At 38.7% G+C, this 141,062-nt stretch overlaps 1 protein-coding gene across 3 annotated transcripts; it reads right to left on the bottom strand.

The window, feature by feature from the left end:
- Window positions 1-45,876: 45,876 nt before the first annotated feature.
- CDC42SE2 (CDC42 small effector 2) lies at window positions 45,877-129,181 on the bottom strand. 3 transcript variants are annotated; one of them, XM_058043627.1, is made up of 7 exons: window positions 129,091-129,181; window positions 128,157-128,222; window positions 113,835-113,917; window positions 79,252-79,564; window positions 53,221-53,322; window positions 48,717-48,834; window positions 45,877-48,291 (listed from the first exon to the last, which is right to left on the bottom strand). In XM_058043627.1, the coding sequence occupies exons 4-6, from the start codon at window positions 79,303-79,305 to the stop codon at window positions 48,736-48,738; spliced, it is 255 nt and encodes an 84-aa protein (XP_057899610.1). In that variant the 5' UTR covers window positions 79,306-79,564; window positions 113,835-113,917; window positions 128,157-128,222; window positions 129,091-129,181; the 3' UTR covers window positions 45,877-48,291; window positions 48,717-48,735. The 3 variants fall into 3 exon arrangements, with proteins under 3 accessions (XP_057899610.1, XP_057899611.1, XP_057899609.1); XM_058043628.1 differs by lacking the exon at window positions 129,091-129,181 and adding an exon at window positions 128,888-128,906; XM_058043626.1 differs by lacking the exon at window positions 129,091-129,181 and adding an exon at window positions 128,729-128,812.
- Window positions 129,182-141,062: the final 11,881 nt, after the last annotated feature.

Raw genomic sequence — 141,062 nt, 5'->3', positions numbered from 1 at the left:
TGGTTGAACTTGCTGGAGTTAGCTTGGTGCTGCATCCTCCACACACGCAGGCTTCCTCAGCCCCACGCTGCCCTAGGTGCTTGCAATGGGGCACTGCCTTGCAATGGGGCAAGGGGCATATCTTGTGCTTTTGTGTCTCATCCACAAGTATTACGCTTGACACCTCCATATCTGTAACTGGTGAATTCATTGCTGGAAGGAACAATTGCTCAGATACTTGGCTGATGAAAGGAGCAGCAAAAGTTAAACCTGAGTGTAGTAGAAATAATGGGTAATTTCAAATAAGAGCAGAAATCACTGCATTAAGAGTCTTGCCAAAGTGAGTGGCCCTAAAAGCCAAAGACTGCTGGGGAGAGTTAAATGCCATGTGAAGAAAAGAGTAGTGTTGAACTCTCCCCACAGATGCACCTGAGTGTGGGGAGATGAGTAAGTCACTGTGCGTAGCTGTGCAGGACCTGAGCAACTGGCTAAAAGTCAGTGGAGAAGAGGGGCAACTGGAAAAAAGACTGCTTAGGAAGTGAGGTAGCTGTTAAAGGCAATGTTTGAGAATGGTTTCTGTGGAGCTATACAACTGTGGAGTGTCTCTGATGGTCATCTTTGACAACACAATGAAAGCACACCCCTTGGATTTTCACTCATAAGTCTTCACTGTGGTTGGGTGAGAGAAACCTGGGGCAACAGTTAATGAACAGTTGATAGCAAAAACCTTGTGGCTGTTGCTAAGTACTGGCAAACAGTAGCTTTCAATTTTACAGTAGTGGATAGTTAAAATCAGTGGGCTTCACTTTCATACTACTTGAAATGCATAGTAGTTAATCTCCCTGAGTTTCTGAACTTAATTATATACTTGTCAAATTCCAATCTCTGCACAATAAAGAGAAATATATGGTTTGAATCTATCTGAAAACTCAAGGGAGACAATAAATATGTCTTTTGGCTTTTAGCTGTATGAAGACTTGCCTTCACTGTTTAATACTTCTGTGGCCATTGTGTCATGCTGGAGTCTTGGTCTTTTGGGAGATGGCTGCTGCTACCAGTCTCAAAAAATATGTCTGGTATGCAGTCTCAAATTGCCCCCAGAAGAGTGGGCCGCATGAGTTGTCTTGGTGGGCAGCAGATTGAGTCACATCTCTGTTCTCATCAGATTCTGACTTTCAGTATTTGACATATGTACCATTGGGAGACTAAGAAATTGGTATGTGAAACACTGGATAAATTGTTTCCAGCATGAAATGCAGTGACGTTGGTAACATACTAACCAGTAATTCTTCTGGCAGTGGATTCAGAGGTCCTGGTCAGGATTATCACAGCGCTGGGTCCCTCAAAATAGTGAGCCTATCCCTATTGCTCAGCAGTTTCATTGTTTCAACACAGTGCCTCCGCTGCTAATTGCTTTAGGCTGCTTTAGTTCTGACAGTAATAAAGTGAGGGAGGTAAAGGGATAAGTCCTTCACAATGGCAGTTTATGACAGAAAGAAAGGGGAGAGGAAAAATATCTCTGAAATTAAAGACCTGATGAAAGCTATTGAGATAGTGCCCTATAAGAACTCCTGGTCTGTGTGTTTCAAATTCTGTATTCCCTCCATATTGTCCATTTGCACAGTATTTCTAAACCACTCTTATCCTGGATCTTCCTCACCAACCCACTCATTTCTCACACACTGCTTTGAATCCCCAGCTCAGTTCCCCTGGGTCAACACTGGAATTCCAGCTATCTGCTGTAGTCCTCTGGTCACTCCAGAAACTGAAAAATAGGACTTAGTATGGCTAAGGATTTTTTTTTCCGATCACAGATGTAGCCAGTGCCAGTTATTTTTCTGTCCTCTTTGCTCTAATAGTTCTTCCTCTGGCTTCTTCATTTTTGCTTTGTCAAGTATGACATACACAGTCATAGCTTCTATTGGTCTGGTATCAACTGAGAAGAGGAGAATGGCATTGGGAAGTGGCACATAACTGTGAAGGGATGGTGGTACTTGCTGCCATCTTAATTGTGTTGCTGTGTTGGAGATATGTGTATGGTAGGCAGAGAAATGTGGGAACAGGTGGAAGAAGTTCCTGAGGGTCATTTACTTCTCCCCTGCCTTCTCCAACCACACACACAGAAGGCGGATGATGGTGTCGGAGATTAAGGATATAAAGGGAGTGTTTGCTGCTATTCTGACACATTCTAGGTGATGAAAGCTTAGTTTAGATTATTGTGGTTTTAGTGTGCTTAGTTGTAACATGTTGGCTTTGTGACTACCCTGAAAAAATTATAAAAAAACAATAAAAAGAAAGTGTTGGGAAAGCAATCCCAAAATGGCAAGGGGAATAGCAGGATAATACTAGTTAATATTTTTTAGTCTTTGTAACTTGATGCTCCACTGGGATGATGCTGGCAGCAAGCACACAGAAAACTTTCTAAGTCAGTTGAAAGCTGTTGGTTAAGCCAGAAGCTGTGTCCCAACTCCTAATGGGAAGCCCAAAGATGTTGCAAGAGTACTGTGCAAGTGCCAAGAAAAACTGGAATATCAGGTTCTGTCGTTTACCCAATATGTGGAGGAGCAATTGTGCACAAGGCTAGCAGAGCACAGGATAAACTTTGTGTTATCTGAATCTATTGCATCTTGGAAATGTGCTTAATCCAAGTTCTATAGTGAATTAGCTCTGAATTAATTATTAAATTAGAAAGCAGAAACCTGTCTCAGGTCTGCATGGAAAACATCTGGAGATCTCAACCTTTAACACAAGATTTGTGTAAGAATAAGAGCACCTAATGGTCAAAGCACTGGTGGATTCTAGCTGTTCTCAAGTCTTTCATGGCACCTTGAACAACTGTAGTGACTAAGTCACATAAAGTGGAACTGCTGTAATGTTTTCCTGACATACCATAAGGACCAAACTTAGCCTCAACTGTTTGGACTTAATGACTACTGGAACCATGTTAGAATGACCAGAATCTTCCTTTTAAGGTATTTTCAGCCAAAGGTGGGCCTTTGCAATGAAAAGTTCACTTGTCAGAGAGATGGATATAGGCATAGCAGTCTGCCTCCTGTCTACACGTCTTCTCAATGCTTGTTCTCCATGTGGGCTTGGCAGCACTGGACTAAGCATTGAAATTTCCAGTACATGGTTGAACTAACCATCTTAAAATGGAATTTACACTAGGTAAGCCTAGTTCTGTGATAACTAAAGAAAACTTGTATTAGGAATTTGTAAGAGCTGTGGGGACCATTGACAGAACACACGCAATTTAAATGAGAGTGTTTGCCTTGCAGAGAACCAGTTACCTTATGTGGTGTTGCAGTATTTCTGTTGCAGAACTAGATTTTGTATCCTGTGTGGTTAGATCTCACATATCTCTCATTCAAAACTTCAGATTTATTCAGATTGGTATTTGCAGCCAGAACTTCCACCTGGGTTGGTTGTCCCTACTGCAGAACACACTAGATGTGTGACTCGTTTGTTTCTCTCTCTCACCTCAATATTCTACTGAACTGCTGTCCACTCTCTACTTCAAAACCTTAGTCCAAACAGCACATTTTGTACTCCAAATTGTGCAGTCTAATCTCTTCTATTTTAGCAACATAAGCATTGTATTAACAGAACATTTGAAATTTGTGTTCTCTTCTTCTTGTCCCGCTTTTGCTTATAGTGAATTGACTAATTGCTGTTTTTCTTAGCACATTTGAATTAGAAACATAGCAGACATTATAAGCAGACTTGTACTCAAAATCATTTTGATGGAGTTAAAACAGATTGACCATAATGAAGTCAAGATCACCACAGGAAGAGTAATTCAGCCAAAATAAGTAATGCAGCATGTTTTGAAATGCTGTCAATCTCATCACATACAAAATGTCCAAAATTATTAGATTCAATATGCAGAGTGATAAGTAATAACATCATGTGTCTGCATGAGACTGGGTTTTTCTAGGCTGAAAAGTAATTTTCATATGCTGTTTCTAAGTGGTATAATGGACTAATCAGATAGGAATTTTGGGTAACACATGCAAGATGCACTGTAGGGAAGGTAGAGCTTGAGACCTCCAAGATGAGAAATGAAACCACAGTTGGCATAAATTCTGTCAGAAGGGTGTCCAACAGAAGTTCATGAGGTTTGGCTCCAAAGGTTTGTATTCTACATATCTTCTAGCCATTATCATGCAGGCCCCTTCTCGTAAGAATGAAACTGGAAGAGAAGCAAAGGGATATCAATCCTGCATCAATTACATTTATTTACCTGAAGAATTTGACTCCAGCCTCATACAAAGTGTCTTAGAAACTCTCTTGCCATCAGTGTTTTCCATACTTACTGTTTTGATGTAGAAATTTCAAAGGAGTATTTCATCTGCTGGTAAAAGCTCTGACTAGGTAAAAGCCATGTGCCAATGGAACCCAAATAGAATGGAACCCTTTAGCCTCTGTGTGTTTACATGAAGGTCGCCCTGGTTTGTACAAACCCCTCTACTTTTACAGCACTGCTATCCACTTGTTGTCTTGTATAAAAGTGAGGTCTCTAATGACTTCTTCTGCAACAACAAACACTGGAACCATTACTTGAAGGTTTTTATGAGGCAGAGGGCCTGTAATCTCTGTAGTCAGAAACATGAAAATGTGATGCATGCAGTCTTCACATAGTTGCAGGTAGATGCCTTGGAGAAGGATAAAAATAAATAAACACTAAAAATAAGGTGAGATGAAGTGAGAATTTGGTTGTTATTGTCAGATACAGGTGTCTTTTGAAGCAAGATGATTTTTTTTTCAAAAATTCTGCAGTGTTTGTTGTAGATTTTGTTTGCAATTTTGTTTGCAAATAGGAAGATGAATAGTCGACCACACAATCATATTATTATAGGTAGTGGCTACATCCTACTACAGTTACAAGAGGACTTACAGAGTCTGTGAAAGTCGTATCCGTATCAAAGAAAATCTCTTTCCTGTACTGGACTGTGATTGCAAGATTGTAAGTGTTCCCTAAAATTAGCTTTTGAGTGTGGTTCAGATGTAGCAAATCTCATGGGAACCATGTGTGGATTTAAAGCTGAATTTTTAAGATTAAAGTGGTGATTTTGTCCTCTTGATACACAGAAATGCAATAGATTCCTATCTTCCAGAACCTGTCTTAGTGAATTTGTTTGGCTCAGGAGCCACAGATATGAATGTTAAATTCATTCAGTAAGCTGATCATATTTGAATATTAACAACAGATTTAGCCGTCTCATTCTGCCACAGTTAGTTGACAGGAAATCTTTGTGATGAAAAATAGATAAAGAACTATTGAACTTCTTGAGGCCTACAATATTGCAGAACTCAGATTAAAACCAGGATGAAATTGTGCTTTGTCCAGTGACTATTTTTGTCTGCCATGGAAAAAAATAGAAAGATGGCAGATAGTTGCAGATTTTGCTAAAAGCAAAAACAGCTTTTGGTCTTACCTTTATTGTGGCTCACATGGCTCAATATCTGGTAGATTCTTACATCCATGTAACACTGCAGGGCATTGAAGCATTTTAGAATCCTATTCTCTCTTAACCACCTCAGTCTAAATGTTTGTTTCAAGTTAAGCATTTAAGCAAACTGTAGATCTTCACAAACGCTTTCCAGGAGCTTTGAGAGTAGATGAAGCTGTCTGTGATGACACAAATTTTTTCTCCATAATTGACTGGGTTTTGCCACTGAGGTAGGCAGAATAACGTGCTCTTAGTAACACCATTGTGCTGATTAAAGCAAGCATTGATTACTGATGCATCCCCTGACACCTTCTACAAATGGTGGGACTTCTGTCTTTTTGTCATCTTCAGTTCAGCTCCTTTGCTGTTTAGCTGGCTCTGTATTTTAATGGTAAAATTGCTGTCTGCAGTGTGTCTTACTAGCGTACTTGATTTTAGAAACAACAGCATTCAGGTGATGTTATCAGAGTAGAGAGAAGTTTGAAAAGTCATGGAAACTTCAACTTTGTAATGCACAGTGTTCACCATGGAGTTTGCTTCCCTGAAGGTACATATGTAAAAATGCCTGTGGAAGAGGCAACTAAATTTCATCCATAAAAATACAAAGTATTCCTTTGCCAGATCATCATTCTTGCCAATATACTGAAGCACAGAAAAGCACTGTATTGTTTGCAGGTCCGTGTAATGCATACCAGAGCACTAGTTGAAATTCTTTGTGGTTATAGGTAAAATGTGTGTGCGTGTGTTGGCAGAGTCAGTCTAGTCTGACAGGCAACACCTTGCATATATTTGTAACTCAGAGAGTTGCCACATCTACAAATTCAGACCAGATATGGCTAAAAACATTTTTAATTGATAAACCAATGCCCTTTAGAGCATTTAAATTCTTACCTGGCTTTTAAATCATATGATTTTACCTGAGCAAGGCCTGAGTAAAAGTGCAGTTCTGCATTCAACTACTGTTTCATAGCAAATTTGTGGAATACAATCTCTGTTCTCCATAGTCACCCCAGGTATTTCACAAAACAAAGTAATTGTAAGCTGTCAACATCTAAAAGATAAAATAAAACTAGAGAAAATGATAATGTTGGGGAATAAAGTGACTGAGAACCCCTCCAAAGACTTTCAAAACATAGGGTAATTGTTGAAATGTAGCTTTCAGAGAGACCTGAACAGGGTATTGAGAGAACAATGAAGTCCTTGTAAATGGGTGGTTGTTGCCCTTACAAGACAGAATCTTACCTTTCTGACACCTCTGAAAACCTAAGTCTGCTGAAATCAAAGAAGAATAACTTGTTTTTGAAGCTTTTCAGAATTTCAAAGTGTATCACAAAACAATGGGTTTACAGCTTCACTTCTGTAAGATATTTGGAAAACAGTTTGCTGTAACAGTTTGCTTCAGCTCTAGTAGCTGAAGCTAGTAAACTGTTTCAAGTGAAAAAATTGTCACAACATAGCTTGCGCTCCATCTGAATATTCTCCTAATTATTCCTGAATTACCCTGACAGATTTTTCCCCCTTTACTTGAAGAAAATGGCTTCAATTTTTTTGTTCTAATGGTAGGATATTTTCAATGTAAGTTCCCATTTATACCATTTTTTCACTTAAATATTCACATTAAAAATAGGACCGCTGATGTCTTAGAATAGGTTTCTGGGGAACACAGTGGACTGGAGCTCACCTAGCTCGTGTCTTTTTGGTTTTGAAAACAAGCAAGCTGATTTTCAGTTGCTAATTCTTCTTTGCAAATTTTATTTCTATACTGCTGAATTAGATTCTGAGTTATTATTTTAAAAGACAACAGTAGTCTTAATTAATATGTAAGATGAAAAAGCAGCTTATAAGCAGTTTGTATTTGCTTAAACATAGTAAATGGAACAACACCAGATATAATGATTGATTTTTCCAGAAGACAGGAAGGGACAAACCCGTTCACTCTCAGGGCAGTTCAAAACTGGAAAAGAGAGTGAGATGAGAGATTACTTTCTTCAACTTGTGTCTGTAACAGGGATCACTGACTGATCCAAATGCAAATAGTTGATCCTTTGTGGGAGGCAAAAAATTTGGAGAAATGTCTGGTAAATTATTTGCCCTTGGAAAATTTACTTTTTGCTGAATTTCCATACAAAGAAGCTGATCAACTCTACCAACTCTGTTAATTGCTATCAAAACCAGGAAGTAAAGTAACTCAATCACTTTCTGTCTTCCTAAGCTTGCCACATTTTTCCAATTATAAAACATTCACGTTTCATCAAAGTCAGAAAACAATTGATAACATTTAGAGGTACTTATAGGCAAATCTTAGTTCCTTCTGTACCTGGTAGGTAAAAAGTCTTGGCATTATTCATTGGAATATGTTTGTAGTTATGTAGAAAGAGAAGAAAGCCACTTGTTAAATTCTGTGGCATTTAAGTAGCGCCTGAAGATTTCATGTTCGGTTTTGTGATGCTGTAATATTGCCCATGTTTCTTTCTGCTCCAAGCACAGCTGGTAGAAGAAGAATAACACATTGTTTAATTGTCAATAGTCTTATCGTGAAATGAGTGGCTTTTGCAATAGGAGCTTTTATAGTCATTTCACATTTCAAGGCTTTTTGTATATGGATCTCATCAGGAAGTGAGTGAGACAATAAGAATTTGGAATTGTGGCACCAGCATTCCCAGACACTTCTTTATTCCATATGGAGAAAAAGATGCTTAAAAACATTTGCAAAATTACAGTACATTTTCCAAGTGACTTTTCTGTTAAATATTTTGACCAAAATCGGACACATGTAGCTAGCTACAGAAACAAAGCTAGTCACTGCCCCTCTTCCCTGCCCTTAACCACACAAATGTTTAAGGGTTTGAAAGAATAAGCAGGGTTTGAAAGAATATCATTGTTGGGTAGATCCTGAGGTCTCAACAAAAAAGCAATTCTTGATGAGTGCTGTAGACTTCTATAACCTCACTGAAGTAGCTTTAGCAGTCAGTTGTCTGCAATCACTGACTCAGGAGGATTACTCTTGCTCTCAGTATCTTAGAAGAGCCGTAGCGTCCTGGTATCCAAAGTGGAAAACTTTCCTTACTTAAGTAGTGCACACTTGGAAATTTAGCTACTCTCAAAAATGCAGGGTTAAGTAAAAGACATAAAATCCAAACTTCTCCAATTTTTGTACTTGCTTGCTGATTTGGATCCTTAAACTGCCAAAACCAGGATGTGAGGATGGGTTTCTAGGGGATCAACTACAAAAATTCAGGTTCTGTGTTAGAGATGAAATATACCAACCAAGGAATCCCAGGGAAGAAGATTGACTCATTATTTTTGTGGCAAATTGGAAAAGTTACCTAAGAATAATCCTCCTCCTTTTTTGGTTTTTTTGTATGTTTGTTTGAAAGCATAAAGTGAAAACTGAATTAAGATTTACAGAATTGTAGTATTTTCTCCTGATCCTTCAGTCTTACATTTACACAAACATAGAACCAACACATTTTGCCTATTCTCAGACCTTTGTGGAAATCAGTGAAGTAAAAACATTAAGTTGCTCAGCAGATGAAAACATGCCATTTTGCAAATAGGCTTTTTTACAAATGCAAAATGTTGCTCACACGGGGACATCTGCTGCCAGCAAGAGGCAGTGCACTGAAGGCACTGAACATTGAGTTCATGCAACAATGTTGAAGGAAAGTAAAAGTTACAGATGTCATCAATCATTGCAACTAAATTATTTTTAAAGTATATGGAACTTGTGTAGGATTGGTTAGCAGACTTGATCCAATACCTAGAAACTACATCAGTGGACAAAAGGCAAGAGTAATACTAACATACTTCTTTAAAATCTGTTCAATATGTAAAGTGTGTCAGAGCAATTGTTAGGGGAATTTTAGATTGGGGCACAGTGATGTTTCACTGGAAAAAAATGTACTATTTATTCTTGATATTGTGTCTATTTTTAGTTGTGTAATTTTAATGAAAAACTGTTATGTTAGTTTTCCATTTGGAAAATCTGTAGCACACATTAGAGACAGCTGCTGAAGCTTCTTTCAAACATATTTCTCTGTGTTTATGGTGTTTTATTCTTTAAGAGACTAATAAAATGCATTTCTGATCAGTAAGAGTATTTCTAATAATTTGGGCCCTTTAGCCTAAAAGTTAAGAAACAGACAATGTATTGTAAAGACAAAACTGAAATATTAAATACAATTGTGTTGTTTATATCTGTCATAAGGGGATTTTCAAATATTTTTTTGACTTCTGAGAGCAGCACATTGTCAGTGTGTTCACTAGAAACAACTATAAACATTATCTCATGTGCTTTGTTCATGAAAATATTGTAGCAGTCAGGAGCTGCTCAAGCTCAGCTAGTTAAAGCAATTTCAGAGAAGACAAATCAAAATAATCATGGAGATCAGAAAAAAATGTGAAAAACATATCAGAGCTCTGAACTATATGGACTGTCTCTGTTTAAAGAAATCCAACAAAACAAAAACCAACAAAAAAACCAACCAACCTTACAGAAAACCCACAAAACACAAAGGTGTGTAGAAAAAGGCTCAGAATAGCATGCATCCCCTATTTTCTAGACTACATCTATGATTTAGTGTATTAATGACAGAAAAAATATTCATACACCACAGATTTAGGATACCATACTCACTGTACATAGATCTTAGCCTTAATAGTGCTCAGAAATTAAATATTTCCCTGCTTGGTGCCTTGCACCAAGTTCATAAGTAGTTCTGTCTCTGGTTTCCACCAGAAACTCTGGCTATTGGAGCTTTATCTCTGACCCTGACCCTGCTGTGACTGGGGTAAGACCATCTCCCACCCAGAAGGTAATACTGTAGCTGCACATGGAACACCCTTGAGTGTGCTCTGCCACCCGCCAAGGGAACACTGCTGACTCAGTTTGTCAGGATGAGTCTGAAAAAAAATTCCATGTTTTGGACCAAATCTCGGATAAAATAATTTTTCACCTGGGCCACAAAAAGCCCACAATAACAATAAAAGCAAACCACCTTGAAAACAGAGCTCTTTACATACATTGCCTCCCTGGGGGAAGGATGAAAGTACAAACAACATATGGTTGATGTTAGCCATGCTGTTTTAAGCCCCAGCAGAAGCTCAGACAGCATGGGAATAGGTGCTGAGTGAGAACGCACAAGCAGTAGAAAAGTGGTCTTTAGGTAATTTCTGAGGGAGATTGCAAGTGCTGAAAGGAAAGACACACTGATGTTGAAGAAAACATTTTTGCTAGGATTATAAGGAAACAGACTGTTGAAGGGGAAGCTTAACATGTGGTGAATAATCCATTACCTGGTTTTTATTATTCAAGTTACAGCAGTTGGCCCTCAAACATTTATTAGCCGTTTAATGCACTTACATTTAATACAAGTGAAACATTTTTCTTGGTTTTCATTGCTGGGCCTTTTGAGGGAGGAGTTTGTGAGTTTTTGCAGGAACAGAAGAGGCTTGATGTTTTTGCTTTTAGCGTTATTGATCTATGTTCAAGTCAAGGGATTAGTAAATATTTTAGCTGGTGAGGAAAAGATTGCAGTTGTCAAATTTCATTTCTAATATTGAGTGGACACCAGAAGGAAAACCAAAATATAATTCTGGGCCCCATTTTGGGCTGTTAGACAGTTTTCCATTCTTATGAAACATGTTTTATATTTTATTGTAAGTCAGTAAACATGCAAGTCCTAAAGCAATGAATATCCCTCGAAGGATTATCTCTTGTTATTGGTCAAACTGCCAATTATATTGTGCTGTTGAGCAATTTTTCTATCAGAGTTTAAAAACAAAAAGCAACTAATTTGTGGAAAAATATCAAACCAGAAAGGTTTCACTGGAAAAAATATAATTCCTGTATATGATACACTATCTTAAATTCTTTCTGTGGCTAGTCACTTATTCCTGACCGTCCTTCCTGTGAAGAATGTTGTCTTAACCATGAGGTCTTCCATCACTTCTCCACTGTTCGATGTTCAGTGTTTCTACTTTTTGTGATCACCACTCACTCTCACAGGTTTAATAAGAAATGTCTTAATACAGCTTGATCCCCACATGAAAATCTTAGTTTGCATATATGTATGTCTTCCATCTTCCTTCTCTTGGATCTCCTGCAAAACATTATCCCAGGATGATAGCAATTTCTGTATTCAATTATGCTGTGAGAACAGCGCTGTGACTCTATTTTTTCAATTCCTTTAGAAGCGCTGCAAGTATGTCTGACCCAATGCTTCCTAAAAACATCAAGTTATATTAGTACTAATCTTACAGTTACAGGATACTACATATGCAAGCAGTGACTTACAAATGTATTAGCTTTGAACTGGCTAGCTAAGGACAGCCTTTTATACTTAATGCAAATCTTTTATTGTTGTGCAAGTGCTTTTAAACAATACTGTGCAAAAGAAAAATTACAAAGTAGTAATATCCCATTGTCAGAGAGTGTGAGTAGAAGTGGAAATCCTTGGTTAATTACAAAAGGTGATGTGTATAACTCAAATCTAAGGTACACTGTCACCTTATGAGTGCAGAGCATGAGGTTTCCTTGTACACTTACCATGTGTACATACACAGATCAGCCAGGGAACTGCAGATACATATGTTTCCTTACCGCTCAACTGTCCTGGGTAGTCCAATCAGAAAATTAGGGTAACTTTTCTGAACTGTTTTGTAACGGTGATTCCACAGGAAATAATCTCCAGATTTTTTTTTAATTTCAAGTCTCAAACTGTATTAAAAGTTTTTGTCTTAGAATTTGACATGCATCCTCATGTAAATATTTTTGTATTTAAGTTTCATTGGTATTCTTTGATATTACAGTATAACTTTGAGCCATGATAAGTTTAAATTTAGTGCTGCTGGGTTTTTTTTTTTTCATACTGGAATATAATATTGTGGGAAATAGCAATAGACACTTGGACAATGGCCATCTAAGATATATCTGGAAGATAACAGCAAGATGTCTGGTTCTTACACAGTTGAACAGCTTGCTTCCCCAGGAGCTAGTTTGCCGTAACTACATTGTTTTCATTACACAAAACAAAATACCTGTGTCTACTTCACACAGGACTTTGATTAGCTTTGTACAGTGGCCTTGTCATAGCAGAAATCTGCAAGTACTGCAAAATGCAAAGAATTTTATGCAAGCATGAAGCAATTTTATTGCCCCCTTTAACTCTCCAGGGAGAGCATCTTCTACACTGTGCCACCATAGCATGTTTTTGCTAGTTAGGCAGCTGCTGCTCTGTTACGATTTTGGTTATAGGGACCATTCTGTCTGTCTCTCTCACCCTGGTAATTATGTTCAGCAATTGACACTTTGGTGCCTTAGATTGCTACCTGTTTGGGACAGGGATCAGCTGGCTTTATTTGGGGGGTCTTCTCTAATTATTTTATAAGGAGTGTGCAGCAAAGGACTATGTGCAGTACTACAGTGCAGAATATATCAAGGGGAAAGTGCTAAAGGATCAGCTATTTATAGCTGTTCTTGGTAGACAGTTGCACAGGTTAGGCATCTGTGTGCCTTTACACATGTAAATGAGAAATTAGTTTCTCTTTTGCAAAACAAGACTCAGGACTTCAGATTATATAAACCTTTTACCGCAGTGCCTAAAAAGAGAACTTCCAAAAGCTGTTTGTCTTCCTTCCCAAATGTAAGGGCTGGCAATTAAGAAAGTCAGCATGCTCTATGAAATCTCTGATTGTTATGAAGCACAACCTCATGTTTTGTATTCACCCACTTTTTTCTCACTCTTTTTTATTTTCCTTTTACTGAACATCTGAGAAACCCAAATATCAATACAACTTCATTGATACAAGGAGAACTCCAAATATTTCTTAGAACAGTTAAATCCTCTTAACTGTTTATAAAATTCAGTTTTATCCTACCAATATTCTTAATTTTATTCTGCCAATATGCTCTCAAATATCAGATGCCTTGGAAGCTATGGCAGTGGCAGAATTGGTCATCACCTACTTTTCTCTGCCAGTCAAAATGCACACTTGGCTGCTGCTGAATTTCTGCATATTAAAATGGCCGGTGTTGGGTAGCATTTACTTTCTGGACTGGAAACTAGTGGTTCATTCCTCACCCATGTATCTATTTCAGCCAGGTACTCACCTGTGGAAATTGTGGTAAATTTAGTTACTCTGCTGCAGTTTAATCTACCAGTGTTCATAAGTAAGCACACATCCATGTGTGAATTACTAAAATGAAGAATGAAGTAGCTGACAAGCTGGAAAGGGTTGTGCTACCCAGTCTAATCTAAACACAGTCATGATGTCAGGAGCTAATAACAAGGTGTAAGAGTCTTCATAGTGAAATGGGCAGACTTTAAATTCAGTTGTATTCACAGTCTTTCTTCAAAAAGTCTCCCTTGGAAACTTCTGCAAGGAAAGATGTAATTAGGAAATTATTGAAACGATCTAATGACATTGTTATCTCCTATTTCTATGGTTACTTCATAGTTTGAAGAGGAAGAAATGTTACTGACAGGTAATAACCTCCATGCACATTGACAATTGACATTCTTATCTTACAAGCTTTTAAGCTTGCTGATTCAAATCTGTTAAACTCAATTACCATTCATGCCAGTAGTACATTAGCTTTCCCTTTTTTTTTTAATTTGTCATATTTCTTCTTATGATTTTCCACTATACCTCAATTGTATTTTAAGCTATATTAAAAGAGATTGATCTAGTACTGATAGAAAAATTAACTGGAATGATCAGATCTGAACAGAATTACGTACTCTCAAGTTCAATCACTCAAATATCTATTTCATTATTTTTTTTCTTTTACCCACTCTGCAAAACAACAATGAATTTACTGAATTACCTCAGGATTAACTAAGAATTTTTCTATAAAATTGTTGTGGTAATTTTGGCCACTAGAGAGCAGATTTGCACTGTAAAGAGTAATGCACGCTCATCTGAGATGTCAAGGCTGGGAACAGCATCCTGTGAATAGAACTTGGTAATATGCATATATTAATATCTTCTTCTGAAAGCTACTTTAGATTCTTTACTAATTATTATAAATTGTTTCTTTCAGAAACTATAGTGGTTTAAAGTTGCATGTGTTTGAGCACTTCAATAAAATTCTACAATTCTCTTCACATTAACCTAAAATTCAGGAAGGAATAAAACATTAATTATACTGTATTTCAAGTATACTACCCTGGTAGATGTTGTATGAACTGATAGAAGATAATTAACTCAAATTAGTTTATGTCTAATTCTTAAATTATTCACTCTCTTAACTCACCTTTCCTTTATTTGGACTTTCTATTAAGGTTTATCTAGGAGCAACTTGGACACACCTTTTTGCTATTGAGGTATTGCAAAGTACCTGTGATGAGGCAGGGCAGGGCTTTCACATTCTGTTTTCTGACCATCTGAAAGAAGCAAGGACTTGTCAAAAGGAGGAAAAGCTCAGAAACCCTGTTGTGTGTCCAAACACATCACAGAACTGTAATATTCAGGGGGTAATTCTTAGTTTGTTAAAATCAGTAGTTGTGCTAATTCTTTGATAAAATAGGTGTAAACCTAAGATATACAGTCAGGCAAATACCCTTACACATGTTGCATCCTTCAACTGAGGACACTTAATACATATAATTTGTATATATTTAGAGATACTATTTTGATATATATTTTGATACATATTTTTATAACAATGTTTATTTTTAAACACTTCAAGATGTTTTTATTGCTTCACTAGCACACCATGGAGAAAAAGTGCTGCTGAGCAAGCTTACAAACTGACAGGGTCGGTGTGACAACCAAGATTCATGGGCCAACAGTGGTTTATCCCATACATTATTCTGGCAGTACATACTGGTATATTAGGTAGTACATATTCTACACATGCAGTTTGCAAGCTGAGTTAGAAGCCAAACATACAATATCCTGTGATCACTGCAGGATGCTTGAAAAACTTCAACAGTTAATTCTTCTTCTACTCAATTTTCTTTGTTGTGTCCTGTCCACTCGAATCCATGTACTGGTCATAAAAGGCAGTATTATAGCTCTAAAGAATTGAAAAAATATCTATATCAGAAGCAGAGAGTGTTTTAAGTGTCCCATGATCTCATTTAAGATTACATTATAGGTTCTAAGTACAGAAAATCTAGCCTATATAACAGTTGTGTATCTCTTGTGAGGTGTGGCTTGAATGTTAAGAACCACAACAATTTCAAATTAAATTTTAATCACCTCTGAGTTATGTGACAGATCCCTTCTGTGAGGGGATTTAGAGAAACATTTATTTCACTTAATCTTGTTATACTCAAAAAATTGATGAATATATTCTTGGACATTTTTACCATATGCTTGTTCTCTGTTTTGGGTGAACTGACTGTGGAAAAACAAATTAAACTGAGATGTGTAAAACATGACTAGGAAAAGAAATTCAAGTGCATGTCCTCAGAAAACTTCAACCATAAAATCTCGTGTTACTCAGATATTCTAAAATGCTTCTGCACTGAATCTGTTCTCCCAACTATAGTCTCACTATTTTTGCCTTTGTGATATCTACTTGCTACTGGAGAACAAGATGATGGGAAGCAGAAAACATATCTCTCTACTACCCCAACAGGTACAACTTCTTGGCTGCTGTGCTGTACATAGAAATTATGTAATTGTTTTTTAAATACTAGGGTTTAATGAAAACCTAATATAATTTAAGCAGGGTTGAAGGTTCCTATGAGTAAAAGAGAAGAAGTGAAATCCAGTTCTCTTCAGTGTTTCAGAAAGGAGATATGAGAATGATGAGCTATGGCTCAGTCTTGACATATAATGTGCAATGATATGATGTCTCATTTGCTTTCTTCCTAAATAATTAAAGAATATGTTCACTTTGTCATTCCATGTGGTTTATTTCTCTAGATCTCCCTAGAGTCTCAAATATGGTAGGAGATGTCCCTCTCCTTGTCTAGTAATTTCTCCATCCATGATGAGGATCTGAGAATTCCACAACCAGCACCACAGCCATAACTTTTGCTGATGTCACCTTGACAATGTCCCGTAGGGTTCACTGATCTAAGAAATGGACACCTCAACAGCTGCTGGCAGAATCCAGCTCAGCAACTTGGGTCATGGCTGCTTATATTCCTTTAAGGCAGCTACATTATTATAAACATTAAGTAAGGAGAGAAGCTTCAGCAGAATTTGTGCCTGCTACTATATCCAACTTAGCTATGCTAGGACTCTCACCAAGATGTACATGGTATGGTTTAAGTATTATCCCTTTGGTTAGTTGCCATGCATTCAGCCCAACTACAAGGAAGCAGGAGTTGGTCTTAAGCATAGCCAACTCATCAGAAACGAGCTGATCAGAAAGCAACTGTTGCCCTGAAATACTTATCACAGTAGGAAAGTGTGTTAGGTGTGAGTCAAAGCAGTATTTCTTTGGGCGCTAATGAAGTCAGATTTATAGCGCTGAGTAGGCAGTGTATTACTGGGCTTAATTATAATTACAGTATGTGCAACTACCATTTCTTCCCCACTTTATCATTAATGACAAGAAAGTGGGACCAAGAGGAAGTGTTCCCAGATCAGTGGTTTTATAATTGCAATTTTATTTACTGCCATCAACACAATGGGAAAATCTGATTTTTCATATCACCTTTGCACCTTGGCTAAGGCAACTTTGCAAGATAGATCTTCATGTATTGGGTGTTCTGGTATTGATATTGATAGTAGTACCCTGCATACTTCAATGTGTACAGCGAATGATGAACAAAACAGTCTGAGAAGTTTTTGCCATGCAAGAGAGAGAATTAGGAAGTAGAAGCACAGAGAGTGTTCGAAATCTCACGGAGGTAGTAGACGAAGGTGTAGACATGGAGGAAGGTTTTGAATTAAGACCCTGGAATCGACCAGAGTTTTTTGAACAATGACTTGTAACTATTGTCAAACGTGACTCATATCTCTTTCAAGGACTGGGCCTTCACAGCATTAAGTTGCTGTAACATAGCAATGCTTAGGATCAGCGCGAATAGGCCTCCAGCAGATAGTAAGCAGAAATTTTACAATAGAGCTATGAAACGCAAGTAGTAAACGACAAGAAAATGAAAGTTTCTTTCTGAGTCAACAGAGAGGGGGAATTGCTGGGATTCATAAAATTAGAGGGTTTTGAGAAGGTGGTTAAAAAGGCAGGCCTCAGACAGCAGATTTGTGAACATTGCTAATACAGCGAAAAGTTTTCTAAGCAGTAGAGCAGACGTGAGAAATAGCACAATAGACTTCTGTAATCTGTCCCCGTGGATTGCAACAAGGTTATTTAATGTATATCTTTAGAAGGTTAGTATGAATGAGTCTCTGTGCCATTGTGTTAACTACCATTACGTGTGTTTCATACGATTGGATAGAATTTTTGTCAATATGTTTTGCTCTGTGTGTGATTGGCTGAAACCTAGGCTGAGATGGCTTTATGCTATGCCGTAATGCAACACCTCCTTGGCATTCCATTTGGATCAGAGAGCTGTTAACATCCTGTTTCTATTGTCCTGAGACTGATGTGCTAAATAAACAGCTCACGATCCTGGTTCGGATTGCCCCGTCTCCGTTTGTGACTGTATATAGATTGCCATGGCAATCACAGATAGGAAAAAACAGAAGCAAAACACAACTTCCTCCTTAGTCTGTCCAACTGAATTTCCCAATATTTGCAGTTTTGCAGAAGCTAATATGCTAAGCCTTATATTTTAATTCTGCTGACAGAGTACAGGAATTTTTTAAAGACTGATAGAAGTCAGAATATATCTTCTACCATCGATTGAAAAAAAATTCAGGCTAGATTAGTAGACTATTTAGATATTCAAATTTACAGCCTAGACAAATAGGTTGATGCATAGGATGAAATTAGGCACTGAGACGCAGTGGATCATGGAGAGTGGACCAGCCTATGCACAAAGTTTTGAAGTTGGATGGAGTTCTTACATCTCTTCCTTCAACTCCATATGCAACTTTTTTATCCTCCTTAGTACAGTATTCCTCCTGTTTAGCATGGAAATGCCAAGCTCATACTCCCACAGATTTTTGAAAAATAGATCTGTAACTAGTCAGAAGCTTCTCCTTATTGCAGGGAAGTGTGATTTCTTCCTGTAGTGCCAACTCCTGCTGTGCCAGAATGATCTTTGAGATTCAGGGGGAAAATAGCAGGGACTATTTTAAATGTTGTAATATTAATCAAAAGCTACCATCCTGTACCTAGTTCCAACTGAGAACAGTATCAAAGTATTTCAGATTCTTTCTAATAAATCCCTGCTTTCTATGTGCCAGAAATATCTAGGACTATGTCATAGCATTGACTTTGTGCTTCTCTCTAGGACATATGGTTTCACAATGTGAAAGAGTATGTGAAACAACCTCTGAATAACAGCACTTAAAAATTATAACTCTTTTTTCATGGAGTAGTGCTTGTCAAGAGTACCTTCAAACAGTGGCTAATATTCAATATTCAAACCAAGACATCTTGATGTATTTCTAGTGTTAAGGTGCCAAATTGCAAAGATAGACTGGCAGTGAAATGCAATGATATATAAATATTGGAGTGTAATAAATAAATATGTTGTAGATGTTCAAATTAAAGTGGACTAGATAAATTTTAGTTAATATGATTTATGCAGATTATTTAAGCTGGTTGAAGATTGTTGTGTATGTTCATTTCTTAAACGAGGGAAGACTCCAGCAGAAACTTAAGTAAGGATTCCAGCCATTTTTGCTCCTCTCTAAAGGCCTTCAGACTTCAAGCATAGTAAATATGTTTATTTAGTGCAGTACCTTCTTACAGTGCTGATGACTTTTTTTAACCTTATGTTGATGTTAGATAAAAGGTTTGTTGTGTATGTGGTACTGCTTTTCATTACTGTGCAGCATTAGCCTGGAACTCAGGAGAATGATGTTGAATTCTCAGCACAAATGAATATTTCTAAGTGTCTCAATCTTACTTTGCTTTCAGAGAAGTGCAACAAATGTTATTTCTCTAGTATGATACATCACGGAATTTTGAGGTACTCACATGCGAAAGAAGCAGAAAAAATATTTAATATTGAATGCAAAATTTTAATATTTGCACAGAAGAGCTAGCAGAGGATCATTAACTTTCTTTACCTTGCAGATGTTCAAGGACGTGAAATAAGCCTTCTATATTAATGTGAGAAGAAAAATACCCACACTTAATATATTTCCTACAAGCTTTCTTAGTATTCATAGCATACAAAAACAAAATTATAGTTTTGTTTATTTGACATACCAGTATATTTTCACAATGTTTTCAAATATTAACAGCAGTATTTCTGAAATATTTCTGTCCTGGGACAATTTCAAATAAATAAGTAGTGTTTTCTACCACTACAAGCAGTCATCTTTTTTTGCATTGCTAGCCCACTTCTTTGAATTCACAGTTTATTTGTTTTTATTAACTTATTTATGTAAGTTTAAATTATATACATTTTCTTCTGAAAAGAGAATCGACACCATTGTTTTGCCCTGTGTCTTAGACTTAAACCGTTGCACAGTTTTGAAGTTATTTGGTTCTTTATGTAGAGATAAAAAACTCAGATGTGAAGGTCTTTTTCCTTTGAAGACAGTGGAATAGTTATTTTTAAACCAGTAACATAATTAAAAAGCACTCTGAACTTCCTTTCAAATTATTCCAGTTTAATTTGTCCATATAACTATTCTGTTCTTTTTATCACTTGTTAAAGACACGTGATTTACAATACTTGTTATTGTGCAATGCTGCTTTTGAAGAAATGCATTAGATTTCTGAAAGTGATTGCATAAAATAAAAGACTCTCTGCCTCTTGAGGTTCATTCATAACCGGAACAGAAGTTGAAAAAAATTTTCTTCTTTTAGACACCTCTCAAAATATCTGTGTCACAGAATCAGTTCTGCTTTGTCTTGCTCAGTTGACTTCTTCTGGAAGAGGAGGAAGGGCAAATCTCTACATGGGTAGTTGTGGGAAAGTCACTAAAAACTTGTGCTTAGGCCTCTAAATTAAAAAAAAAAAAAAAATTTAAAAAGTCCTCATGGGCTTAAATGTCCTTTACTAATGAAATGGTTTACATTTGTGCATTGTGAATAATTCATTATCATAATTTCTTTATGCAAACCCAGGAAAGAGATGATAAATGCTTATTCTGTTACCATTGAGCTCACTTTAACCAGAGATCTCAAATGTATTAGCATTTTGGAGAATCCACAGGCCTATGCTTTAGCTTTTCATTGCATTTAAAATAAGACATATGTAATCAGCATGAAAATCCAGTGCCTTCTTTATTCTGAATGTTGTGTAAGTGAAAAGCTGACCTCACCGTGATGTTTTCACAATTAAACGCTTTGAAAGTAGAATGTGCATTCAAGGAACCCTGGAGTGCCAGTGGCTCAGCTGGTGTGTTGAAATGAACTGGGAAGCTTGGTTGGTTAAGGCTGTTGAATGAAGTATTTGGGGATCATGGCAAAATACAGGGTCAGTTCTTCTGAAACTTTTTGTGATAGGGAGGTCCACCTTCACATCCCCCCACTGTTCCCAAGTCCTGAACTTTAGAATGGTACCAAAAAATCTTCTTAGTCCTGTTTACCTCCTCTGACAAGCACAGAGAGCAAATGAGTGAAGTGCAGCATAGCAATACACCCTGAAATACACACCAAACCAGTATATACATCACAGGCATCAGTGGGGAAGAGGATTCTGCCAGCACAAAAGCAGTGTACCTGTATGGGTTGTTGTTGCTGCTTGCTCTTTTTGTAATGGGGGCTGGTGAATATTGTCATCAAGAAGCAAGAGATACGGGACCAAATCAATTTCTGTAGATACTGAAAGATCAAAATAGTCATGACAAACTGAATTCAGGGCATTCTTCTTCCACCTTGTCTGGTGCTGCCACTAAGCAAGGGGGAAAGTTCTACTGCCATAAGAAAACACTAGAACGATCATGGGTGATTGTCTAATCCTGATTGTGAAAAGCTGTGGATTAGGGCTCCAGTTTCCAACCTCTGGGAATTTTTTTACTTGGTTTGACTGAGATTTTTCTTGGTTTGTTGGTTTCGTTTTTGGGGCCAGGGCAGGAGTATATTTTGTATTTTTTTGCTTATTTGTTTGCTTTTAATTTTGCTTTTAGAAGTATTTAGTTAAAAATCAAATTTTAATGTAAAATTGTTCTATGAAGGACAAAGTAAGCTTGAAGACATGCTAGAGTCTTCATCTGTTCCAGAGGAGCTAAGAAATGAGAAGAGTTTTAGTTGAAATCCTACTTTTTAGTAGTTTTTCAGCTATTACAGAAAAAAGCTATGGGATCATCCTTGCATCCTCTGGCCTACTCCTTTGAGAAATTTTCAAAAGTATGATTTTATTGCATTGCAGACCTGGAGGCCCATCTTCTTTCTTGAGTTCCAAATACACGTGGGGTTTTTTGGCAGCCTTCCATCCTAAGCAGGTTTTGAAAGTGTATTTGGCTGAAATTTAATTTTGTCTTGCAGCAGTATTTAATTAACTTTGTCCCTCTGAGATGGAGATTAAAAACTGTCAGTAAGTCTGTTATCTATCTCAGTTTTCACAGGTAATTGCTAAATTGAGCTGACAAAATACTCCATCAGATCACTGTCAATTTTGGTAGCAATCTGTGAGGAGCTCTTTGGTACTAGTAAGCCTGTAGAGGCAGTGACTGATAAAACAAATATAACCATCTCACATTGTGTGTTCAGCTTCTACTGATGACTCAAGCTCTTTTTCTGAAGTCAGGATTATTGGCTAAACTACACATGTCCTTTCACACCAGGCACAGTACTGTAAGTACTGTTTAATGCATAATCCACAGCACAAGGTACTGCAAGGAACAAGGCTGCCTCTCTATACCTTATTTATTCTAGGCAAACCACATAAAAGGATGGATTAAAATGCTGACTCAAGATATCCCTAAATTATGTCACCATTTTGTTACAGACTCGTCTCAGCAAAAATGACTAAGTTCTTTGGTGGTGAAGTAATTTCCTAAATTGAAACATAGCTGTAGAACATCGCTTAGATTGCCCAGAAATTACAGTGGAAGGCAAAAGGCAAGAGAAGTGATGCAACTGTTTTTCTTCTCTAGATTTCTCCCTGGTTTTTTATTTGGTTGGTTTTGGCAGTCTCCTAAGATGTTTCTGTTCAGCTAAACACCACGTATTAAGCTGCCAGTGTGCAAACCTCACTCCACTGACTTCAGGCTCCATCTTCTCAAAAACTCTGAGGTCAACAGTCAGCTACTGATCTTGGTGACAAGTGCAAACCCAGATGGATTTTGTCAGCCGCAATGGAGACATTCCAGGTAAACCATGTTTTAATAGATTGGAATCTGGCCTGCTTACTAATTCCTTTTACTATAGTATTTTTGGAAAGTGGAAAGAGAAAATGAGAGAATTCTTGTCCAAGGAGAAGAGTTTACTCAGTTGCCTAGTACAAATATATAAAGGAGGTAAGTAACAGGACCCATTTTTTACCTCAGTTGCAGCACCTCAATGTCCTGATGCAGGAAGACAACAGAATTAATCACAGAATATGCTAATTACTTTCTTCCAAAAAGATATTTTACTTAAGGACTTTATTTGGTCAGATAAAAATGATTGATCCTTAAATTTATGTATTTCTTCCTTTCCTGGCAAAAAAGGTATCAACACACACATGTTCACATAGACTTTCAAGGTATCTGTCTAGTTTAGAGCAGATACTCCCAGTATTTTATGTACATCTTGAAGCTGCATTTTACAGTAAATTTGCTGTCCTTGGAGCATCAAGGCATTCCCAACCGCCATGCTGTTCCCCTCAAAGGGCGCTTTGCAACATGTAAGCCTGGGAGTCCTGCAACTTGTCACCCTCAGCTCTTCAGTCTTCACTGTTTTGCAGCAGATTTAAGTGCATTGATTTTACTTATTTTGGCTTTTTTTTTTTTTTTTTTTTTACAGCACTTTGCTTTTTTTTACAAGTGTCTTTTGGCTTTCCTAGAATAAATCTAGGCAATTTCTACTGTCTTCTCAAGCTCTGTAGCTCATAATGTGTTACACAGAGCAATTTTAGTTGCTGCATTGATGTCCCGATTCATTATTCATAGCATGTGGTGTTTTTCCCCACTAGTCACATAAACCAGGAACAGGTGTCTGTTAAAACCTACAAATGTTCTTTCTTAATGAAAATGAAGACAATAACACCTGTTGGTTACAATTGTGTGCTCCTTATCTTCAGATACTTCTTAATACATAAAATACATGTGAACTTGAAGGAATGCTAAGTAAGTCTGCAGATGGAAGGCAGAGAGGCCTTGACAAATCAGAGGGCTTGACAATGATCAGCTGTTGGAAGTTCAACAAGGGCCAGTTCTGGATTCTGCATCTGGGAGGGGGCAACCCTGGATGAACTGGCAGAAAGGGGAATGACATGATGGAGAGCAACACTGCAGAAATGGACATTGGGGCCCTGGTCAAGGGCAAGTTGAACAAGAGTAAGCAGTGCCCTGGCAGCCTTGGGGGGTAACCCTGTCCTGTCCTGGGGTGCATCAGCCATAGCATTGCCAGCCAGGGTGATGGAGGGGATTGTCCTGTTCTGCACTTCACAGGGGCTGCCTCACCTCAAGTGCTGGGGCTTTCTATTTTGGCAGTTTTGGGTACCAAAACATAAAGAAGTAATTAGGGGCAAAGGTGGGCTACAAGAATGGTGAAGGGCTTCAAGGGGAAGCAATATGAGGAATGGCTGAGGTTACTTGGTTTGTTCAGCCTGAAGAAGAGAAGACTGAGGGGAGACCTCATTGTGGTCTTCTACATTCTCATGTGGGTAGGTGGAGGGGCAGGCACTGATCTCTTTTCTGTGAGAAACAGTGTCAGGGCTCGAGGAAATGTCTTGAAGATGTGCCAGGGGAGGTTTAAGCTGGATATCAGGGAAAGGTTGGACTTGTGAGTCCCTTCCAACTCAGAATATTCTTTGATACTACATATTTTTACTGAGTCCTTTACTGTCTCCATCTTTCCCTTACTGGACACTAAGCTCTGAAGCCTGGCATTGCCCAGTTTTGAAAGCACTCTAATACTTGCATTCTTTAGTCATCTCACAGGTGCACAGAAGCAAGACCAAAAAGCAGCCTAAGGAATAGAAAATGGGAAGAACAAATAGGAAGCCCTTGAAATAAAACTATTTTAAAGTAACTAAATAATGAAACTAGTAGGTAAGAAATGCCTTTTTTCTGAATCTATTGGTGGCAAGAAAATCCCAGTGTGAAATGGTGGCCTCCTCTGTCCCTGCCCCATGCCATTCCCATTGATGCTCAGATAAGAGATTTGTTGATTGTTAGTATCAGTCTAAAAGCTTCAAAGAGTGCTTGTGTAGCACTACAGATTTTCTATGCACTGCTATATGTTATGTGGAGTACCAATCTTATGCTAAACCTGATGCACCCCCTACAGGCAGGAAGAATTGTATATTTCAGGCGCATTTGCAAAAAAAAAAAAACAAAACAAAAAAAAAACAGAAAACCCAAACCCCAGCCCGCCCACTTCTCTCTCAAAATACTAATTTTCCATCAAATACCAGGCAACTCTTGGGTGCAGGCATCTGTATGAAAAGCTGGACATTTACAGTGGTTTGTTGTAATTTTTAAATTAATATTATAAACTTCCTTTCTAATGCCAGTGAATTAGACTGCCATTTGGGATTTTTTCAAATAATGAAGGAGAAAAAATTACAACACAATGCTGAATTTTTATAGCCCTGGCCAAATGTTTTTTCTTCAGGTTCAGTTCTCAGGATCACACATGGTGATTGTTGTGCTACAGGAGATCTCTTAGCACTGCAGGGTAAAAAAATAGCTCTCTTTCCCTGTTCCTCAGTCTGATCAGGGGCAAAAGGATTCTTTACAAGGAGTGACTTGTTACTACAAGCACTTGTAAACTATACTTATACAAACAAGGCAGTCTCACATGAATGATGGCAGAGTAGCGGTAGTTCTTTGTACATACATTTTAAATGGGGAAAATTGGGTTTTCTATACATAAAAATCCTGTTCACCTTAGACCTGTAGTGACATTTAAGCAACATAGATGGGAATCAGACCAGGGATTTTGTATCTCATGTTGTATATGATATACAATGACAAAAAATGTGGCACATTTCCATTCTTGGCAAAGCACATCCACTTAGTGTGATGGAGTACAGAGCTTCAGACTCTCTTGAATGCATTTAGGCCTTACAACCAGAAATTAATTGACTACTCCAGTGGTATGGATTCTTTTAAATAAACACTTCAACACAATTTGAAAGACATTTTGTTGGACTATAGTGAGTCTTTGTCTGTAGAGACTGAGTTTTTGGGAAACAGGGAATATATTTCTCAGTCTGCTTGAGCACAGAACTGTGAACCAGTGTAAAAAATCCAGAGCAGACCATGTAGTGCCAGTTCTGAGGATTTTTTGGATATGTCTGGCTGAGTTTATGGTGGGTAGGTGTTGATGTTGTGTAACCAGTGATATTGGGTAACCCTGCAACCAACATGAATTGAATAGGTTGAGCAAACTCAGTTCTCCTGAGCAAGACACCTGAGCTGTGTCTCCTGAATGACCCAAGAAGAATGATGAAAGAATGAGTAAGTCAGGAAAATTAAGATAACCCAGGAAGTTGCCCAGGAATCTGCTCTATCACTTCCCCTCCTCAGCAGGATGGTGGGACAGAAAAACAGATGAAAAAAGCCTTGTGGATCAAGACAAAGGGAGTTTAATAAAGATGGAGCAAAGGCTATGCATGGTAGCATAGGAGAACAAAATATATATTCTCTCCATCTCATCAGCAGGCTATGTCCTGTCAAGCAGGGCTTCAGAACACATAGCACTTGGTCCAAATGACAAACATCTAAAGAACTAATGCTTCCCACCCATTTCTCTTATCTCTTATTGCTGAACAGATGTATTAGTTTATGGATTATTCCTGGGTCAGTTTGTCTCAGCTGTCCTTGTTGAAGGACATCCTTGAGCAAAGGGCAGCCTTGAGTGAATGGCATCCTTGATTGCTGTGGGAGCCCTGTAGTCAAAACACTGGTATGTCATCAACACACTTCTAGCTCCAAATAAAAAGTACTGCATTATCAGGACTGCTACAGAGAAAATTAAGTCTACCCTCTACAGGCCCAATACACAAGCTGGACATGATACCACAGTGAGTCAGTGGTGGAAGTTTTGCTTGTACTAGTTTTGGTTCAGTTTCCATTCTCTTAGCCTTGTGAAAGAGTAAATCTCCCTGGCAGTTCAGACAAATTAGATTCCTAGAAAATCCAAAAATTTATGTAAGCCTATAAAATGAATACACCCTTAAAGGAGAGAGAAATTAGCTGTAAATAGTGTTTTTTGCATATGTTATTTGGAGTAGTATAACTCTGTAACAGGCTGCAAGTGTAGGGAAGAATGAGTAGATCCATATCCTGGAGTCAAATGTACCACACTGTAACCAAGTGAGCTCTGTTATTTGTTTGAGAGTAGCTCCAAGAACATGGCAAAATTATTGTGGTGAGCAACTAAAGAAATGTTGTGTAATGTGGTGCTATCTGGACCAAATCACTATCTAGCTGTACAAACTTAATACTGTCCATATGCATGAACACTGAAATAGTCCCCAAGAAATGCAAATGCAGTCTGCATTCAGCAAACCAGGACCACAGTATGCACTGGGGACCTAGAGCTGTAGAGGAACTTTCCACCTGGTGCATGAGTGAGGTCAAGCTAAAAAATGCTGATTTCTTTGGAATTGTCAGTGATCTACATGTTTTCCTGTAGAAAATGCGGGAGTATGTGTAAAAAAAATGTGTCTGAAATAGCCTACAAATTATTGTGAAGAAAATAGTTTGTAACCTGAAGAATATATGTAGAGGTCCCAATTTAATATTTAAATTTAATAGCAGCTTCTTATCTTGTGTCTAAAGCATACTCATTTTGATCTCTCATGACAGCGCAAAGAATTTTACGTGAGAATTTTTCTCACTGGGAGCTGTCAAACAAGCCTTAATGAACTCTGTTAGCTACTCCTTATCCCACGCAGTTATATTCTCAAACATGAGACCCTCTACAATCATGCTGAGCTGAAAAAGTTTCAAAGTCTCACTCGTCTGAATTCATCAACCACCCTGTGTGCCAACACAGAAAACAAATGCATGTTTCAAAGATGTACACTATATCTTTTTACCCTACTCTCTTTAACCCCAGTAAGCAGAACAGGGCCTAGCCTGTTAAGGTTTTTTTTTCAGATCAATCAATCTTTTGATGCATAGTGTTACCTTCTGGTACCAGTAGTGAATTTCTTTAATGGGGAGGAAAGACAGAGCTGCTGATGCCAGTTCTGCTGGCATAGATATGAATAAGAGGCCTTCAGAGCAAGTGTTTACCCATGGGCGGTCAGGAAATAGGGAAGGCTGGAGGCTAAGGTCATGACAGCAAGGATTTAATGTTTTACTGGGTAGCAGCTAACACTACACCTGCATGAATATATAAAGCTAAAATTTTCGAAGAAGTAGCAGCATTGAGATGTCTCTCCCAGCGCCTCATCTGTTACATCTGCTCTCAATTCCTAAACAGCCATGTACATGCAGGAAGACTAAAGTGATTGATTCCATCTAAGCTGTTAGCAGAGACAGGACTGTGATACCTGATCAGTCTGATTATTTGCAGTTCTCTGCACATATGTAAGGAAATCTGTACTGTCTTTCTACATTTATAAGCTTTCCAAGGGTGTTCCCTACAAAAAGTATCACAAACAGATCATAGTGGTTTATTTCTATGGTTTATTAGTCGCGAGCAATGATCTCATTATCCCAGCAGAGGGAAATCTGGAGACATTGTCAAAGCAGATTGAGTTTTACAGAAGTGAAAGCTGCTCAATGTCATAAATATACCAGAATTAGCTAGTGAATGCCTTCCTTTTCAATTATATGACTGCAGAAAATGAGTAGCTGATGTTATTGTCTAGTATGCATTAAGAAATATTCGTTTTTATGCTGCACTCCCAATAGTAGTATCTGGAACCTTAAATTCATTAGTGGCATCACTTGACTTCCTATAAAAATTACATCACTTGACTTCCTATAAAAATTACTTCCTATAAAAATTACACTTGACTTCCTATAAAAATTACATTTAATTACAAATTAAATTTGTAAGTTATTCAAATTACTAAGTTATTGATAGAAATGTGATATAGTATTTGGGATTTTTTTCCCTTCTTCTTTATGTATTTTACATGTGCCAAAAGTAGATAACAGTTCTTCACAAAAAATAAAGTTATGCTTTAATATATTAAAAGGTTTTATAGAAAGGGATGTATATTACTTAATGAAAAATCTTCTGGTGCTTAATAGAAAGTTATGTTGTGGGCAAAAAGATGTTTTTTTTCCTTTCTTTTCTCTCTCAAGTTTTCATCTCCTGCAGAAACAAGAGAAAATATAATAGTATCTCCAAAAGGGAATTCTGTTGACTTACCTATGGTGGACAGTAACAGGAACTTCTGATGCCTGAAAAATGTATAAGTGACCAAAGTCTCTAATGCAAAGGTAATCATGAGAAAAAAAAACCTCCTGATTAGTCATGACAGTGAGAAAGAATAATTACTTGATTATTATTAAATGTATTGAAACTAGAATAGAACCACAACTGAGTGGCTTAGGATAAATTTGATCTCATTGTTCTAAAGGAAAAGTCTGGCAAAAACTACACAATGCCAAGTTAGAGTTATTCTGAAGTGATAGGAAATAAAATATTTGCAGAAACAACCAACTACAGACTCCTACTCAATTTACTGAGCAACTCTCCTTGGCCTTCTAGGTAAGCCCTTACCACAAAACTGCACTCCAGAATTTGAAATTTCATTTTAATACTGCTAGTTCTGAAAAGAAAAAATAAACACATAAGAATTGGAACCAGAGGCACACTGCTACTTGAAGCTCAAGAATGCTGACTCACCATCACAAGGAACTTCAACACCAGTGGTTGATTTCTCTTCCTTCCTCAAGCCTTCCCCACAGACTGGTGACCCCAGCACTGCAGGAGCATGCAGTGCAAACATATATATCTTCGCCCTATTCTCCTCAGTTCATAATATAAACTAAGGTCATCAACAGTTTATACATGTCAGGCTGGAAGCAGTGGTAGGACTGTAAAGAGTATGCCATCCTCACTGTAGAAGTGATGGGTCCATGGATAGCTGACTCCAGAGCAAAGCTACTTTTTAAAATTTGCTTGTTTAACAGTTAATTTTAACCTTAGTCAGTTCCTTGGTTTTATCAATTGTGGCTTTAGAAGCAGTCTCACCAACTTCATAACCACCAAAACTGGGGGAGGACATGACAGGGGGGAGATGCTGGGGGACAGGGAGGCAGGAACTGTTGGCTTTACTTTTGCCAGGAAGCAAAACTTTGCAAAGCTGAGACAGAGCAAAACTTAGCTCTGTCACCATAGCCAGCAGCAGAGCAAGGGACAATGCTGATTGTGGAAACAGGAGGTCTTCTGTGCCTGCAGCTGAGCCTACTGCAAATACAGTTTAATAATGTCTGTCTAGACAGCATGTGAACTCCATAATTTGTTTCAAGGATAAACTGTCCCAGCAGTGTATAGCAATTTGTGTCACTAGTCAGCTGTTCTGCAGAATACCTTGGTAATCTTCATAGACCCATTCACAAGAGCCTTCTAGGTGTTAAACTAGAATATTAAATTCAGAAACTGTGTATTTGAGCATCATCATTAGGATTTCAATGTTAGACTCTTCATCATCAGCACGTAAATCTGCACTGACCTAAAGATATAGATGAAAAAAACCCTACCACACTGAAAAATCATGTAAATGTATTCTAATTTTAAAAAAAGAGAGAAGAAAGAGCACGTTGATTTTTAGAAGTTGGTTGTAATGGTGGAATGACTGTTAATTTTCTTAAGCAAGTTGACTTTATTCCTGAGACCTTGAGCCCTGGTCAATAAAGAACTACAGTGTCCTCTGCCAGATTCCTATAACCTGTGTATCTGTGAAGTTTGTCTGTTATGTCAAAGCTGAGGTGCTTTTACAGAGAGATGCTCTTTCCCTGGGGACTTGTTATCTGGCCTGCAGAGCAGGGCATAATGCATTGTGCTTATATATAATTGAGGATAAACACAGACAATTCCTGACTTTGCATATATGTTAACTAGACACATTGGCTTTTTAAATTGCTGCTTCACATTTTATAGGTGATGAAGGTGCCACGTTCTATGCAAATACTCATGAGAAAAATCCCATTTCTGCATCACCTAAAAACAGCTAACCATTAAATTATCAAAAAATGGGTTACAGGTGAGTCAGGGGAAGAGGAGGATTTTACACCTGCTAAGAAAACCATTGCCAGGCTAAGTTAGTATATTGTCAATTTATTTTGCTGGTGGCTATTTAGGATAGAATAGTGCTTCACATTTGTTGGCAGGAAAGAATCTTGTCATGTGGAAGTACCACAAAAATTAACCAGGATGTGCAGTTTAAGATACAATAGCTAGATAACAGGCCTTCCTAACTCACAGCGCTGCCCAGAGCTTTGATTTATCTCTACAAGGAATGAGTGTTATATGTGTTAGCACTAACACTATATGTGGTCCCCCAGGAGAAGTCTTTACTCTTTGGGACAAAGCTCTATCTGATCAGCATTTCAAACCTATCTGCAAGTGCTAGGTCAGCAGGTTAATTGGAAATTTGTGACTGGTTTGACAATCCAGGAAAACTAGAGAGGAACATCTCACAGGTTTGTATTTGTAAGACACAAGTATGTTGAGGTCAGTAAGTCAAAGGCCTTACAGAAGCATCCCCAAATTTTTTCAATGCCTGTGTCAGCAGAGCACTCTTACTATTCAGTATTTTGAGATTTACTGCCAGCAGGAAACCTCTAATGCAAAAACCCCTGGGGCCTGTGACTGTATAATTCTAAACAGTGTAACAATATATTTTGTAGCTTTTATTGCTCTGATGCCTGAGGCTGACAAACTGCAATTCTGTGAGGTTTACTTCCTCAGAATGATTTAGGAGAGGGTATTTGAGTAGTAGAGATGTTCAGAAACCAAATGAGAGTGAGTGGTCTGTGTCAAAAAGGGAACTGAATATAAAGGGGTTTCCTTAGGCAGACATCTCATTCTGTTTCTTTCCCTGGCTGCTACTCTTTTCCCATGCAAAGCAATATGCTCCTTCTGCACGGTGATTTGCTGCTCCTGTAGCTCTCCCATTGTTTCTGGCATATCTTTTCCAGCTGTTGCTTGGCAAGAGCCTTCCTGTCACCCTGTCAGTGTCTCAGTCTCTAGTGGAATGTTTGAAATGTGTATGCTTTCAGAAAGGCATGTATAATGATGGCCCAGGAGCCTCTTGATGGTAGCTTCAGGCAAAAAAAGGACACTGTGACTAATACCCAGTCCACATTTTGTCCTTTTACTATACATCACAGAACACAGTAATGCTTTCAAAATTTCTTAAAGAATTAAATTGTGATTTCTTTTATAAGATTCCGGGATGTTCTTTTTCAAAACTGAGAATATAGTTTAAGCCTTTTTCTTCAAATTTATCATCCTCCTTCTGTATGGATTATTAACCAAAGTTAATAATCCATACAAAACGAGGATGATAATTATTAACCAAAGTTAATAATCCATATTGAGGCATATAATAATAATCCATATTGAGGCAGATACCATAAACTTTTAGGGACTAAATGTATTCATGTTGAGATGAAAAGTTCCCCTCTTTGTTTCTGAGCTTCCTGCCTCACACCAGGCCAGATTCTTTAATCAAGAAATGCAAAGAAGTAAAAGAACCCCTTGTGGTCCATCCAAAGACAAACTGATACTTTGAGTCAGATGCTTTTATAATCTGCATTTACCCTTCCTTCAGAGACTTACCCAATTTTCTGTCTGTAGAATTTCTCTGCTTTGGAGCAATAGTTACATGAGAAATTGTTTCCAGTATGTGTTCCATGCTGTGACGTGCCTTATTTTCCAATAACTCTACATAGAAGAGGTAGTTCTTGCCACCTGCTGAACTTGCTCTGTAGCTTTAGGCTGTTTGGAGTAAACCAATTTCCTGTCCCCTCCTCAATACTCTGTTAAGTCATCAGCTACTGCTAGTTTTTAGATGTGTCATGTTTGATTAGCAAAAAAGAAAACAGATTTAATTCTGTTATAAGATTTCCTTGGATATGGTCTGTGTATGGAGAAAAAAAAAGGATCTGCTGCCTTCACTATCAGATATTTCTGCTTAGAGCAATTAAAAAATTTATTGTCAAAAATCATATCTCACTTCTTGGAAGACAATAAATGTGGGTAACAAGAGTGAATGGCTGTTGGATGAAACATTTAATTTCCCCATTTTAATCTTCCATGCTAAAATTTAGTTTTTTAGTCTTACTGTGAATTCCCAGCAGAACAGTTTTTAACAGTTCTGCTGGGAATTCACAGTAAGAAAGGACACATTTTGGTGGGACAATGTCATTATTCCATCACTGGTGAGCATGATCTTAGCCCAGAATGTTGATATCTTTGTCCATCAAGATAAACAACTCCTTTATTGCTTGGATTCTGTGATCTGTATCCTTTAAATATTTTACTGCAACATAGGAACACATTTTCTTTCTTCATCAAACGCCACAGGGTCAGTTGCAAAGAATGCAATGAATCTCATGATCTAATATATTTCCAGATTTATAACTGTTGTCTTGGTGTTCATAAAATGCACATTTTTCAATAGATTCTGAATTTTGTCTAATAAAATTCAAGAACAAATTGTTTGGCTTGGGGTGTTTTGTTTTGGTTTCATTTAAGGTCTTTTATTTGTTTGTTTTTGATTTTTCCTTTCTAATCTTACAGATTTGAAAGAAAACTGCTATACTGAATATGCAACACTTGTGAATTACCTAATATACTGTTTTGGAACAAATTATTTTGACATTCATGACCTTTTCTCCATTGCAAATTTGCTGAAGATTTTCCTGACAAATCTGAAATGAGTACATTTCTGCACGTATTTGTGTATTGTCAGACACATATTTGAAAATATGGAGAAACTTGTGTTTCAGCAACAAGTGTGCTTTCATCTAGCATTTTTTACAGGCATGGAAAATATCTCTTTGCACGCATGAGAGTAATTAAATCTCTTGTTTGCGGTAACATTTTTTTTTGCTGACTGAGAGGTCTAGCATCAGGCAGGCTTGCTTCAGCCGGTGAAAAACTTGCCAGCCAACAGAACAGCTGACTTAAGGTACTAAACAAATAATACCTTTACTAAGTGAATGTTTTTCTGCCTTTCTGTACATATACTCCATTATTTGAGTAAAAGCTACATATGACTGTTTATTGAGCCTTTCTTCAGCCTTAGGACTGGGGATCATGAAATATCACTTTCCCTCACTAAGTCTTCTTCTAGAAGAAAGTCCTTACTGATACCATTTGTGCATGGATGGCTCTGCCTGAGCTAGACAAAAATCACGTTTTTCTTTACAAAGGGATTGGAAGGGCAGAAATGCTTTGATGCCTCTGAACAAGAGAAACGTGACACACTGGATCTCTTGATGTAAGAGGACAAGGAATAAGAAAAAATAGATTTGACTTGTTTGCTATGAGGTTATTCCAACACCATTGTGTAGTAAAATAAGAAAATAAAACATAAGGAAATTATGAGTGGAATGTACATCAGATCTACCAGATATGAGCAGATAACACACTTTTGAAGAAGGCAGATTATTTTCAGATGAGAAAGTGCATTGGAATGAACATTCCCTCATCTAACTCCTACTTTTTTAGTAGCTTTCTTCTAAGGAATGTTTTTTCATTGGGAAGGATTCCCAAGAGCTATTTCTAGGAGAAATGATAGAGAAACCATTGTGGTTTTCCTTTAAACTAGCATTTAATTACATCAGATGCCACCTACAATGTACTAAGCCATCTGGCTTGTATTTCTTTCATTACTGTAAGTTGGCTTATGGAAAAAAGAGAACTAGATTAACGTCAGTTCAAAGCTTGGACTGGCACACCTATCACCTAGTGAAAAAGCTATGGTGATGTTAAAGTTATTAATCCAGCAATTATTGTTCACTGTGGGCATCAGTTATATTTTTTAATAAAATGGAAAGGGAGCACAAAGGCTTTATATTTTACATGTTTTTAGGACTGGTGAAAGAAAATCACAAACTATTTCTGCATGAATACTTCCCAATTTGGCCTGCTATCTCCTTAATGAAATTATGCCACAACCTAAAGGCACTAAATTTTTGGGGCTGAAAAAGGGAAATTCCTTGTATTTTTGATCTCGCTCCCAAAAACGATGTTTTATCTCTTGTTTTGTTGGTTCAGATTTCCCTGGAGAGCTTACACTGACTAAACTGACTATCCAGAGCCTATTGAAAATGGTGTTTTCAGGCAGAGCTGGAGCCTCTAGGCATGATTCTAATTTAAAAAATATTTTTAAAAAATCCAAATTCACTACATAAATGAATTTGATATCCTAAGGCCCTTGTTGTCCCTTGAGAGTTATCTTAAGTGTATTAACTATTTAGCAAGCATGACATTGCAGATGTAGTCTGAAGACTGCTGCTAATACACTTCTCTGTCCCATTGGTTGCTACCTGTCCTTGAGGGAATGCATGCACTATTCATGCTTGTAAGTCAGGATATCAGCCTACTCTTCTGACATTGTTTGAATGTTTAGTTAGCTTGAGCAGTTAATAAAGATTTATAGTTGAGCAGAGGCTTCAGAAATGTACCAACCCCATTATTAGCCGGGGACACTATGCTCTTGTATTTTGGGTTTGCTTCTAAGTAGAAAGGAAGAGTGGAAAAACACAGAAGAGGTCAGAATGACCTGACCTCAGTTCCTCTCAATCTTAGTCCTACACTTCTTCCTCCACAGTCCCCAAAAATGTCAACAAGAAACACTCTCCAAGTTTCACTTCAAAATAACTGTCCCTTCTCAACCTGCTGTTAATTTAAAGCCAACATTACAGTATTCATACTTGCACATGGTAGTGATTTACTTAATTTAGCAAGAATGACAACTATCTTTATAGATATTTGTTAAAACAGATATGTAGCCTGGTACTGAAAATGTAAAAAAACCCAAACCTAACAGCTACTAAGGAAAGGAAAAAGCAAACCAAAATTACACTTTTCACATTCTTGGGAGGCACTTATTTTTCTGACCCTCTGGCTCCTATTTTGACATAGCTCAACTTTTTTGTCAGCATATTCTTGCAAAAACATCACAAAAGGTGTGCAACACTTTCAGAAGTGCCTGTAGTTAGGATTCACTGTTTAGGGGAGCACCAACAACTGAGAGGGTATGTGGATCACACACATTTTTTTCTTACTGCATTTACTCCTATGAGTCATGGAAAAGAAATGAATGGGTGATCCATTGGAAAACATCCAATGCATGTTTTCCAAAACTGCAGCAGCCAAGTTCCTTTTGGTAGCAATTGCTTGCCTACATATGCATATTTTACATAGACAGATTAATTTTGATCTACTTAAATGCAAAGGGAGAATATTTTTTTAAAGACAGAGAGCCCAAATGGAGGAATACCAAATATAGGTGCCTTGTGTGTCTCATCAGCTACTGGCCAATGAGTATATACTTTTCACCAAGCTGTTCAATCCTGGCTTGCCATGACAAAACTATTTCAAAACAGTTCACCCATATATGAATGACAGAAAAGAAATGAGAGAAGCCTGAATATCCCTGATGGCATTTGCCCATTGTTACTTCCTTTTGTTTGAGTCCTTACATATAGGTTTTCATTGTGAAGGTTGGAAATTTTTGTTGTTAGTAGCTACAGGCTGCATTTAGTCCCTATTTTCTCTTATCTCCACACAACCCTCAGCCTCACAGCTGAGCTCACACCTGTCCCGTGATCTTGCTACATTGTGCCTCATTTATTCCTTCTTATGAGATGTGCTGCTGGGGCACTGTTTCCTCATCCCTAGTAAAACCCTTACCTAAGGAATCAAACCACAAAAAGAAAATACAAGAAAGAATTGACTGTATACTTAGGAGGCTGTTTTCTAACAGGCTCATTCCCTTCACTACTGCCTGCAGAAGAGGTCAGCAGCAGTTGAGGAAATCACCATACTTTGCAGAGCATACTTGACGTACAAGTGCAAATGCACTATCTACAGTGCTATTGCTTTGTCAGGCCCTGTGCTCTGCCATGGACTTGGGAACTCATAACATTAAAACTTCCTTGCATCTTTCCTCAAGTGTATAACCACTTCTTCACTACTCAGGAAAAGCTCATAGGTTGAGTATGGGTAATCAAGCACCCTTAAGTTTCCACCCCAATATACACCACTTCCTGAGACCTGCCAGCCTGAGGATGCTCCCTTACAGTAGATGGGACCCAAGAGAAGCTTACTCACAGGAGATAATGATTTGTGGAAATAAGAAAAGCATCAGAGGTGAAGACACATTTCACCAAAGATTGAAGTGTTTTAGTAGTTGAAATATTTCTCTGCACAGCAGCTTTTGCCAAATGCTTCATTGCTATAATGAAGAACCTTAATTATATGAGCTCAAGAATTGCTAGAGTATGTAGTTGCTGGTAGCTTATCACACTTATGGGACAGTGTACTATTATTGTAGTTCCAGATGTGTTGTTCATATACTCATTTACTAATCTTCTCCTCTCCCCTGATAATTTTTTCCTCTTTTTTTTCTATGTCAAAGGTTGAGAAAATAGCGTTGTGCTTTGCACTGTCCTTTTGTGGTCATGCATAGAGGAACTAGAAAAAGGGACGCACACCACAAGGTTCTGCAACAACACCAGAATAAAATAGGGCAAAAAGAGAACAAACAGAGAATCACCATGAAAAGCATGAGGGTGAAAAAAGTACAGTGTATGAGGAGTCTGGGAGCAAGTAGAAGGCTGGGGGAGAAAGCAATTGCTGCATAAATACCTTGAAGATTTTCATGCTACAGATGGGCACAAGTCAATGGGTTCTACAGGCAAATTAAATGCATGTGTGACAATTTTCATGCCCTATACTTGCAGCGTACCTTGCTCTGGTTATTATATTACAGAATGCTAACTTTACTTTTTCTTTACTGCGTGGAGGATAGGCCCTATCTGCGTGATACATGTATCTGACACCTTCTAACAATCCAAGATGTGCAGACAAATGGAGCGAAGCAATGGGAAAACTGGGCTATGTGTAAATTGTTGGAGCAATGTACCCAGCAGTCATGCTGCCACCATTTTCAGTGCGCAGGAAACAGCCAAGATAGCAGAGCTGCATGAAGCACAGAGCAACTATTCCCTTTGTAGCTGAACAGAACAATACCTTCATTGTAAATGGCTTCATCAAGAGTTGCAACAATGCTCTGTAGATCACCTAGGCAGCTTTAATATCTGCTCTCAAAATACTTCATGAGTCTGCAGAGCTGGTTTCTTATCCTAAGTGACAATTTGGAGAAGCATGCATATGAGCTTTGCTGTCGCACAAAGCGTATATTCCCAGGGCTGAAGGATGGGGAACTTTCTTTTCCTGGTGTGGGTAGGGAACTTCTACATCTGGTGCTAGAAACCAGCTTGTCCTCATGGAGCATCATTTCAAGGTGCAGCAAATCTAGAGGCCCAGAGTGGGGAACACTCAGTCATCTGCCATTCCCTAGTGGAGAGAGACTGGAGCCTTCCCAAGGGAAATGGCAGTATCAGAGCAGCATGAGGCCCCTTGGGATTACTGCAGATATGATGTGCTATCTGTGTGGCTCATTCCTTATGCTTTATGCTGTTCATGCACGTTAGTCCTGCATATCCTACATTGCTAGATCAGCTTTAGAACGGAAAGATGGAGTGGGATGTGAGAACAAAGCACTGTAGGAAGATCTGAGTTGAGGCACGAAGGCCAGTTGTGCTCTTTTACTACTTAGTATCAACTTATGCCACGGCTCCCACAAGCAGTTTAGAGCCAATGAAGCTTTGAAAGCCAATACCAGGCTGTAGCATGACCTGAGAACCAGGCATGCTTATGCCTGTACTGCTTTGTCCTGTGTACACTCTTGTACAGCATGTTTCAAAAACAGTATATTTCCTATCTAGTTCAGAATTGCCTTTATTCCACCTAGACAGAATAAAGGTGGTTGCACAAACAGCTCTTTGCATTTATCTATAGGGAAGTAATGGAGATGAAAGATGTCAAAAACCAACAATGGTTTCAGTTGTGCTTGCCAGGTCAGCGGCTTGCCAGGTTTAAGATGGGACAAGAGATCAAGAATTCAGCCAGTCTTGTTGGAAAATCATAGTATCATAGTTTGAATAATGCATTTTCTTCTGCCTCATCCATATTTTTGTACTAACTAGGGCTTATTTCTGAGAGCCAAATGCAGCAGAAAATGTGTAACACTTTTCTTGGTCATGCACATATTTATTAGAACTTATTTGTCTCTTGCTGTGGGGGAAGGAGGAAAAAGCATTGTCACTAGTTATTTCTTTGGTTTGATCCTCAGAGGTTTGGGACAGTCTTAAGGGACATACAGAGAAGCTTTTGTATTTCTGAGGTGGGAAATAAATTAGGGCAGTAAAATGTTTCTTTTCAGTGTGTCTGGTGTGAAATGGGTAGTCTCTGGGTGGAACTGGTACTAAAATGCCTGGGAGCAAGGCTCATAGCTAGAGTAAAGAGAGACAGTGCAACAGGAGATAGGACTGCTAGTAGAAAGCCACTGGCAGTGCCAGGTAGGATTTTCAGCTTTAGCTGAAGCAAAAGATTAGAGCTGATAGTAATATGGTGCATATGGCACTGTGTCAAACAAGAAACTCTGTTCGACCCTTTAGAAGGGAACTTTGTTGCCTTTTTTGCCTCTCTGTTGAGCTGAGGGTTCCCTGAATGTCATGGCAAAGCTAATCATAGCGGGTGCTAAACTCCGCCTGCGCTGCTGAAAGGCACAGCCCAGAGGAAGAGGGGCTGACATCGCAGATGGGCACATGGCAGGAGTCCCAGTCTCACACAGCTCAGCTGAACCACCCCACTGTAAGCTGATTTGTAGCAAAAGCTTATCAAGTGTTTGGGATCTACTGGATAATGTCACACTGGTTTTTTTCTTAATTTACATGATTTTTCAGGGATTTAGACCCTTTTAAGACAGACAACCACATGCTCAGTGATAAATGGGGTTGCCCTGTGTGAGACAAGTCTCTGTGAATCTGCAGTGTTCTGCAATGGCAAGAAAGTGAAATCAAGGGGCAGAAAAAAAGCATATAGGGTTTTATTATCCTGGTCTTGATCCATGTGTTTCTATTATTTTCTTGGAATGAGAAACCTATATACCAACAAAGTCAGTGTGCTTCTCACCTGTTCACGGTGCCTTCTTCCAGAGGGACATGCAGAGGACCAAGGGCAGCAGCACACCAGAGACTTACATGGTGCCTCCCACCACCACTTCAGTATGCCAAAGGACCTTGAGGTTGTGCACCAGTTAAAATCACCTTTATACGTACTCTCAGAGGTAGGTCACCTGTTAATATGAATTTTGGTAGCAGACATCTTACACCACCTGTTCCATGCAATGTTGTGAAGAAAATGAAGCTTAGCACTCACCAGTTCACCTTGTCCAAAAGAGGTTAATGTCAGCCCACCATATTTTTCAAAGAAACTCTCAGGTATAAAGGAGACCTTAATAACAGGGGTGTATTGGGGTTGTTTTGTTTATGCAGCAAGGTTTTGATAGAAGGGAGGACTGCAGGGATGGCTTCTGTGAGGTGATGCTTGAAGCTGCTCCCAACAGACAGTGCCAGTTCCAGCTGGCCCTCAGATGCACCCACTGCTGGCCAAAGCTGAGTCCATCAGGAACACTGGTAGCAACTACGTGACATACTTAGGTGCATAATTTGGAAAGAGTAAAAAAAACCCCACTGTGCAACAGCAGCTGGGAGAGAGGAATAAAAATATGTGAGTGAAAGAACTCTGCAGACAGCAGGGTCAGTAAAAAAGGGAAGGGAATGAGATACTGCAGGCACTAGAGCAGAGATACTGCTGCCCTACTGCTGCTGGCGAAGAATATGATAAGGCAGGCTGTCCCCTAAAGGATGTCCATAGTGGAGGAAGTATTGACTGCACCTTGTGAAAGATCCCATGCTAGAGCAGCCCCAAAGGATGCTGTAACTCTGTGGAAAGCCCATGCAGAAGCAGGGTCTTGTCAGGACATTTGGCCCCATGGGGGACTACACTGAAGCAATCTGCTCCTGAAACACTGCACCCTCTGGAAGGGATACAACAGGAGCAGATCTCACAGAGCTGCAGCCAGTGAAAAGGATCTGTTTAGGACAAGTTAATGGAGGACTGTCTCTCATGGGTGGGACCACTAACTGGAGCAGGAAAAGACTGTGAGAGTTCATCTTGCTGGGGTGGAGGGAGCAGCAGAGACACATGATTCAATAACCCCATTCCCTGTCCCCCTGTGCCACTGCAGGGGAGGAGATGGAGAATTTGGAGTGAAGCTAAGCTTGGGAAAAGTACTTAACTAAATTAAACTGATTTCTCCAAACTGAGTCTGTTTTGCCTGTGATGGTAATTGCTGATGATCCTTTCTTGGCCCTCTCTTGATCCATGAGCTTTTTGTTCTGTTTTCTTTCCACTGCCCAGCTGAGGAGGGGAGAGATAGAGCACCTTTAGTGGGCACCTGGTGTCCAGCCAGAACCAACCCACCACAGCTGGCAAACTGATGCAAGGGTCAAAAGTAGAGGGAACGGAGCTGGACAATATAACTGTTCTGCAGCGTTACAATTCCTCAAACTACATGGCACGGTGAAAAAACCTGATGGGGAAATCAGGGTTGAAAAGACTCCTGCAACAGTCAAAGTATTTCAGTTCATCAGCAGCTATCACCATGTCTTATTACTATCACCTTAGTCGCTTCTGCATCAAACCCATCACTGCTCCTCCTGAAGGCAACAGCTGCTGTTCAAGGTCAGTTTCCAGTTTTCTGTGAGATGAAAGAAGTTAATGTCACTTAGCCTGCCATCTTCCTTGAGTCCCGATGCTGACAGTTGTGTCATCTGAGACTTTCCAGATTGCCATTCAGAGGACAGAGGACAAGGTGTCTGTCCCAAAAGGCTTCTTTCCTTCAGGGACCAGGCGTCGCACCACTCCAAAGACTTTTCCCATTTTCCTCTATCTAGGCAGTTTTACCTGACCAAAGAAAGTGAAACCTGGAAGTGCAGTAGCTGCTGTATTTTCCTTTATTCACTCTCAAAAACTGCTGCCAAGGTTGGCTTGTATTTGTGGGCTTTTATTTTGAGATCTGTGCTCAGTCTCAAAGCAGCTGGACAGCTTCACTGTGGGTCTGGCTTTTTGGAGAACTGCTGATTCTGCAACACACATCTTCTAGTGTACTTTCACCTCCAGGCAGGCTGGGATTTTTCTGTTGCTTCCCATAACACATGAATGCAAACATCAAACCCACTTGCTGATTAAGGAATCTCAAACAATCAAAATCAATATTGAAGCATTTAGCTCTGATGAGTACATGGTGCCATGTTCACAAAAGCATTTCTCAATTAATCACTCTGCAAGGAGAACAGGTGGTATGTTTTTCACACCTCTGTTCTCAGAGATAAGAGGTGAAGATGGTATTACATCAGTGACAATGTTGTGTCATTGGGGCTGACTAAGAGGATGTCTTACTGTTGTAAACAACTTCTCTGATGATCATATGCAGGCATAGAGCAAGAAATATTTCTCAAAATCATGCAAAGTTGCACAGCCAGAGAGCTCCGAGTCTTGCAAAGAGTTCCTGACATACTGTGACACTATGATCAAAATGCCAGATGAGAAGCCTTTGTGGACAGAGCTCTCAGTTGCAGCAGTCATGACTGTGACAGCCACCCTCCTGCTCTTCTTCCCTCTCTCCCTGGATGTATTGCTTACAGGAACCAGAAGTTTCCAGTATGGAAAAAAGAAGTATCCCATATACCTGCTTAAGTTCCTGAGACTTACCGCCTATGTTTTGGTGTTTGTTTCATTGTGTCAAAATGTCGGTAGCAGGACTGTCTCTGCAGAAGCTTGGCAGAGGACAGATCTTGTTCCTGTGTTACAACAAACGAATAACTGATATATGTCACTAAAAGCTGTATCTGAAGCTGTATTAGAAGTGGAAATTTCTTTTTTTTTCACCAGATGATTCTAAGTGTTCTTACTGACATAAATGAACAAAGTAAAAGTAAGTTGCAGTGACCTCTGGTAAGAAAAGTTGTCCTATCCTGGCTTAGTTCCTGCAGTCCTTGTTCAAATAAATCTTTTTATTACAACAAATGAGGCTTTTTGACAAGAATACTGTGACCCTTTTTACTTTTCTCAGAGGATCTATTTTTTCTTATGTCATGGTAATTGCTTGAAGCAGCAGAGAACTCTCTTGTTACCCTGCTGCTTCTGCAGTAGTCTTATCTTTCTGACTGCAGAACATAGGCAAGGGACAAGGGAATTAGTTTATGGAAAAAATGGCTGGTTTTATATAATTATTACTAAAAAAATAGATGAGTTTTTCTTTTTCAAAGTGTCTATTATGCCCTGTGTGCTTGTGCACCTCACTAGGAAGCTCTGAAGTAATCTTACAATAAGTATTACTGATGAAGTGAGGGTAAGGTATGGGATGCCAGTCATTTGATGTTATGTTACAAAAGCAGTAATGGTACCCTTTAAAAGGTTTTAACCCTCAAACAAATTTCAAACCACTGCTGATGCTACTGGTTGAGGAACATTGTAGCTATTTAGGGGCATTTCTCCTATGTTTGCTGTTTCAAGCCTCTCTTAAATTCATTAGCTCTGGCTGCGTATTCCTGACAATCCATTGAGATACCAATGGCTATGATACCATTTGTGGTGGGAGAATTAAGACATCTCTCAGGTGCAAAAGAAGAAGCAGCAACAGACATAGAATCTTTGGAAATAGTTCTCAGGAGCCCTAAAACCTTAAGCAGTACACAGTGAAGGAATAAAAACGCAAATGATGTGTTGTACCTGAAATTTGGGCAAAAGGTGCTAAGAGGAAAAAGCAAAGCATTGAAATCCTGAACCACGGAAAAGTATTCTTGGTTCTGTAAAAATCCTCTAAACTCTTTGCTGCCCTCTGATTCTGGATTCTCTTGGTCTGATTAGAAAAGGCCATTCTCATTTGCAGGTTCATTCACGGTCAGAGGACTGGACTGTAGATTTCTCAACTGGGAAATAGTTCAGTGTGCTGTGAAACTGGCTTTACCCTGAGACAATGGGGAATCTAAAGCAGTTGCCCATCCAGAAAGGCCAGTGCCCACTTTCTAATTACTGAAATATTTATTAAAACTTTTAAACACATTGTAATGGGAACATCAATATTGCAAATAAAGGGGCAGGGCAGGGAAAGGTTATGGGCCCTGTGGCATGGTTTGTTGGACAGGGCTGTGGAAATTTCTTACTTATAGAACTTAAATTTAGAAGGCATGTCTGTTCCCTGGAGAATTTTTCCTCATGGGTGTGGATAGCTTCCCTCAGTGAGAAAGCTATTCAAATGAGCAGCTGCACATACTTGATCAGAGTTTTCTAAGCAGCGACAGCTCTGATTATTGTATTGATAATAGACAGCTCCAGTGGCCCTTCCATGAGCTGACTCTGCTGGCATAACCCTGCTATATGGGGCAGTGAGCAGGAGGATCTGACTTTCTTCACAGCATTAACCAAATGCCCTTTCTTAGAAAATGTGGTTTGAAAAGGATTTTCTTAGTGCAGTACTGTGCATATTTGCACATGGAAAGACCGCAGTGCAGCCCAGGAATGTGATGTAAATGCCTCACTTAGTGTGTGTGGAGGCTGGGGGATGCCTCAGCTGCCTCAGCTGAGGGGCTGCCTCAGCTGCCCTTGAGCAGGGCTTTACCTGTTGCAAGCACTCAGAAAAATAGCTGCAAGTGCCTTGCACGAAATGGCTTTGGCACTTCAGCTTGGGATACCATGTCTGTCCTATCAGTGCTGAGCTGGCCTCCACATTGCTGTGGATGCTTGAAGTGCTGCTCCAAAAATGAGGACTCTCAGACAGCAACTGCCTTGTGCTTTCAGAAATTGCTAGACACTCTTAGAGATGGAATTATTATGTCCCATTACAGCACATACATTGCAGACAGTATGGGCCATTGCACCAACAGAGATCAGCAAGTTTTAATTTCGCTCTTTGAGGATATGCAACTGTGTTGTAAGAGGCTGAAAATCCTACTTAAAATTGTTTTAGAAAGCAGTCATCTTCATATAACTTCACAGTTCAAGGTTTTATAAAGCTGTTGTTTTAGCCACAGTATTTTTTATGTCACGTGTTTTCAGCGCTCTGGTTGTGTTTCAGAGAATAAGCAAAGAAGCTCTTAAATCAAATAATGGCATGGCAATTTAGTTCCTTTCCATGGACTGGGCTGGGTGCATTTTGGCAGTCTCTGAGGAAAACAGCGTCTGTGCAATTGCAGTTAAATGTAAGCAGATATAAAAATGGGTAGTTCTAGTGGGACTAGAATCTATAGCAGTAAGTCCAAGTATCATTTTGATTTTGTCCAGCTCCAGTAAATGAAACAGACTTTTGAGAAAGTTTTTAAAGAGATGTGAAGCTACCGGGCCATCTATTCACCATCATATGCATGTTCACAGTAAGAAAAATAGTTTACATTTAATACAGACTTTGAAAATTGTCAATAAGAGTCTCATTTCCCAGCTCTGTTCACCATGCAGCCCTGTTGCCCTTGGCTGTTCTACTGCCCATTCTGACAGATCCTGACTATGCCAGCTGGAAACCAAACAAGCAATGCAACTTAGAGTAATTGTCTTGGAACCTACTACCTAAAACAGTGAAAAATGAATAAACCTTGTTGCACTGAGCTCTGGTTTTTGCAGCTGTTGCCAATAGCTCCTTCTCAAAAAGGATGCCATGGAGAATACATACAGTGCTTGGTCATCTATCAAAAGTTTAGCCTTCCCCCCCACTTAATCTTCTTTCTTTTCACTCACTCATCATTTATATCTGCCCTCCCTGCTGTCCTCCATCCCTCCAAACCCAATAATGCTTACTGAAATGTGATTTTTTTATTCCTTATTTCCATCCTTGGAAATGTTTCTCTTCATTACAAATATGAAACAAAATGCAGCACAATCAGGAAAGTAACACACATATGAGCTGCAGTCAAAAAGAAAGATTTCCAAAGTATTTTTAGGACACACTGCCTTCCTGGCAGAAGCCCCTGGCATACATGTTAAATCAATGTGACAATAATACTGATAAAATTACGGGTTAATCCATATGGCAAGAGAAGGGTCAAGTGCGGCGAAAAAAACTCAAGCCTGCAATTTATTTATTGACACTAACAGGTCATCACTCTTTTCACCACAAATCTGTCTGTAAGATGCAAGTGCTTTTCTAATGCAAATATAATTTATGGAAAGGAAAAAGGGTAGGCCACCAACTGAAAGAAAACATTTATTGAATCAAAGTCAATACTTTCCTTTTAATATCTACAAGCCAACACTGAACTGACTTTATTCAAGAATGAACACAATGTACAAAAAAAGTATGTCTGTTATAAAAATATGTCAATTTTTTTCCTGGCTATTGAGCTGAAAACATTTTGGCAAGTGCAAGATAGTTTTGGCAAGCAAATTTAAGCTGCTATTACCAATAACAAAGATCAAATAATTTTGTAATAATTTTGTAGTATATTTAAGAGTCATTGTTAAAGTGGCATTGGAAATGCTAACCCCTAAAAAAAATATATGTATCACTGCACTGCCATGTACTTATGCATCCAGACAATTGAACATCTCATCAGGAATCAGAATCTTTATCAGCGAACACTATCCAACCTACTTTGAACTATTCAACCAGATAAGTGACATCTACCACTGAAATACAACCTAAGGAAGGCAAACTACCTCCATAGCTGTGTATTTTATGTGTTGTTTACAAACAGAGAGAGAAGAGTAGGTAGATTCATAGATATTTAAATCACCAGCTGTTGCAATGTGAAATCAGGGAAAGAATAGAAAGAGAATAAAGATTCATTTATGACAGTAGTCTACATGCATATTTGCACATAGAAATGGATTTGATTAGGATCAGTTATGCCTTATTTGTTTAGATGGTTTGGGTCTTTTTCCCTCATAAAAATCTAATGTAACCAGGCCTCAAATAATTGACTTCTCTAAAACCACCAGCAAGAAGCAAAAAAGGGACCACTTATAGAGATAATCTGAAAACAGTGCAATATTAAAATGCAGTTTCACAACGTGTGAAAGAAACATGCTTTGGAACCTGAGCAAAAGGCATTTTACTGACTTAGTAAAAAGTCACCCTGTATGTTGTTTTCATTGGCACCTGTTCTGCCAGATTAGTATGTTGCTCTTAGCAACTTCCATGGCCCTAAATATTTAGTACATAGATACTGCCAACTACTTAGAAAGGTCTACTAAACTTTTCAGCCAATATTGCAGGCAGTCTGACATGCTGCTACTGGAAATGACTGTACAGGTTGAAATTAATTGAAAGGAAAAGAAGCAGCCAAACGTTGCTCTTCTGTGTAAATAGACTAAAGCGATTCCACAACACTTAGATACGGTACTACACTGGTTTACGGTCTCAAGGTCAGCTCTTTCAAAATAAATATACTGAACATTTACAACAAATGCCTCATGAATGCAAGCTCTCTCTTTATTATTTCAAGACCAATTGGATAAAAACTAAAATAAAGACATGACTGAAGCAGCTAAGTTACAAGTCCTTTTTCAGAAACAGGCATGACTTGGTGCCACAGCAAAATTTTTCACATCTGCAGTAAGCAATTTTTTTTTTCTTTTAGCACCAAGCAGGCCACCATAAAAAGCAACCTCACAAAGCATGCAGTCATCTACTCTGTTGATTTTGTATGAAATAATTATTTGTGCTTGCAGGTCTCAGACCTTTAAAAAATTCAGTGAACATTAGGTAATTGAAGACACTAGTGGAAACTCATTCATTTCTAAACTATTTGAGTGGAGAAAATATTAAAAGACTAAAAAGCAACAGAATGTTGTGCATTAATGCAAGGGTTAGGAACTTATGTTTTACAAAGGAATTTACTCGCTGCGGCAGTTACGTCTAGATATACACAAGCTGCCTTTTGAGATAGTTCAAAAGATGGCATTTAATGCTTAGCTTATAAAGAAGAAATACTTTTCTAAAAACCCTCTAAAAACCCTAAAAACCCTCTAACTTTATAGATTCCAACACATTAGTATTTCTGAGGAATGAGGAAAGCTAAGACTGGTACTTTAATGTGCCTTAGAACAACTAAAAAGTGACAACCAATCCTAAACAGCTCTGTTGGAATCCATAAAGTTAGAGGGTTTTTAGGAAATGGTTAAAAAAGTATAGGCCTCAGACTGAAGTTTTGTTAGCATTGCAAATACAGCAGAAAAGTTTCCCAAGCAGTAGAGCATACATGACAAATAACAATAGGCCTCTGTAGAATTGGCTTATAGATGGCAACAAGGTTATTTAAGGTATATCTTTAGAAGGTTAGCGTGAATAGAGCTAGTCTGGTTTGTCCAGTGTTGTCCATATCTGGACGTAACTTCCGTGGCGAGTTCCTTTTTAAAACGTGAGTTCCTAACCCTTGCACAGCTCTACGTCCATGATACTGGTAGAGGCCAATGCGTGCATGCCACTGAAAGGCACAGTCGGACCAATCTCATAAGTGGCATCATCAGAGCAGAACAGCAACTTTTCACTGGACTAATCACGAAGGGTGAACAATGAGCCATCACTTCTCTTGTCATGAGCACAGAAAGCAGTCACCAAGGCAAAAGAGAGGACACAGGAAAGAAGATACAGGAACTCACATAAACCTAAAAGACAGAAAACATGCATTAAACCAAGTTTAGAGCATTCTGACCATCTTCCAACTGCAATACTGCTATACATTGACTTAACACCATACATCTTATGGAAGCACTGCAGGAGTGGTACCATAATCACATCACAGACTTCTTATGAGATTTGTTTTACAACTAACTTCACCTGCGAAGATCGGCCTACAAGATCACCTTTAGTTAAAACATACTTAAGGTCAGACTGACACAGTCAGAACAATCTGCACTCCATTCTGTGAAAAAGTAACATTCTTACAAGACAGATAATTTTTTACTCAGAAATGGATTTAAAAATTGGACATCATAAGGACACAGATTTTTATAAAGAGATAATTATAAGGCAGTATAACTGTTTTTCATACTGCTCTAACAGTGCCTAAGAAGTAGAATGAAATACTTACAGGAAAGTTATCCCCAAGGTTATCCTGCCTTTGTATCTACGAGTTGCATTTGAACATTTGCAGATATGCCACCACCATAGCCTCCCTTGGATTGCATCTGATTCTGAATTGAGCTGACCTGGGGATAGAAGGGAAAAGAAGAGTAGAGGAAAGACAAAGAACAATGAGTTGTAGCATCTTCTTGCTTTTGATTTTATTTTTCTCTAGGTTTAGTTTCCAAGTTCTCCTTTGTTACCAGTAAAGCTATATTACTTTTTCACAAGGACACATGCATCCACTTGCTGAAATTTTAACTTCAGCATGTAGCTCAGCAGAAAAGATCAAAGAAGTGGTGCTGAGGCAAACGTTTTTCCTCTCTCCTAAAGAAAACTGGCTGATTCATGGTTTCACTGACCCACTTGATTAATAAAAAAAAAAAAAAAAAAAAAATCAAATCTTTTACTGGCCTTGACTCCACCTGACAAACTAAAATTTATCTTGTTATAAGGAAAATGTTCTCAGGCAGGTATAATGAACCATACATTTATCACTAAGTAAACATCACTATATTAAAGGTATAATATCCAACTTGCAAATATCTGTATGGCTAATTCAGATCATTAAAACAGGGCTAAACTAGGATTTCCTAAATCCAAAAATGGACCTTTTGGTTTGTGGAACATTTTTGATTTATCTATTTACGTGACAATATACAATGCTTGCCTTAATTGATACTGATCCTTTAAATGGAGGACATTTACTTTTCAAATCACAGTAAATCTGAACTTTCTTGAACATAGCTTATTTGAAGGTATTTTTAGTCTGATGCATATAAATCTTCGCGTCCCCCTTTTCATGCCTCATGTTTCAACACATGCACATCCTGCTATGACTTTCACTGCCTCTATCACCAAACAGAAAAGGAAACCCATAGTTCTTTCCTGCTTGTGTTGCATGAGTCAAAATAATCATGGCCAAGCGCCTGCAGGAAGACAACTTGAATCTTAAAGGTTTGGCCCTTTTTTCTCTGCATCCCAGAGCATACATAACAACTACACAAAGAGTGGAAAATAACATTCATTCAAAGCTATGCCTGCAGGGCACCACTTGCAATTATTTCATCTATGCTCCTCCTTCACAGAGACCTAAAAACACCACTGGAATATCACTGTGCTGTATTAAAACAGCACAGGAGCAATATTTCCAAGCAGCTTGCACGATATCCCCTGTCTACAAAGATGAAAGAAATATATTTTCTTTTCCACAGCAAGCAAAACACATGCACAGAATACATCAGCAAACTCATTCTTCCAACCTGTGCGACAAAAGAGCCTGTTTTATTGATCTGTATCTTCAGTGGCATATTGCTATGCAAAGAATTGTGGGTTTTTTGATGTATTTAAGCAGCACAATGTAAAACCATTTTATGCTTCGGCCTTTTGCTGAAATAAGTGATACAGTGGCAGCAAAGCAATACTACCATCTTATTTTTCTTCAAGGAAAAGGGTTCAGGGCCAATTTTCTAGTGCATCTGACATCAAAGACTACAAACTCAAAAAAAGAGTGTGCTGTAGTGCATGGGGGCGTATTTAAGAACTTTCACATTTTACCAAGCTGCTCATCTTCTTCACTAAGCATCTTTTGCTGCCCATGGCAAAAAACAAAGTCTGAATTCAAGTTTTTTCCTCAGAAAATAATGAATCTACACATAAATGCATTGACAAGAGTGAATATAGGATGCTGGTAATTTTTTCTGAATGAACTCTTAATCCAGCATAAAAAGACCTATAAAAATCCCCAGGCCACATCACCTTTCCACCTAAAAACTTGCTAACAAGACTTGAAAATTTTGGACAGCAGCAAATCAACACAAATTGCAAGACTGAAGTATTGGTTTTCAAGAGTATTTCTAAAAGTTAGACTAATTTCATGAGTCACACATGAGCACCTGTATAAGGAAGTATCAGTCTTAAATTCAGAGATTACTGAATGGAACTAGTCTTCATTAACATTTCAGTAGGTATTTTGTATATGAAAACCTTTGTAGGAGACATACAATTTTAAAATTGCTACGCAAAAAAGGTCTAACATTTGTAGGCTTTTAAGGTGCCATTCTTTCTGAAGCGTGCTCCTTTTGAGGCTGAGCAACAAGAACAAGCACTGTGAGATGCAATTTTTGGTTTTTTAGTTTTCCAAAGATGACATTACCTTTCTCCGATGACATGCAAGAGCAAGGTTCTTCTCTCTTGTGTCTAATTTAGATGGGACTTAAGGATTTGAAAGATTTTGGAAAGGAAAGAAGATTGTACCCATTAAGGGTCATGCAAACTGTTGTGTTGCTTATGCATCTCATTAAATTTCCCTATTTCCTTTTTTTTTTTGCTCTCCCTTTCTGAGTTAGGAAACAGCACAGACAGATCTTGAGAAAGAGAACAATGGAAAACTACATGAAATACATGAAATCAAAGACTGAACTGAAGAACATGAAGCATCAGAAGAAAGAAATTTCACGACGTACTGTGAAAGCAAAATAGGGAAAAAAGGGATGGAAATAAACAAGAAACAGTGCACAGAGGGCTCCTGCTGTTTAAGTACACCTCTGACAAAGAAGAGGGCACTCTACAGAGAAGGAAAACAAAAAACCAAAATATTTCAGAAATATTCTGAATAGTCAAAAAAACTATTCAGTCAGAATTGTGAGGATGTATAACAAAGAATATGCTTTTGAAAAAAGGCACAGGACAGACAGAAAGTGAATAAAGAACCAAATATAAATGGAAAACCAGTAAATAAATGGCAGGTATTCACCGAAGTTACTCAAAAAAAGAGGTTTCTGAGGGAATGTAATGTCCATACTATAAAGGAAATTATGCAGCAGAAGAACATGTGAAAGTTAACACTGTAATCTTGGAATTTACACTGTGAAGAATGAATGTGGAGACCACCACAGAAGAGGCAGAAAGTATGCAGTGTGATAAAACAGAGATTTGAGCCTCTGAAGCAGGGGGAGTGGGAGTGACTATTTTTCAATACAGATACTTTCCATCTAGGATCAGAAAAATCTTGCTGGTCATTGATGCAGCACATTATCCAAATAAAAAAAAGAAACAAAAAAGAGAAAAAGAGCTACTTAGAAGCATTTAAAATGAAAAAGTTTATGTAGAGAGACAATAATGATTACCTACTATATGGGGATAAATTGGGTATTATGCAAGAAAAGGATGAGAGCAAACAGGCAAAAAGTGAAAAAATAAAGCTTCAGGCCACCTACACAAATCTCAAATGAGGCAGCTCAGCTGTGAGACTGAGGAAGGTTCCCTCAGGAGAAAAAACAATTACTGAAAAAGCATCAAACAAGCTGGTCACACTAGTCTATTATTTCAATTTATAATGGCTTTAAATATTAATGTAATATATCACTTTAAAGAAAGAATCAGCTTTAACTAAATATTGTCAAGTGGAATTTGTGTTTGGCCATTTAACTTGCTTACAGAGGTTTTACTAAAAATCATTTCCAGCCCACAATGTTGTTTTTGAAAAACATTTTATGATGTTGAATTTTCTAGCTATATCCTTCCTCATTACGTGCCAAGTTAAAAAAAATATTTTTGTGTGATCTTAATAACACCAACTTAAACTAGCTGAAGTTACAAATGAACTCCCTTGCTTACATTTAAGCTTTTTTAGCTCTGCTTTCCATTCTGGTATTTCTGACAGACACAGAGATTTTTCCTCTTTGTCAACAAGTCTTCGTCATCTCCAAATATGTCTTCCTTTAAAGACTATTAATAAAATCAAGAAGTACTTTTCCTCTACATACAACCATTTTCTATATTCTATATTATTAACCTTAGAAACAGATTGATATTTCACAAAAATTTGAAGCTCTAAAACATACACCTCCTTCCATAAGCTCATTTTCATTATTAATCTTAGCTTCTGTTTTTTCACTTTCAGACAGCTAAAAATATTTATTGCGGCCATCTTCCACGGGAAGCTACAAAATCTTACTGTGACACTGCTTGCTCTTGAAATAATTCACACTGCAAACAGGGCTACAGAATATAGAAAAAGCTCAGCAAGGACACCCAAACATAAATTTGTTTGCACTATAAACTGAGGTAAGTTAGAATTCTACATGAACTATATTTCAAACAACTTGAGGCAATTAAGGTAAGAAATCTAGTTAACTATAAGACACTTGGGTTCTTCTGAGTATATTTTCAAGTATACATCTGTTTTGGTTCATACATATAATCAGAGTGGATTTTTAGTTTAAAATGTATTCTATATAATTTATACAGCACCTAAAATGTGTTATCAATAAATATAGGAATTAAAAAACAATCCATATTCTTGAATGCTAGTGTTTAGGACTTGGAATTAAAATGCTACAAGGTCATTCCTCAGTTTCATACCGATGCTTTCTTATAGCTGAAAGGCTCATTGCTTCAGCTACAACATACAAATACAGTGTTCCTGTATTCTGTCTAATATGAAATGATGTTCATCCACGCATGCTTACTGAATTCATTCCACTGAACAGGTCTCCAGATCCTACATGAGCTGTGTGAACAAAGTTTGTCGGCTCCCCAATCATGCTTCGATCAATCCGCCGTCGTCTTTTCTGAAAGGAAGGTAAAGAAAATATCTGAGATTCACTGAAAAGGCAAAAAAATGTACACGTCATAAAGGCAGAAGTTAACCATCTATAGGAAGGATATTGCATATATTGTAAGGTATTTTAACAGAGTCAAAAAACAGAGACCAAATTCTGAGGTTAACCAAGACACTAGTATTACGGTCCTTTTTACTCGGAGGATGTGTACCGACAAGCATGGATACCACTCCCAACATTTAGGCCAACAAAACATTTGTTAATAACCTTAATAAATTCCATATTTATTAACCAGTATTTGCAATGTTTCATACAGTAACTTCTGCCTATATTTGTATTTAAATCATGGTGGGACAGATCAAATTTGCGTAATTCAAAACAATAATTAATGATTAAAGTGTGTTAGAATAGTCTATGAAGCCTCTAACTTACAGAATTTCTTATCTGCATGCCCTGGTATTACTGTTTGCAATATACCTCATGGCAATGTCCAGAACAGTGCCTTGAGTTTGATCAGGGTTAGTCACAGATGTATTTTTATTGAACTCTGAACCCACACACTCAAGATCACTTCCAGTCTGCATGATTCTCAGCTGTGAGCTGAAGGGGTGCAGTGCAGTACTGAGGCAAAATGCCAGCTCAGGGACTCTTCTGATTCCTATACCATGCGACAGAAGGCAAGAATTGCTTCAACTCTGCTTCCCAATTTTCAGAGTCACAGCTTCATTTTTTAGTAATCTAATAACATGCAAGTAAAAAAATCAGAGGCAGTAAAGAATTTCTCTAATTAAAGCTGCTTTGGTTGCCTGCCTCCAGCTAAGCATTGCATTTAAATGATAAAAACAAGAAAACCCTATCCTCATTTCTAAGGCCAGAGCCAGGAGCTTACACGGAGCAATTCATGCAGCGTGTAGTCACCATATGCCCATACTCTGAAAAATGTCTGCATTTGGAAAAAAAAAAAGCCACGAAACACAGTTCCAATATCTCACTTTAAGGTATGTTGTAGAAAGTAGAGTTTAAGAGCTAAAAACCTACTTGAGCTCAAGTGAAACCTTCCTATTACCTTAAAGTTCATTCGGTCTTGTTTTTAATGATCTCTATTTCTAATTGGCTATGAGGTTGTAAGACCACACAGACTCAAGGCATGAAGGTACATGCCTCGAGTGGGCTAACTACTATTTCAATAGCTACAGATGAAATCTTTATGAATCAGAGCCCATATCTATGAGAATACATCATAAGGTTTAGCCAGGAAGTACAGAACACATTTAGTCCTGTCCTGCCCCTTTTCCCTATTACAAAAGGAGATTTCAGTAGGTTTCAGTACCTTCTTGCATGCTATGAATAGCTGGGATGAGGAGGAACACATAAAATTCTGTGGCAACAGCTAAATACAATGATCTGATCTAAGTTAAAACTACTAGTTTTCTCTAATTCTAAAGAATTTTGCAAAATCAATCAATTGATCAAATAAAATATTCCAGCTGTAAAAAAGTTGTATTTACACCATCCTCTACTGTAATATGCTGTAATGTTGACACAGAAAGATGATCTACATAGCTGTATAAAAATACACTGCTTTAATTAAAACACTTAAAATTATTTAATGCCTGCAGCAGTTGCCTCTCTTCCTCTTTTAAAAAAACAGCAACCAAATGTATCTACACAATACACCCATAATTCATTTTAATAGATTTTTGATGGAGAGAAGATATAGACAAACTCAAAGACTTTAGATTTTTCTTATCTTGTTTATGAGTTTTTAAGACAATTTAATGGGTTTTTTTCTGTTCAAAGTAACTTATTTTACTCTTTAACTTGTTAAGATCACTGGCATACCATTAACAAGAGCTGGATCTTCTGAATGACTGTAAATGATTCTCCACTAATCATCAGGTAGTCAACCAGTAACCACTACTTAAACTGCACTGCCACCAAACCATGTCTCTTATCTTAACTGAGTTCCTTATCAGAGACCATTAGCCTGCTACATCTGCCTGACATGTGCCCACTGATGTGAGCTCTGTGAAGCTGTGGAACAGTATTTAAATGCGGTGCCACAAATTAGTTCACTGTGAAAGTGAACAAAGAATTGATTTCCTTTTTTTTTTTTTTCCTGCAGGAGTACCCAGCTTGCATTTACATTACTGTTTTAGCTTGGATCCCGAGAATGCTTTTGAAGCAACTTTACCACTTCTCACTTATCATGATTCAATTTTAATTTTAGACTAACTCTGGAGTGCAAAAATTACACTTTTTAAAAAATGAAGCTGAACTAGAAGACTAACTGATGTTCTCCCATTGCCATCAGACATGGAGCCAATGAACCAGGTGAGCCAAGCTGGAGTAGATCACAAGACATCTAATATACATCATGACTCCCCAACAGCAACTAATCTGCTGTCCTGCACAGCTGATCCTATTAGAATGTGCTGTTCCTGCAGGCATGGTCTCAGCCACAACCAAACTCACCAATTAGAATGTGTAAAGACATGAGGAGCACTGCAAAAAATAATCTCTTTACAAGGAGTGTAACACAGGAGAAAGCAGTAGGGGAACATGCTTGAAAAGGTTACAAAGCTTTTACAGAGGGCACTAGAAATATAAGCTTTGCTAGAATTTCATTCTGAGGTTGTATTTTTTGAGGCCTTGTATCTGTAATAATACATGGATAACAATGTATGTATGCTAATGTAAGAATTAACACATGAGATTGACTTTTTTCAGTAAACTGAATTTGAAAGAAGCAGCACATTCATCTCCTACTTAGGAAGAAATTAAATATAGCTATGCTCATTTCTCTCTACCATCTGTGGCTTTCCATGCTCTCTCCTTGCGCAGCTCACAAGCCTTCTTACATGACTGATTTGTTGTGGTGAAGGACCAATTTTGTGTTCTGGGAGTTAAAAGTGCACTGCTTGGGAAGTGGCCCCTGTCTTCTTCAGGGCCATAGAAGCTGTGGCTGATCAGCTGAGATAATCACCATGACTTTCAGGAGGGAAAGACACATCAAACACTTCATGTTAAAAAGAAATAAAAAATGCTGACAGGGCTCAGCAAAATTTAATGCCACTAGGCTTCACCCATACCTCAAACTGCCTGACATCATACCATAAGTAATTACCCCTAGAATACATTTACACACCACTGATTAAGTAATAAGTAGTAATGAAATGTGACTAAAGGTCATCTATAAAACAAATGAATGTTTATGACACTAGTGCAAAGAACTTCAACATACACGCCCCTAAGTATTCGTACCATCTAAAGCTTTGTTTTCAAATGTTTCTGACTAAAGAAATAAATGCTCCAACCTAACTAAATGTCAGCCTAACTACAATGAGTCCTGTGTCCTCTATTTGCATTCCCTGTGGATTTTTTTCCTAGCAGGAGGGAAACAAAAGAAGGTTCATATTATGATTAGCTAATTTGACTGTTATCTTTCCTGACAGTTTAGGTCAAGTTGCTAAAACACTCGGTATCAGTGGACAAAAAACATTTAAAATCTGTATTACAGTATTTTTTCACCTTTGCCTTGCGCCAAAGCACTTCCCCTTTTACTAGGAGGGCAAGAAGTGACATGGTTGCCTGCCTCCAAACAGATGACATGAGAGGAAAAGACCTGTATAAGGATCCTGGAAGTGTACCATGAAGTGCCATCATTAATGGCTTTACTCAGTTTTTTCCCTTGACAGAAAGCTTAAGAATTTGGATTGCAAAGTACATACCACACAATTTTTACATCATGAAAAGAAAAACTGATCTTGAAACTGAAGCAGAAGAGATGCAGGCTTGTGTGTTACATGTCTTGAGAGGAATGGAAATAGCTGAAGACCCACCTAAGAAGCCCTGTTCTGAATGTGTTCTAGATGCAATGAAACAGGATCACATTTCAGTTACCATAGAAATAAAGTAAAAATTGATCTTTTCTATTCTTAACCTGAAAGTGACACTTTGCACCCACACACTAGCATTTCCTTCAAAATACAAGATTAGAAATCAAAAAGCCTCCAATAGTTGCATCACACAAAATATTTTAAGCCTGCAAGTTTCTTGAAACTTTAAACAATTTTAAACTTTTGCCTAAAAAGTTAAACTAATTATACCGTTTATTTAACCTGCCCTTCAGCAAAGCCACAAACATTTCACTGAAATGCTGTTTTTCACAGTTCCAAAGACTACTTATGGCAAGAAATTCAAAACTGTAATTTGTTTCTTTAAACATACTGATGGGTCCAGAAGTATGTAAAATTTCCTTTCTATTCCCCTGCATTTTTGGCTTTCAGGGAAAAAGTTATCTTTCTTCACTATCTCCAGATTTTGTCCAGGGTTCAGGCTGCGCTTCTTTAGCTCGTGCCCTTTCATACGTGATGGCAACACTTCTGAATTAGGCAAGCTCTCTGCCTGTATGAAAAAGACAAGTTTGGGAATTTTTTCTCCTTTGCGTGGTAATGCACCCCTCTCTGCTCTTCATGAGAGGTCCTCTCAAAAAAAAAAAAAAAGTTAAGACACAGAGTAACACCAAGGTCTCAAACATATTAAAAAAACAAAATTAAGTGATGTCACTTAGATCTTGGAAGGCTGACAATTACTTTCCTGCTGGAAGCTGAAGATGCAAGTGAAGTCAACTTTAGTATGAAGTTTCATACAAAGATACTCCAAAGTCAAGTGCCAGCCCACATTTGGTGGGTATCAAAAGCAAAGCAATCTGTTAAGCTCCAGAAGAGCATATTCTGCTAATTCTACACCAGATATTTTGAGATGGCTGTGACAGACATATCAGAAATCGAAGTCTAAGTGAAATATAAGTGACAACAGCATTCCAAAGGATCCCACAACACAAAAGTCTGCGTGGATTCTACCTGCAGCAGGCAGACCTCAAATGAAAGGGGTACTGCAGGTGCAGATAAGAATGTGCACTAAAGTACATGGTGGAAACTGAAGAAATTCAGGGGAGATGATGTATTATGGCCTTAATGTGAATACAAAATTGCTGAAAACAATGCTTCTTTATTAAAATTCACACACATGGCATCTTTCTCCTATTGCTTACCCATTTAATTTATCCCACTTTACAAAACAAGAAAAAGTGCCAACTCTTTTTTTCCACAGAGAAATGTTCTTTATCCAGCTGTACGATGTCCTGGCTATTTACACCTTAGGATCTCAGTAAACTAAACTGTAAGAAACCAGACAACAGAATGCCCACTGTCCTCAATGTCTACATGAGCAAAAAATCAGTGGCAGGGACAGGCTGGATCTTTGCACCTCACTTTGAGAATAACAAAATCTGGTATGTAAGTCACAAGTAGTAAATCCTTGTTTTAATCACTCTTCTCTAAAACTAACAGAGACATAGTTATGTTTGGATTGAGGAGAACTTTTTTAAAATTAATACTTGCTAATAGCACCAAGCTATCACAAGGGAAGGATAACTTTCCTACTGCCAACTTCTTAGCATTTACTCAAATGGTATGAGTAATTTTTAGTAATTGTTTTATACATATAGCTTTTACTTACTTCATATGCAGTAAAAATACACTGCACATAGCATATTTATGAGTTACTTAAGTTATATTAGTATATCATGCATCTAAAGAAATTTTTTATGTCATTCCATATTTATCTGTGTCCCAAAAGTACAGGGCACAGTACAATACATTAGAGAGGAAGTAACATGCTGATCTGATCTATCTAGTCTGATTTTGTGCACTGTGTTTCCAACCAGATGCAAATCAATATGAAGTGTTCCGTACATAAAATACCAAGGGATGCACCTTCCTTTTTTTAATCAAGATTATCTAGTCTTTCATTTTAACTACCTGTAGAAGCATAAGTTTTGTTCAAATTTGTCACAATTTCTCCTTATTCTTCAAGACACAATTATTTTTCATGACATATTATTTTGGCTTGATACATAATGAGGAAAAACCAAAACTTTGTACCATGCTTTGGCATCTCAACTGATACAGAGTAAAAAGATCAGCTTCCAAGATTAATTTTCCAGCCTTGCATCAATTTCTTCTCTAATATCAGACTATTAAAAAAATAAAAGGAGTGGAGATTGTATAGATCAATGCATTAGTAACACTCCACTTTTCAGTGGGTTATGGCAGGACCATCTGTGGCTTCAGTGGGCCCTGTTCACCTGCTAGGCTTGCCTTCGTGGAGTCAGCAATGCTTACTGTTGGCTGGCAGGCTCAGCAACCTTGCCAAGCCAAAAAATAGTTTTCCCCTTCCCTTAAATGAATACAGTTACAAAACAGGCTTATCTCTCTTGGCAAATGCTAACTAAAGAAGATTTAATTCCTCTCCACAGCCTTATTAGAGATTTAATAAATTTACTTGCTAACTCCCTACATGGAAATTCTCCCTGGTGAGCAGAGAACTAAATGATCCATCTGCACGTTATAAAGAGTTGCTTTGCAGAATGGGTTTCTGTGGTCAGAGAATAATCCCTTAACGTTGCCTCCAAAAGTTTTCTTTTTTAAAAGCAAAAAATGACTGTGCATTCATCAACACTAGAAAGCTACACAGCTTTTAATACTTGTCTCCACAACATGAGGATGAATTTTGACTGCTAGCTCAGTCACTACATAGGCATGAAATACAATAAGAAACAATTCACTCTCTGATACTTCCTTGCAAGCCTGCCCTTTAAGTAACAGTATGGTAGTTAGAACATAATGAAATACAGTAACTTTTAACATCATCTAACCTTCGTAACACTAGGAGATCTAGTGCCAATATATCTTTCCATTATAAACCAATCCAAATCCCCAACTCTCCTAAAGCAAAATAAATCCCAGTAAAGCCACCCAACTTCTACTCTTATGATAGACAGGGCAAATACAAAGAAGGAATATGCTCCTAGTTTTCCTCTGTATCTACCTGCTATATTTGTTCTCACTATATTTTGCTTTCACACTATATGGGTGCACTATCAAGACACTGATAATACAGATACGATGTGGATTTTTTTTAATTAAGTAAGAACTATCAGACTATAGGTTCTCACATCTATTGTGTTTGACGTTTCAGAAATTACCTTCAATCAGCAAGCCTTTTTTGGAGAACTTCTGTTACCACTTATTCTATAAGAAGTGGTAACGGAAGTTCTCCAAAAAAGTTCTGGTAGATGTGATAATTTCATGATTACCCAATGCAAAAAGCAAACTCTTAAACTGCAAATTCCCTTTGGGTTCTTTTTACCAATCAAGATAAGCATCCCTGAGGACATTTCAATGACAGAATTGTATGAAACAAAGCCATTTGCTGGCTTTGTATTCAAAAACTCCCCTTAAACTTCAAAAGCAGTTGCAGGCCAAAGATTAACAAAAATTCCCAAGGCAGAAAGCTAAGGGAAGGATTTAATCAAAGATAGTCAAGACAGTCAACGATTTCACGATGGAGAATTTGGATGGTCAGAGGAGAAACTGAAACCCTTCCCTTTATTTTCCTTCTTTGACCTTTCACACTTTTTGTATCTGCTCTTAAAAAATACCAGCAGCAAGACTCCCTCTGCTTTGGCACCCATCTGATCCTCCAGACACTAACACACAGGAAGAATTTTGCTTGCTCAAAATAGGAAATATCAGTTCACCCTGCAGAGGTAGTTTTCTGTCCTCCCACACACATGCTGTTCTGCTTCCAAAATACTCTCATAGACAGAACATCTGAATGTGTATCAAGACAAGCTGTGGTCTGAGTGTGTGTCTCAGTTCCCAACAGTGACCCATCAAAACAGCCTAAAAAGGTTGTAGCATCTCACATCAAACTCTACATAACGGGGCTGTAAGGGCACGAGTACCCCTTGCATTTGTTTTTGTGCATTGAATATTAAGATGCCTTTCTCCACGCTTTCCACCCTAATTAGGAACCTACAGATTCATGTCAAAACCAACAAAAAGTATGTATGCATGTGAAGCTGAAAAGCTAACATCCATCTCTACCAACTAGATCATTAGGTAGCAAATTAACACTGTGAAAACAATGGCTGGATATACAGGATCATCAAACAGTCAGTGTGATATTTTTGAAGAAGAAAGGTTGTACGTTCCCTAAACATTTCCCTGAATATAGTGGTGTTCTCATTTTTTTCAGCTGTTTTAAATCTGTGATGTTACACTGCAGTCCATCATTTATACAATCTCCAAGTACTATATAAAAGTTGATGAAAGAGACACCATACAGAGTAATATTAAAATTCCAGTCAGCAATAGTGTATGTTTAACATTTCAGTGTTTAATTCAATTTTTGAACCATGAAGTGACAATAAGCATTTGAAGTGTAGGAGCCCACATACTCTCTCAATGAGCCAGAGCAGGCCTATGAGTTTCAAATGCCCCATGTCAAAACATGTCCCACACAGAAGAAACACAGAGATGCACAACTAAGGTAATGTGCAAGATAGATTGAAATGCTAGGCACTGACTCCAAACTACTGAATTTTAGTGACAGATTTATTCTACAACAGTAACATGTGATATCTAAGCCCAGCATAACGATGTTCTAACCAATGCTGTGATCTCCATCAACAAGATACCAAAGCCACTGCCCTCACTAAAACACATTTTTCTCAGTCTCCTACTTGGGCAGTTTTTAGCAGATTGTTTAAAGATTCCTGACTGGTTAAGGATCTTACAAACTGTGGCTTCATCACAACAGAAGCAGGAGGAAACCGGCACAGGCCTTCGTGCCAGCTCGTAAGCAACAGAGCTAAGTAGCAGGTCTCCAGCACACCCAGCTTTCATTAAGTTTCCAAAAGTTCAGGATGCCTCATGATTTCTCTAGCTAAAGGAGTTAGGAAATTGAGACTAGGGAATGAAAAGACGTAAGTTTTTTAATAATGTGAGCTGTTACAACTAGCATCTAATAAGCTGATTATCATGTGTACACTGGATTTAGCTTTTACAGGAAAATCACTTGGCACGTCCTGACTGACTCAAGTGGAAAAAAATGATGAAATATGATTGTCTGAGCTCATCAGGAAAACAACTAGCAGTTCCATTCATGTATATAAAAAAGCAAAATTAAAGGAAAAATAAAATAATCTGAAATGCCAGCAAAGATGGCATCATTAAATCTTTGCAAAATCAGATTGATTTTAAGTTTCAATTTCTCATCAAATTAATCTATTTCCTAACTTTATACATCAAACTGGATTGCACATAATCTCAAACAGCTCCTATTTTTTTAGCAAATTCACCACCTTCTAGCATCTTTTGAAGTATAAGCTTTTTGGTTTGTTCACACAATATTCCATTATATTATGATGATGTTAGTCATCATATGACAAAATTGGCAATTGTAGCCTATGTTTTCTAAATAAATAGGAAATAATTGCCAGATGAGGTCAAATGACTCTGAAAGACAATAGGTCTTTTAAGAAATGTGTTTAGATCACACATCAAAGGGAACTTGTTTCATTCCAGATGCTTGAACCACCTTTAAGTTACACAGTAAATCCGAATCTATTCCTTGGCATTAGCTAGAAAACACTGTCCTTTTCAAAAAACACATTAGTAAAATTTTAAGTTGACATTTGCAACTTTCAACTTGGGTGTCATTTTGTCCACAAATTTACTTATCCTTCTAATAATTTTATTTTTATTATTTTGGGTGGTTTAATGTCTCTTTAACATATTTTTTTAAAAAAAGTATTAACAAAAACCCAGTAATCTAAAAGAATCACACCCATTTTTTACTACAATAACCTTACTGCTTTAATGTCTTTAAACTGTGAAGTCTGACTGTAGATTAATAGGTAACAAATCAAAGGACAGTAGAGCATGATGAAAGCAACACATCCTAGACTCAGAGAACAGTCTGGATTGGAAGAGACTTTAAAGACCATCCTCTGACCCCCATGTTTCCACTGCCCTCCCAACACTTTCCACCAGAACACACTGCTCCAAGTTCCTGACAGGAATGTGGCAACAGTAACTTCCCTGCACAACTTGTTCCAGTATCTCAGGATCCTCACAGTAAGTAATTTCTTCCTGATATCTAATCTAATCTAATTCTACCTTCTTTCATTTAAAAGCCATTCCCCCTTGTCCTACGACTAGCTGTGCTTGCAAGAAGTCCCTTCCTAGCCTTTGTAGGCATCCATGTCTGTCAAACCAGCTTTGGTTTCTCAGCAAAAATCAGAGTATTACCATATTAACTCTACCCTTACAGCTGAATAACTTCCAATGCTTTAGCTGTTGCATGGATCGAGTGCTCATTATCAGCCTGCACAGATGAAAATAAAGTTAATCACTGAAACTACAAAGTCAATCCAGATCTATTACATGGGTAAGGAACAAAAACTCTGCTGTACAGGACATAGTAAGAGAGACTGTGATACTGGGTTTGCTCATCTGTAAGAAGTGAGACATCTCCTTGTAGTCTTAATGGTATTCCATTACCTATATAGGAGGGAACAGAAGACAGAAAGCCATGAAGGTGCACAGTGGCAGTTTGAGAAGTTACCCAAAGTTACAACATAGAAAACACCAATTAAACATATGAATACAATAAACATTTATGTAGGTGGTCAAACGCTGCACCAAAAACCCAGTGAATCTGCATGTCCATCCTTTGAAATCCCCAGAATACAACTGGGTCCTGCAAAGTCTAGCTGGTTCTGCTTTGAGCAGCTGCATTGCACCAGATGGCATCCAGAGGCGTCTTGCAGTCTAGACTACAAGCCTCTAGCTTCAGATGGTGATGAAGAGCGGGCTGCAACTGACTTTCCTGCATGTTCTCCCCCGGTTGTATTTTTCTTACATCCCCCCATAACCAAAAATGATAAGAACATAAACCAGAGGTTAAACGAATGATAGAACGACGTACCACAGACAAACTTTCTGGGAACTTCTAATAGCTTCTTACAGAAATCAAATCACACAGTCTTGATAAGAGCATGCCACGAACTCTATCATGTTGAGCTTTCTTTCCATTCGCTTACTGACCTTTCCCAGCAAGAACACAGGAAATACTTGCAAGATCATCTGGCATGATGAGAACTGTAGTTCTCTAGAGGATGTAGCCACGATTACAACATGTAGCCTGCTCAGTCAAATGAACGTCTCCTTACTTCCAAGATACAAAATACAAAAGCTTTGGGTGTGCTTAAGGACACTGAGCATTGAAACAGTTTGGTTAAGAAATTATCTTCCATGCGGTAGTAAGACTTCCTACAGATAGCTGACTAAAGAGGTTTGTTATGTCTTGTGCGTGCAGGTGTCTGAAAACAGTTGCATCTTGAGGGAAGCACACATGTGGCATAAGGTACACTACATGCAAGCCTTCTCTAATCCTTTGTACACTCTGCATCTTCTCCAACACAATGATATGCACATACAAAATTTCACTGCAGAAAACTAAAAGAACAAAAAATAAGCTGAAGTATTATCTTAAACAGGTAATAGCCACTGTCAGACACAGGATCCTCATACTCACCATATAAAACCAATCCCTTAGTAAGCTTAACACCTTCTCTGGACCAACTAAAGTATCTACTGCACTGAAGGTAATACCCCTAAAGGCACTGCCATATGTTCTCAGAAGCCTGCACATTCTGATTCACCTTTAACTATGACAATAAATCAGGGCCTACGTGGTATTTTCAAAAAATCTCTTTATGAAATTCATTGTAATTCCCTTACTGGGAAACAATGGATTTTCATGAGTTATGGCACTGTTTATTTTTTAGCAGTAGGATTAATGAGTGGAAGATCTAGTACTTTTGCTATAGGCAAAGACAAAGACACAATATTTAATAGCAATATTCTCAGGAATCAAAAAAACACACATAGTAAATTCACAAGTTTTTAAACACGTCTGTATCATCTTAGAAACTTGGCATTAGTTTGCCCAGACAGCAGCAGCTTCTTGTTGGTATATGTGTGTATATGTATATATGCATATATATGCAACAAAATACCTGAATATTTTCCTAGTTTTCTAATAATATATTGTATAGACTACTTACTCCTCAGTGAAGTTTCACCAAAATGAACTTGCTCAAAATGTAGATACTTTCTTCTTAAATTTTTTTTTTATACAAATCCCATTTTAAGGGAAGTGATCCCATTACAGCTTTCTGTGTCTCAGTCTGAGACACACTCCTAACAGCTAACCTTTCTGGAGATCCTCCCACTGGCATTTCCTTGCTAAGTTATTTGTCACCTGAGTGACCTCAGCATTGTCTCAGGGTTGTCCCTCCTGCTCCAAAGGCATACTGATCAGTTACAGCCTCAGCATGAGGGCTGTCACGTAGCCTTGGATACCCCTATCTGCAGTAGGGGAGAAGAACTTGTAAGCATGGAATCACAAATTTCCTTCAGTGGCAATCCCATTTCCTGCTCTTGTGAGGACTTCTGCAAAGCTGCCGAATTTGACTGTCAGTCTGTTCATCCAGCTCATTTCAGGAAAATCATTTTGTAAAAAATAAATCCCAAAATACATTATTATGTGACAATCTGTCTTTGCTTGTGCTTGAGGCATCAAAGCAAAAAATACTAAGAATCCACACAAGGGAAGGAGGAACAGCCTCCCATGTTCTTCCCATAATAAGAAAAATAGTCACACATTTGAAACGTGATCTCACTAGTGGACATTGAAATGCTGACGCTATACACAAAATCATTAAAATACAATACAATAAGCAGCCAAGACAATTTAGCAAGGGGTGGCCCAGTAGGTATTTTAGAGATCCTTACACATCAAGCCTACACAGGGCATGGCTAGAAGCATCTCTGGAAGAGTAGTCTACCAGAAAGTCTTAAGGAATGTTCAAATCAGCAGCTGTGCTTAGTCTTAGATTAGCTTTCTGCTCACCTTTTGACAAATTCAGAACAGTAACTAACACAAAAGCCTCTGTCTGATGTGTGGCTAATATCCCCAAAGGACAGAAGGGAAGTTGTTCAGGCACCAATTAACAAGTTCCAACAGAAACACGGCAGCAAAGGAGGAGCAACACGGTGTGCCATTGAAAATCTGTCGGTGCAAACGACAGACAATAAAGACAAAAGGACATTGTGCAGGAAAACTCGTCAAGCACTGCAAGCCTACATATTTTATTACAACAAGGAACATAAAAAGGAAGTCCTTTCAATAATTTTCTATTTTGTCTACGTCTTCTACTTGCATATGTTTTGGTAACATTACATACAATTCCCTCAGCCTACTATTGGCAATTCTGAGGCTGAATTCACTGTAGAAATCCAGGAAATATATAGTGTGGTTTTCTCAGTGTGTCAAATCTAGTCATCTTACAGACCAACATGAAATATTGGAGCTTCTTATGATAGGAAGAATAGGAAAGCATGGTTTCCTACTGACAGCTGCACAGGAAGCTTTGGCATTGCAACACTGAGCACCATGATAAACCCAAGACTTCTCCGGGTTCATGCATTATTGGCAACTTCAGGGCAACTGCTTCCCAGTTTCACAAGTGTAGCCAGCTTCTCTCAAAACCAAGATACACCCAACATCAGCTTTTGGCTACAGATTTGCAGTGACTGGCAGTTAAAGTCAGAATGAAGAATAAAAAAGAACAATAAACACACAGAGCAAAATCAGGTCTTCTGAAGAGCTTCTGGCTGGGAATTTTTAAAATGGCCGCATAATAACAACTGTACATTATTTATAGTAAGTATTTTTCATTTTACTCTTCAGCAAATGGAACCATGGGATATCTAAAAGGACAGCACATAACTCCATATTCCTAACAACTAGAATTACGAATACAAAATTGAATAGTAATTTTTGGTAGGAAGATAGATATTGTTCCTAAATTAAAGAAAAATGCCAACAACCAAGATAAAATATTACCACCACCACTTTGTGTTTCATAATCTGAAAGAGGACAGGTACCCTTCACTAACACCCAGGTTTTCAGTGGACTATGGTACCTACATTAACTAGAAAAAAAGCTTTGAACTACCGGCTTGGCAGCATGACAACTGCCAAATCTTGACCATGTTTGATTATTTTAGGAGTTCCCTAAGCCACAATGTCATCAGGCTATATACCACCCAGAAACACGCTTCCACGATCAAGGCACAGAATTTGCAAGAATTGAATTCTCTTCCCAGACTTCTTGCATGGTTTCTATGCCTAAACCTTGCTTCATCATCTCACCAGGTTTCCCTGAACATCTGTCAATGTCCTTGAACAGAGGCTTTAGAGTAGCCAACTACAACTGCTGTCGTGTAGACATTGACAATGCTTCTCAACTGTGGTAAAATTTTAGACTATGGAGAGATGTATACTACATCAAAATCATTTAGAACAATAATTGGCTCTGGTTTTCTCTATAGCATCATTACAGACAATTTTAAAATTAATTTCTTAAGCCTTGAAGGTCATTTTAATGCACACTGAAAATGCGAATATATTTTGAGTACAATTTTTGAATACAGTATTTGTCAAAACCTAAGGGAAAAAAATATTCTCCACTAAGAACATGACAAAGGTGTTTGCTTTCCAGCTGCAAAGCTAAAAAAAACCAAAACAACATTCAGCATTTTCATGAGACTCAACATATCCTCTTAGGGATTACTACATAAAAATATTGAGAAATTCAAACCTTCCTGCCCTTCCTAATTGTTTCCCAGCAAGGTTTACTTTCAGACTGTATATTTCATTTTCAGAAAATGAACTGTAACTATACAATTACGTGTTCAGGAATTGTATCCTTAGAGTTCATTTTCTTTTTAAGAAACTAAACCACATAAATTTGCATGTGGCTGTTTATCTGTGATAACAGTAAAAGTACAAACCATACCACAGTCTGCGTATCCAACAGAATTTCTTGTCTTCAGCATTACCAAAACAAGTGTCTGGTATGTTTGGGTATAAAAAATACTTTGTCAGTAATACTCACCCCTACAATGCCTGCAGAGCCAACATTGCTAAGAACCTAAGCTGAATTCTATTCCTCATTGGGCATGACCAAATTATTTACTAAATTCCAGTGAGCTGAAGCAGGGGGATTGTTCACAGAAAGCTTTCTGTACCCATGTGGGAAAAAGATTCAGCTTGACTCTCTGAACACAGTGGGAGCTTGTAGAGCTGGCAACTGGAAGTTCAAAAGTGATTCCTTGTCAGAGTCAACCACTTGATGCACATTTTAGTGATCAACAAAGAACTTCAGGGTAAAATAGGTTTTTGAGCTGTCTCAGAGCATCCTTCAAATGGAAAAGTTAGCTGGTCATTTAGACGAAAGTTACAAACACACCAATACCAAATAAAATCTCACTCCCTTTATGATTTTTCTTTCTTTTTCACTGGGGAATAATGTGACCTGACTAATTCTAGAACACTAAGTTATGTAAATTGTTATGTAATGTAAGGTATTGGAGGGCACCTGGTCACTATCCTATAATAAAGATAGATCAGACTAGTGTAAGCTCTTCTGTTTTCTACTAAACAAAGTGAACTTTATTTACGCAGGTGTCTAGTCTAGAGGCACTGAGAAACAGACAAAGATATTGCAAAATATGATTTTGCTGATATGAAACATGCTACTAGTATACAAGGAGAATAATTTCACTGACTCAGGGGACGATCAAGACGCCCTCACATTTTTAAGGTGTTACAGCATTTGTTTTGCAGCACTTGGGTGAATACCGGTCCTGTCAGAAACTCTTCTTGTTTTATAATCTGATTAGATACAAAAAAGCTGTTTACAATGAACATCTAGTAAGTAAAACAAAAACCAAAAAACCAACAAAAATCAGAACCAAACCATGTAATCCAGAATTAGCACCATCCATTTTAAAATCTAGCTATAATAAATTTTGCCTTAGCACTCAAGATGAGCTGCCTTCAAAGAAAACCATTATGCTTATACACATGCCCCATAAAAACTACTAATAAGCTTCCAAGAGTATCTTTGCAGTCAGCAGGATCCCAGGGAAGCACCAAGGAAAATACTCTGGCAGTTGGGTCAGCTGTAATTCAGCAGATTATCCCAAAACACAAAAAAGAACCCAAAGCAAACAAAACAACCCCACCAACTAAGCAGCAACAACAAGAAAACCCCAACAACAGAAAAAACAAAAAAAGACCACTGCCACCAACAAAACCCCAGTCATAATTCCCCCCAAAGCCCCAACCTACCAAAACAGACCAAACGAAAACCAACTAAACAGCAAAATCCAACCCATAATACAATAAATATTTTCACAAATCGGAAAAAATGTCTGTGCCATGTAGAAGAACCTGAGGTTCACAGCCTGCAGAAATCCCCACAGTATTCAGCTCTTAAAACACATAATCAGCTAGCACACAACTATCTTTGTGCCTCATTCACTTTTTTCTCTGTTTTTAATCTAGGTGTGTATCTATGAAAAGGTGTGAACTTCCTCTTCATTGTCTTCTCTGTGTAGGAACATTAATCTCCTTTGATAATGGAAATATTGGCATTTTATTCCTGAGATCAAAGGGGCAGCTGAATCTCAGTGATCTAAGATGCACGGAACATGTTTTGTTTCTTTAGGGGTAGGACCATGTAAAGAGGCCTCAACTGCATCATTCTGGTTTTCCAACAGTCAGTTTAATCCATGCTTTCATTACAACCACATCTTTTAAAGGTTTTAAATAGTTTTTTAAAGCAATAATTAAGGAGCTCACATACAAATCTTGTTTCTTTATTCCGTGAACTACACAGATTGAAGCTATTTTCCTTCCTCCCCTAAATTTTCCTTTCTTTGCATTATTAACCCAGAAGTAATTTAATTTTCAAAATCTAGTTCCGATGTTAAAAAGAGAAAACATGCATTTGATATTCTCCCATGGAGAGTAAAAGGCCTGTGAGCTCTTTTGCCTGCTACTCTGTGGATGAGCATGCCTATTCTTGTAGTGGCATTTTTCCACGCCTCACAAGTTCAGCAATGCCAAGCTGCTGCCACAAATAAAAGCAATCCAGTAGGCTGCATATGTGCACGTGTGTGCGTGTGTGTTTACATATCTCTGGATATGTAAATAGCATATTTCTCTGAAATTGTGTCTGGCAGGATTTATTCTCTCCCATTTTAACAGTAATCCATTATTCGCCCACCATCCGAGAGCCTAGGGATTAATGGGGTTTTAGAATCTGCAATACAACAAGCTGTATTTAAAGTAATACTTGTTCCAAACAGAGTAAAATAGGACATGTCCTGCATAGATGTTAACCCTTTTACTCTAGTCTTTCAAGAATTATACTTGAAGTGCATTTTAGCTTGTAAGCCACCTACCTTTAGAATATCATGAGAGTAATTTCCTTCCATAAGTAATACACTCCTTTGATACAGAGCTCCAATTCTCAGTTGAACACAGACATATGAGCTTTCTTTAGGCAATTTAATCCCTGAAAGCATCAGCTTTTCAGTTCACAAAATAAAAAAAAAGCACCCCAAAAGATAAGTTTAATGCAAATATACATAATGAGGTGAAGATTAGTAACTACATTTTGTAAAACTGTCTTAAAATTTATTTCCCCCCTCTAAAGGGGGGAAATGATCCTTGAAGTTTTAGTTTTCGTAGTTTTTAGATTCTGCACTGCCTAGGTGTCTAGCTCTGATCTTCACATTAAATGTAAGTAAGTTCTCTTCACAGAGCAGGTAGACAAAGCAATCATTTTCCAGCTTGAGACCAAGAGCAACTCTTAGAATTTTCAGTGCTAAAAATCTTAGGAGTGGACTGAAGAGAGAAAACAAGAAGGATAGGACTTCTTAACCTGAAGCTGTAATTGGACAATTCACTCCAATTTTCAAATAGATCAAAACTTATAAAAGTGTGAGACCTTGCGACCAGTTGTCTATTTTGTGACCATTTTGGGTTCATCCTGGGTGTAGCCCTGGCTGGGCTCTTGTACTGCCCAAGGTGTATCCATTAAGGCCTTTTAATAAATACCTACGTAATTCCTTTAGCTCTTTTCAGTCTCTGTTCCAAATCAGCCTCCCAAGACATCATTTCCACCTTTAAAATTCTATCATTCTGCTGTAATGCCCAATTAACATCTATTCATAAATCCTGTTGGAAGTACTTTCTTCCATTTTATTCAAATTAGATTCATTTTTCACTACATCATCCTGTACGTCCCAATTTTTCTGTTCTTTCCTAATTTAAGGTCACAGATTCTGAAGCCCCTGATGGACCATCATGCAGCTCTCCAAGTAACCTGTCTAACATTTTCCAGCTGTAAAACAAGAATTACAATGTTGAACCTTCAAATGAGTCAAGCCTGAATTGGGAGAAAACAGAACTTGGCACCAGGGACAGAACTGAAGGGTTTCAGCAAAGGCAAGATTCGAACCTACTTGGAGCTGTCTGATGCCAGAATAAAAGAATGCTAAATTCCTAGATAAGCAACAAGTAATAACTATTTCCTCCTGTGCACTGTGATGAGATGTATGTCTGCTCAAGAGATGGAAAACTCCAGGTGGCTGAACAGTACAGCAGGAAATGCCACCCTATGTCAGCAAAGAAAGGCTGGTCTGGGCAAACTTGAAAAGATAAATCACAATTGGGGCTCAATTAAATTTCTCATTCTCTGGAGATAAGGCAGCCACATACCAACTTGAAACCATCCTGAGCAGATGAGAAACGCGTAAATTGCAATGTGCCGAAGATAAGGCATTAAGAAGATAAAACAGTCTGATTTGAGAGCATCCCAGTACCAGAAATTATGAACTGAAGTAAGTAAGTAGTTCTTTACAATACACTATCAAGCATCAAGGGTGGTTATGTTCACCCCAAAGAAGTTATAGCACAAGCAGGAGAAATTAAAACCCTGTCCGTACTAAGGACAACATATTATAAGCCCAGACTATTTTCTAAGCCTGAGTGAGCTGAATTTACAATTGCAATAAGAGAGATAATGTAGTTTAAACTATTTTAAAAAATTCCATGTAAGCCTCATCCCTTTTAATGTCAAGTCACTTTCAGAACATAACTTATTAACAAATCACTCAGTGTTACACATTCCTTTGAGAAACTAAACACAAAGAGAAATGGTATCTTTTCCTGGCTACAGTTAACTACAGCTCTCTTCAGGATACATCCAAGTAACTAAAAAAACCTCTAAAATTATTTGACAAACAAAAAATACCCAATGCGTTCAGAGAGTCATTACTTCCCTGAATCCACATCCCAGTGCAGTTGACAGCTTCAGTTTTTCTGCCCTGCCTCCACTCTTCTGTTCTCCTCACTCTGGAGAATATCCTCCTGTGGCAGGATATTCACCCAGAATTACAGCAGTCAGCATTTCAGAGTCATCAGCTAAGCCACTTTGAAGACAAAGGCAAGAAAATAATTACAAGTGATTACCTATTAAAGTCTACTTAATGGATACCTTATAAATTCAGGATCTTTGAGAACAGTGAAGAATAGCATTATTGTAAGTAAATGGGAACTTTGGGATCACGCATATCTCCTGTGTAAGTAAGTGTCATGACAGGAACTGCAGAACCAGAGGTTTGAGGAACAGTCTGAAAAAGGAAAACTTTCAGCATTGTGAAATGCTAATGCTGGGAATTAAAAATGCAAGTGCAGGCAAAGATCTTTAAAACCGCAATTTAAAAATACATATTTTCTGAGTTGCACATTGGTCTTAAGAATTATCACCAACAGAGTATCTGAGACCCATTCCAGAAAAGTTACAATAAAAATACAGTAAGATAGCAGCAGAGGAAGCCTCTAATCTCAATAGTCCCTTTCATATCAAAAGCAGTCAAAGCCAGAAGGCTGAACACGTAGCTTCAGGGCAACGACTCACTTCTCTATTCACTAACACAAAGCACACTTCCAAATAGTGCCAGTGAAAGTGCACATCTCTCAGGCTATGTCCAGATTACTCCTGCCTCTAGCTGTTGGCAAGAAGAAATGCCCCTCAATCTTCATGCTTCCCCATCTCCACTGCTCTGATGTGAAAGGCAGAAGGGGATAAAACCACTGAACTGACAAACAACGGAACTAAGGAACACAAAAAACACCAGGGCTTTATAGCTTCAAGTTCCATTAGAAAAATTACAGAAAAATTACAAAAAATCGCATTGGAAATGCTTCAGCACAGTCTCCAAGGGTGTTTGCAAAACTTATCAACTTTTGCTAGGCAGCATCAACTAGTTCTTGTGGAAGCTCCTTTTGTCAGTGACTCATACCAGGATGTTGCTCTTGAAAATGTCTTCTCATTGAAAAATTTGGAGATTTAAGAGAAATAAGAAACAAGCAATTCAAGGGCTCTAGCACTGGTGTCCAGATCAACAAACAGCACAATCGACTTCCTGCCCATGTTTAAGTGGAAAGCCTCAGCTCCGTGGAGCCTGCAGATATTAAAAGCATATTACGTCCTTCTTCAACTATGTTGATAATGGCAAGACACATTATCATCAACAGAAAGCTGGCATAATTCTTGTTTCCAACATCCTTCAAAGAGCTACTTCCCATGTCATCAACTAGTATCATATTAAGTAAATAGCAACAATGCAGCAAATGAAGGGCTAAAAATTTCACAGCCATAATATAAAAGAACATAAAATATTCAGTTAATTTTATTCAGGTATTTATACATAAACACAAAACACTTCCTTTGTTTTCTTTGTAAACAGTTTAATACTTGAACATCTCTAAAGATATTTAAAGTTGTGTGGTGGCTTATTTAAAGGTAAGAGAAAAATCTACAGCAGCTCTATCGGGCTTAAAGCCATACAAGCAGATCAGGTTTTATAAATAAAAGCCAAGTATTTTGGTGCTTTTTTGATTCTGCCCCCTTTGATAAGGTGTTCCCTCAGGCTACTTCTAACAACAGCACTGAATAGGAAAAAGAAAGAATTTCAAGCCTCTTAACTGGCAGCTCAAAACATCACTCAGTAGGGTAACTCTGAAATCTGAGGGCTCTCTAAGGTTGTCAGTTTTTTACTGAGTCTTTCCTAGGATTACTGAATGCAGTAGAATGATTGAATTTAATGAAAAAGAAAGCCTGAGTTTTAGGTATTTTAAGCCAGAAGCTGCACTTGCACAGAGCACTTGTGCTGAGCACAGAGCCTGCACTGAACCAGTACTTCAAGCAGCAAGGTGGTATGTGTGCCTGCTGGTGGGGTGATCTGTTCTGCAGTTACAAGGCACACGAATGTGCCTTGTGAATGTTTAATGAATGAATGTTTAATTCTCCTTTACAAGAGTTGCATAAATTACAGTGTTAGATGTATCCTTAGCTGTATCTATGACTCCTTTTCCAGAAAGGAAGCTAGGGCTGAGAACACCCATTCATGGATAATTTCCTTAGGTAACCAGGGTTAGGATAATTTATGTCTTCTGAAGCATCCAGCAGTCAGTTACGCAGCACTGTGTGCAGGGCTTTTCCTGCCTCTCTTTTAAGACTGGCCTCCCCACTCTAAACACCTACCTGTTGAAACTCTTCCATACATCAAAAGAGACACTAAACAAACTTCACTTTCCAAACCACTTTAAACATTTATGGCATAGCATGCAACAAAACTGTAAAAGCCCCTTGACAAAACACAAAATGGAAATAATCTAAACTAGAGACAAACACATCAACAAATTAACTAGGGAAGGAAGCCTGAAGCCAGAAGTAAGAGAGCATAGTTTATTCTTTTGTAGCAGAGCAACAATTTTACTGCAAGGTCAAAGCAAACTGCAAAGCTCAGCTGTACTGAGCTTTGGCCCAAATCAGGTGGGAGTGCACCAGATCATGACCAAAGGCTTCTCAGACCAAAAATTAACTTTCCAAGTTAAAAATGGACAGACCAGGAAGAAAGTAGAATAGGAAAATAACAGATTCCTGGTGTAGGTGACAAATTTAGCCTAAGAAAGAAACCATGGACACTTCCTCTAAAAACCTGTGAGATTTCTAAGCTTCTATTATCAAGCAATGCATCTGGTAGTGGGAATTCGGCAGAGTTTAGTGAAACATGGCAGTGGATGAGATGATAGCACAGAAAAAGCATGTGAAAAATGACTGATCTTACACTAGGAAACAAAATCAGCTTACAGAATCTATAAAGGATATCAGTGGGAGGTGTAAGAAAACCTACAATCACAGAAAGTGCTACTTTTCCCAAAACAAAGGTCAGATCATAAGAAACTGAATTCAGGCTACTTAAACCACCAAGAAAATCTGGACACGGTTATTAATAGATTAGTATCTCCTCCTTGGTATCATGAAAACAGATATGAAAGCAACTTGTTATCTGCAGTCTTCATTGTGGTAAAATACATTATGAATCAAAAAAAAAAACAAGAGTGTGATACAAGAACATTCTCCCTTGGCTTTTGTTTGGATTCTACTGTGGTAAGAACCTCAGGCTATTTAGAAGCCACCGCAAGGAACATGCTTCTTTCAGCTGCATCCCTAATTGGTTTTGTTACTTTGAATACCTGCTTTCTTCATTTTATCACTCTGTTTCAGAGAAGCTTAGGGCTTCCAACCTGTGTACCTTCCATGAAGGTGAGTACTGCTGTTTTGGATACACCAAGTGACATATTTAGCAACCAAAGTAACACTTAGGAGAGAGAGTAGAACACTGCTTTCCAAGACAGGTGCTTTATTTCACAGCAGCATGGTGCATACAGTTAGCACTGACAAAAGACTAAAAGCTGTGCCAAGACACATTTCACTAAAAGATCATGGTAATACCTGAACACTGTCTTTGATTTAAGGAACAAGAACACTAATATGTAACTGCAACATTGTTATTGCTCTGCTCTGGGGTATGCTATTCACAAAGTAATAGTAATAAGTGCTCTTATTGGACTCATGCATGTGCAGTTCTCATGTTAAGTGCTCTATAGCTGAAAAGAATATAGATGATGTATTTGACCATTTCAAATGTAGTATGTTAGAATTTTGCCAGCAAAATTCTGAAAGCAGGGACAATTCTGGCATCCTGGATTTCAAGAGAGAATGAAATTCCTTAGCTCAACAGATGCTAAAAATACCACAGAAACATGCAACTATGAAGACTTTCTTTTTACTTCCCCCTCCAGCAAGGAGGGTTAACATTTATGTCCAAGACATTAAAGGTGCCTCAGATATCAGCATCTGCCAAAGACATTGAGAAAAAGTAATCACTTCAGAACATGTCCCCTGGCAGAAGGAGGGGACCGAGGAGACCCAGGGCAGAATGGAAGCAGGTTACTACTGCTTGCAGGGACAGGCAAGTTCCCTCCCCGCCTGCCTCACCTTCTCAAGTGCCCTTACACAACAGGCGTGAGGCCCTGGAACAGGATGGACAGACAGCTGATGATGCGGGCAAGGTTTTCCTGCTGTGCTGATCCTCCTTTCTCTGCTGAACAGTGACGGGACCCAAGGGAACACAAAGACACATCAGGGAAAGTGTAGGCTGGATATAAGAAAAGATTCTTCACCAGAGGGTGTTTGGGCACTGGAGCAGGTTCCCTAGGGAAGTGGTTACAGCACCAAGCCTGACAAAAGTTCAAGCAGCATTTGGACAACACTTCTGAGCACACAGAATGTATTTTGGAGCTGTTCTGCACAGGGCCAGGAGTTGGACTTCATGATTGTTTTGGGACACTTCTGACTCAGGATATTCCATAATAAACAGAAGTTTAAAAATAGAAGGAACATTTAAAACATTGATCAGAACATTTCGCAAATTAACTTCCTGCTTCCAAGGTCGATTTTGAGAGGCTGGTGGTTGTTGGTGCTGCTACAAGACCCCATTAGTCCTTCCCCAGAAGACGGCCACTCAACATGCAATGGCTGAACGTGAAGTGGCTGGGACACTTAGGCAGGCCATGGAAGTGGTTGAGATGCAGGAGTTAAAATGAAAGAAGGCACATGAAAGGAATAAGTCTGGGCAGATGAGGCATTTCTCCTTAGAAACTGAACTCAACTGACAAGTTGAATGCACAGCAGGGGACAGACTCATAACTTTTATCCAAGTTTGCATGTTTCACTTAGTTTATGATACAATGGGAAAATATGTAACAGTATTTTGGGGCTGGAAATTAGCATGTTTTTCAGCAAGTCTCTTGAACATGCAAGCACACAACACCTGCAGAGACAGGGAAAAATGCTTGCTTATCACTTGCCTCATTTATCAACAGTACACGCTTTGCTATTTGTCAGAAATGGAAAACATTCCTGTACTTACTCAGAGGTACAAGTGTCTGATTAAACACTCCACTTAGTGCAACCGAGCATGGCAGAACAAGGGCTGTACAACACAACACAGCAAAATGAGATGAGTAACTGCAGGAAAGGACAACTAAGTGCCTTTCACCAAGCATGCCAAGAAGGGCACGCATCTCTTTTTTTTGAGACATATCCTGAAGAATTTTGGCACTTAGTAACAAGCAAGTCTCCTACAACACTTGAAAGACACACTTCAGAAACTAGGTTAGTGCTCAACAACATGCTATTAGGATCTTAAACACAAGGATTGTTTTAATCATCAAGCCAATGCACACCACTGTATCAGCAGGAACAGTGTGCTGCTTCCCTTTCCTTCACTTTCCATGTACCATCTCCTCCTGCTTCATGAGTCATTACTCACAGACCACTGTATTAACATGTGGATTTCCTGGGCAGTAATTTAAACAAATCACAGAACTCAAGTCAAGATTTTTTAAGGACTGAGCCTTGGGATTCTCAAAAACGAACAGAATATGCCATTTTGCTATCTGAAATACTTTGAACTGTCACATCATATTCTAATGTATGTTCAAAAAAAGAGACAAATGACTTTGAGTCCATATGAGTACAGCTAATGTTTTAAAAGACTGCATAGTATTCAAGCAAGAGAGGAGGATCACAGCTTCCCATGCTGGTATCTCAGAGCTAATCTCCCACAAGTCTGCTTGACTAGGACTGAAATAAAACTGCACTCATTAGTTCAAAATGTTAATGGTCACACTTTAATATTTGCATGCCATCAGTCTGGCATTCAGGCTTTGTGCAAGGACAATGCCTAATGTGAGGTTCTTTTTTCCAAACTTTAGTTTCCCTAGAGCCAAATATTAGCAGCTGAGCATATTAATGTGAGGTTTCTTTATTCACTCTGGGTTTCTCTTGGTTACTGTAATGCCCCCAGTAGTAACTGGGTTTTTTTTTAACATTTTTGTAAAACTACTGTATGACCACTGTAATTTCTATATGTTCACTTAGCTTGATCTAGATGCCACATCATGAAATGATGTTTCTCACAGTCCTAACCATATTCCTGGTTAATTCCACCTTCATACAGGCAGAATTTCGGCCAACAGCACTGGACTCAGAAACATACCCTAAAGCTACTTAAAAATATATGAAAACAAAGAATATTTCTGTATTTTCTGTTTTCCTAACATATGCTCTGAAATTTTCTTTTATGTAACAGTTTGCTATATACTTTTTCACACAACAGCCATTTTAAATTCTATTTTTTTTAAGTATTTATAATATGAATGCATCCCTTCATTCTTCAAAGACTGAATTTAAAAAGTAACCAAATAGTTAAAGATTAAATCCTTTTTAAATTAAGGTGGTAGAGGACTGAATTTCACTTTGGACTTTTTAATGTAATCATTTTCTTCTACCATCATTGTCTAGCCACACCCAAATGCAGGCCTCAACTCATACAGAAGTGAGGGCATCTCTACACCTCCACTAAAACGTTATTTATTCTAGAAAGACAGTTTACATCCTCATTGCCCTTTTCCCTTCCCCTCCTTTTCAATTCCAACAAATATAGGCTCTTTCTAAAGACTTTGGACAGATTCAGTCTCAAGGACAGGAAAGTAACAGCAGTTTAGAACAGACTTTTTTGATCCCCATCCATGCATATTATCAGTTAATTGCTTAATTCTCACCAAGGCTGGTCAAACAGCCCTTATTAAAAAAAAAAAAGAAAAAAGAAATAAAGAAAATTCAAAACTTTAATAATTTAGTTAATTATATAAAAACAAAGCAGTGCCAATATTGATACTTACAGGCTGAGGCTGTTCTGCAATACAGCAGTTGAAACACAACCAAAACTCACTCATTGTTTACAGTCTGAAGTGGGAACACAGATGAAAAGCAGGAGTCAACCTTTGTAAGTCTGCCTGTTCTTTGAACAGGTTTATTTTTAATGGCTCCAATGTGAAAATTTTCTTTTCTGATGAGCTCTTCTCCAAAGACAAGTCAGTCCCAGGACAAAGAACTTGAAGGCAAAAAGTTATTTTAGCGTCTTCTTCCAGAAGGTTGATCCCAGCACCAGAGAAATATTACGAATGCTTCTTTGGTCCCTAGCGTTACGTGAACCTGAAAACAGAAGCACATGAATCAAAAAGAGAATACAAAGAATGTCAAGCTCCAAGCCAGCCACACACACCACTGAGTTCTTGGTAATACCCTGAATCACAGATTGAAAGACTTTAGCAAACAAGTCAGGTGCTTTTTTCTACTGTGACTACCAAAAATGGCATACAACATAAATCCATATGAGACTTACATTCCAGCTTTGGTTAGACTAAGTGATACCAAGAATTGGTATCCAATCTTTTGGCAGTTATCTCTGTTTGTTTCTAACTTTCAGAAAGTGATAATTGCCCATACACCCCTTTATCTTATTAGAGAATCGTGCTTGTTAACACGTCATACTTCTCAATGCATACATACTTCTCATTATACACTCACAGTGTGAGATTTAAATGGTATTTAACCTCAACCCTGTTACACAATTGTCAATTAAAGGTATGCTCTCCTAAATGTCAAGGAAACAAATACATTTCTGTATATAGAATATTTGCAAAATGGCTGGACCTGGTCAACACGATGTATTTTCTTTCCTTCCACCCTCTTCTACCCTATGCCTCATTTACAGTTTACTTCAAAATAGGGTATTAGTTGTAGACCTTGAAATTGTTCCCTTAAACCTCTAAAACTCCTCAAGTGGAACAAATGAGGCTCCAGATTCCAACAATTCCTTTGCTCAAATAATGTTTATTGGTAAACCTCCATTCTGGTTTCTTTCAGTAGGAGTGCAATAAAAATTCCTGTGAGACTTCATTTATCTTGCAACATATCAAACTTTACTTGCAGAGAAAGCAAGATAATGAATATTGAGAAGGTTTTTACTGGCATACTCCTTAACAATTCTTTATACACTTGCATCTTCATTTACACAGATGTTTGCACAACTATGCAATTTCTATTTCTATGCAATTCCTCACAGTATGAAGTGGTTTGGAGGCTCCACGAAATGCATGAAACTAGGCATATATCAGCGTACACCTTCTGTGGCAGAGCAGCTCCACTTTGCTACCATCTTCATTAGATTACTACATGCCAAACACATGAGCAAAGCTGTCCCTCATTTATTTACACACACACCAAATCACTGCACTGTGTGGCCATGACAGGCCATGTACTTTCCACAACTACTCTCTACAACACGCACAAAAAGAATAAAGTGGAACCTTTTCCATACGATCTCCAAAGCTTTTGGGAGGCTCTCACATTTCTTGGTTTTTAAGACCCTATCTGAAGCTCCTTGAGAAAAAAATGCATGCTGCAGTAACAACATCTAAATAGCAACGCCCCATCTAAAGTACTCTCATCTCCTAGGCTTTGCAAAATCAACTGATACTGTCAAAATTAGGTTTATCTGCCTGCTTCTTAGATTCCTTGCTTAAAGATCAGAAAAGGAAGCAGCAGGGGGGGATATGCTTTGCTAGGTTATCCTGTTGCTAACACCATATAAAACAAAGCAACTTTATTAAACAGGATACCTGTTTAATACCGCTCTGACAAAAATACTTCTGTACAACCTTTTTCTTGTCAGACACTTGAAAAGAAGGTCTTAGAACAGTGCTAACATGATATATTTTCACTACTTAAATGATGTTTTTCCTTTCCTTTTCCTGGTTTAAAGATCACCATCTAAATCCCATGAACGGATCATGAAATTGCAATAAAACTTGGGTTTCAGCAACCAGTAGTGTGAAACCAAGATTGAAAACAGAAGTGTCTACAGAAGTTCTCACTCCATACATAGGTGGTTTCAGACCCATTTTCTCAATTATTCTGGCAACTGAAAATTTCATTAACTTTAAATAGCAAGAATAACAAAGGAAAGCTTGACAGAAAAATACTCGGCTGATCTCTACGGGCTCAGAATTTGCACACCACACAATTATTTTCTAAATTTGATTCCGTATGTTACAAAATCAAAAGTAAAATACAGTTAACTCCTGTTAAGCATGTAATATTTATACTTCTAGTCCCGTGGCTGTACAGCTTATGTCTCCGTAAGAGCTGGTTAATTTACTTCTAAGACAGGCGTGAAGTTTTTCTGAAACACAGCAATGCCCTTCCCAATGCTAGTGGTTCAGATTATGAGGAACTGAGAAATCAAACACTCAAAGTTAGCATTTTCAAGTTTGATATAGTGTAAGCTGTAGAGCAAGGAGTGGGTGTTGCACAGTGAGCTTTTCTTGCTGCGCAAGGAGTCTGATTTGTGACTCCTGAAACTGTGATACTTGTTGCTTCCTTACAATCTCTTTCTGACTAAGTCCAGAACTGACGTATCAAATTCTTACTGTCGCAGAGGGTTAACTTTGATCTGCATGTTACACCCAAGTACAGAAGACACACTCTGAAGGGCAGGGAGATTTTTTGTTGATGTGCCTCTGTGTTTGCTCACTCATAGCTGGCACACTCCTCCAGCTCACCGCAGCCTCGGGCACCGTGCTGAGCTGCAGCCCTGGGGGCAAACCTGGAGGGCTCTGTGTGGGCACCTGTGAGCCTGGAAAGCTCTTCCTGGTTACAGAACACCCAAGGGTGCAGAAGCCTTGCTCTACACAGCCACTCTCTGCATGCAGGACTTGTGACCTCCAGGACAGTCAAAACTGACCCCCTGCCTTAGATCTAAAGCTTCTGAATGACAAAGCCAAGCTAAAGATTGTAAATAATAATCTCTGATTACATGCTTATTCTTAAAAAGGCATTTTCAATTCTACAGACTGTAAAGTGCTACATTTGCCTTTAGTTTGGTGGTTCAGCAATCACCAACACTTTTTCAATCTGTTGACTTTTAATTAAAACACACAGTTGACATATCAGTATGTCTGGAGAAAACTGACATTAACTGCACCTCTTAGAAGGAAATGAATGCATAGCAGTACTTTTCAGAGCTCTGGAATTTCATACATCTTCCCAGTCTGCTAAACAAATGATTTTAACAGGAGTCAAGTCAAAATAAATATCAGGTATAAATCGGTTGCACCAATATGGAAAGAAAAGCAATTAAGCTGAAAGCAAAAAGGTGTATTGGTGCTAAAGGTGATATTAATGACAACACACTAAAACTTCTCTTACACTGTCAGTTGCTTGTTTAAAGATCAAGTTGAAACAAGAAAATTCTGCAGTTCTTTTCCAAATTATTGGTTATAAAGAAAGAAAGAGAAAAAAAAATATAGTGGCCTACAGCTTCTAGTCAGGTAATTATCTAACATTAGCAGACCAGCAATCTTGTAGGAAATTGTTCCTGCAAAGCTTGAATTGCACCCCAAGCCTAGCTGCAATTAACGAGGCCTCAAAATATTTGCAGTATTTCTCATCTAGTTCCCTCCTTTTTCATAGGATTGAGATTTGAATCACAGAACGGTCTGGGTTAAAATGGACTTCAGAGACCATCTTGTTCCAGCCTCCCTTCCACAGGAACACCTTCCACCAGCCCAGGTTTCTCAGGGCCCCATCCAACCTGGCCTTGAGCACTGTCAGGGATGGGGCACTCACAACTTCTCTTGGCAACCTGTGCCAGTGTCCCAGCACCCTAACACGGCATGGTTTGCAGTACTGCTGCCTTTGTCAGAGCAGACTTGCCAGATGAAGAGCACAACAGAGGCTGAAGAACACACTCCACAGTAACAGCTCTGCCACCCTTTGGTTTTGCTCTTTGCTCAGTCTGTGGCAGAACACCGTAGAGCTCACATTGAAAAGACAAGACAATTGCTCGGTCTAAACCACGAAATTTATCACTGATGAGTGGTGAAACACCAATTTGTTTTTCCCATGTAAACTTTCTGAACTCTGAGTGCAACTTATTTTAGAGTGGATGATTCACACTGCAAAAACACACAGGATTATCATGCTGAACGACTCTGTTGCATCTTTTATACCTTTTATACCTTAGTTATTATAACAATTTAATAACATATCTAGAAATTCTAAGTATAAAGAAATCAAGATTTTAAAAATAATACATTGTTTAAAATTTAAAGTGAAACACCAATAAGGTAATTTTCTTCACTCTAAGGTTAATTTCACCGTGGCTGGTCTAATGCAAAAACCAAAACTACTGCTTATTGTTAAATACCAGTCACAAAGGCAGGAAGTGCAAGCACTGCATTAATGATTAGTGGGCAAAGTACACTTTATATTACAGTATCACCAATTTTTCTTACTAAAGCAGCACTAGCTTTCTGGTGAGAAATATACAGAGCAGGAAAGGTAAACTAAGACATCAATTTTCCCTCTGAGCCTTTCAAATTTATTGATCTAGAACAGGTTAGACAGCATTTACCTTAACTGATCCAAACAGGAATGTGCACTATGCTGTGGAGAGTCAGTTAGAATAAAACTACTTAATAAATATACAGCTTGAGAACAGCCTGGTCTTTTTAAAAAGGCATCCTTTTAAGGATGAATTTTCGATATCTTTTGACTGTATGCTGTTCACTGTGGCTTTACACAGGAAATGTGGTAACAACGCTCTTTGACAATCACTTGAAATAAATAAAACCACAGGAAGAGAAAAGAAAAACCTACAGGTGTTAGCATCTGAATTTAACTAGGCTTGCTCCAAAGCTCAGAGTATTATTTAAGAAGAAGGGGGGGGGGAGAAGCGTAAAAAAAAAAAAAAATTTGTTCAAATCATGAACGAAAATCATGCCATGCCATGGTATGCCCTGACACAACATGATGCGCCATAATAAGCACATGTAGGCACAAAGTCACAACCAAGCCCACTAACAGTATTTTAGTCTCAAGTACTTCAAAGAAAAAAACCTTCCAGTTGTTCTTGCTATAGGAGAATAATTCCATGAAATACATGGGTATTTTGATTTGGTTTTCATGCCTTAAAGGCTTTGAAAAACTGTTATTTCTTTCAATCTTGCAAGTTGTAAGTGGAAAATTATCATTTCTGAATGTACTTCTAAGATGTCTTTCACATTTTGCACTTTAAATTTCTATTGTAACCACACTATTTCGTCTTGATATGACTAAATTAAGTCATGTGGCAACCAGAAACAAGAGAGGAAGAGGATTAAGGTGTGTCCAAGCCAAGAGAGAGGCTGAGCTGCAGCAACCAGAGGACACTCTACAACTCTCAAAGGAGAGAGAGATGTTTTCACTTTACAGCCTGATTTTTTGAAACAAACCATCTACAAGAAGCAAGAGGTTTTAAACAAATACAACCTACAGATAAAGTTGCTTCCATTCGTGAATTTTGTATCAAAAACTTTATCTCATCAGGGCACTGAAATTACAGAAGCACTCTTCCTCCATCCCCCCCTACAAGAACAGACACTTCTGGGCACATTGACACTGATTTTAATGCAGCAATTGTCTTCTGCACTTTCAATTCCTGAGAAATTTGAGCTGCAAATAACTCATGCCACACAAAAGATAACATTCGCCATCAACATAGCCTGAATAAGGCTGAAATTCTTTTTTCATTTCCTCATAATCTTCCCATATTGATTCTGCTTCAGTGCCTCCCAAGTCCCTCAAGGTTTATTTCAATACATTTAACAGTCTTCTTCAAAGTCTGAGTTAGGCTTTCTTGTGCATTTTTAAACCCTGAATGCCTATGTCCTGACTCTGTAAAAAGGCTACTTTTATTCATGCCTTTGTGATACAATTTTTCACATTACTACTAAAGTGGTAAGGCAATAGGTCTTGATTTTGGGATTATTGGTCATCTGGAGTAAATTCTTTTTTTTTTGCCCCTATTAATACCAAAATGGTTTTCACTAGTATATTTCCTTAAGCAACTTAGAAATAGTTTGTACTTCAAACCAAGCTCAACACAAACTAATAGCCATGAAAAATTACTAGTATTAGAGCAATTTTCTTCTGAGTTTAAGGTTTGAAAACTGTTGAAAACAGGGCAATAGTCTGAAGGTACTATTTACAGCTTACTTAGAGGAGACGGGGTGATTTTTTAAAATTGTAGTTGTTGCTAATAGTACAGAATCTAGCTTTAGGAACAATCACATCTTTCACTGAACACCTTCAGTTTTTGTGCTTTCAGCTTGCAGGAAGCCATCACAAGCTGTGCTGCAATAAATGTATCCACCTGGCATAATACATGGGAAAGCAGCAAAAGATACAGGAAGGAAATCATGGCAAGTTTCTAAGGAGAAATACTAGGTTTTCCTTATCAGGTTGTTGATAGCATGAGAGGGAGCTGTAAAGAAGGGGGCAGCAGGAAAGCACACAATTCTGTCAAGGAAAGTACAGCTCACCAAGTGTGACAGTAAACACATTTGTAAGTGCCAGCTGTGACCTTAAAGCAGAAAGGCATTAAACTTTCTTTTTTTTTTTCACACTCCTATCTGCAACTGCCCGAGTTTTATTCTGTAGCCCTTCACTTACATTTATTTATTTCATGTGAGGGATCCAGCCCTTGAAAAGTCCTTACTATTTTGGGCACAGAACCAACAAATGAGACAGTACCACTAAGTCACATTAAAATTCTTCATGTCTAGTTCTTTTCAAAGCTTCCTTTATTGTCTTTAATTAATAACTTCATTTGATATATATGGGTTCAATGCACGTTTCTGAAACAGTCAATTCATAGCTCATACTATTCCCCACACTGACATGCCCACAGCAACCTACTTCTCTTGAAACCTCAGCACTAATAGTTCTGCACTATGAAAATTCAGAAAGACTAACAGAAAACTAATTATCCAAATTTTTTTACTCAATAACAGAAAGGAAAACCACAGACTTAATAAATATGTTCTGTTCAACCTAAGACATAGTCCAGGCACATTTTGCCCTACCTCCAAAAACAGCCAGCTAAGAACAAGTGCAAAGCCTTTCAGAATTCACTCCTATGGTTTAGAAAACCTGATTTCATACTGACTTCCTATTTGCATGAAAAAAATGCTTTCAGACAAAGTTTTAATTGGTCAATAACATTATCTTCTAAAGTGGCAAGTTCTATAGAAGGAAAAACAATGCTTTTGTCAGCTAGCCTCCTAGTTACTTTTAACAGGTAATACCAGTCAGGGAGGAAAAAAATGAGCAGGACAAAGTAATGATTAAAGGCAAACCATCTACACCGTACCCCTTCTGTAAAGAATTGAAAGAAAGGAATCCCCAAAAAGACTAACATTCCTGAAGAATGCACAGTTTTTATTATTATTATTATTATTATTATTATTATTATTATTATTATTATTATTATTATTATTATTATTATTATTGCCCTGTTCTACAGTAATGATGGGGAATCCTCAATATTGGCATCCAGTGAGACCATAATTTTAAAAACAGGGCAGCATTAGAGAGAATGGAACAGTCTATGCTCACAACATACTACATGGCAGACCACACAAGATACTGAAGGAACCCTCACCTGTTCTTAGTATGACAACAGATAAAAAGCATTATCCACAGCATTTAAAATGTTCTTTTTTTCCAGGGAAAACAGGAAACTAAGACATCAAGGCAATATCCAAGGGAAGTTTGGGACAGAGGAAAGGAGTAAGTGTGAACAAGAGAAGAAAGGCCATTTAAAGTGCCAGAGTTCACAGAGGCAAACTCTTAACAGTACAGGAAGTGTACCATATAAAAAAATATATCACTATGGCACACGAGTATTTCAGATTTTAACCAGCCACTGTAAAACCTGTAAAAACTGTGGTGCAACACAAGTCTGACGCTGTACCTAAAGATCTTTTAATGCACTTCAGTAAATTACTGCTGCTACTTCCATTGACCCAGATGCCTGGTGCACAGTGCCAATTTACACACGGACACAAGGTATTCACATTTTTTTTATTCTAGTTTTGTGCAAAGCATGAGCCAGGTGACAACCCACAAAAGGCAACCCAGTCACCAAAACTTTACACCATTTATACATTTCAGCAAAGAAAGAAATCACAGTCCATTGGCTACAAGTTACACAGGGATCTTTCACTAGTATTACACCTTTTACTGGTTAAATGATTCTCATGCTAAGTAGCTCACACGCTCAGGCTTTCTCCTGAGTCTGTAGGTTTGTTTAGTTCATGGGCTGTCAGTCGGTGGTCCCCATCTCCCTCTGCCAGAATTACTTTTTACTAGTTGGAGCTGGTGTCAGCACAGTTGCTGTGTTTCCTTTATTAGTTTCTTCTTTATCTTAGGAGTCAAGCCAAAAGTCCCTGTGGCACATAAATTCTGCTTTGTTTTTGTCCACTATCAGCGGTACATCCTTCTCCCCAAGCTTTGTCAACCTCCCCCTGGGTCTGAGATCACAGAAGAATGTCGATGCTAAAATTTAACGAGGCAATTCTACATAAAAGTAATTTATCTAATACCTGGACATCACCTCCCTCTTGATTGCAAAACAATTATGAGACCAAGTGCAGTAGGCAAAAGCAGTCTCACATTTTGTGGGACTGGATAAGTCAATGTTACCCCATGAAACTACCCAGGATTCACATGGGGCCAGGTGAAAAGCCAGATGAATTTTCTCTGTTCAAGTCCTCCTCAGCATGGACTACGCATGCTTCAAATGGCTAGAATGTATCAGCAAGATGTCTCTGCTTTAACTTTCAGTTCCACAGCATGCAGAAAACAAAACAGAAATAGGTTTTTGTTAAAAACGCAACAGAATTGGGTATTTTTAATCTGCTATAATTTAAGCTTGCTTAGATGACTTGAGCTCTGTGTATGCATCCACATGTAGGCACATGGGACATGGCTTAAAGAAACTTGAAAGCTAAGACAAATCACAATTTCAAAGATACTCTGGGTCACTCTAGAGGAGAAGTGCAATTTAGGACTTCTGGAGCGGGTACTCAGAGAAGCTGTAGGCAGAGGCCGGTGAGCTCATGCAGTCATTTTCTCAAGTGTACCAATTCCCAAGAAGCAGTACATTTTCTTGTCACTGCCCAGTGTGAACTCACTTAAAAGACCACTCTGCAGTTTAATACAGGTGACATCTCTTGGCTTCAACGTCTACCTCCGTTACTGTTTGCTCATGTGAAAAGCACTCACACAAGAGCCTCACACACACAAGTCTAAATCAGGCTTTGACTGGTCTGAAGTGGTGTCAGTTTTTCCTGACCAGACACTTGAGAAAAGTATACCGAACACTCAGTTCATTTTACAGGCAGTCCATCTTCAGACCGAAATTGGTACAGAAATATCACCCAAGTTTGGCAGAAAAAGCAGGATGTAACTGAGGCATACGGCAGAGCCGGAAAACAAATTTTAGAACTTGTGAGAGGTGGCAAGTGCTAACTGGGCCTGTTTGGATTTCACTTTAACGATAAGCATGGGGAGCAGCACAAATAGACTCACAAAGCAAGTCTCATAAAGAATGCTCTAGTCAGAAATCTGTATTCATGTAAAAACCGTGTAAAAAAATATGTGTGGTTTCAGACCACACCATGTGGAGAAGAAGAAAACTGGTAAAATGTTTGGCTTTTTCCTATTCTCCATCAATAGCTAGAGATTAGGTAGCACATTAATGAGTAACATACAGCACAAAATGATGCCTAGACAGGAGGGTCAGATTTCACCTTTTCCTAGCAGTATACAGCAGTAAATGGTTTTCTCCCCGCCTTCAGACTTCAGTTGCTATAGATAGGTATGTCTGGATTTTCCTTTGCCTTAAGTGACTTTAAGAAATGTCACTTAAGGCAAACAAAAATCCAGACATACCTATAGCAACAAAGAAATCTGGTCCAAGTATCGTAATTTAAGTAAGCCATAATGCAGGTAAGAGTGTCCTAATTCTGTAACACTTAAACAATTGCAACAAAAACAATGAACTGAAATACAGCCCCTGAGAAGCACACACAGAGAGCTCCTACACTTCCACAGCACAGAAAACTCCTTTCAGCCACTTCTACACACAAGAAACCTGCTAAAAATTGTGACAGCATGTGCATGCACATGTCCATACAAAGCCACACACACAATCTACAATTAGTAACTGCAGCAATCATTGAATATTTCATTCCTATGGCTAAGGCTCTCATGCTATATCCAGCAAGTATGAAAACCACCAACTAGAAAGCTAATAAGCTTTTGCCTCTACAAACTTCAGATAGCCAGATGATATTAAGGAGAACAACTACCACTTGAAAAAAAGTTTCTAGGGATATCTAATTAGAAAAAACCAAACATATATTAGAGTTTTAGTCAGTATGAAATAACATTTTTCAGGTCAACAGCACATTTTGATTCTTTTGCTGGAAGGAACACTTGGTTTTCAAAAGAGAATGACATTCAGGAAAGGGAGAAAAATCAGAAACTCTTCAGATTTTTTTATACACAGAGTTGCTCTCTCTCAGGCATTACACATGCACAAAGTTATATCTCCTTACCAGCAGTAACAGCAGTACCCATACAGGGTTGTTTATCATAGAAGAAATACTGTAATTTCCAAAATATCTTCTTTGGTATCTAATCTTCAAATTTCAGCTTGATTCAGATAAAGCACATTAATAAAATGCACATTAATTAAAAGGAATTACTGTTCTTTGCTTCCCCCTTTCCTAAACTGAAATTCACTGCAAATGATTCTTAATATTGAGTTGAATTTGAGTATTTACTTTACTCTTTAAACTAAGTGCTTGATCACAGAGAGCTCTTGCTGCTTACACTGATAAAAATGTTTACCTCCACAGAGTATGAAAAAAATGTAACTACAAACAAAATCTTGAAAATCCTCACTGACTTTCATTTTGTGATAGATGCTTAGTAATTTTTCGCTTAGAGATCTTGTTTTCTGGCAAGTCCAAGATGGATGAACCCATTCTGAGTGAAGAGTGCTTTGATCCAGACCGACATCATCAAGAAGGTCTGACTGAAGTCAGCCCTGCTGTGCAGAACTCTGCTAGGCCGTATCTTCACAGGAACTAAGGAATCTAGGCCATGTCCTACCACAAGCTAACAGAAACAGCCTGAGCTGACTGTGATGGGGTCATTCCCTCAGCCTTATCTTCTCCAAGCTGAACAAACCAAGTCTCCTTAACCACACTTCAGAATTCTTGCCCTCAAGACCTACCACCACCTTGGTCACGTTGCCCTCTCTAACAGCTTTAGATATAAAGATATTTAGATATTTAAACTGTGTAACCCAAAACCTAGCACTCAGTGTGAGGCTGCCCCCAGAGCAGAGCAGAGTGGGACAATCCCCTCCCTTGCCCAGCTGTGATGCTGAGCCTGATGCACCCCAGGACAGAGCTGACCCTCCTGGCTGCCAGGCCACTGCCCACTCATGCTCATATTCAACTTGCCAGAAAAACCAAGCCCCAGATCTCTTTCCAACTCTCTTTCTGGATGGTTGCTTTTCAGACTCTTGCTCCTTAGTTTGTATATTCAAGCAGCATTATTTTGGATCAGACACAGATTGTGGCATTTGCTCATTTTACATTCCATATGGCTGGTGATGGCCCAGCTCTCTGGTCTATCCCAATCTCTCTGAAGGGCCTCCCTACCCTCAAGGGAGTCCACGACTCCTCTTAATTTAGAATAATTGGTAAAGTTACTTCATGTAGGACAATTTACTTAATATCTGCATTCAGAGACCATTTCTTAAAACACTCAAGAGAAATGTCCCTAAGACGTAGCCCCATGGAACCCCACCAGTGACAGGTCACACCAGTCTGATGTCACCCCATTCACTGCACCCCTTTGTGCCTGACCATGAGCCAGCTGCTCACCCACCACATGATGTGTTTATCCAGCTGTGGGCTGGACATTTTCTGCAGGAGGTTCCTGAGAGAGACAGTATGAAAAGCTTTACAGAAATCCAAAAAAGATTACATCAACTGGCTTTGCTTGGTCAATTGAGTAGGTTACCTTGTAAAAGAAAATTAAGTTTGGTAAACAAATATTTCCCCTCATGAGCTTATGATGGTTGTGACCAATGACTGTGTTGTCCTTATGATGTTTTCAGTAGCACCCAGTTACACAGTTCAGTAGCACACAGTTACTGAAGTGAGAGTGACAGGCCTGTAGTTACCACTCCTTCTCACCTTTCTTGAAAATTTGGTTAAATCACTACTTAGTTTGCATTCAATTACTGCTTAATTGATTACCATTTAATTTACATTCAATCACTGATTAACAGTAATTTGATCACCATGTAATCACTAATAAAAGCCTTTTAGTTAACATTATAACCATGACTTCTCTAAGTTCACCTGCCACTTGGCATTTTACACATCGGACAATAGGAACAGTTTTACCAAACTAAGTTCAAAAATAACTTATTAAAATTTAGAAAAGTAAAATAGAGAACCAGGTAGTGATGTCTAGCTTTAAGCCCAAAAGACACTATGACATCTTTCCTACATATGCAGAAAAATAACTAAGAACATATAGTCAGCTTAAAATAAAACACATGGTGCACAGATTTTCAACACTTCAATGCAATTTCATTGAAGATATCAGAATTATTGACCTAGTTAAGAAGCAAAGTGCTATACAAAAAATGAAATTTCAAAATGTTCCAGAAACATTTTAACAAAGTATATATTCTCAGCAGAACAGTTACTGCTGTTCTGCAATCTGAACCCAAAGGAAACTAGATGGTCTCCTCAGAAATGAGCTGCCTATCTTGCCAAGGAACACTGACTTGGCTTCCCTGTGTACCCATGAAAAGGTCACTGCTGTTAAAAATGTCCATTTGGGAAATGTCCTGTGGGTAATATCCCAGTGGCAGAGTAAAACTCACCAGGAGTTCTACAGCCAGTAAAAAACCACTGCAAACCTCGAACAGTTTGACTTTCACGGGGAACACCCACAAACAGTGGTCTATGGCTCACCTACCCTGGACAGGTATCCAGGGAAAGGAAAACCAAGAATAAACCTGTCAAGGCTACAAGCCACTTTTCCTAATAGCTTCAAATTAGCTTGCTCCTACCAGCAAATCTTAAACAGATTCATTTCAGCTCCTGAAACCGAAAGCTGCTGACAAAGCCATTAACAGCCTGCAGTACTTCACTAAATATGGAAGCAATCTCACATCTCTCAATTCTTAGCTTCTCACTATAAGGAAGTAAATAGGTAATGTGAAAAGCATTCCAAATAACCATAGGATGACACTATTTGAACTCTGCAGTGAACTCCAGTTACAGTAATAACTCCAAATTGTACTGTCATAGAGCAGACAGAAAATACAAGCAACATCCCCTTAAAAAACAGGCATATTCAATTCAGATAGGATATAATTTGACAGGTGTAAATTCAGCCTGCCAACAACACACTAATAAACTGCAGATTATCCCATGTCACAAACTCTCTTATCTTATCCAAGAGCCTACTAACCGAATGTGTTTAAACATTAAAACATACTTCATAGCATAAAAGACTGCTCTTTTACATTCTGAGTTTTGGGGGTGTTTTTCATAAAAACAAAAGAAATCAACCAAACCTCAATTTCTTAAACTGTCAAAATGACATTCTTATGAAATAAATTGTGAAAAATATGATTTTTCAACTGAAGAACCCTCTGTTCTCTGTGATGCAAAGTATTTTCTATAAGTTGCATTAATAAGCATGAGAGGACTGAGACAGTATACCTGGACACTTCTTGCCCTGTTCCTCAGAACACACCTACAGAAACTTTCCAGGATACATCTCAATTCAGCACATGGTCTCTTGCCCGCCCTAAAGATAACAACTTTCTTGATTGTGTCTATTTCACCATTAGCTTGGAACTTTTCTGTGAAACAGAAGCATTTGGGCTGTGTGACAGCAGGGGACCACAGGCAGATCAGCAGGTACCCTGGCAAGAGCTGGAGCAGGTTCTTTGCCAAGGGGCAGCCACTGGGCATCCAGCTGGCTCCAGATCCACCCCAGGAGGCAAGCCCTGGGTCAGGGACCTCACACAGCCCTCCAAGCCCCAGGCACAGCCTCGGGGATGCTACTGCCTCTGCAAGCCCCCCCAGTGCAGGTGATGTTTTTAAAAGGTGATGCTTTTAAAAGCTGAAGGAGAAAACAGATGGATATGTAGGTTACTAAGGTTTTATTTTTCTCCCCACAAACAAAATCTGATTCACCTGAATTACATTTACACATTCATTCTGACCGCAGATGTACTTCAGCCAGCTGGCTCTGATATGGTCATGCATCTGCTGTTAATTCTCTTCCTTAAAAATGAATTTTGCTTGCTCTTAAGTGCATTTTGCACCAGAAACACCCTATTATATTTTTCCCAATACATTCCAGATTAAGCTCACATCACACAATATGAATTATATTCACTGCAGGCAAACATGACAGTGTCAAAGCTGAGTCATGACAGCTACAAAATACAACCTCTTTTAAAGAGAATTTAAAGAATACATTTTTTTAGAATCAATTAATCCAGGGACTGTAAAGGTAAACTGTTAACCTTATTGTTGGTAGTGGATGTTTTCTGTATGCTAAAACCCAACTCGCAACAAAGTTACCTGCTTCTCAATTAAATTCAGTTAGAAAAACTCTGTATCCTGCTGCCCTGAGCTCGGAAAGGGATCTTCTGAATGCAGAGCCAAAGACAGTGCTGGAGTCCTAATGAAACCCCAATTTCACTTAATAAAAATTAACAAGGTCCCCAGCGCTTCTTATCAGGTTCATGTTCTTGGACTGATCAGAGAGTTCTATTCTGAATTAGTAATGATCTATCACAACAAGATGTTCCCAAAAAATCTTAACCGCACAAAAGAGCCCACAAAGAACCACATCACAATCCTCCCTGCCCCCAAATAAGGATATTTAATTATTTAGCTCAAGGCCAGACAGCATTTGCTGCTTAATTCCTTTTAGCTTTCAGTTACTCATGTTCCCACACAAAAACTTCTGCCTTTGAATGTCTGTTCTAGAGACCAATTTATTAACTAAGAAATCAGAAAACATTCTGGAAAGGAGGAAGAAAGAAGGCAATGAGGAACACAGTGGATATGAGGCTAGATCTGCCTGTGGACAGACACACTGTGCCTACAGAAGAGGCAGGTGTTTAGCTGCCTGAGGTGTGATCTCATGCACAATCACTGCGCTACACTGCATCCACATCCTCCGGAGATGCCAGGTGTGGCAGTGCAATTGCCACACCAGACAGAACTGTGGAGCAGACTACAGAAAGTGAGTCTGGACCAGCCGCTGCAGCTCCCACAGACAGACACAACCCAGACTAGCCAAGCCTCAGAGCAGAGCCTCTCCCAAAATGCCTCCCTGTCCCTCACACATTCTTGTACATCCACCCCTTCATGGCCATCCCTGTAGGGCTGACTGCTGGGCATCCAGAGCTAAATCTAACTTTGTTTTTTAAGATGTGACAATTGCAAAGCAGAGTCATGCCATATGGCCTAGCTAAAAATTAGTTCAGACAAGTGTTTTTTCTCCTGAAAAATGCAGTGTATTGCTATCTGGCACAAAGAAATCAGAGCTGCATCATGTCGAAACTAAACTATTTCCATATAATCGTAACAACAACAAAAAGAGGTACTTAAAAGATGTTGAGTTTGGCCTAACTAAATGCTCTACAGCAGCAGTGTGCTCATAAATTGCTTCTATTGTAAAATACTGAGTTACTTGTCAATAGCTACTACATAGCACAAACAAGCTCAGAGCATGTTGCCAAGTCAGGCACATTGCAGGACACTTGTCTGTCAATTTCACAGAAAGACACTGCTGCTCTGAAGGGAAACAGAGGTGCCTAAGCTGAGCATAGATGTGGGTTTCTCATGTAGTTGATGATAGCTAGAAAGTCCTTTGTTAACAGAGTATTTTTAACCACTGTGAACAATGAAGAGACCAGTACAGTGTTTTCAACAATAAATAAAGAAAATCAAAATTAAATTACAAGGGATAAACATGAGATCTATGTTTGATAAATAAGCTAGATAATTTGGAGGTTTTTATTTGCATGGTCATGCTTTCAGATGAAAGATGGAAGCATAAAACAGAACTTTAATTACAAAAAAATAATTATTATGTCCAAAACACAAAGGACATTGTTGATATAACTGGGTTATTACTTTCTAAGGCAGGTTTGCAAACAGCACTTTTGTACTCTGACACGCAGACTCCAGGCCCCCGTTACTACTCTAAAACAGACTTAATCAATTTATTCATTAAATCACATTAAATGGTATAGGGGAAAAAACTGAAAGCTATTACCAAAATACATTTCCTGGAGTTTTTTTTTTTTTTTTTCTAAATTGTAGAACAGTCTCAGTAGGCAAGTAGTGGAAGTTTCAGCCCATTACTCAGTAGGGGAAGAAACAAAAAGGTTCTTGATGTATGTTTAAAAGCTACATTACAAAAAAAAAAAAAAAGAAAAAAGTTAATTCATTAACGATTCAAAGACTTTGCCAAAACTTTGAAAAACAGTACCAAGCAAGTAACCAGCTTTTGCTTTTTCCCTGAACAGACATGATTCATCATCTTAGATCCAGTGACTTCTTTGATATAATTTGTCGTGCCAATTTTGAGATAGAATTGTCACAGCAAAAGCTGGTAGTTACTGTAAAAAAAAAATCATGCATTTATATAAGGACTTTTGAGCATAATCAATCATCATGAATTCTATTTCTAGTATTTAACAGGAATTAGTTTAATTGCTAAAACATAACAAACAAATAAACAGGAGGCTCATGGCAGGTATAGGCTTTAAGGAAGTCTGACCTCTGCCTCTTTATGTGTGTGGGAAACTAAGGCATGCAACAATTGTATTTTAAGGCAGCCAATAACATGCATAGTCAACTTTGTTCTGAGCACACACATTTCTACCATTTAAAGGATTTCCATGTGTATCTTCTCAGAGATAAGGCATTGGGACTGCTCACAGATGCTAAAGACAGGCCAGCAGATATCTACTAGTTTTTGCAATTCTGTGTATTAATCTTTTACAATTTTATGAACAGACACACTAACAGTAAAATGTTACCTTTTCCTAGAAAGCAACGCAATATATGCGTCAGCAGAAATTTTTCTATACTCTGCTCACAGAACTCTGCAGTTCACTGAATAGCATGCCTTGAAATAACCCCCACAGAATATGCACTGCTGATTACTTTAATCTGTGATGTGTTTAAAAAGAACTCTACACATCTGCCTTGGTATCTGTTTTCATTGCATTCTAGCAGAACAACTATAAAGACATATTCAGACAATTTCATGACAAAATCACATTATTTTTAAAGGGAATCTTCTCAGTTATACAGTTTTACTGCTCAGAACAAACAAGCGGTCCTCTGCATGTCTGTTAGTAACACACACGGCTTGTAAATTAACATAATATTCACAGAAGACCAGGTTTCATCCTTCTTTAAGTGGAAAGATTGACTGAAGTAAGGATTTATAACAGGAGTATGCTGCAGTGGCTGCAGGGTCCATGGAAATTACTTTTTTACTAGAGGGGCAAAATTACAGTATCCACAAGGTGAGTTAAGAGTATATACTTATCAAGTTCTATGTATTCTTAGCAGTGTCATTCCCCTTATGTCAATCTTGTGTATTTATAAAAGCAGCTCTTTGACAAAACCATCTAACAAATCCCTAATGGATACAGGGAGTCTGTTCTTTAGGTAACACTAGTAAAACACATACACAGTTGTTAGAGCTGTCAACGCTTACTTGCCAGATACACACCAAGCAAAACGTAAAAGAAGATTTGTTCTCTTTGCTACAAATAGGCAACAATACAGGACTCTAACTGTGCCAGATAACACTTCATTTCTCACTGTTTATTAATACAAGGGTTTGTGCAAGTCACTAGAATATTGTATTCTATTTTGAAAGGGTTCTCATATGGCATAACAGGATTTTAAAATGCCTCATTTTTTTCTCAGATACAGATGTTATACTTACAGCTTGAGATTACGTATAGAAGTCTTGTAAGTGTAAAAGCCTTGATTACGTATAAAAGCCTTTTAAGTGAGACAACTCGCAGAAGAAAAACAGCTTTAAAAAAAAAACAGTTTGGAAAGAAACCTTGGTTACTAATGCTGACCCATGGAAGATACAGAAAAAACTAATAACATCCTGTTTTCTGATGGATATATTTGCTACAACTGCATTTCTTTGCATAACTGCTCTTTGCCAAGCATTATTAAGTTAGAAGTATGTTTTTTAAAAAACAAATATACAGTATGGTCAATGGTTAATTTGTGGCCCCTAACATGCTTGTACTGCTTCAAATCTATCTGAATGTTCATTTCTTCTTTCATGTTTGAGAGTTTTGTCTTATTTTGTAAACTAAGAAGCAGAAAAAAACCTCCCTGAAGTTTGAAACTTCATTGTGTAGATAAATGCCAGATTAATGGAAGGTAACCCGCCTTGTCTAGTTGCAAACAGAAACAGCGATGAATGGACAGGCGTGCTTCCCATCTGAAAAGGCCTCCACAACACCATTAACCACTACTCTACACAAACAGACATTAAAGTAATAATTGAAGATCTTGAACTTCTAGTCCATTTGTGTAATTTTTTTAAAAATAGGCATTCAAATGCCATTTGAAGAAAAGAAGTGATGCAGTAACCATTAGTGCCCTTAGAAAGTTATTCTGATTATTGAGCCATCTAAGTCTGAAAAATATGCCCCTTCATTTCCTTACAGCTCACAAGCACTTTCTCAACCTGCCCCTTCCTTAACTTTTTGCCCCTTCTTCTCAAAGAATATTATCTCTACCTCCTCACTTTTAAAAAGGCAATATACAGGAAGAAGGACAAATAAGCATCTGAATAGGGTGCACATTAGGGAACTAGTGCATCACTAGCCTTTTACTATTATTTTCATTATGAATGACATCCCAAGTAAAGACGTACAACACACACTGTTTTCTTTTGGAATAAATTAACCAAGGCTTTATAGTAATTTTCCCCATTTCACAATTTACCTTGACATTTTTGCCATGAATGTATTCCATGTGTTTTGGGTTTTTAAAAAATTAATAAATATCCTATTGCTCTTGTCTGTGTATCTAGCTTCCGTAGGACAATCAAACTGGTACAGCTCAAATCTCAAAGAAATGAAGACACCAGAGTGACGACAATGCAGAACTTGGGAAAAGTAACCCCCAAACTGCTAGGCATATTCCTCAAAATATTTGCACTAGTATGCTGCTGTTAAGTCTGAAACTAATGTTAGAATTGAGTGCAACTTTTATCTTTCTGCTGGTGCTTCAAACAAACAAAACAATAACCCTCAAGATGTATCAAGCTAGACAATTCTCAGTCTCCTAGCGCTTTTCCTTTTGTGGTGTCTGCTCTTTCCTTTCTGCACTGTGAAGCAGGCATGTTAGATCCTGAGGACAGTAAGAGTAGGAGCCAAAAGTTAGAAAACAAAATAGAAAGAACAAGCCAAGCAGCCATGCTGTGTTCAGCTCTTTATGCAGCGATGGTGAGAAACAGCCATTGAAAGAGAACTAGGTTCTTTTTGTTATGGAGTCCTTTTATACTTATGCTCCTACAACTTCTGTAAGTAGAGGAGCCTGTGCTTTCTGCTTCTGCTCCATGTTGTCCAGGTCTCCACACTAGCCCAGTCTTCAGACATTTCTCTTACCTACTTCTTGATCTCTCCTCTTTCCCAAGAACAGCTGTTCTTCTCCATCGAACACGTGTGGCAAGGAAAAATTGTCCATTAAATATTAATTTCTGTACCGGTAAAAATAGTATCTACTTAGAGCAGGTGTTATCAGTGTGAAATAAAATCATATTGCTGTAAGATGGCACAGTAATGAAGTTACATTCTTCTCCCCGTTGTGGGCACTTCAATTTGGTGATCACATTACCTGGCAATATTTGCTTATCCACACTGAATGAACACTTTCAAGTACAAAGACCTCACTCTGGAGACTTTGTTTGGTAGGCAGGAAAGGGGAGTAATTAGATTATTTGTAAGAAAACATATTTGAAAACAGTATCAACAACTGTGACACACATCAGAGGCATACTGTCTCCAAGCAATCTCTCTTGCGTTATTTCAGTTAGTTGAACAGGTAAGGAAGGCAAATTAAATACACAACATACTTCCCTCTAGTCCCCAACCTTCTGACCTAAGCAGAAACCCGAAGTGAAGTCTAAAAAATAAACAATGTTTTGACCATAGCATTTCTCATGCCAAAACAATGACAAGTCATGGAGTACTTCTGCTGATAACTTTAAAGTCCTGAATAACAAATGTGAAGTATAATACTTGTGCTGCCTCACTATGAAAAGAATGCTGCTTCCACACAGAGTTAAGAATCTCAATAAATATAAGCATGAAGACTCCAGCATTTCTCACATCATTCAAAACCATTTACCCACTTGAAAAAGGGAAATACAAGTTACTTAAGATCAGCTACAGATTTTTCAGACAGCCAACACAACGGGCAGTTTTTTCTAACATACATGACAAAGTCATAAGGAAAATGGCAGTGACAACTACTGTGGCTTTTTGTATTGGGAAGGATTACCAGGTTCCTTCAAGACCCAAACTGGCCACAGACAGCACAGTATATTACAAGGCTTAGCTCCTGATGGACTTCATATCTGATGCTTGCAAGTTTAAGCCCAGAAAACAAACACTTTTCCAGAACCTTCTACACCACTCTCATCATCTAGCATCTTTATGACAGGTAAACTTATTAACTAAATTATTTCTCTTGGTGACTATTTAGTTCCTTGGACCACAAGATAAATGTATATTCAGAAGCATCTTCCTGGCTCCAGCTGTTATTATGGTGAAACAAGACAAACCATAAGAATTTCCTAATATACAAATCCACTACTTTTACTGGTATCCATGGTGCTGCCATGGTCAGCACATGCTTCCATTTCAAAACAGAGACGAAGTTTCATTTAACACAGCAGAACTTGTCCCATGCCCTCATTGCAGCAACGAAGAGAGAGAAACCACTGACTAGTACAACAGCTTCATTTTCTCTCAAGAACTAATGTGGCAAATGACCACAAAACAGGCATTACACAAGTTTTGAAAAGACAAAAATAGCCCAAACTAGCACACTGCCTTTTACAAAAGAGGTACAATGAGAGATTTTTTGACTTGGAGAGAAGGGGCACTATTTTCTTCAGCTCTATGGAGACGCTTTCCCCAATCTCCAGTTACCTTGAACTCCTATGAAGCTTTGCAGACACTTTTGAAAAAGACATTGTAGTATCTCTGAAATATACAACTGGTATTTACAATTGGTAAATATCTTCATAATGAAGATTTGCTTTAGCGCTTTGTCTGCACACTACAGAACTACTGCAAAACTCCATTATCAGACAAGTTAAGTTGTAAAATTCAGTTGTAAAACTCTCTATCACAGAAAAAAAGAAACGTGTTTCCTGCCTTCACACTTGTCTTAATTGTGTCTGGTTTTGTTTGTTTTGAGTTATTTACTACCATAACAGTATTTCATTTATATAATCCTTCCCAGTGAAAGATCTGTTGCTGAGTCATAAGAGTTTTGCTGGAGGGTACAATCGAATCTGCATGTGTAATTGGCTTAAGTAAATAAACTCAAATGAAAGAAGCAATTTACTTGGACTACATTGTCAAACAGTTGCACGGTGACAATTCAATTTACCATAAAAAGTTTCTCTGTTTTGAACAAGGTCCCATCTCTCCCAATGTCACACAACTGTTCATTTTTCCTTCTCTGTGTGTGGGTGGAGTGGGAGATATTTTCCTTGTGTCTGCTGACAAAGATTGACTCTGTATATTTGGAAACAAAAACCCAAAAAAACACACACCAATTCCTTTGCCTGGGGTAACAGTTTTTATCCAAGTTTAGATTAATTTGTAAGAAGTATGCGCTTAGATAAAAGTTGCAGTTGTTCTCGAACGTGTTTTTCCTTCTCAAATAAAGGAAAAGGACTGTTAAAGATGGTGTCAAACTTTAAATCTGTAGCTTTGATTTCACTAGAAACTTCTGAAAAGAGTGCAAGATATAATTACTCAATTAAATATTTAAGTACAGTCTCAAGTCCTCTCCCAAACCAAAACATTTCCCTCATTTTTCCTGCCCCTCACAAAAAAATACAGAGAATTCTACAACTTCAGTGTTGAGGTATCTCCAAATATTTTAACACTTGACCTTTCCCTCTGCACTTTACAAGTCAACCAATATACCTAGTAAAAAGAACATGTTCTCCTTATTTCACCTTCAGTGCTCACGTCAAGAGGCAACAAATAAGGGAAGCCAAGAAATCAGAAACTCATTCATTCTACCATTAAGCTCCATTAAATCTTGCTCGAACAGTTTAGTGGGATGATAGCTCTTCACCCAGCTCCTGTGCAGGACAATAGTGCCTGTGTAGCACAGTCAGTGGAAGTAAACCTGGTCCTGGACTTACAATTCCCTCAGGTCAGCATTTTGGCCTGATCAAAAAACATTCTGGAATCTCCACATCTGCTGCTCCATTTGCTCGGGGCTGTGACTTACAATCAGCTTGTAGGACAAATATTACAGACTGCATCCAGGAGGTATGAAAACGTAAGGGAAAACAGACAAAGACCTGTACACAACATCTTAAAAAATGTCTACTGCATTTGACAAAAGACTGGAAAACAGAACTAAAATAACCAAAATTTCCTCATTACAGTAACTAGATGAGCATCATGCAGTCAGTAAAAGCACCTTTACCGGCAAGGTGCACTTGCTTGCTAAGCAGATTTGATTTCCCCTTTTTCTCTTATTTCTGGAGAAATAAGGAGTGACAGCTCACATGCGCGATTCAGCATGCAGGCCAGATATGGTTGTGGCCCTTTCACACAGAATAATCAGTCACTGCCCCAAAGCCCTCTTTGTCTGCCACTCAGACACAGATCATTTGGTTTAAGGTATTCATTATTCAGTCTCTCCCTCAAATAAATGCCCCCTCTCTCTCAGACACGCAGCCCAAACTGAGGTTTGTGAATCCCTATCCACAGCAAGGTAATTAATGAAGCCTATGGCATTCTCATCAGTAGAGTTATCCTCAACTCATTTATGGAACTTCCCATGGAAATAGATCAGATTGCTCCATCTAAAAAATGAAGTATTTAACATCAGTTTCTATGGAAATCATCTGTCACAATAAGCACAATCACTTCAGAAGCGCCAATGCAAACAACCCTTTGAACTAGTTCACTTTTAAGAAGAAATTTCTTTCTTAAACCATTGCATCTTTAAGGATTTTGTGCACCTACACTACAAAAATCAAAACTGACTTCTTTCATGCTCTTGAACTGGTGACAATGGACTGTCTGCATTGTATCAAAGAACACTGAATTCTCCAGAAAATGCACTATCAAGACCCTTAAAAGAAACAAAGACACTGACAAGTACTTAGTCATTGGTTTATTGATGTACTAAAAGACACTTGGATATATTTCAGTCTAAGCGTCAAAATTAAAACAAAAAAATATATATTCCTAGTAAGACTAACAGGCACACAGGTTCATCTAAATACTATGCTACCCATTCAATTTGCTCATCCTTAACCCCCTGGCCAGCCTGCGCTGGGAAGCTGCCCTCATTCTTGTCTCCAGGCCCTTGTTGCTAGGGCTGCAGCTGCAGAGCTCATTGCTGCTGAAGCTCATGTCTCCGGAGGGGGACACAAAGGGTTTCATTATCTGCTCCTCCCAGCCCCAGATAAGAGCATTCCGCCCTCTCCCCCCCAGGAGCAGGCAGCGAGCCTTTGCCAGACGTGAGCACTGGCATGAGGAGCTGCAGAAGGCACAGTGCCCTGCGCAGATGCCTGTCACCACCAGCTCCCTCCCTCCCAGGGACGCGCTGCAGAAGCTGCTCATTTGTGATCCAGTCTCAACTCGTGACTTGATGGGGAGCTCACACTGCAATTCAACTTAAGAACTCCACTGAGACAAGACCTGTATTTTTAAAACTAGCTAGCACAGTCTCCCAATAAACCCAGTCTTCAAGAGAAGCGGCCTTCTCTGGGGAATACAGATTGAAGACAGAAAACAGGAAAGGATTCAATGACCAAATGAGCATACTATGCTGTGATCTCAAGCACTGTTCATTCGCACTGAACAATCCTCCCATGGTTTAATTTAAATATTTACTGGCACTAACAGCTAGATTCATTCTGCACACTTGTGAAGGAGAGGGGTGTAAGGGAGTGTTACCATTTAAGAAATGTAACTGAATAAACAAAATTAGAAATATTTTAAAATTCATTATTTCTTGGACAGGTTTTGGTATCTTGTTAATTGTAAATGCCAGAGTATCGTCAGCAATTTCCTAAAAGGAAGTTGTTTAGCATTTCTGGCGTCAGAAGAAAGAAAACAAAATTAATTATTTTCATTTTGGATTTCCCTTTCTCAGGGCAAAACTTCACTGCTAAAGAGCAGAAAATTATTAGAGAAGAGAAAGATATTAACTCTTCATGAGAATCCTGAGTAGCAACACACAATACCTTATTAAATATGGGGTTTTTTGCTATGTACAAGTACTCTACAATGGAAACAGAATATTTAGTTCATGTACATCTTACACATACACTTTAAAGATTATCAGTTCTACATTAATAGCAGATGCAGAGATTGAATAGTGTACAAAAGCATTCCCACACAGGGTGCCAGACAGTCACACAGCAAAAGGTGGAAAGGAAATCACAGTTTATCTAGGCCTCTACTAAAGGCCAGACCAGTTTTTCACTTTGTGTCATCAAATCAGCAGTCCTGTTCCTGAAGGCCTGCTTCTTCACAACAGTGGACAGTGAAGGAAACATCTAGGACCTGTGCCAGCTCTGAGGAAACCCAGTCTCCATAGAAGGCAATATGAATTCCATTGTTTCCTGCCTGGAAGATTACCAGAGCACGCTGGCAAGGCTGTGCACTCACTGCACTCCTGAACAGCCAGCGGGTGATGACTTCCAGACAGCCTGAAACCAAGAGGCTGGTACCAGTCCCATGATGGGACATTGTGACCTGGGCCACAGGCAGCAGCATGCTGTTTGAACTCTGTGTTAACAAAGGACAGCCCATCCTGTTCACGGTAACTTTTTGAGAAACAGGTTAGATCTGCCCTCATGGGTTTCCCCTCAGTAGTTCTACTGAGGTCTTCTGGCCTCACTGTTATTTCTGAAGGGCACAAGGAAAGCAGAGCTGAGCAAACCACACTTATTTCAACAAAATAAAAGTCCACATTTTGAAAAAAGCAGCATATTTACAATTACGTGCCTCAGTTCTGTGTAAAGCATCTAATCCTGAAGAATACAACCGGTAATATTCAAGGGCCCTGAGTGAAATACTTGTAATACAACAAAAGGTTTATTTTTTTTCTTACCCTACAATTGTGGGCTTTCTTCCACCATGAGAATATATCATAAATATTTAAAGCAGGAACAAAATAAGATCAAGGAATGGTACAGGTACCATTGTTTACTTGTAATACTATGTATTTCAGTATTTGATTCCACCTGCTCTTTCATCTAGCCTCATCTTATATCTCTGTCTCCCCCACCTGTTGTGCAGCTCTATAACTCAGATGATAGAACAACTAGGAGAGAGAATTGCAATTTCCACGTTAAAGACATATATCAGCTAGAGTCCAAGAAAAACAAAAGCAAAAAACACCAAAAACAAAACATGTATTTCACATTAGGCAGCCAACAAGGCAGAACTAACTAGAAAAATAAAGAGGGATAAGAGAGGAGCAGTAGAATAACACACAGTGATGCTGAAATAACTGCAGTTCTTCAACATGCAATGTAGTGAATAATGTTGACACCTGTCAAAAGAGAGTGAATCTTCTTTTTATGTCACTAGTACATCCATTATTGAACATCTGGAAATAACTAGCAGGTGTGTATATTTTTACATAGCTAGATGGATACCTCAAGCATTTCAGCTGCTCTAGTGAGATGTGCACAAATCTATCACTCTCAAAAAAAAATATACTGATTTAACTTGCTTTGTACTATACTGATATCCCAGACAGCTGCAAAATTTAGACACTCAGTGCATAGTGGTTGTCAACTTTGACAAATACAGACTGGTATTTTGATGGAAAAAGGCACAGGCTTAGGATTTTTGCAAAAATTCTGAAAACAATAGTCTAAAACACACTCTTTCACTTCTTGATTAATATCCCATTTTACTGTAATATTGAAAATGTAGTTTATCAAAAATTAAATGCTCTTTAAGTGTACCAATACTAACAGCATAATAATGAGATAGTGAGAAGTCTTTTAGAAGCTCTTCTGAAAAGCTACTGCTCTTAATTTGTCAAGTAATGGAGTTTTGTTCCTTTTGTAGCTGCATGTTACTAGCAACTGTGCTATTAAACACACCCTCAGAATATCAAAAGCTTCTGCAAAACAAGCTATTATTTCTGGATATATGTGAATATGTGAATCTTGCTTCTAGAGGTTTCTCAGGTATATGAAAAGGAAAAAAAAAAAAGGCAGCAAAACAAACAAAAAACCACTTCCACACTTGAGCTCAACTTGAACTACCAAATTAGCTACAGCTGCAGTGCTACTCTATTGTAAAGCTTCCGGTGAGTAAATGCTATGTGACTTCTTTAAACACATATGGGAATGAAAGTGTATCAACCTCTAGAGACTGGAACAAGCATGCGCTTTTTAACAGTTTGTTTTGGTACACAGATTTTTCTGCTACAAAACTTCACACTGGGGAATTAAGTGATCTATTTACAGGGGGTTACCAGTCACAGCAAAACAATATGTAGGACCAATCCATAGGTTAACAAAGAGTACCCACGAGTCTCCAATACTACCTTAAAGATCCATTTTAGCCCAAACCATTCTGTAATTTATAACACATATCAAGTCCCTTCCCCATAAATGGCATGACAGTCAGTATTTGCAAAGCTCTCAACTTTTTCCTGGGCTTTAAAAGCAGAAATAGTTACATACAGTCTTTCTCCTGTACCACCCACCACAAAGGACTAAATTATGTAATGCTATCCATCAGCCTTCAAATTCTGGATCAAACTAACAGAATCACCACAGTGGTACCAAACACTGTGGCTATTCTGAGTTAGAAGCAGCAGAAAGGAAGAGGCAGAAAGGTAACAGGAAGGGTTAGTGCTATACTGGAGGTAACAGGAAAGGCTGGTTTTCTAACAGGGGAAAGAGATGAAGAGGAGAAGCAAGGCAGAACAAGCAGAGAGAGAAACTACACTTAGGAAACAGGTCTGAAGTTTACATGTGATATAAAATAACAGGGTTGATTTGTTTCGATTTAAACAAAAAAAAAATCTGAAGAATGGAAAGTAAAAGCACAAGAGATAACTACCACATTAAAAAGTTTTGCTGAAATATATCTTAATATTCACAGGCAAAGATAGTTGCAGGAGATATGAAGGAGTTAGATGGAGAGCAAAAGAATGAGGGTACAGAAACAGTGGAACCATTGTATTTATGAGAGAGCACTTGTTGGCAAAATCATTATATGGACTGGGTTATCTGAAGTTAAATAAAATTTTGACAGTAAGCTGTGTTTTTATTCCACCGAAATTCTGTTAACAATGAGAAATTTCAGCGAGCCTCCATGAATTTGTTTACACTACAACAATAAATCAAGTAGTAACACCTATATACAAACTGCTCTGGGGACCTGCACTTTAAAATCAGTGGGGACCAGAGATTCATGTCACTGTGTGGCTTTTCATTTACTTGTTAAGTCACAGTCCATTAAAAGGCAGTCAATACAGCAGTCTCTTGTGGCTTCTCAAGTTAGGGCCTTTATGTTAGAAGCATCTCAGAACTCAGATGGAAAGTTGGATTGCGAGATTGTCAGAAGTGTCGTGTACCCCTGCAGCTTCCACTCAACGCCTGACAGATTTTTTGAGATGCAGGTGCTACTCAACTTCAGATTTAGCTTGCTACTTTGTAAATCAAATAATTCCTCCTGCCTCCCAGTAATTAATTACAACGCTTTTCTGTGCTTCCCATCCCTCTTCTGCCTAGGGTAATTTATGTATACATAAAAACAGATATAATACATATATCTATATTTATATAGATATATATGCTGTAACAAGTAACTATCACCCATGTAGTCTTCTTTAAGAGAAGGTAATTCACTCTTCCTCCTTACCTCAGTAAAAGCATCTTTCCCACAATACTAGCACTAACTTGAACAGACCACTCTTTGAAGGGAGTTCGTTTAGGGTAGCCCTGCTATCCTCATTTTTTAATTCACTCATATTAATTAAAAAATAAACAAAAACCCACTGAAGCAACTGAAACTCCTCACTGTTTTCCTGCCTGAGACAATTCAAAAGCAGCAATCCTCATTTGCCTGTCAGTGGGATTTAGAGAAGTTCCAGGTTGAGGCCATCCACTCTTAGAGGTCTTCCAACTGTGCAGCAAGGAGTGAATATGCCCAGGATGCACAAATGCAGCCCAGCCTCTGAATGTGATCCATAATTAAGGCCCAACATGACTGACAAAGTAACTGTTGACAAATACTTGAAATGAAGTTTAATAAACCAGCCCCAAACAGAAGGTCAGCCATGCATAACACAGTCACAGAGAGGCAGATCAATTATGCAACAGAATAATGGAAATACTGGCCTACTTACCCCTCCTCCCCAATTTACTCAGTAACAGAAAACATTCCTGGTAGGATTAATAACTGGGAATGAAGAAAGACTAGAAGGATTAAGGACTGATTTCAATGCAATTGAAATTACATTTCAATGCAGAGCAAGATTTAAAGACAAGACGGGTTTCTTTTGAATTGCCTTGGTCAAAAGAAGAAATCAGATTCTTGAAAAATCTACAGCCACTACTTCATACTAAAGGGGGCAGGAGCAGCAAGATAATTGCTTCACTCTTTGCATTTTACAAAGAAAATTACATAACTAATTGGTGTCCATGCAAAGCATAAACATGATATGAATGAAGCATATTCCAAGAAATAGACCAGTCTCTTCTGGACCTAAGGTAGCACACAAACAGTCCAGTCAAATAATTGTGAACATCAGTAGACATGTCACAGACAGTCAGTCTGTGTGAAATGACAGAAAGGAAGAAAGAAGTCTGTAAAATCTGCACCTCCAAAGAAAAATGTTTCTAAAATTTTCAAGACTGTATTCTGAATCTATGTGCAAAACTCTGAATAAGTGCATATTGGAACACACCACTCCTTCAAGGGACACAGGTTAAAGTGCTTTTCCTAACAAGGATGTAAGCTGCACATAATGTTAAGAACAAAGCTAGAACAAAATCCATTCTGTGTCCTGCAGCGTGCTATTGGTCCGAAAGACAGCCTGCAGGACTGTTTTGTGTGGCAAAGACAAACTTGAGAATTAATTTCTGCTATCAGCACAAGTCTGTTCATTACTCATGCTTTCCGTCTTTAATTAGATCACTCATACGGGACAGAACAGGATCCTTTTCTTTCCTTTCAAGAAAATGGACATCTGTATGATTAGAAGCTCCACCCAGAACTCAAGAACATTTAGACATGTTAATGGAACAAACAGATCTCTCCTGCTTGTGCTCACTTTCAGCCTGTTCTTAGATTTCACAGGAGCTTTTCTCTGCCTCCGAGCTACCTAACTTACTAGGTTTTAAGTATTTCAAGTAACTTCACGCTGCAGAATGGGAGTCTTTAATTATTTCACAACTATAGCAATCTACTCTGACTGTGTAACACCAAGGCATTGCCTGGCAGCTTCAGTGAATGCATAGTATTGCACACACAAACCTCAAGTACAGAAGACAAACAGTAAGCACTGAACACAGCAAGGACTATTAACACTCAGCCCAGGATGTCAGTGTTCAAGTACCCCCAAGACATTTGTCCTTGGCATTCTCTCTGCAGAGAGCACTTTGTCCCAAACATTAAGTATTGAATGGATTTTGGGGCACTTTCCGTGGAGATGTGATTATTCAAGGTGGAGAAAGCCAGAATTGTACTCTTAAGCTTCTCAGGCTTTGTGCCATAAGTACAAAATGGCAGGTTTTTTTTCCAGTATAAAATCACATATTTTTTAAAAAAATATATTCGTTGCAAAGTACAGTGTAAGAGGGCAGGACACAGGTTTTTCAGGAAGTCTTATTTCCCACTGCACATAAGATTAGCCAATTTAAGAAAAAGATTATAGCATACAACTTCCAGAAAGGAGAAACGTCTTATAGAAGAGAACTACTGGATTTGTAAAATAAAGTGGATTCTAGAGCGAATTAGAAGTCTAATTTAAAAACTCCAAAAATGAAAGATCTCTCAGGTGTATATTCAATATTTCAAATTACAGAAACTGGACATCAGGCAGGTATATGTCCCAGGATAATTCCTCTGGGGTGTTGTGCTTTCCTTCTCTTCCCCATTACAGCACAGAGGATGACAAACCAGTTTAAGTATCTTATGTAGACATCAACCAATATTCCCTATACACTTTTCTATTCTTTTTGTTTACTATTCTCTGCATACAGACAGGTATAATGAAATTTGGTTACCATGACTGCCATTGTCCTATTGACAAACTTTGTTTCCTAGCTTTCCTCTGTTTTATGGTTTCCAATGACACAAAGCCTCAGAGAATTTGTATTTCATGTTCCACATACTGTGAAAAGTGAGAGCAAAAGGACCATGGGCTTTCACATTAATATAGTTTAGCTGGATCAGCTATGTTCTACCTTGAAATGCAAATAAAATGTTTGAGGGAAAAAAAACTAAAACATTTCTGAACCCTTGAGAAGCTGGATCAGCTGGATCACATAATTCAGCTGCACCCCAGTGATTTGCCCCAAGTTTAACAATGGAGGAAGTGGAGGACAGTCAGATACAAATACAGATGGTACAAGAGTCAGCAGTAACGGAATGGTTGCACAAAAGGGCATCTGAAATAGAGTAACAGAAGGACACCTGTGTTACTTTAATTATTCTACAGGATTAATATGATTATATGAATTTAGAAGTTAAAGGTAGTTAAGCTACACTGAAAAACAGAAGTTCTTAATGAAATAAAACGTTGAGAACCAACATCTTATGTGAGTTTCTTTCCTTTCCTTCTTTCCTTTCTTTCTTTCCTTTCCCTCAGAGTAAAAAGCACTGAATTAAATTTCAATTACGTAAATGAACTAAAATTTCTCTTTTTGGCATTGCTTCAAATTAACGAATCAACTAATAAATTGAAAATTAGAATCATAGAAAACTAATGAAAGTGTGGTGAAGCCTAAACGTTTCCTTATTCAGGAAACTAAAATCTTGCACAGGTTGGAGACCCAATTTGAAAATCATATACTAAAAAAGCACGAGAACATAAAAGACATATCTGAGATTTTGAAGATGTGTGCTTTTTCTATGGTGGCATCAAGATGTGCGCACAACATATGAACAGTCCACCAGCATTTTAGGGTAATGACTTCTGGAGGCAATGAGTAATGCAGAAACATTGCACCAGCTTTTAGTTCCACACATGAATGGAACAAAGGCTTCTATACCAAACTTTAATAATTTACAGTTTTGACACTGCCTTCACAAGAGAGAGGTTTTTATCCATCTTTTCCCTCACCCCAGTATTCTAGAACTTTAGTGAATTAGCAATAAAGAGAATGGAAAAATTGAGAAAAACACATTTTCAATTTTTTTTTTTTTTTTCAGATTTTTCTGAGTTTCCGCTTAACAGTTGGAAAGTGTATGTTTAAGGGTATCGTGAGGCCAGATGAGGAATATACTAACTATGAAGAAGAGCCACAAGCCTAAATACTTCAACTTCACATGACTGGAAGTATATCCACAAAGCACATGGTCAGAGTCATGCAACTAAAGCCCTGGCATGTGAACAAAGTCCACCACACAACTGCAGAGAAGCAGGGAAAGGAAAAGCTGCAGGGTTCTAGGCAAACAGGCAGCAGGAAATGGCACTAGAGCACTGTCCATCACTATCTTACATTCTTTCAATTTCTGAACCTCAGAACCGTAAAAAAATGAAGAAAAATATTAGGATCTGAGGCTTTTTTTTTAATCTGGAATAGGTCACATAATAAGGTTTTTATGGAGATTTTACCGTCACCAACATCATAGCTGCCAGCAAGGAAAGTGAGGAAAGCTGCGCTTCCTGGCCTATGATTGAAGCTTCCTGGAGACACTCCTGGAGCTTGCACAGAAAGGCCAACCAACAGGTTGGGAACATCCACTGCACTTCACTTGTCTCTGGCACAAGAATGAAACATGCATATTTTTGCACTGCGAGTTCTCTTTGCTTCCTGTCTGCTCCTGCTCCAGTGGCGATCACCACTCACAGAACCTCTGCTCCACAAGTTCTGCTCCTTCCTCACCTGCCTTCCTGCACCAGTTGTCATCCATCCCTGTACCCTCCTGCTGCTGCTTACAGTACAGCCCTTACTTCCCTCTGGTTTTAAATACTGCTCTTCTTTTCCTCTGAGTTGTCTTCTTCAAATAGGTATCATCACCATCATGTTTTACCTATCCTTATCACCCCTACACATGCTACCCAACTGCCTGTCTTCCTTCTTCCATCCACCCTCACAGGACAGTATTTTTCTGGTTGTGAATTTTTTTGAGGTTGGCAGGTCATAAAACTACTTAAAAATGACCTTAGATTTGGGCTAGTTACTACAACTGGGCTACTATTTCTTTCTCTCTCCCCTTTCCTGCCAGAGAAGAAAGAACACAGATTCCCAACTGCACAGCCCAATCCCATTCTGCAATGAAACATTTTTTCACTCGGTGGGCACATAAAACATCTGGGAATGTCCTTGAGTCCCAGCAGCAAGCAGCAGGCCAGAGGAGGAGCTGCAGGGTCAGCAACAGAGACAGCAGCTCCTGCTCCCAGCGTGGGATGCTATTTACACTTCAGTTTCTCATGCTAAGAATACAATCACCTTTCTGTCACATGCTTCTCCAGGGTAAATCCCTGTGCAGACTTTCTTCCCCAGACTCCCTGGCAGAAACATTTTACAAGTAATAGTGAAATGAGAGCTAAAAAGATCAGGTGATAATGGAAAGGAAGTGCACAACACTGAGGATAAGCCCAAACATGTCTGGTATCGTCAGTCATACTGAAAACACTTCAGAGTGTTCAAAGGAACTTGGGGGAAGGGAGACAGAAAGAATGAAACAGAAAATGTAACACTAACCAGTATCTTAAAATGTAAAATGTAATCTTTAAACAAAATTCAACATACTTTGAGTATTTTTAAGGTTAAGCATCAATTTTTACTGGTACTTGAATTACATACTACATGAATGGTGATTAGAAGTAGAGAGTAAGGTAAAATAGAAAGACACTTAGCTCCTGAAAAAGAAATCAATAACAAAGCCTGCAAAACACTATATGGAGAGTTTTTGCACTATGTTTCACAGGTTACATCTCTTTCTGGGGAAACAACATGCACAAGGGATTTTTATATACATTTCCTAAGGTACTGATTTCCTACAGGATTCTTTTCCACAGTGTTCATTTGAATTTTTAAAAAGTAAAACATGAAAACAGTAAAGGAAAATATTAAAGGAGAGCTACAAGCTTCTAAAATTAAAATTGCTATGTAGAATTGAGGTAATAAGAAATCAGCAATAGTGTCAGGGTTTAACTGTTTCATTGGTTGTTAGTGTAATCCCAGCAATTAACCCCATATAAATGTGCTAGAATCATTATCAATGAGCAAAGTCAAATAGGAATAGATCTGAGTATTTTGGTGGCCAAAAATTCAGGTAATTAAAACTACTGTCTATTCCTACACATTATTTAACACCACACCAAAGCACATGTATTTGAATTAAAACTAGAAAGTAGCGAATTAAAGTTGGATGAATCCTTAAAATCAGAGCAAAGCAGAATAAACAACTCTGTAATATACAGACTTGCAAACTAAATTATTAAAGCCATGAAAGTTATTACACAAAGAACACCAAAAGAATTCTGTCATCTTATACTGGAATTAAGTATTGGAAATCTCTTTAGAAGCCTTAGTTGAAACAAAGGAAGTGAAATATGAAATACATGTAATTAGCAAATCCATCAAGAATTTTCCTTGATAAGGGAATTGGGAAAAGAAATGGAAGTGTAGGTGGCTGCATATACCATGAATACCAGAGTATGTTGGGGCAACAAGACAATAGTTTGTCAAAAATAGTTTGTTAAATTTATTGAGCATTACAAAGTACCTGGACCTCCTATCACATTAAATCTGAAAATTAATTTATTTTTATTATGAGCACAAAGAACACTTGAATATCATAAGTCTGCTGGATTTCTTATCAGGGACTGATTAGAACTCACAAGAGGTACCATGAAACCACATTCAGTCTTAGTAAGGTTAAAATCTATATCACGCTTTGATGGTTTTGGTACAATGAGTTATTTATAGATCTGTCATACATATTTGCATCAACATTTAAAGTGAATAGTAAATCGAAAGTATTGCCTACCTGAATTTCCCAACTTCTGTTACTTTCTTTAAGCAGCAAGTTATTCAGTGAAGATATCCCCAATTTTAGAGAGCAATGAAAAACTGAAAAAAAAAACAGAATTAAGTTACCGTCTGTTACAGCACCTAATCCAAACTATTCACAGTGAAGAGCAATGTAACTTCATGGTTCCAGGAAAAAAACAGCTACCAAGAGGGAGAGTCAGGAGTTCCTCCAAGGCTTCTCCTTTGCAAAGCTCCGCAGGTGTCAGAATAACTGAGCTACATCCACTTGTAAACGATTCCAAGGATTACGACTACCTTGTTTACAGCACTGCTGAAAGAAACAATCACTGACTTGTGCACTCTCAGGTCCTCTTAACCCTTATATCCCATACTTATATAAGTATGCTTATACCCTGTTTAAGCTACATAAATTATTTATATATATATATATACACATATGTTTGACATAGTTAAATGAAGTAAATGAGGAGCAAGGGTACAAAAGCAGGACCTACTTAGTTTTGGCTGCTTCCTTTGCTAGGGTCAGACTTTTATATTAGCAGGGGTGTGTGGAAATTGTATGTGTATTCCAACATTATTTCTTCACGAGTATAGCTAGCGATCAGATTTCAATTTACTGGCAGTACCACGTCATTCAGGAATAACTGTTTTGTACTAGTTCCCAATAATAACATGTAACATGGCAGTTAAATGCCACGAAGCGTGTGAGGTTTAGCAAACAAGCTTTTTACTGAATCGCATCCATGACACCTGCTAATGAGTTCAGCAGTTCTCAGTTAAAGGAAGGGTGTATTGCAAGTACTGCAAGCAATAAAAGAAACACACTCATAAGAGCTGGCTCTGAGTGAAAAGAAGAATCACTGCTACTTGAAGTAGCAGGAGAATATTTAGTGCTGTTAAACCTCTATTCAAAAAACTCAACCCAAACAAACCAGAAGACTCTGGTATTCGCAGAGCATCCACATGCAATGACAGTCATGAAAGCACTGATATATCAGAAATGGGTTTCAAAACAGACAGAAGATGTGAGGAAAGGTGAAAATATCAAACAATCTAGTTCACACTTCAAATGTGCATATAAAAATAACGTAAATGTGGTAGTAAATGAAATTTTGTACATTTCCTGTGTTAGATAGCGCAATGTTTTGCAGATTTCACTAAAATAAGCAAAAAAACCCACCCCAAAAAAGAGCAAAAAAATGCCCCAGACAAAAAGTTCCACCTCCCTTCTACACTTGAGAACCCCAATGTTTTAACCCTCACATTATGTGATGAGGCATTTGCTTGCAGACTTCTACTGGGGGTTTTTTTATCATATCTGAGCCCTTCCTTGTCCACACACTAGGGAACCAAGTGTTTTCTCTTTCTTCTCAGACTGACATAAGACAGATTTTAAATGTAAAATTAGGGGGTGTTTATCTTTACCCATGTCATTTTCAGAAAAGATCGTCAGAGAAATTATGAACTAGGAATGAAGAGCTAAGGCAGATGAGAGCAGGTAGAGCAAACTATTGTTGGAGAATTTTGCTCAGACATGGTTTGAAGGAAAAAAGGCCATGAAAATATACAGCTGATTGGAAAGTAAAAGGCAGCTGTAAACAAGCAAAGTTCTCAGACATGTTCCTGTAAACAGCAGAGTTCTCAGGCTTGTTTTTTCATAACAAGTAAATACCTTGTCCTTGGATAGCGATGGGAAAGCAGAGTGACAAACATGGAGGCCTTGAGAACAGTCAATAACAGGATGAGAAAAACAAGTTTTGGTCTCAATAAGAAACCACAGGTATTGAAAACAAAAGGAGGGGTTGGTGTGTGATCTGTAAGCAATGATGAGCTCGGGTTTTGCAATATGTATGAACTTAATTAACACGGTTATAAAAATGTGCATGTTGGATCAATAAATCGGAGTTCGATGCTGATCAATAAGGGTGGGCCGGCTCCCTTCGCTTCCTCAAACTATAAATGCAGAAAAATGGTTGCTGAAAAGAAAAATATTGTGAAGGAAAAGGGGAATAGGATAAACTTGTCTGCATGGCATTGCATGGCAAGAGCTGTGAAAGTCCAATACGAAGCAAATAAAATCCTTAAAGCCAGAAAGGCAATCATATCTTTTTAGAGTAGATGTCAACTTTATAACAGAAGTGTTATTGAAATTTATAACAGAAGTGTTACTGAAATTTAGCTACCTTCTAGTTTAAGACACTGTGGACAACAGCTGGTACATAGATAGGAGAAACAGCTCATTTAGCTGCAGTAAACACAGACCTCCTCACTCAAATGCGATGCAACTGAAAGCAAAGTGGACAAAGATTTACTATGGTAAATTTCACTCAGAGAAAACTGCATTATGAGAAATTAGCAAAGAGAATACACTAAAAGCACACATAACGACCTTAGCATGTCGAGACCAATTCTGTATAAACAATTTAAATATGTAATAACATTTATACAAATGAGGAAACAGTAGATATAAGAATATCTATATTTACAATCTCTAAGCCAAATGTTTTCCTCCACCCCTCTCCTTAAATAAAAAAAGACTTCAAGACTTTCCCAAACTTCATCATTGGAAATCTAGGGACATGCTGTAAGAGCAGCAGGACAGAATAACGAAAGCCATCCTTGTACAACAACATCTTTAAAAGTCAGTCAGAAATGAGATGATCTGAACCAGTGGCTGTAAGTCATCATGTCACAGCTATTTAGAATTCCAGATGTATGAATCCTGGAGACTAAATATACATCCTAATGGACAATTTAATTAATAAAATCATTGCTATAAATGGTAGACTTTTGGCTTGAAAGGCTATTAAATGACAGCAGAGTGGAAAAAGTCATTGTTTGCAGGTACTGCCAAGGCACACTACTTATCCAGCAGTGCCAACTCCCTATCGACTCTGGAGGGCTTACTGCAGACTTGCCCACATTACATTCATTAAAAAATCCAGTTACAACAAGCATTTGTCTAAGTGGTATCATTTGTGTGAGAATTTGAAGCTGTATGCTTCTCTGAAGCCTTGTTTTCAAGCCTGTATTTCCAAATAATAATTACATTACTGATTTAACCAGTTACAAAAAATCACTAATGTTGCATTAGTGATTAACAGGGCACATTACCAGGCGATTTCATTGTCATCCTGATAATATCTCTCAGATGATTTCTTATTTTACTTAGTCCATCCCAGCTTACAAGTCACATTTGCCTCCTATGAGGAGTTCACTATAAAATCTGTGTATGAAAACAAAGATGACAAAAACCAAATCAGTAGGGTTGAAAAAATGGGATATGGGTGCCCTTAGAAAAGTAAAATGTATCTATTAGTACAGTGCTTCTACTGAAGAGACATTATTTCAGAGAACCTCAATGCCAAGGAAGTATATTTTAGAGGAACAGCTATAAAAGCATCATAAGCATCAAAAGAATTGAGAAAATTAATACTGCTATTCCTAAGTATCAAATTCAGAGAGTAAAATCATTACTGTAGCTCCATAACACCTTCTAAGTTGTTTTCTAATTATACAAAACAGGTTGGAATTTGATACAGAACTTGAAAACACAACACATGTACACTGTAAAGATGTATTCATACCACAAAGAAAGAGATTTTCTAAGCTAAAGAGCCTGTGAATTTACAATATATGAACAGTTAGTCTGCAGACATTCAGTCCTGTCTGCTAGAAGAAAAAAAAAAGTGAACTTCAGCAGTTTAACTGTTTTATCCATTAAAAAATAAAAATCTAAAGTTTGCATTGGGTTTCGCAGTCTTCCTTTGGACATTTTTCATCATTTTGAAAGTTATTAAAAACAAAAATGGAAAAAATACCAATTGTTTATTTTGTACCTAAGTAATTTTTATCTCCGTAGATATATATCATATATATACACACAGGTTTAAAATCTTCATTCTATTCTAGTCAAAGGCAAAGTCACATACATACAGGAAATTACAGACAGCCCATAGAGCATATTTTATTATTTCACTATGAAGCCTGTAATTGGTACAGCAATTAATTACACAGAACCATAATGAATGGAGTCAGTGAAACATCAGTGAATTCAGACCTGTGCATATTTGGCACCAAAGGAGACATACAGTATATAACATAAAAGACAAGTTGAAAAAATTGAGAAGGTTCATTTTAGTTTCTCCCATTCTTACCAGAGGGATATAAATCTCAAAATCAGAGCTCCTTAGAGAACAAACTAGAGATGGAGTTTACACTTGAGGTACGTCTTTAGGAGAAAGACACTCTGTTTCTTTAGGAGAAAGATACTTCTGTTCACCAACGTAACCCTACAAGAGGACTTGGGACAGCAGCCTACTTAAACTTACCTCAGAATGCCTTTTCTTCACCTCAAACATTGTTTTCAAGAGATCCTTAAAAGACAGCAACACCAAGACATTTCAATACTTTACAATGTTTGCATTTATCTTGGGTGGCCTCCAGAAAACCTCCCAAGTCAGAAAAAAAAGGCAAATAATTCTCCCAGAAACTACTAGGGGTCAGACACCCAGAAGACTGGTGTCCACGTCCTGTTTATCTGTACTGGCATCAGGCTTTCCTATCTCTCCTCTTTCTAATGAAATTCCTTGGCTCAGAGACACACACGCTTGCTTTAGAAGATGAACACATAAGACTGTATGAACACACTAGGGAGAAGACTGAAAGATACTCTGGGATAAGAATAAGAAAGTGCAGAAATTCAGCTACATAAAGGGAGAAACCTTGTATTTCACTTCAATTGGGCACACTGAATTTTGAGTAACTCAGTAGGTATTAAAAAGTTTGAGAGGTTAAACCTTTCTAAAGTGAAAGAAGAAATATCCATGTACTAGTATTTCTTTCTCAAGATTATTTTACTACCATAAAGGCTTTTATTTTTTTTCTAGACAGTGGGAGGAAGGTGTATTTAGTAGCATGCTTTTCAGAGCAGGTACTCTGTTTTCACACCTGCCAATACAGACTTTGAAAACCTGACATAAGTAACTTCACTGATTCATCAGATAAACGACATAGTATACTTGAATTTTTTCTTCAAATCTAATATGAAAAATCTGTCTGCTTTAAATCACCCAGATGACAATCAATCTGTGTGGGACTACAGATCCTGTACATAACAGAAACAGGTCAAGGGAATGATGGAATGAAAAACAAACCCACCCAAAATTGCAACAGTTCACTGTCCAAAGTCCTACTGACTGACAAGTTTTGTCTTTTAAAGACATTTAAAGAGAGATAGTCTAGTACATGGTAAGTATCTTTCTCCTCAAAATGCAAAAAAGGACCTTGCAAGTCACTAGATACACAAATGACTACACTGCGTACACAGCGATGTTCAGCCCCCGCACAAACAGCCTTGAAAAAGCAGCTTGTTTTTCTAAGGCAAAGACTGTCAAAGCCATCACTTCCCACACTTGCACTCTCAAAAGGAGGCCTGGCATTTTGAAGGAAAAATATCACACTAATAAGAGTTATTACTATGACAGATCGTGTACAACAAGTGAATAGCACTGTAAAAACAAAATGCACCAAGTAATGTGAATGCACACACAGATGGCTGAGATCTCCGGGTGACCTCCCAAGTTAAGAACAGTCTGAATGTTCACGTCACGCCAGGCTAACAACTCTGCTCTACTGGTGGCAAAGGCAGCTCTGGTGAACCTCCTGACCCACCTGAACTCTGATGCAGCAAGAACATCTCAACTCCCCTTGGACCCTTCTTGCTTGTTTTGCTATAAGGTTTACCTATGCAATGACACAGTTAAGAAGCCCACTCCCTCAGGCCATATAACAAAAGTCATCATGACTTGGTCTGCATTTTGAACCCATATCAATGCCTGTAATTCTCAATAGCAGTGGGTCAGTATTTTTAAACTAGTAAGTTATTGCAAGTAATTAAAATTTCTTAAACTCATATAATGTGCTGAACTAAAAGGGAACCACAAGGATCATCATTCCACTCCTGGCCCTGCACAGGACAGCCTCAAGAGTCACACCATGTGCCCAATAGCATTGTCCAAACACTTCTGGACTCTGTCAGGCTTGGTGCTGTGACCACTTCCTAAGGGAGCCTTTTCCTTAGGAAGCAAGCACACAACCTTTTCCTAATATCCAACTTAAACCTCTCCTAGCACAGCACATTCCCTCAGGTCCTGCCACCGGTGATCACAGAGATCAATGCTGCTCCTCTACCCCTCACAAGGAAGTTGCAATGAGGTCTCTGCCTCTCCTCAGTCTCCTCCAGGCTCAGCAAACTGAGCGACCTCAGTCCCTATTTGAGTGGCTTTCCCTCTACATCCTTCAGAGTCTTCACTCTTCTACTTTGAGGCTTGTGACAATCAATATAGAAATGGGGAATATAAATCATTCTTCATCCAAGTCTCCAATTTTTCCAAGTTTATTTAGACTACGGTAACAAAGAGACAAAAAAAAGTCGGCTTTAACTTTTCTCTTGTCGACTTTTCCAACAAATTCATAGGTATTTATAAGTTTATCTGTAATCAGCACTGACTAAGGGCAATTAAGAATCAGTTTCAGAACAGAACACAGTTCTTCTTTATTAAAGAAAACAAATAAACTAGCACTGAATTAGTTCTGATGCTTCAGAACTAATTCTGTATCTGAGAAAACAATAGCAAGTACAGAGGAATCCAAATATGCTTACCCAAAATCAAGCAACTTAAACATCCACAATGCTTTGGCAGAAATCACTAGGACATGCACTATGAGTAGCAAGTGTTCTCGGTAGATATCCCTAGCTGTAACACAATGACTTTTAAGTCTATCCATAAGTTCTCAGAGAGGGAACAAAGAAATTGTGGAGCTTCTTTGCTACTTTACAAGATCATAATTGCATTTTCCAAACAGAAAGAAGATTCCACAATTACCTATATTTTATTTCAGTAGAGTTGTTTCAGAAGCACACATGCACAGAGAAGAAAAAAAGATTAAAAATCAGACAATAGAGGCTTTTAATTCCATCATATTACTTTGTTTTTAATTAAGCAAAGAACATGCAGTCAAAGAACATGCATGTCAAAGAACAAGCAGTGCTAGTGCCACTGAGCATATGTAATATTAACAGATTCTGTTAATGCAGGTTCCAACTTCAGCCTTCCTCCCACATGCCACACGCACATTACCATAGTGATGTGCAAAATTTGCTGCCTGGGACTTCAGAACAGTACAGCATTTGACCTCAGCATCTTTGAATAGATGCAAACACAAATTAAGTTACATTTTAAAGGACACTAAGTCACAAATAGCTTGATAAAACTGTCTGTACAGAAGAACACTGACAAAAATATTTGAATATTATCTCAACCAGTAGAAACAAAGCAACAAAGCTTTCAGATCACGCTTTCTGTCCTTGAAAGAAAAAGAACAAATTTTAAGAATTTGAAAAAAGAGGTAGCATATAAACAGTATAAAAAACATAATCTAGAATCATCCACTACCTCTGTGAATATTTGAGTACCTATCTAATATGTGGAAGAATCACTTTCAGAACAACACATTTTCTTTAGTGGAATTCTTAATTTGCATACTATTTCACTAAAATGCACACTTGTTTGGACTATCACAGGTCTGTGCCTGCTGTGAGTTTCTCCCAAGTGGGATCACTCTTAATGCAGTCTCCTTTTATCTATTACAATTTTCAACTGATCTAAATAATAATAAAATAATCTTAAGAATTAAGGATCATCTTGCAATGAATACATATATATCCTCATCACACAGAGGACAAAGGACTGGGAGCAAAGGTGACAACTATGCCCCAACCAAATAATAAATACATTAAAAAACAAATCCACCACAACCTCCTGTACCTGTATCTTTCTATATATAAACTGATAATGCTCACACTTTGGTTTGTAAGCACCTCTGGACACAACTATCTGCAATTCCACTGGAGAAATATGACCCCACCGTAAGTGCTGGTTGGTGGCCAGGATCACTCTCGCAAACGCATTCTTGCAGAGATGCAGTTAACTTGCTCTGCAGGCCTTAAATTGCAATGAATTTAGGACCTCACTGAAAGCTTCACCACTCATTTAGTCATAGCCACGGTCTGACCTGCAATGCTTTAGAGCTGAAAGGAGTCATCACTCCTGCTGACTTCCCGGGAAAAGCCGGTGCTAAGTGGAAGTGCCACTTTGCAATCATTCATGGAAAATACAGGCACCAGTGCAGGGATTTAGAGATTCTTCTACAGAAAAAGCTTACAGGCAGCTTGGATACAGCAGACCCTAGAGGATGGTCTACATGTGAAACTGTCTGTACTGATACACTGCCCCTTCAAATCCACCTCAGTGAATTCGCAGTATCAAGATGAACTAAGATTTTTGAAGAATACCACAAGGCTTCACCATTTACAAGACAGCTTAGAAGAAAACGAGGAACAACTATACGAAATAGCAGAGCTGAACACACCTAGATTTATCCTTTCAAAAAAGTCCCTATTTCAACACTGAAATAAAGATTTGATTACGTAGCAAACCATGGCTGTACCAGTGACATGTTCCTACTGTGCACACATCACCTAAACATTTGTGCAAGACGAATTTTTGATAGGACAAAACCAACTAACGAAAAAGAAATAAAATAACAGAATGCATCAAAGCTTAGTTTTCTATTACCTCTGCAAATTTCTCCTCGCTTGAGGACAAAACCAAAACAATCAGAGGAGCAAGGAGTGTGTGAACAACAAAAATAACACTTTGGTGTAATTTGGTGAAGACTACTCCCTGCTCCCTTTTTCCACCCTTAGATGTTACTTAAAATACACATTTTAAGCCTTTCATCCAGTCCACTGTACACTGACTTTTTGAACATGTCTACACCAAATAAAATGGGTATACTCCTATTTCTGAAATACTTATACCTAATTTTGGCTGGAGGAGCAGCTCCTATTGTATCTCAAAATCTGTTTATACAGTTCAAGTGAACAGGACTACTTAACTTGAAACTACATTCTCACATCAATTTTAGGCTTTTTTAAACTATATCAAGGCAGAACAAACCTTATAAAACTCAGCTAACTAGAAAAGAACTTCAGTACAAATATACCAGGGCAAGATACCATTCACTTGCAGGGTCAAGAGAAGAAATAGGTAGTTGAGCTCAAGTGAAAAATTGTTCTCAGGAAGCTTTAAAGGAGTAGGTGGAATTCCTCTATCAACTGGTGTTTGATGCTAATAGCTACATCACATGGGGCCAATTAAAAGAGGTGTTATCAGACAGCACAAGACTTACTGAATATGAGCTGCAAGATAAAAGCAACCAATAAATGTAACAAGACACTTTCTGCATATAATATTTCAGTACTAAGCAGCATGACTGTTTTGACAAGGAAGCCAGCTGCAAATTGGAAAAGTCCTATTTTTGCAAGAGATTTAAACAGTTGGTCTCCAAATTCAGTGAGTACAAAAAAGATGATTAGAAGGCCCCATTCCAAAAATGAAGCATGGGAAAAATATATAAAGCCCATACAATGATAAGCCAGAACTTTAAGACAGAGTTCATAAACCTCTGTGAAGGCACATATTTATTTCTTTTATGAGGACAACTGGGATTTTAACTGGGGAGGCTTTGGTGACAACACACTTTCTATTCTGTGAAAAGAAATTTTTCGTAAGGAAACATTTTCGAACTCTTTGTAATAACTGATAAAGTTCAAGGCACATACAGTTAGAAAAAAACAGGTTGAGTTGTACAGCAATTTGTAAAAAAGTACAAGATTCCAAAATCCCCAGCGAACCATGATGCAGTCCGTAATCAGTTACTGGGTTCATGCCCAGTTTTGCCCTTGTACTGTTCATGCACTGATAACACTGATAAAACAAATAGCTCCCTCTTTTAGCCTAAATAGATAGAGATGCTTACAATATTTTATCACTGCTTGCCTAAAGTGCAACTTCAAGGCAGTCTAACTGTTTAGCTGTGAAAAGTTATTAGATGAGAGTGGTCATCTCCATGTGCAATAAATACCCTCCCAGCACTACAAGCCCCTTACTGTTGAGAACAAACTTTCTCCTTTTCTATAAAGATGAACTGCAATTTTTCTTCCAGCACCTCTTCCCCAACACAGAGGCACTAGCTTATACAATGCAAAAAAACCCTCACCACAGGCCAGCACACGTCTGTTGCAATCTGTATATGGTGGGGAAAGGATTCAAACTGTCCAGCAAAGCACTGAGATAACTCTTTTCTAATAAGTAAGGTGTCAGATCAAGGGCTCAGGTAACTGCAATTCAACAGACTTTTGACATGACTAGATGTCAGCCTATAATATGATCCCTGCTTCCAACAGTACCAGAATAGGTAAACCTTCGAACATAACAGAGAGCCATTTCAGTTGTTTGTTGAATATTGCTTAGCCATAACACAGAAGCAAGCTGTGCAGCAGCTCCTAGCTCTTCAGGCAGTGCAGTTAGCAGCAGCTTGCCTCCTCTCTAATGCACGTGCAGACAGAAGGCATCACAGAATGTGCTGAGTGGGAAGGGATGCCCAAGGATTATCAAGTCCAACTCCAAGTCCTAGCCCTGCACAAGACATCCACAAGAGTCACACCAGCAGCTCTCCCTCTGACGTCTCACAGCAAATACTGCAAATTTGACTGGACAGAAAACTAAATAAATTAGAAGAGGAAATTAATATAGTTCAGTTATGTTTCAGGAAGAAGCCTGCAAAACCTGCCAACAATTTCACTTACACCTTATGTCTTCCTCCTTACACCCCTGTCCTAAGACATTCTGCTAATGTGAAACTGACAAAGAATACATAAGACTGCTTTGAAGGAGCTCTGCACCCCCTTAATTTTGCTTTCTATATGGACAAGGCAGCTCTTCTTCCCCTTGTTGTTGAGGTGAAGCAGTCAACAGAAACTACTGTTCCTCTTACAACTACCCCTGGTCTAGTAATTTCATCTTGCACATCCACTTCTAACCACACAAAACATTCAATTTGAGAAAGACCAAAGAAGTCCTCAGGCAGAGCTACCCATCTATGTAATGGGCATTGAGCCAAAACCCTCTTGTAGGACACTCACCAGCCTAATTTTCCTACATTCACTTCGCTACTAAAAGGCAGCCTTCTCGCTGCTAAACTTCCTGTTCAATCTGCCCTTTATGTGAAGCCCCCACTTAAACATGTTCACTGCAGCTGTTTGATTGCTCTTTTACCCACGTTCAATTGCCTCAGGTTGCCTCTTCCTTGAATTCATCATCAATTCTTATCATTGCTAGTCATATAAAATGAGACACTCATCATGCAAGACAGACTTGCTTCATCAAAATAACATGAAACCTTTAAGTGACTGTGAATGCTCAAAAGCATCTCTTCAGATCAACTGATTTCCTTTAAAGAAAAATTAATCCAATCCACCCATCTCAAGTTCAGCATCCTTCAGAGCAGTATTCCTCCTCCCCCTCTCCTTCATTTTCCTCCGAGGTTTGGCTACAGAAAAGAACACCATGTGCCTGCTTTTCTAGTGCATCTACATCTAGTCTATTCAAAAAATAAAATAATTTGTGCAGTGATAAACACTTTGCTTCAGTACTTTTTAACACAAACGTAATACAGCAGCTGTAATATAAAAAATAACTCCTTCATGTCAACCCTGCTAAGTATACTCTGAGCATTGATAAAATTGGACTGGGAGATAGGCATTCATGTTTCAGCAGTCAATTGCCTACAGTTTTTCAGAACACATTAGAAAGCAATTCTCCCCCTTTTAAAGTATGAAAACAGTGACAAACACTTTCACAACACCCCAAGTTCCTCTAAAACTCTTTTAGGCACTACACAATACAAGACCAGTATTAAAACCAGGAGACACAAGATGGATAATATTAAACAGTTATGGCAGCAGCAAACACATTTTAATGAACATGGCACAGGGAACAAGGGCCACACCAGCCCTCATCTCTATCTACAGGCACACACGGAGGCGTAGGACGAGGAACACACACCCAGGGGTAAGGCGGTGACCAAAGATAAGTGCTTACATCTGTTTACGTAAGGCAACAGTCTGTAATGCCTGCTAGAATCATAGCTAGGAAATACACTTATTGCACTAATGAATTACATGATAAACTGCTATTCACTACCTGGACTCAGGCTGTCAAGTGTAATCAAGAGCTGCAACTGAGCTGCTGAACACTGATTTGAATAGGCAAAGTATATCACTCAAAAGTGAAAATTAGTCTCTTTCGAATTCTATCCAAGCACTCACTGACACTGACCAGAACCCCGTGGGTTTCTAAAACGAAACATGATGGTGTATGTAAAAGAGACTGGCACAAGATTTTCCTTAGCACTATGGTATGCAAAGTTTACATTTAATTTGTCAAGCTAAGTTCACTGAAAATAAAGTAACAACAACTAAAAAAAAACTCATCGGGGCAGTATCTCAAGGGAGTACTTCAACACCAGGGTTCTTTTTTTCCATTATTGTAATTTAATTCCACATTATGCTTCATGTCTAAAAGGTAGGTCTATAAATCACATGAAGCAGAGCAAGTATCAGTGCTATGCCTAATAGTTTAAAAATATAATCCTGAACTTCAGGAAAACTGTCACCTCAAAGATGTATCACAGAATGAAATATGTTCTCCTTGTCAGTGGTGTAAAGGAAAAAGTATTTTTCTAAAAGCGCACTGTAATTCCAGTGAGGAGAAACTCAAGAGGCAAAAAAAGAAGCCCCTTCACCTCCACCTCAGGGTCAAAAGGTCTGGCACAAGCATCTTCAGGGTTCGTGCAAGCTTGCTCAAGCTAATGGGTGCTACACGGACTCCTCTGCAGCGGACAATCAATTACAGCAACAACTGCTGATTAGCACTATTTCACCACCAAGAACCACTGCTTCCAGAAAAGCAACTTCTTGTTGAGCAAAGGGATTAAATGAGACATTTAATCCTTTTTCGCTGTAACAACTCTATGAAACATGATCTGATTTTTTGAAACCATTTTAGGGCTAGTATTTTATCACCGCAAAGAAACCTCTGATATACAGGTTAAAAAAGGCACAGTAAAATATACAGAAAGTAAGTTGGAATACATACTCAATTTCTCATCTCCTTTTTCTGATTCTAAATCAGCCCAACTTTTTTTTTCACTTGATGGGATTTTTGAAACATTTCTGTCTTTTCCCTATTGTGACCAGCCACCATGTCCTCAAGACTTCCCACAGACTACCACATTACCACAGAACTTCCAAAACACTCACAGCATCAGAATTACTAGCAAGCTTCAAAAAAAATTTATTTTGTATGGTTATATGACAGCACAAGTAAACTGACAATTATTTTTTTGCAAAACAGAACAAAAGATAATTTAACTGTAATATTTATGTACAAGCTACACAAAACAACGGAGTGCTTTGTTCCTCTGGTGCACAAATGCCATATAACATTATATGGACTGTGTGATGTAATTTTTAAGCTAAAAAACTCTGGCCTAGATATACAGAACATTCACCAGTGTCTTGAACACTGAATAACTCATACTTGTTAGCAAAATCACTTTAGATGCCCAGACAGTTCTATCCAGGTTCCAGCTTCTCACTCAAGCTAATGGGAGAACCCAAATTTAAAAGAGCAGTGATATAGCTATTGACATATAATGAATTTATGTATATACTAAATTATCTCATTGCTTGTTTGATCTGCTACTTATTTTATTAGTGGTTGTAGTAATTTGCTTGATGACTTCCTGCAATTCCATCTACAACAGCCCTTTTCGCCCTTCAAAAAGCCCCATTACAGTATTACAGTAGAAATTTAATATTTGATTACATCTTTCAAAAATGCATCTATATTTTAACACTGTAAAAAAACAGCTCAGAAATATATCTATACCTTCAACGAGCTGCTATTAATCAGACCATCTAAGTAAAATATTTGACTAAAAATGCCGTATGAGTGAGGAAAAAGCAGCATCTAATCTCAGTTATTTCCATCAAATGTAGGGAAAGACACTAGTATTACAGTTACCAAGTATTTCCTATACACTGATTTAAGTCTAAAAGATGACTGTCAGCCCTAGAGGACTCTGTTAGCCCTAGAGGATTAAGTAAGATCCATCACCACAACCATACCTAAAGCAAGCATTTAAGGCATCACTTTTCCCCAGATTCTCTTTACTTTTTTATTTTTAACCAGTTAATGCAGTTTAGAAGAGACATATATACGCAACAGGGATAGGAAAAGTCTGCCTAGGGTCCCACTTAAATTATTTCTCAAGTTTTTATCTCGCAGACATGAAATAATCACTCCATTCATCAATCCAAGTTCAGAAACAAAACCGGAAAACTTACAGTTTAATGCATATCCAGCTTCAGAGTTAAATGTCACAGAGCTTCACGTTCTCCTGGAACGTTCTCCTACGGAAGAGTTACAATTCTGGTAAGCGCACAGGGTCACACACACGGAGGATTTGCCTGAAAACCGCACGCTCACCCCAGGAGCCAAGCGCCACATTTCAAACACCAGCTGCTAAACGCTAATTTACCTCTCTAGACGCGCACGACAATCCCTGCTGTCTGTCGCACCCCAGCTCCCTCCTTGCCCGGCCGGAGGGCCTTACACCGCTCCCGGGGGCCCGGCTCGGCGGGAGGCTCGGCATCCCCGCCGCGGCACCACGCCCTGCGCCGGCCGCAGCGCGACCCCAGGCCCGGGCCCGCCGCGGCACCTGCCCCGCCGCCGCACGCTGGGGGGACGGGCCGGGGGCGCACGGCATCAAAGGGAGCCGAAAACCTTCCAGCCCAGCCGCCAAAAGCCTCGCAACAAACCAAAAAAAATCCAGAAAACAAACCCCACAAAATCCAGGAAACCCAAACCCCTCTGGTTTGTTTTTTTGTTTGTTTGTTTGTTTTTTTTTTTCGCCCACCACGAAATTTGTGGCTCGCTCCTCTTTGTCCGAGCGTCGAGCGCCACCGCGGCTGAGCATCACCCGCCGCGCCCGCGGCACTGCCCGCTCCCGAGGCGGCGCGGCCGGAGCCTCCCCCGCATCGCCCCGCCCAGCACGGGCCCCGCCGCCCCCGGGCACCTCGCTCGGCCCTCGCTCGCCGCTGCCCGGCCGCGGCGCCGGCGGTGCGGAAAACACCGGCGGTCCCCGGCGGCGGCGCAACGCAACCCCCGCCATCGCTCCCAGCGGGCCCCCGGGAAAGGGAGTGGCCGCTGCCCAGCCCACCGGCAGGTACGGGGCAGGGCGGCGAGCGCGGCACCCCGCAGCCCTGCCCCGCCACTCACCGCTGCCCACGGCGGCGCCCGCTCCTTTGTGTGCCCGCCGCGCCCCGGCACCTCCGTCTCCCGCTGCCGGGCGCCCCGCGCCCCCTCCCCGCCGCGCCGGGGGCGGAGGAGGACGCAGCCGAGATCCGCGGAGGAGGCCGCTACCGCCCGCCCGTCACATACAGCGGGAAGGCGCGGCGCAGGCTCCCGGCGGCTACCCGGGAGCCCGGCCGGCAGCGTCCGAGGCGAGCTCAGGGGTGAAGATGGCGACCTCGGCGGCGGGGGAGGGAATCCCCGGGCCGGCCCGCTCCGCTCCGCTCCGCGCTGCCGGCTGGGCTGGGCGCGCCGGGGAGGGGAGGGGACAAAGAGCGGCTGCCGCTGCCCGTCAGCGCTATCGCTGTGCCGCCCGCTCCTCCTCCGCCGCCTCCACGCCGGCCAACCTCCGCCCGCGCCGCAGCGCGCCCGGCCCGCTCCGCTGCCACCGCCCGCGGCTCGCTGCCCACCGCGGCGCAGGGACCCTTCCCCAGCCAAAATGCGCTGGCATCGCCACGGCCTTAAGAGGTGGCGGAAAGCAGGTCACGAAAGCTGATGTGCTTGTGGTGGGACAAGGAAATGAGAAGGGGATCTTCTGACCCCCAGCTGTTGACAGCAACAATCCTACTCTGCCTGTCGGTAACATTCCAGCGTCCTACATCCCCCGTTCCCCCGGCAGTCATTTCAGTTGCTCCCAGAGAGGTGGTGAGTCATCATGGGTGCTCCACACCTGTAGCTGGTTTACTGATTCAAAATAGGTATGGTGCCCCTGCGACTCTCAAAGAGAGCTATCTCCGCTCCGTTCCAACAAATCATACCTTGTCTTTTAAAAGTGAAAAATAAGGGGAAAATGCTGAAGGTGGCACGCATGACTCAAATATGAAACACGACGAACCTACAATATCAGATATTCCTTGCTAGATGCAGAATTATGGCTGGAAGTTACACCTGGTGACAACACGTTGCTGCCAAGCCATAGGTCTTTACAGAGTTAGGCTGCCATCTCTCCTGTGCACGACTTTTCCTGGTTTTGCACATCGTACCGCTCATTCGGTGTCATGAGTTAAAGTGAAAAACGTGCCAGATACTTTTTTTTTATTGTCAACATATTTATGGTTTATTATTTCTTCAGGCTGTGTTTTTACAATTTTGGATATTTTTCTGAGAGGGCTTTGTGCCCACCAATATTCTTATGTCTAATTTGCCTTCAGAAGGACATGGTGTGAGAAGTGCCTCCATCAGGCATGCCTCCATCATACATACTGATCTTCCATTCAAGAGTCAGTCACTGAAAACCAGTTTCGGCTCAGTGCCCTGCAGATGGTGTTTTTGCTGTGTGTGTTTAGAAGATGAACACCCTTATTGTAGAGCCCTAGAATCATCAAGGCTGGAAGAGACCTCTAAGATTGTCAAGTCCAACCATCATCCCGGAACTACCATTGTAAGCCCTGAACCATTAACCCACATCACCCAGCACTGAATCCAGATGCTTCTTAAACACCTCCAGAGATGGTGACTCCACCACCTCCCAGCACACCTATTCCAATGCCTGACATGTCCTAATAGTGAAAAAAAAAATTCTAATATCTAATCTGTTTCTTCTGTCTCAGCTGAAGGCCATGTCCTCTGGTCCTATCACTGCGGGGACAGTAGAAGTGACCAACTCCCACCTCACTACAGCCTCCTTTCAGGGAGTTGTAGAGAGCAATGAGGTCTCCCCTGGGCCTTCTCATGACTAAACAAACCCACCTACCCCAGCATCTCCTCATAACACACATTTGCTAGACCTTCATGAGCCTTGTTGCCCTTTCCTCCACCAGCTCAATGTCCTTGTTAAAGTGCGTGGCTCAGAACCAGACTCGAGGTGCAGCCTCAGCCACGCCAAGTACAGGAGGATGATCACACCCTTGTCCTGCTGGCCACACTGCTCTGGTTCAGGCCAAGATGCCACTGCCTTCTTGGCCACCTGGGCACACGGTGGCTCACATTGAGCCAGCTCACAACGAGCATCCCCCAGGTCCCTTTTTGCCAAGCATGTGTCTCCCTCAGCCTGTAGTGCTGCAGGGGTTTGCTGAGACCCAAGTGCTGGGCATGGCACTTGGCCTTACTTTATGTCTGCAAAGAACAGCTGCAGTTGTTATTTCCATTCTGCTGAAGGTTATCATTACTGATCGTGGATTTTACTTCATAAGAATCCTGTTAGGTAGAGAAACTATTATCCCTGCTTTCAAGATGGGAAATAAAGAGACACTATACCTTGCCTCAGGTCATATATATATAGTATGTGGTAAAACCAGAAACTTAATCCAGAATTTTGGTGCAGATCCATTAGTTTAAAACCACAAGTTCATTTTTTTCTCAAGCTCTGTTTCTCAGGACTCCACTCATGAGAAACTATTGTGAGAAGGAGCAAAGCAATGTTGAAAAAAGACATGCTAAAATTGAATTATTTTGTTGAATTTGTGCAGAAAATAATGTGTACTTACATGGAAATGTTGAGAGTAAGCAAATTTACACATAAAACATCAGCAGAAATATCTGGTTTCATAAGTATATGAACCAATAAGGGGAACCCCATGCAATGTGTTGTTTCTATATTGTACATTTAAGGTATGAGATGTAAGAACTTTCAGTTTTTATTGGTTACATTTCACGCAGGAGCAGGTGAATTGCAGAAACATCTTAAAATCTTTGGCCAAAACTGCTAGCACAGTAATGATATCCTGAAGGACTGCCTACATAAGTAGTACCTTTATATTCTAAAGAGTCGTGACATTTTCATCAAGCGCTGTGATAACACACAGTTTCAGCTGTTCCCCACAGCAATTCCTCTCAAATAACAGAGATATGTCAAGTGCATCCACAGTCATCTGTGTTGCATACTTCTGGTACCACTTCGGAGTTTCAGGCCTCTCCACTGTCATGTGTCTCCACAGACACTGGTGTGCCCAAAGTGACATTGTGTAGCCAGCAGCACAAACCTGTAAGATGCCAGCCCCTTCAGACCAGGTCTAGCAGTGGAGTCAGAAGATTCATCTGCATTGTGAGAGCAAATGCTTGTCAGAGGACAGTCGTGTGCCCGGCTTCTTCTGGCAGTAGTGGTTCGTATTCAGCTGCCATCATTGCTGACAAAGTGCTAATCATGGTGTGTGTGAGAATGAACTGTGCACAGAGCCAGCCATGCTTGCAAGTGAACTCAAGCCTTCAGAAGATTGAACTGTGTTGGACAAATGTGCTCTCGCCAACAGTTTTTATTCTGTTTTATTATGGTTAGTTCCTCAAAAGTCCAGTCGGGGTGCCTTTACCACTTTCCAAGTATCTCATGTCCTTCTGACTAAACACTGACAATTCTCCTTCAGTGATTTCTTTCTTCAGTGACAGTCTTACCTGTATTACTGACTACTTTTACTAATTACTTCTCCCATATCTAAAGATATCCAAAGGTAGACAATATTTATTTTCAGAATCCTCTTCCTCTCCTGCTGTCCTCAGGGCCTCATGCCAAAGCCTGAAAGAAATGGTCAGGCAGAAATAATTCAACATTTATATCAACCTTTCATGGTAAATTACATTTTTCCTACTCTGTGGTCCAGAATGTTTGCTAGTTAACACACCAAAAAAACAGATAGAAACATCTATCATTGCTGGGATTGATGGTATGTGTGAAAAAATAAAAGATTGATTTTAAAAGGGAAAAATAATCTTATAATTCCGAATTTAAAAATGCATTGTCTCCTTTTATGAATGAGCAATAAAATGTACACACTAATTATGACTAAATAGTAGTGTGTGGGTATAACACTCATGAACACAACAGGATTCCTCCATTTCTGATGTAGCCATGTACAGGTCAGTGAAGGTCTGTATCAGCAATTAAAAGTCATCAAGATAGCTACTCACTGAGTTCCATTAGCTGACCATAGCTGCATTTCTCCCCTGTGGCAACTGTCTACCCTCATACCTTCATAAGGAATTTTTTAATGGAAAGGGTTGTTAAACATTGGAATGTACTGCTCGGGCAGGTAGTGGCATCACCATCCCTGGAGAAGTTCAGGAAACCACTGGGAATGGCACTCAGTACCATGGTCTAGTTGGCAAGGTGGTGATCAGTCAAGGGCTGGACTCCGTGATGTTGGAGGTCTTTTCCAAACTAAATGACTGCTGATTCTGTGATTCCTGATGGCAGCCTAGGCAAACTTGTGTTGTTCTGCAGCTGCCAGAGGCAAGGACCCAGCAGCTAATGTCACTCAAGAGGCAATGTGTTGTGCTCTGACTGCTCAGTCTATTGCAAGGGACTGTTCGTGGCCAGTGCAGGAGGAGTCTGCAGTCACAGCTCCCACTCTTAAGGGCAGCTCAGCCCAGTGAATGGGGGTGGCGGGGCTGGAGGAGAAAGGCTAACTCCTTGCTTGCCTCCTTTTAGGGTAAAAGAGGAAGCTGCTGAGGATATTCACTTTCCACTGTTTCCTCTAATTGGTTCTTCTCTATGAACAAGCCAGGGTAAGGAAAAAACTTGGGCTTTTTTTCCAGAAGAGGCAGAAGTTTCCTCTAGAAGTCCCAACAAAATCTCTTAATCTGTATGTGCTTTGCATCCAAGTCCCTGTATGCGGCTTGATAACTACCCATGTGGAAGCTGATGCACCATGTGTGCTCCCTTAAGGCTTTATAGCTAGTATATGCATTTTTCTGAATTAGATCCAGACAACTGAAACACAAGCTGAGGTGCTCTTTCACCAAGTAGTGTGAGGCAGATTTACTACTGACAACAAAATTGTGGGGTGAATGGAAAAGAATGTGTGTCCTCTTGACTCAGTAACTTCTCACTCAACATGTAAAGACCTGAACTTGGCAAAGTGGCTCAGAGCTTTTCTGCATAATAAAATGAGGATCCTTAAACAAAAGAAACTCACCACATGGAAATCCAATGGGATTTTCTCAGATAATAGTACTGTTTCTATCAGAAAGGAGCTTTGCAAAGTAGCTGCAGTGATATAGTTGCTTCATTGTGAGTCTGCAATGAAATATCTGCATACCTTCATTCATTGTCCTTTTTTTTCTGACAGAAATGGAACCTCAGGAACAATAGCATTTTTTACACTTGCAAGAACCCTGATGGTAATTAGGTTTCTAATATGTTTTCTTTGGTAACTTCCTTTGGTTTTTATTCTGACTTTGGAAATTTGTAGTTATTTAGCATGCATCTTTGTTTCCTCTCTTACCCTCTGGCTGTCTGGTCTGTTTAGGTTGCATATTTCTTTGGTGTTTGTGCTATGTTTGCCCATTGGCCGGTATTAAGCAACTCACAATTTGTTTGGCTTCTCTACTCACTATTGTGATACAAATTATAAATATTTCCACGCTTTAAAAAATCATTATTATTTCTGAAGTTCTAGGGATTAACTTCGGTTTCCGGCTTATGAAAGTACAGTTTTGCTGGGTTAACCATAGATTGAGCATTCCATTAGGCACAGTAAAGAGCAGTCTTTGCATTTTACATATGGTATAGAAACAGGTAGGATAGTCTGGGAATAGGAGGAAACACTCTGGAGTCCTTTGTGACATCTACTTTTTCTTGCTGTTAATATTCCTAGTGCCTTGCTAATGGCGCAGAGAGTTTTACATACTTATTAGTGCTGCTTGCTGGATTCAAGTATTTTCCAAGGAAACGTATTTGTCTGGGAAAAACTCCTCTGACTTTTTAGCATCCAGCCCGCACTTTTTTTTTCTTGAAAGCTGACATGGATTTAGTTCTTTGAGTTAATTTTCCTGCTACATTTTTTTTTCTTTTTTAATTGCCATTTTCATGAATGCTGAGTTTTCACTCATTTGTGGTTTTTTATCAATGCAACTGCACCAACCCTGTTCTGAACTGCAAACCAAGTGTACTCGCATTCTAACCACTATTAAATCTACCTGTCCCTGCAAAAAACCAGCTTAGTGTAACTGAGGATTAACGACAAGTTGTTAAGCCTTCATCTAATAACAATATAAACCTCCATTGCTTTTTCATACTTCTAGTTGTTTGAACCCATTCTGCCCCATCACCAAAATGAAACGAACATCAAAAGGAAACCAGCATTCCCTGTACATTCAGAGTAATTCTATTTCTGACTTCTAAGAAGTAAAATAGGATGGTGTATCCAGTGTCAAGGTTATTTTATGCTTTTTTCATTATTTCTGTCATACCCATTAAATGTTCCCTGGTTCTTAAACACAGGGAATTACCTCAGTCTGATCATGACCTTAAAACTTGAATGACTTAGTGGAAGATATACCACTTTCTTTAGTGAGAACAGTTTTTTCACCTTGTAAAAAAATTTCAGGTCTTAACAGAGGGCTGTATGTGTTTGGGTACAGTTTCTTTTTACCAGGGGCTTTCATGTTCAGTCCCACCTTACAAAATACAGTGTATCTTTAACTTTGATTTTGTTTTTCTTCTCCTGCGCTGTTTATAGTCGCTAGTTAAGTTTAATTATTTAATGTTAGGCAAGTGAATAGAATCTTACTCAGCTGATGGAAAGGTAACCTAAATGATGGGTTAACTCTAAAAGCCTCTTGCAGTAGTATTTGCTGTGCCATCAATCACGCCATTAAGATGCCTTCCTGGTTTATGTAACTTGCAGTAAGTTGCATCAGCTCATACACTGATGGTATTTTTGATCTCTTGACAACCTGCTAGATTAATTTGGAATTGTTTTCAGTCCTAGTCCGCCACAGATTGCCAACATTTATTTTGAACAGGATATTCATATTCATGAGAAGAAAACAACCGCCCTCAGCATCTGAACAGTGACTATAAGCCTGAAGCATATGCTTTGAACTTGCAACTGAGATGTCAGACAGTGATGAGTAGAGGTGTTTATTTCATGTCCACAGTACAGGTCAAAAGAGGTGGGGCTCACAACAGAAATAGTTGATATGCTTGGATAACCATGCTTAGATTTTCCTATAACAAGAATCCTACTAACTGCTAGCAGAATTGTGAGTCTTTCAGAAAATCTCAAGTCAAGCCAGAGCAGTTACCCCAAAAATTAAATTCAGCTGCTATTCATGCCCCAGAAAATGTGTGTGTGAAGTTACAGAGGTTTTTTTATCATTTGCCATCAGCCTACCTGATTCATTCTTGGGGAAGGTGCAGTTCTGCACGTCCAGCTGCACTGCCAGACAGAATTTGCCACAACAGGGCATGGGTGTCTGCACCCAAACACCTGCCTTTTCATTCCTAAACCAAACAAGCCCACTGATAGCAAATAACATTGACAATGGTGTAAGAGAACATTTTCCTGAAGTTGAAATGGATGTTAGTATCCATTCTGATTGCTAGTCTCCAATTTGCAAAGGGAAGAGATATCTTGGTCTGTGCCAAAAGTACAAAAGAAGACAAAAGTATGCATATAGGTTGAAATATGGACAAAAGTATGCATATAGGTTGAAATATGACTGAGATGGACTATCAATAAGAGAACAGTAGTTCCATTAATTCTATAACGCATGTATTCTAATTTCTTAGACTTTCTATCACGCAATTGATTCCCCAGTGTGTGGTAAAATGTCAAATGACTGAAGTATTTCTTGCAGAGGAGACATCCAGTAAGTCCCTACTATGTAATTTCTGCACAGTATAGAAAAGGGAAACAAGATTGTGTTGGTTTCCATCTTCTGGACAGTACTTCTCTTATATTTTGGTCTACCTCTTTTGCTCAACTTGCAGTCCATAAATCTGGGAATTTACCTGTTTATGATAAATGCACAGATAGGTACAGCATGTGCAATTTGAACTAAGGTAATAAGAGCCTTACTTATGCAGACACAAAAAAACCAAAAAAAAAAAAAACCCAAAAAACCCCAAAAAAAACAAAAAAAGAAGAAGAAGAAGAAGAAGAAGAAGAAGAAGAAGAAGAAGAAGAAGAAGAAGAAGAAGAAGAAGAAGAAGAAGAAGAAGAAGAAGAAGAAGAAGAAGAAGAAGAACTCTAGCACAAGAATGAGAAAGAGAGCAAATAAAATAAGAGGAAAATAACTATAGAGAAATCTCTGTTTTCACATTAATGCATTTGGGAGAATTGGCCTAGAAAATGGGTCTATCCAATTACTCAACTGATAGGATGAAAATCACACCTGCCATAGGCAGCCGGAATACATTGTTTCCAGCTTTATACCTGTAGCAATATATAGTGGCAATAAGATCTGCCATCTAATAGTACTGTAATCCAAACATTCTGTTAAACTCTATTGCCTCTGTGTGTTGAGCAACTGCCTTTTCTCCCCTGTGGCACAAAGTTAAGAAAGCATCATTTAATCAACTGTTTTCTTTCCCATTACTATATAGTTAATTTATATCCTTTTGTCAAAAAACCATGCAAAATGTGGGAAGCTTTCCTCAGATGTAACTGATGATTTCTCAGTAGCAACATTTCTGTATAACATATCAGAGCATCATGATATTTAACCTGAATTAAGTACCATCTTACTATTTTGAAGAACAAAAGCAAATAGAAACGTATTTCTAAACTAAGGGGATTTAATGCATCGGAAATTGGGCTGGAAGAGAAACAGTTCAGCTGTTTGAGTTAAATGGTACATTGCAAACTAGAAGATAATCAATTATGCCTTCCTGAGAAGTGTCAGAGGAAGTGGGTTTCAGCAGTGTGAGCACTCAGTGGCAGCAGTTTGCTGCTGTGCCTCAGGGCTCTCCCTCCCTGAGGTGCAGTGCAGTAAACTGGTACTGGTGTAATGAGAGTGAGATGAGCAAACCTTCCTTCCTGCTGCCATGGTATTCGTATCAGGTGTGCCTTCAGTGAGACAAGACTTTAAATAAATTTTATTATGATAACAAACACTTCAAATGGCACAAAAGTTATATTAACTGATATTTATTGCTCTCTGTTGTATTGCAAGTATTCCCAGAACCTCCTTTTTTTGTGGGACATCAACAGAAGCGCAGCAGGAAGTGATTGCAGTGCTGAGAAACATCTTCCCTTCCATTCACTCACAGAAATCTTGGAACATTCAGACTTCACAACTTGTCTCACAGAGGTCTTACCTTCATCTTGTTCTGGAACTGTTTAAAGAAAATATTTGACGTGAAAGTAATGAAACAACCACACTAACTCATACAATTAAGTTTCTGTGTGAAAAAAAAGTGAAGGAATGCACACCTGATTTTCTCCTTTAAATAGAAGCATTCAGCTCCTGCTAATTAGCGATTTGAGTAGAGCTTGGTGGACTCTGAGTAACTGCAAAGGAAAAACAGGCACAGCATGATAAGATTGGGTGAACAAATTTAAAAACAATCTGTGCTTTAAATCAATAGTAAATATAATTCAGGTTCTAAATTAGATCTGGATGTTCTCCAGATATTGAACTCCCATTGAAATTTACAGCAACTCCAGGAACATCTCATATTAAAAAGCAATAGAATTTTTATTGTGTCTGAGTAGATTTCAGCTATTCAATCCTATATGGTTCATTTTGTAAACATAGCACACTAGTGTATGAACCAGTTAGGTATTCTATCAGACCAGGGTCAGCAGTTTGACAGGCTATCCTTTGCTAAATAGCACAAATGATACTTTTTTAAATCTCCCAAAACCGGTCTGAGCAAATTCTTGATGAATTGTCTTCCAGTTTAAAAATCCCTGACAGAGAGACTGATTACAGTGCACATAAGAAATCAAAACCAAACAAAAATAAATAAGAAGAGTTATAATGAAAATGTTCAGGACAGCAGCAGAGAACAACTATATAAAATATCCCACTCATTTATATATTTAGGAAAGCATTCCAAAGATTTCTGTGCTGAATACCTGACTGAAAGTGGGAAAGGTCTTTTCCTCAACCAGCCACAGCTGAGCTGCCCGTGGCAATGATATCTAAATAGGACTGTGTCCTGGAGGATATAAGGATGTGTCATTTTGGCAAGTATGTACTCTGGTGCTTTGTCTCCGCCATGTGATTGCTTCCCTTTTGTTTTTTGTGTCTCTAACCCAAATGCACACTTGGAAACAAGTTAATCACCACTTGCTTCACCAAGGCCATTGCAGCCTACCAGTGGGACAAAACCAGAGCTGGCTGTGGCATCCTCGTTGTTGACACAGTGCATTGCCCTGTCCAGGAGCAAGGAATTCAAAACATCAAGGAGTATCAACAGGCTGTTATGGACTTTATTGGGTAGAAGAGAATGTGTAGGACACCAAAAGCAAGGGAGTTGTGGGAGTAAGACTGGGAATGATATTCTGCCACCCCCAGTGTTCACAGATTTGTCAGCAGCCTGTTATATATTGTAGTTTCATTTTGAGGCCCTGTCCCCATGGCACTTCAAGTGCGAATAGCCGATCTCTGTTTAAATCCCAGTCTTGCTGGAAAATAGCCCAATTTACCCATGCTGAGTAGGATCATGTTTAAAAACTATTTAAATCCCCTCAGACACTGAGCTTTTGTTTAAAGATGTTTTTTAACCTGAATGCTGCCAGTGCTAGAGCAACTTCAGTAATGTGGAAAACGAGTGGGAGCAACAGCAAAGACATGTTGCTGGCAACCAGTGCTGCTCAAACCTGTTCCACATAGTTGCCAGAGCTTTCCATGTAATGTTACACCAGCAGATTCACACCACTCAGAAAAGGTTGGAATTTTTTTGACAAAAAAATATTTCTAACCTCTAGCAAAAGTTAACAGATTGGTATTGCAAGAGACTTTATAAGATATTTGCAAGGGCAAATCACGTTTAATATCTAGGCATGTGTTAATGGATGTTCAAACGAAAACAAGTACTAATTTGTAATTTGGGTTACAGGACAGATTTGGAGGACTCCTCCAAGTTTTCTCCCCCACCTCATTCTAGATTTGGAAAATAATATGACTTTTCCTGGGAAATTGGATTCTTTATCTCCCACGCCACTTCCTCAAGAAGGCAGATGTACTTATGATGACATAATGTGATGAAATAAAAGGAAATAAGTAGCAATGGAGGGATATATCCTACAGGCCTATTTCTGTCCCCAGTGAAATACAATGAACATTGAACAATTCCCATTTACTTCAGTGGGACCTGGGTTAAGCTTAAGTAGTATTAAAGGAACTTTAATAGCAGAATAGTGATCTACCTTAGGCAAAAAGAGAGTGGGGGACTTTCAAAGTATCAAGTTAAGAGACATGTGGTTATATTTATTTTATTGTCCATTTATTATGCCCAGACAATCTGGTGCAGGAACAGAATAACTAAATATGCTCTGGTCTTCCTTTACGAATTTCCTACTACCAGTTCTCTCAAATGAGACTTGAAAAGAATACAAACACATACACACACACAACCCCAAACCCTCCTCTTGAAGCTATAAAATTCATCCCTCCCTTCCCAAAACTACCTCTGCATTAAACATGTAAATTTATAATCCAGGAACAAGACAGATTCAGTTCCCGAAAATGTTTGAAAAAAAGACAACTAGCGCTGGATCCTCATTTGTCAGTACAAAAATAAATCTATTTTAATATACTTGTTTAAGTTTCAGATAAACCTGTTATGATACAGAGATCTCAAAATATAGTAGAGTGCCCTAAAAACTGACTTAGGCCACTTGAATTCATTGATGTACAATAAAAGATGTAAATTGAACAGCTATGCTATAGAACATTCCACTTCAATATTGCTCAGAAATTTTAGACTGTCAGACTCTGGCCATACAAGGACTGTTTGATTGTTGTATTTATATTCTCTATGGAGAATTAATAAATATTTAGATCAAATCCACGTGCATGCATGCATGGTTGACAGAGAGAAAGAACCATTTCCATGAGGCTTCAACAACCCCATACTGCTGTGAGGATATAAAAAAATGGAGATGTGCCTTCCAAAATGAGTATGTACTAGCAGGAGCACATTTGCAAATAACAGTATAGAAATACAAAGTAATCATAAAAATAACCTTTTAAAACTGCCTGTAAAAGAGCAAGTCGTTGATTAAAAGCAT

The sequence above is a fragment of the Melospiza georgiana genome, chromosome Z (genome assembly GCF_028018845.1).
Source record: "Melospiza georgiana isolate bMelGeo1 chromosome Z, bMelGeo1.pri, whole genome shotgun sequence".
NCBI classification, from domain to species: Eukaryota; Metazoa; Chordata; class Aves; order Passeriformes; family Passerellidae; genus Melospiza; species Melospiza georgiana.
Note: the sequence above shows the minus strand (reverse complement) of the source record. Positions and strands in the feature narration are given on the sequence as shown.

Excerpts from the sequence above, each read along its gene's own strand:
- CDC42SE2 (XM_058043627.1), bottom strand. The coding sequence starts at position 79,305 with ATGAGTGAGTTTTGGTTGTGTTTCAACTGCTGTATTGCAGAACAGCCT. Across the intron at positions 53,323-79,251 it reads TTGCAGAACAGCCTCAGCCT|AAAAGACGACGGCGGATTGA; the intron begins GTAAGTATCAAT and ends CCTTCCTTTCAG. Across the intron at positions 48,835-53,220 it reads TGTTCAGTGGAATGAATTCA|GTCAGCTCAATTCAGAATCA; the intron begins GTAAGCATGCGT and ends TTCTATCCCCAG.